This window comes from Rhinolophus hipposideros (genome assembly GCF_964194185.1).
Source record: "Rhinolophus hipposideros genome assembly, chromosome: 19".
In the NCBI taxonomy this organism is placed as follows: Eukaryota; Metazoa; Chordata; class Mammalia; order Chiroptera; family Rhinolophidae; genus Rhinolophus; species Rhinolophus hipposideros.
The window spans coordinates 5,376,596-5,478,628 of record NC_138065.1 but is presented as its reverse complement, the minus strand read 5'-3'; the positions used below and the strand labels follow the sequence as shown (position 1 = coordinate 5,478,628).

General features: G+C 44.1%; 5 protein-coding genes across 19 annotated transcripts; 2 read left to right on the top strand and 3 right to left on the bottom strand.

Moving 5' to 3' along the window:
* Positions 1-1,802: 1,802 nt before the first annotated feature.
* On the bottom strand, positions 1,803-55,188 carry RNF115 (ring finger protein 115). Of its 3 annotated transcripts, none has more exons than XM_081025809.1 (10): positions 54,794-55,188; positions 36,303-36,361; positions 35,258-35,309; positions 32,882-32,939; positions 19,948-20,159; positions 8,378-8,449; positions 7,187-7,259; positions 6,163-6,256; positions 4,145-4,260; positions 1,803-3,459 (listed from the first exon to the last, which is right to left on the bottom strand). In XM_081025809.1, exons 2-10 carry the CDS (start codon positions 36,310-36,312, stop codon positions 3,328-3,330), a joined length of 819 nt encoding a protein of 272 aa, XP_080881935.1. In that variant the 5' UTR covers positions 36,313-36,361; positions 54,794-55,188; the 3' UTR covers positions 1,803-3,327. The 3 variants fall into 3 exon arrangements, with proteins under 3 accessions (XP_080881935.1, XP_080881936.1, XP_080881934.1); XM_081025810.1 differs by lacking the exon at positions 54,794-55,188 and adding an exon at positions 51,599-51,715; XM_081025808.1 differs by lacking the exon at positions 35,258-35,309 and having other exon boundaries at positions 54,794-55,181.
* POLR3C (RNA polymerase III subunit C) lies at positions 54,355-68,711 on the top strand. Of its 2 annotated transcripts, none has more exons than XM_081025793.1 (15): positions 54,355-54,515; positions 56,420-56,586; positions 57,118-57,373; positions 57,483-57,668; positions 58,744-58,832; positions 62,052-62,156; positions 62,288-62,380; positions 63,542-63,622; positions 63,878-63,929; positions 64,282-64,342; positions 64,787-64,937; positions 65,703-65,804; positions 65,922-65,971; positions 66,386-66,535; positions 68,476-68,711. In XM_081025793.1, exons 2-15 carry the CDS (start codon positions 56,440-56,442, stop codon positions 68,552-68,554), a joined length of 1,602 nt encoding a protein of 533 aa, XP_080881919.1. In that variant the 5' UTR covers positions 54,355-54,515; positions 56,420-56,439; the 3' UTR covers positions 68,555-68,711. The 2 variants fall into 2 exon arrangements, with proteins under 2 accessions (XP_080881919.1, XP_080881918.1); XM_081025792.1 differs by lacking the exon at positions 54,355-54,515 and adding an exon at positions 54,902-55,385.
* A 1,590-nt stretch (positions 68,712-70,301) lies between these two features.
* On the top strand, positions 70,302-73,442 carry NUDT17 (nudix hydrolase 17). Of its 7 annotated transcripts, none has more exons than XM_081025804.1 (8): positions 70,302-70,592; positions 70,835-70,979; positions 71,225-71,250; positions 71,378-71,470; positions 71,729-71,827; positions 72,038-72,174; positions 72,567-72,725; positions 72,855-73,442. In XM_081025804.1, the coding sequence occupies exons 1-8, from the start codon at positions 70,401-70,403 to the stop codon at positions 72,967-72,969; spliced, it is 966 nt and encodes a 321-aa protein (XP_080881930.1). In that variant the 5' UTR covers positions 70,302-70,400; the 3' UTR covers positions 72,970-73,442. The 7 variants fall into 7 exon arrangements, with proteins under 7 accessions (XP_080881930.1, XP_080881929.1, XP_080881931.1 ...); XM_081025803.1 differs by having other exon boundaries at positions 70,832-70,979; XM_081025805.1 differs by having other exon boundaries at positions 72,567-72,719; positions 72,855-73,441.
* Positions 73,003-82,218, bottom strand: PIAS3 (protein inhibitor of activated STAT 3). Of its 6 annotated transcripts, none has more exons than XM_081025789.1 (15): positions 82,042-82,178; positions 80,137-80,197; positions 79,025-79,442; positions 78,787-78,871; positions 78,506-78,556; positions 78,163-78,253; positions 77,547-77,681; positions 77,227-77,332; positions 76,600-76,673; positions 76,306-76,466; positions 75,488-75,621; positions 75,238-75,406; positions 74,955-75,088; positions 74,726-74,763; positions 73,003-74,192 (listed from the first exon to the last, which is right to left on the bottom strand). In XM_081025789.1, exons 3-15 carry the CDS (start codon positions 79,437-79,439, stop codon positions 73,926-73,928), a joined length of 1,860 nt encoding a protein of 619 aa, XP_080881915.1. In that variant the 5' UTR covers positions 79,440-79,442; positions 80,137-80,197; positions 82,042-82,178; the 3' UTR covers positions 73,003-73,925. The 6 variants fall into 6 exon arrangements, with proteins under 6 accessions (XP_080881915.1, XP_080881917.1, XP_080881914.1 ...); XM_081025791.1 differs by lacking the exon at positions 80,137-80,197 and having other exon boundaries at positions 79,025-79,103; positions 79,209-79,442; positions 82,042-82,175; XM_081025788.1 differs by lacking the exon at positions 82,042-82,178 and adding an exon at positions 81,310-81,433.
* A 3,355-nt stretch (positions 82,219-85,573) lies between these two features.
* ANKRD35 (ankyrin repeat domain 35) lies at positions 85,574-100,610 on the bottom strand. Its single transcript, XM_081025211.1, has 14 exons — positions 100,457-100,610; positions 95,282-95,412; positions 94,433-94,521; positions 94,005-94,069; positions 93,178-93,235; positions 92,942-93,012; positions 92,557-92,663; positions 91,749-91,933; positions 91,066-91,103; positions 88,903-90,903; positions 87,263-87,352; positions 86,951-87,016; positions 86,311-86,393; positions 85,574-85,785 (listed from the first exon to the last, which is right to left on the bottom strand). Exons 1-13 carry the CDS (start codon positions 100,493-100,495, stop codon positions 86,331-86,333), a joined length of 3,003 nt encoding a protein of 1,000 aa, XP_080881337.1. The 5' UTR covers positions 100,496-100,610; the 3' UTR covers positions 85,574-85,785; positions 86,311-86,330.
* Between the last annotated feature and the right edge of the window lie 1,423 nt (positions 100,611-102,033).

Here is a 102,033-nt window from a genome sequence, read left to right as displayed (position 1 = left end):
CAGAACCAACCCAATGAAGATGAGTTAGACTAACCCGCCGGGAAACTACCTGAGAAGCAAGCAAGGAGTTGCCCTGTACAACCTTTCAACTTTCAAGTCTACCCATTTCTAGAAAGCCTCTCCTATTTATGTGCTAAAGATAGTTTTCTTCCCCCTTATTTCAAATTATAACAGACAAGACAAAGAAGACATTCATGAATAAAAAAATCCGTTTAGCTCTGCATGGGACTCAAAGGGTAGGCCATTTAACACGCGAAGGCCTCAAGACTCTACGGGTCCAAGATCTGAAATTGCAACAGTTGTCTCTTCTCTTCGACAATCAGGGAGAGCTAAATCAACTCTCTTGACTCCTATGAAGGTTCCAGATTTCTGAGTCTGTAAGCCTTCCTGCTATCAAGGAATGAAACACCTGAGAAGTCCGGGTTACGTACCCCTCTGATGCGGGCACTATATCTAAACTATGTTTTGAATAATTTAAGAGCAAGGCATTCCTAAAAATAAACTCTTCACTCCAGCCACGTTCTGGTGTTAGGCCAATGAATCCGCAATGTTTCTTCCGAGAATGGGAGGCATCTCACACTTCCAGGTGAATTTAGGTCGAAGAGGAAAAAAGGCGTGATGCACAAAGCAAACTGGTCCACATCCCATATACATTACTCCCACTGTTTAACCCTAGTACTGACATCTCCCAGCAAACCAGACATTACCATACACACACTGTTCACCTGGCAAAAAAGTGGGAGGAGGAGTATTCTGCTGTGTGCACCATTTCTAGTTTTCTTGTGATGGCTAATTTTGTGTCATCCTGACTCGGCCATGGGATGCCAAGATAGTTGGTCAAACACTATCCCTAGGTGTGTCCATGAGGGTATTTTTTATAAGATTACTATCTAAATCAGTGGACTGAATAAAACACACTGCCTTCCCTAATGTGGGGGGGCCTCATCCAATCAGTTGAAGGCCTGCACAGAATAAAAAGCTGATACTCTGACCCCGGCAAGGAGAATTTCTCCCCCTGACCACATGGATTGGGGATGTCAGTCCTTTAGTGCCTCTGGACTCACACTGAAACATCAGATCCTCTTGGGTTTTGAACTTGCTGGCTTTGGGGGCTGGAGCTTACACCAACTTGCCTATGCTCAGGTCTTTGGAGTCAGGCTGGAACCATCCCACCGACCCCCTCCTGGCTCGCTGGCTGCAGACCTGGGGACTTCTTGGCCTCCATAATCACGTGAACCAACGCCTTATAAGTCTCTGCTGCACTAGAGAGCCCCAACTAACACTCCTTAACCTAAATGAACCTGGAAGTCTGAGGGGCGCCAATTCCAGGAAGAAGCACTACAGCTTCCTTACATGGGAGGGGTCTGAGAAACGGCCAAATGAGCCTCACTGTCCTCTATCAGAGCAAAAAGGGAAGACTGCAGGTAACTGAGATGGATGCTGCTTGCTATTCTGTGTACTGAAAAGGTAAATCCCTACCCAGTACTGTGTTTCATCCTTTAGTGAAGCCACTCCAATCCTTTCTAGGTCTCCATTATGAGCAAAAACACAACTGCCTATCCTGGCACCTGCACAAATTAACAGGCAGGCAAATTTTTCCAGGCTGTCATAATTTTTCTGAGACAGCTGAATAGTGGCCATTAAACAGTCATAATATATATACCTCACCCACCCCACCCACATCTCTTCACCCCCCCCCCCATTCAAAACCAATGTGTATTTTGGGGCTACATTTCAATAGCCTTAGTAAATAGCTCACATTCTCCAAAGAAACAATCTCTACAGAGGTATGACATGAGAGGCATGTGAAAAAACAACTTTTATTCCCCCTGGGCCCAACCTAAACCATATCTTATGGTCACAACTTTTACAGGCAGGCTATTAATTCAGCAAGCCACTCTCCCACTTTCTCTCTTCCCTCCCCCACTCCTGTATCATCTATCAAAGTACAAAGATATCTCTGACCGCCTTCTTTTACCGCCCCCAAATCAGTGTATAATGGGTGATAGTCAACAAAACCTGAAAAAGACTCCTAGCCAAGAGAGACTGACCAAGACGTGGCTTTCCTGTTCTGATCCTTCCTAACTGTAAAGGGCTGATGTGACCATATAAACGGCAATTCCTTGGTCCCCTTTTTGGGTGCACCAACAGTGGTTACGTGTCTCCATCATTTCCTTTTGAGACTTTGAGGTTCCAAGGACATTTCTGATTTTCAAATGCTCCAAAAAGTACATGCATGTACACAGGACACTGTTAGGCTAAAAAAACAAGCCACAGCTCTCATGGGCCAAGCTGTTTTGGGCATGATCGCAATCATCAGTTTGATTCCAAGTATAGCCAGAACCAAGCCAACAGAAAGGTTTCAGAGATGATTAAAGGGCTTAAAAAATTAAAATGAGACAATGTAAAATCTCAATCCCTTAAGACCAATGAATTACTAAAAACAGTGAAATGGCTGTAGAAGAAGCAATAATGAAATAATCCTATCTCTGTGAAGCAAATTATTTTAAGGACAAAAGACAGTAAACAACGAGCTGGGGAGCGTTAAAAAACTTCAGAACCAAGGACTTCAAACATTTGTCTTTCTGTGCCTGTCTGCTGCTCCACTCAGTCCCAAAAGGGTCCAGAATCAGATTCCTACCAACAGAAGACTCCTACGACGTGTCATGGTGGTTTCTGAGGAAACAGCATCTTGTGAAGTAGACAGTAAAAGTTCAAATGAGAAAACCAAAGGGTACAATAATACGCCACTTTCCCCTTCCCACTGTAATTTTTCTTTGATTTGCTCTATGACGGTTTAAGACAAAACAAAAGCATTACTTAGATTCATGAATTAACCTGACCTCAAGTCACAGCTAATGTGGCCAAGAATATATGCTTTTGTACAATTAAAACAGGAGGACTTCACATCAGCAGCACTTTAGGGCTCTAGTTCCACTGTATTTACCGAAAAACACACTAATGGGTGGTAGGTGGAGGTGGGACAGGAGGTGAAAGCATCCATTACAAGGTAACAGGACAGGTAGCAGGACCCTAGCTAGACTTAAGGAACTGACTCTATTCTGGTGGTGGGAAACCCACATAACGAAGTTTCACACTTACAGAATTACCACTCTGAATTCAGGAAGGAGAGGCATTTGGTTGTAGATACAATTCCATCTACAGATGCTAACTTTAAATTCAGAGAAGAAAAACACTCATTGCATGAATATTATGGGTCAGGGTTTCTTATACAATTCCTAAATCCACCTACTATCTTTTTGTTGTGATACAATTTACAGCTGCAGGAAGAACACCACAGCCCTGGCTCAGATGCGGTCTTTAGCTTCAGAAAGTCCATCGATCATGTAGCTGGCTGTCACTGCTAAATCTGTTGCTTGCAGAGGCCTCAGAGCTCTGGGTTTGCCAAGTAGAGTCCTCACCATTTAAGCTCTTCCTACATATAGGACATGTATCATGCTGAAACAGAAAGAAATCGGTCTCCACGTCAACAACCTGACCGGAGAAGCTGAAGGTACTAAACACATCAGAAACCCTGGGAGTCAGAGGACAGAAAAACAAAAAGGGCATGATTCTCACACAGCGCACACTGGGTGGGTTCCAACGTGCAACACCAGGACGCCTCCCAAACAGAACTTGAAGCAGAACTGACAGTTCTAGGCCAACAGCGAAAAAACATCTAACACATACACCAAAGAGAACAGAATCAGTGCCCTGAGATGGCCTAGAGCAGGGGTCAGCAAACTTTTTCTGTAAACAGACAGGTAGTCATATTTTTGGCTCTGTAGGCTCTATCCCACCTGTGTTGCAACTACTCAATTCTGCTGATGTGGCACGAAAGTAGCCATGGACACTTTGTAAACAAATGAGCATAGCTGTGTGCCAATAAAACCTTATTTCCAACAGCAGATGGCAGCCCACAGTGACCCGTGGACTGTGGTTTGCTAACCCCCTTCAGAAGTTCCAAAGAGGCAGTGATCTAAAACAAAATAAGGATGCTATAGGAGTCAGCGAGGGACTAAGATCCGATCTGCACGGCTCTCCATTAACGCTGCCCTTACTCTCAATCACCGCCCCCCACCCCCCGCCGGAAAATGTGCCGGGCACAGATGCCCCATCACAGATGAGCGCTGTCCGTACTCACCAGCTCTAACCAGGGCACAATACAACTGCTGTGAAAGAAGTGGTTGCAGGGTAGCTGCCGGACTTCCTCTTCTGCTGTGTAATCTTCTTTGCACACTGAACACTCTAAACCCATGTCTGTTGGAGGAGGAAATGCCCTTTTGTTACTTCAAGTGGTAGTAGACGGATATGAAAAGGAGGGCTGGTGGATGGGCCTATTCTGATAAGACCTAGATGGGAAGTATGAGGCCTACTTTCCCACATAAAGAGTCGGGAGAAATAAACCGGGGCTTAGATTAGCTGTTCAATGAAACAGGAGCAGCAGCGTCCCAAATGTGTGACAGCCTCCTGGCAGCTGGCACTTAGAGACACACTGGTAATGTTCCCACAGTTGAGGGACTCACTCAGCAAGCCCACGGTTTCCCACACTACCGTCCTTCAGCATGGCTGCCTGAAAGCCCTCGGCACACGGCGGTAATTAAAGGCTGCTCCAGGAGGTGGTGCTCCAGCACTGCAGGGCCCAGAGCAGCACAGGCTCCGAGCCCTCCTTCTCAGAGGAAACGGCTACCAACTCAACTGGGAGCACCCGCAGCCAACTGCAGCCAACTCCGAGTCCCCCAGAGCTGGCTAATAACACCAGCTGTCCCTCTCCCCAGGGGCCGGGGCTGCTGCATGCGCCCCCCCACTCCAGGCATTAGAGGAAGACTACCACTTAAGTGCACTCACTCCTTCCTTTCCCTCCCCACCACCTCTGCCCTCATTCTAGCGTTTCACTTGTTACTTCTTACGCTGAGCCGACTTAACAGGCTCCCAGGTAGTACCCTGACACCAGGCCTTCAACCCAACAAATACACCCTACACTTCGGTACCAGTTCCATAGCAATTCCCAGCTCACCTTCACTGGGCACCTCAAAACTACAAACATCACCTCCTTACCCAAACCAGGGCCTGCTCACTATCCCCTCACTTATGATGGCGGCACCCTCTGTGGTTACAAAGCTGAAAAACCTGAGAATCACCTTTGACCCCCTCCCTTTCTTCATCCCATTATGCAATCAGTGATGAAAGCCCTTCTTCAAAATGATCTTTCCTTTCCGTTAGCACTGCCACCATCACCTGAACCCCACCTGGACGCTGCAGCAGCCCCTTCAATTCCTGTTCCTGCTTTCTCCCCTTTCCAATCTACTTTAGACGCCACCTCTAAACAAATTTGCTCCGAAGGCCACTTAAATTCCCTCATTCCTCCGTTTGGGAACCTACAAAACTTACCTACTACCTAAAATATCCATTCCTAACTACTCTGCCAGTTTCAACATCCTCTAACAAAGCCCCACCCCCCAACCCCCCTTCCTATCCAGTCATACCCGCCATTACTCCCTAAACCAGATTCTATTTCAGGTCTAATGAGGTCACTCTCCTCATACCTGATTCAAACACTATGTCCATGCTGACATTTTTACATCGGTTCACTTTTCCTTAAATAGAATGAACTCTCTAAGATGGCCCATCCTGTTTTTAAAATCTTTTCTACTCTAAACTGGAATGTGTGGGGAAAGAAAACTCCCAATCCAAAAGAATGCCCTTTATCACTGAATTCCTCCAGTGCTTATAAATAAAATATCTACGTCTAATGTACTTAACTGTATCTGGCACAGTAGATGTGAAACAAATTCCCAGGCTCTCATTTTCTCCTCTTCCTCTTTCTCCCAAGTCAGCAACATCTGCTCAACAGTATTTTTTCACTGTTATCTAATCACTGGTGACTCCTGCTTCCCCTAGTAAGTTCTTCAAGAAATCAAGTCTTACGTATTTTTGTACTTTTAAATTTCCTGCATGGCACTTAGAAAAGTGACATAGTAATTGCTCAGGAAATACCTGTCGACCAACCCTACCAAAGAGGGGAGGTACCTTCCATAGCTGGCACCCAGGCAGGAATTTTAGGAGAGCTGTAGCTTCACTTGAAAATCCTTAGCATAGAAAGGTGCTAGAATTTTGAACACAGATCAGAAGATGACAGAATAATTACGAAAATGAACCTACCAACTTGTTCCTGAGTTACTGTCACTGTTGGAAGAGACGTGATCTTTTCCTTGTCAGCTGGGGGAGGCCCTGTGTTTTCCAGTTGTCCTAAAAGCTACAAAAACAGAAAAAGAAATAGTAGACATCTCACTATTCCTGAGGAGTGAGCTGCTCCAGCTGAGAACAAAGAGTGCAGATATTAGAAATGTTTGTTGCTCTTACTTCTGCAAAGCTCTGGGAGGCACAGGTTTCACCTTTCCTGCCGCCAGAACCCTCAGAATTGCTTTATAATTTCAGAGGGACATGAGTGTAACTCTACAGACAGACCCATCATTGCAAGGCACACCTTTGGGCATAAAGCAACTTCAGAAACAGCAAAAGGGTTGTGATGTCATGAATAAAACTACAGCTTAACCAAAAGTGATACTTAACTGGTCCCAAAACTTCATTCTGCTGGAAGGAAGAAAAGGGTGGGAGTATGGAAAATAGCATAAGGTAAGCCAAGAAATAGGTAAATTACTGCCTATAAGACTTGGATACAAACCACATGCTTTCTATTCTCAGCAATCCAAAAGAGAAATGAAAACCAATTAAAATAAAATGAAAACCAATTAAAATAAACATAAACAAGTGGAAGCCATTATACACGTTTGGCAAGGGAATACCTTCTTCTCTGCTTCCTTGCCCTACTTTGCCCCATCTAGCAGAAATCCCTGCTTCAGCACGTGAGACCCTCCTTTTCTGTGAAGTAGTGGTTAAAAGGATCATCATAGGACTGAATGAGAGACCCAAACTACAAAATACTGTTTTGTCTTTTCCTCCTACGGAGGCGAAGCCATCTTCTGGAAAGCCCCTCGGATCTAGAAGCTACATGGATGCCGAGCTAAACCCGTACACCGTTTGTCCCTTTAGTAAAGTGCAAACCCACCAGCTCAAAACATCAGGGAAAGCAGAGTGACTCCCATTTCAGAAAGTAGCAGAAGGAGAGCAGGAAGCCTGTGGCACGAGACCCACTGACAGACACCCTCCGAAGGCAGCTCCTCACCTGGGTTACAATGGCATCGAGCCCTGTCTGACCCCAGGCATAGTCTCCCGGGTTGGAGTGCAGCATTCCGCTCCTGCACATGAGACGAGAGCCAGCATTAGATGGAGTGAGCAGCCCTGCCTCACAGCACAGAAAACCAACTGGCAGAGGGATCCTGTTCTCTCTCAACCCCGGAAAAATCTCTGGTTCTCTCGAAACAAGTGGCAAAGAATTTCTCAGTATTTTCAAGGTCAAACGGATTACCCAGAGGTAGTCCCTCATTCTCTAGGAGTTTTTACTACACTGAATGGAACCTAAAATGTGAAGCTGCCTAAAATACATGACACACGAACAAAAGACTGACTCACTGGTTAGAAAAGTTTGTCTTCTCTGTGCCCACTTACATTGATGGATGGAACTGCTTTTTATGGCGAGTTTTCCCTTTGTGACTGACTGCCCAAATCGAGCAGACTTCCCTCAGGCGAAGAGGCTGACATGAGCCTGGACAAACAGGAGCTTTCAAGTAGAGAAGGAGCCATAGGTCTCTCGGAAGCACAACTTAGAGCAATTACAAGAGACCTGGCAGCACCTCTTTTTGAGCGGCTGGGACGCTGCCCTGGTTGACAGATGTCCAGACTCTTTGGGGGGGAACGTGTAGAGAAACTAGAGGCTGAGAAACAGGGTAACTATGTGGATGAACTGAGGTCCTTCTAAGCAAGAAGCCTTCTGGGGTAAAGTCAGAAGTGGCGAAACAATCATCCAGAGGAAAGGCAATTCCATCTTTAACGCCCACTGTACAGAAGTGTCACTGAATTACATACGCTTTTCTTTCTTCTGACAAACCTTCTCATTTTGAAAAAAAGAAGTCAAGGAATGTTTTCAATTTCAGAAATTCTTAAGGAATAAAATCTTCCCATAGAATGAGGAGAAACCCGTAAATTAGAAAGCAAGCCTGACAGGAATCATCTCATTCCACACCTCAACACAACCCAGAATCAGACACATCCAGTGCCCAGACACCCTGGGCCCTCATGAGCCTGAACAAAAAAATAAGTTCTGATTAAGACTGGGTTCAGCAAACAATGGCTAACAGCCTGCCAATCACATCCAGGTACTCACCTACGCAGCTCTCTCTCACTATAGCACCGATACTATAGTACCTAAAATACTACTACTTCAGCAGAGTAAGACAGAAGGCAAGTAGTTACTTACCAGGAAAAAGGGTGTGGGGACCCAGGAACTGCAGAATTTGCAAAAAATCCTGCAAAGAACTGCTGTATTATTCTGTCGGAGGAGAAAAAAATTAGGTAAGACAACAAACTAATGAAAGTGTAAATATCCACAGCTGACCCATCACCAACTCCTTCCCCAAGCCCCAGTGGCTTTTCACTGACTATTACACAATAAGATAGCACCAGAAATCAGTCTGCTACCTGGTGCAGCGTTACTTTGCTATTAGGGCTATCTTTCTGATCTGTGCTGCCTTATGTATCAACAGATTTTTGTGAATTAGGCTGGAAAGGGATCTGATTGTGCGGTACAGTTTTCAAACTATGTTCTCTGGATCCCTGGCAGCAATATGAGGAGACTGAAAAGGAGGCTAAGTCAGTGGGATTCTGGGCCATCTCCCTGTCACAAGGGTAGTTCCATTTTTATGTTTCACACATTGGGTTTCTCTTTAAGATACTATTTAATGGGCCCTTAAAGAATTTTTTTTTTGAGAATTCCATCTTACAAACACCTATCACACGTATATCAGACGTTTCAGATACTTATAACACAAATACACACTTGAAACTTGTCATTCTGAATGCTGTAAGATGGCACACCTACCCAGTACTTCATCCTAATGAGTTTGTCTTTGTTACTCAGAGATAATGGGGTAATGTCTCAGCAAAAGAAAATCACTGAAGGAAATTTTCCCCTGGGTCTCCTGATTTCTGAATGATATGCACTTCCCCCTACACACACACACACACACACACACACACACACACACACACACACACCTTTACTGAGTTATAACTGACATGATAGGTACTTTTAACCCCCCAGTTCCCACTTTTTAGGCCGATCAAAGTAACAATGGCAATAGTTAATTAGACCCTCCCTATTCCTAAGGCTCACCAATAGCTGACTTCCATCTTGGTTTATTTGTTTGTTTTAAAACATGTCCAAAAATTATTTTACAGTCCTCCCTTAAGTGTAGGCTGGACTTGGTGACTTTTTAATTTATTGAGGCGTAATTGACATACGAGTTTCAGGTATACAACATAATGACTCCATGTTTGTACATTGCAAATAATCACCACAGTAAGACTAGTTACCATTCATCACCAGGTATAGTTACAAAATTTTCTTGTGATGAGAATGTTTAAGATCTACTCTTTCAGCAACTTTCATATGTACGATACAGTATTATTACCTATAATACTATGATTAACTATAATAAACAATAATCTCATTGTGGTTCTGATTTGCACTTCCCTGATGATGGAGTTGCCATGTTGTACGTTACATCCCCATTATTTATTTGATAACTGAAAGTTTATACCTTTTGACCCTCTTCACCCATTTTCCCCACCCGCTCTGGCAAACACTAACCTGTTCTATTAACTTGGTTTTTTGTTTAAGAATCCACATGGAGATCATCTAGTATCTGTCTCTCTGTGTCTTATTTCACTTACCATAATACCCTCAAGTTCAATCCATGTTGTCACAAATGACAAGATTTCATTTTTTATTTTTATGGCTGAATATTCCATTGTGTGTATATACCATTTCCTTTATTCATTCATCCATGGATAAGACACTTGGGTTCTGTCCGTATCTTGGCTACTGTAAATAATGCTGCAATGAACACGGGGCGGGGGGAGGCACGCATTTTTTTGAATCACTGTTTTTGTTTTCTTCAGATAAATACCCAGAGTGGAATTGCTGGATCATATGGTAGTCCTATTTTTAATTTTTAAAAGAACCTGCATACACTTTCCATAGTGGTTGTACCAATTTACAGTTCCACCAACAATGCACGAGGGTTCATTCCCTTTTCTCTACATCCGCGCCAACACTTATTTCCTGTATTTTTCAAAACAGCCATTCTGCCAGGTGTGAGACGGTATCTCCTTGGGGTTTTGATTTGCATTTCCCAGATGATTAGTGATGTGGAGCGTCTTTTCTATGTAACTGTTGGCCAATGCATGTCTTCTTTGGAAACTGTCTATTCAGATCTTTGCTATTGAGTTATACGAGTTCTTTCTATATTTTGGATATTAACCCTTTATCAGATACGACTTGTAAATTATTTTCTCTTCAGTAGGTTGTCTTTTCATTTTGTTGATGGTGTTCTTTGCTGTGCAGGAGCTTTTTAGTTTGATGTAGTCCCACTTGTTAATTTTTGCTTGTATTGCCTTTGCTTTTGGAGTCTAAAAAAATCATCACCGACACCAATGTCAAGGAGCTTACCACCTGTTTTCCACTATGAGCTTTATGGTTTCAGGTCTTATATTCAAGTCCTTAATCCTTGTTGGATGAATTTTTGTGTCTCGTTTAAGATAGGGATCCAGTTTTATTCTTTTGCACAAAGCTGTCCAGTTTTCCAACACCATTTATTGGAGAGACTGTCCTTTTCCCATTGTATATTCTCAGCTTCTTTGGCATAAATCAACTGACCATATATGAGTTTGCTCATTTCTGGGCTGCCTATTCTGTGCCAATGACAAATGTGTCGGTCTGTATGCCAATATCACACTGATTTGATTACATAGCTTTGTAATATCGTTGGAAATCAGGGAGCATGATGCCTCCAGCTTTGTTCTTTCTCAAGATCGCTTTGGCTGTTAGCGGTCTTTTATGTTTCCATAAAAATTTTAGGACTGTTCATTTCTTTGAAAAATGCCACTGAAATTTTGATAGCGACTGCATTGAATTCATCAATAAAAATCACTTATAAGCAGACACGATTGTCTTAGTTTATTTTATTAGGTAAGAATTTAATAAACATTACTTCTATTAGCAGTAACGGTGGAGCTGGAGAGTATTATACCTTCTCCAAGGCGCAGGCCGAGAAACACCGACAGTGTGGTGAGACTTGTGGCCCTTGCCAAGGCCACAGCTCTTGAAGCCTGCAGATGTCAGCCCCGCCATCTCCCTGCGCATGTGGACTGGTCTGGTGATCCACTGAGTGTCAGAACTTCTGAGAGCTCTGTAAAATGGATCCATGAGGGTAACCTCAAAGAATTTTTATGTGAAATCTTCACCAACCCAGTAAGAAATTAGGACTCTTCAGAGCCCGACAGTGGCATCCAGCTCACCCCTCAGCAACAGACTGAAGGCTTCGAGTACTTTCGCTGGCTAACACCACGATGGACAGGTGTGTCACAGGTTGCATCCTTAAGAAACTGGGCATTTGCGGCCACCATGGTGCACACAAATCTGATATATGACATAACCTTGTGTCCCTGTGGAGCGCAGAGCACAGGCAGTACTGCCAGAAGCACACTGAGAAGAAAGCGCATTGCATCGGACTGCTTCTTCCTCCACAGCTCCTGGATGGACTCGGAAGTGCCCATCTTGGCTTACTTGTGGCTGCTGCCGGACGTCACATTCGTAATGATTCTACACACAGAAGCAAGCCTCTGATATTTCATTTTGTCTCCCAAAATAGTCACAGCCACACATGTATAAATTAAAACACCTATTTTCATATATTACTATCTTTTTATTTCTCCTTTATACAAGATATATATATGTATATACATATATATAGTTTTTAAAATGATGTTTTATGGATTATATAATCAATGAATTTCAAATCAGGGTAGTAAGAGAGGGCACTATATTTGTTATAATGGGGAGATATTGGGTCTGATATGGCCAAGAACCATCTGAGTTATAGGAAACAATACATTCTAATTTTTTCAAGTTATATTAAACTGGACTTCTACTGCTTATAACCAAGAGTTCTGTCTAGTACCACCAAAACACACTAGATAAAGAAGTACTAGAGAAAATATAGGAATAAATGTTTAAATCTTGGAATAAAGAGACTTTTTAAACATGGTGTGAAATCTAAAAGATTGAAAGATCTGATATCCTAAAAATTAAAAACATCTATACAAGTTACCAAGGACAAAAGAAAGACTAGAAATTTATATTTACAGTATATACAAAAGATGAAATCTTTACTACAGAGATAACTTCTACAATTGTTTTTAACTCTGTAATAGGAAAACTGGGCAAAAGATATTAGTAACAACTCATAGAAGAACAAATATAAATATCCAATAGTTATATAAAAATAAGCTTAGGTCAAAGGAAAAAAATCAGAGACATTGATTAAGACAAAATATCATGTTTTTGTCTATCAGATTAGAAAAGATAAAGACTGATAACATCTAATTTGATAACGATGTACAGTGCACTTTTAAACACCACAGGTGAGAATAGTTACAGCCTTTCAGAAGGACAATTTGACAATATCAATTTTTAAATGGTAGACCCTTTCACCTAGCACCTTCTCTCTTAGAATTTCATCCTACAAAAACATTTCCACAGATGTTCATCCTCAGGTGAGACAAAGCAGTTGACAGCAGACAACTACTAATACCTAGAACAATTTAGAAAACTCATTTGAAGGCAGAGTAGAGCTGCTAAGGCAATGACAAGTAGAGGGGTTTAGACTCTACAGAGAGGGAATAACCTTGGAAGAAGGAACCAACTTCTGTAACTGCATTTGCTGATGCTGGGCAAGAGCAGAAGGCTGAGAAGCCTGTGCAAAGCTTCAGTGAGGGACACAGCGAATTCACATCTTTTGGCAAAGGCTCAGGAGGCCTCAAGCACAAAGCAATATTCCCTTCAGAATATTTACCAAATCCGAGACAATACAGGGCAGCAAATAAAAAACTTAAGTGGAAACCTTTGAAAACTAGAGCCGAACTTTGCAGCATTCTCATGAGACCAAAATGAGAGTTCAGGACCCACCAGAGGAAGGGTCCTACAGAACACATCGGGCTCTGAACTGAAACCTCCGGAGGCCAGGGATGAGTCCCAGATAGGCCATCCTCCTCAGGGCTGCAACCCAGTCTTGACTTAAAACAGTCCCTCAAAGAACCAAAGTGATCAGCCACCATTCTATATGTGCAGGAAGAAAAGAGCAAACCCTCTCTAGAGAAAAGTAACACTGTCTGGAGTCTCTAGTATTTTCTTATACAGTCTATAGTCAACCAAAAATTACTAGACACACCAGATGACAAGACCAATGACCAAAAACCAAAAAGAAAAGATAGACAACAGAAATAGAATCAGGTGGTCCAGATACTGGTCACAAAAAAAGGGCTTTAGCTATATGTTCACTAAAAATGGAGAATTTCACCCAAGAATCTGAATCCATATGGCAAACAAATTGAAATTTTACAATGAAAAATATTACATCTGAAATAAGGAATTCATTCAATAGGTTTAACAAAAGATAAAAGATTGATTATACTGAAAGTGGGTCAACAGAATATACCCAAACTGAAGTAGTGAGAAAAGAATGGAAAATATGGAAACACACTTTCACAGACATACAAAAATATATAAACAAGAAGGGACTGTCAATTCAGTATGGCTTAACGTATAATGATGAAAAGAAAATATACAAGGTCCCCAATGTCCATCATTGGGGAATTGTCTAAATTAATTATTCTACTATTCATAAAATGGAATTCTAGTTTTATGTTTAAATGTGACAGATCTCGCAGCTCTGTAAGTAATGACATGGAAAGACGGACAAGATACACTGTTACATGAAGAAAATGAGATACTATCCCTATCCTCACAAAACTATGAGAAAAATCGTAAGTACAAACAGGTACATAAACTGGATTTTTTATTTTCCATATAAACATAGCAAAAAAATTTTAATAATTTCTATGCATCTCTAATGGTTGGCTATTTTCTCCCTAAATGTGTACCTAGAATGAAAATGTTAGGGCGATGTTTTTGAAGGCAGCTGTACTACCACGAGGTGATTTTACATAATAGGGACATTTAAAAAACAAATTCAATGGTTATACATTTAATTCAAAAGCTGCCACATTTCTTACGTCAAAATCAGAGACCGAGAACATGGTATCACTGAGGATTTGCAGAGCTGGAGAACCCAAAGAACCTCAAAATCTCCCCACAATATTCAACGGCCTGAAGAAATTAAGAGTAGCTCATCCTCATTCCCCACCCCTCCACTCTTACTTGGGCAATCACTGGAATCCAATTTAATACTACCTGGGGGACAAACTGTAAAATTCAGAGCAGCAAAGGTTACATTCAAGAGAAAACACATAAATTCACTAACATATTATTATATCTTTAAACTGTGGAGAATGTTTTCTTTCTCTCAGTTGGTCAGTAAATGTTTCAGGATGTACTATATGCCAGGTACTATATTAGGCTCTGGAGGAATAATGATCCCTGCCTTCTTGGAACTTATAGTTTAGTGGGGAAGAGGGAGAGACATTAAATAATCACATAAAAAATAAAACTGCTTCTGTGACTAGGGCTAAAAGCAGTACACAGAGTTCTGTGAGGATATACTCAGTCAGGGACCAAGTAGGAGTATCAGGAAAAGCTTCCCAGAGGAAGTAATACCCAAGGAACTGATATCCAAGGGATAGGTCTGAATTAACCTAAGGAACGGGGTTGGGTCAGGTGGGGGGCAGAACATTCCAGCAACCCAGAGAAAACCAAAATGTGCAAAAGCCTGCGGATGAAGGGAACAGAGATTCCATGGGACACTTAAAAGGCCAGTATGGTTAGAATGGAGAGAGCAAGGGGAGAAGAGGTATGGAATAAAGTTGGGAGAAGTAGGCAGGAACCTACTTTAGGAATGAAATGCAGTTTAATCTTAAATTTTCTCAGTTTGTTTTTAAAATTCAGTAATTTTGCTTTCAGTTTAAATGTATTTTTACGGTTACTTTCTACTAATGGCAAATGTTTTTCTGTTCACATAAACTGTGAGAATTAAAAGATGTATTCAGCTGCAAATAACAGTCATCCGACTAAAAATGACTTAAACTGCAAGGACATTTATTTACCTTAATTAACAAATAGTCTGGAGGCAAACAGTCCCAACTTTGGTATAGCAACTCAATGAAAGATGATTCTTTCCATCTTTCCATTCTGCCATCCTCAGCATATCAGCCATGTCTCCCATACATGGTTGCAAAATGGCTGCAGCAGCTCCAAGAATCACATCCTTACACAGGAAGTAAAGAGCTAGGACTGTCCTCAGGAGAAGAAAAGAGAAGAAAATTTTTCTCAGAAGTCCTTCCAGCAGACTCTTTAGGTCCCGTTGGTGAGAAATGGGTTACATGCCTATGGCCTCCCTGTCAGAGCCTTGGAAAGTAATGCTGACATTTTCTGATCCTAAGCAGAAGGTGGTCTCCACTTGGCAAGAAAGATGAGTGAAAAAAACCAGCTAATGAATATATAGTCAATGTTTACAAATAAGCTAAAAAAACAGGTAGGTCTATTTAGAGAAAACAGCAAATAATATTGATAGAGAGGGAGAAATTCATCAAAATAGTACTTAATGTCTAAAACGTGGAGAACACTAATTTAGAGCCAAAATCACTGAGTTACGAACACCCACCCAAAAAAAGGGTGGGTGCCCATGGTTTTATAAGTGATAAGATCAAAATCCTCAGAAAATTGCTAAAACATGGTTTAATGTAAAATAAATGTTAACCCTACGTTACAATTAATCTAAAATAACATGTCACTTATTTTCCCTGTCTTCCTACATGAGGCCTTAAGGCAGGAAGTATGAGGGAAAGACAAAGAGAATCACCGAGATCCAACCCTAACCTAGTTGCGACACTACCTAGAGACTTGTTAAGCGTAAGAAAACCACTCTTGTTGAAGCCACCATTAAATCAGGGTATATGTTATTTGCATGTTACTAAGATAATATAAACACGATTATCTGTAAAGGACATGTGAGAACCGGAAGCTTAATCTTTCTCCCACTCTGTTAGTCAAAGGGACAATGTAGTGATAGAGTAGACCCCAGTTTCCTATGGAATAAAAAGGCAAAGCAACCAAGTAGTACTGACTGATTCAAGCTACTATGTTCACAGTGATATTTTTAGTCTGAAAGGAATTTTTGAGCAGAAGATTTTAAAATTTGACCCCTACTTACTGTAACTGTACCCAGCTCAAGGGCTCTATGAAAAGAGTATATATATATAGCCCAGTGCCTAAAAAACTCTAGGCATTTGATAGATGTTAAAAAGAAAATTACCTTCTCCTCTTAGATTGCAGACAGGATATACGGTAAGCCTGCCCAAGGGCATTCACATTGCATTTTTAAGCATTTGTACAGGAGAAGAAACAAATTAGGGTAATTCTCCCATTTAGCAACTAAAGAAATCTTGACAGGAAACAAGGCTGCAGAGGCTGGGAGGATTCAAAATCATGGAGGGATTTGTCTGTGAAGTCATGGAGCCTGTGACAATGGACTTTATGCAGGAAAGTGAGGGTACAGATTTGGAAAATTAGGTAGACAATCCTGCAAGGGTGATATGGGAGTAAATTTGGAAGAAAAGAGTTTAGTTTCCATCTTGGTGAGTTGGGAGTATCTGTGGAACATCCAGATGGAAATGTCTAACAAGAGGTTATCTATTCAAGCCTTAAATTAGAGGAAAAGGTTAAAATAGAAACTTAGATCTGGGAGTCTTCAGTACACAGGCAATTGTTAGAACTGTGAGAGAACCTGAGAATGGCCAGACCTTACAGAGCAGGGGTTCTCAACCAGGGACAACATGTGCTCCTCAAGGGACATCTGGCAATATCTGGAGACATTTTTGGTTGTCTTACCTTGGCGGGGAGGTCAGTCTGGTGAGGAAGTGGTTACTGCATAGAGCAGATAGAGGGCCAAGGACGCCGCTAAACATCCTACAATGGACAGACAGCCCCAACAACAAAAAAGTACCCCAAATGTCAATAGTCCTCAAGTTAAGAACTCTGTCATAGAGTAAGGGGAAAAGCAAAATGAAGGAAACACCTTGGGAAAACAAATACTTAGGAAGTATCCACAAGAAGGAAAAGTCAGAAGAGGTAAATCAAGAAAATGTTAATGTCACGAAAGTCAGAAGTACAGAATTTCAAGAGGGAACAAAAAGACCAAAAATGTTGAATTCAGTGAACTGGACCCATACAATAAAGATTTCAAAGATCTACTGGGTCACTGTTGATTTAGTGAAAGGAGGGCCAGGAATAATGAGATGAGGGAGTACAGAAAGTAAACGTAGACCCCTCTTAAGAAATTTTATTGAAAAGGGAAGGAAATGGGATTGGGTAATAACTAAAGCAATGATTCTCAACTCTGGCTACAATCAGAATAACCTCAGGGGCTTTTAAAAATTACCAATGCCTAAATCTCACACAGAATAATGAACTCAGAATGGGGCGGGGTAATCAAGATTTTAAAAAACATCCTCAGTGAGACTTATGTACACCAGAATTGATACCCACAGAACTAAAGTGTGGGGGTGGGAGTAAGGGTGGGGTGGGGAGGGGGAGACAAGGCAGGAGACAGTAAAGGGAGAAAAAAAGAACAGGGAGAAGAAAATGGATGAAAAGAAATCCCAGCAGAAATAGGTCAAAGAAATGGGTCAGAAACATGGGCTGATGGAGTTGCTTTAAAAAAAGAAGAAAAAAAAAAGAAAGAAAGAAAGGAAGAAAGGACACCTCATCTGAGGAGACCAGAAGAACACTGATGTAGAGAAGCTGGGCGCAGGGATTTGAGGAGTCCATACCTACGGCCCCAATTTTCATAATGAAGAATAGAAGCCAGCTGCTGAGAATCAGTTACTGGACAGGTAATTTGGAGAGTAAAATACGGTGAAAGTTCAAAATATTTCTGAGGGGAATGCAAATTTAAGAACGAATCAAGGGCCAGCCCGGTGGCTCAGGTGGCTGGGGCACCATGCTCTTAACGCCGGGGTCGCCAGTTCCATTCCCATATGGGCCAATGAGCTACGCCCTCTACAGCTAAGATTGTGAACAACAGCTCTTCCTGGAGCTGGGCTGTGTGAGCAGCTGGAGGTCAGCGTGAGCTGCCACTGCTGCTGTGTGCTGCCAGGAGCGGCCAGTGAGTGGTGAGTGGCCGGCAGCCATCGTGAGAGGGGGGGCAGCCGACCGACAACTGGTGACCGACTGCCTCAGCTGGAGGGGAGCACCAGGCTCATAACAGCAGCATGGACCAGGGAGCTGTGTCCTACACAACTAAACTGAGAAACAACGGCTTGAAACAGAGGGGACGGGAGCAGAAGAAAGAGAGTAAATAAATATGAATCAAAAGCATTAACAGTCTGATGGAGAATAAATGCACTTTACCAATTGCAGGGGCGCCAAAGGGCTCATTTAAATGATTTTCCTCGGGCGGTACTGAGCCATCAACCCCAGGTACAGGAGCAAGGAGAAGCAGACCACAGCACTAATCCAAAACTGGCAGTATTGGGGGTGGGAGGGAAAAAAGTGCACGGGAGGTAATAGTTTAGAAGAACTGTAGCAAACTAAGGTGTTCAACAATGGGAGAAAGGAAAGTAATCTACATGCAATTTAACTGGCACAGGACACAGTGGATTTACCTCTGAGCACCGAAGTTATTGAAACGCTCTAAGATTACATTGGCTTTTGTCCTAGACAATCCCATTCAATTGGATTGCCATATCCTATAATTGTCCGAAGGAATGTCTGAAACTAACTGAAATTCACAAAACGCAAGACAAACTAATGAACAAACAGATGGATAGATATGTGACAAAATAATTAGGGTAAAATATTAATAGTAAAGTCTAGAAGGTGTGTGGGAGGAAGTGTAGGCATTAGAACAAAACGACTCAATAGGACTTTGAGATGAGAGATGAGAGATCTCCCAACAGATGAGAGAACTGTTCTATAACCTAGCTATCTGTGGCTACTGAGCTCTGGAAATGTGGCTAGTGTGAGCAGAACTTTGAGTTTTATTCACTTTATTTTATACTGATATAACTTCAGGTGGCCGGTGGCTGCTCTATCGGATAATGCGGTTCTAGATTCCCATCCCTGGGCTCAAGTCCTGGGTCCCCCACCCATCCGGCTTACTTTAATTCCGAGTTTCAGTTTACTCTTACATAAAATGGCAATAGCAATAGCACCCACTAATTCATACGGATGAAATGAGACAAGCAGATGAAGCCTGCAGCACAGTCCTATGCATAGGGCAAACACTTAGAAAAAATTGTCCACTATCCCTACTAGGTGAGATCAAGGGTCACCAGTGTCTCCCCAGTGTTAGTACAAATGCCCTGGCTTCAAAGACACTCAGTAAACAGGTGCTGCATGAATGTTTTTGCAGCCCCAACACTCTACCGTTATCCCTAACACATTTCATGTTAAGTCCATTGCTCCGATCTACTGGGGTCTTTTTGAATGCTAATGTCACCCCCAAAATTTGACCATTCCTTTTCAGGATCTACTGAATCTTGATAGATAAACAAACATCACCTATATACTAATCGGAGACATTAATTAAAAAACCGGAAGACCTCCATCATTAGTTTTATCATCTTTTAGATCATCATCATTGGTTAACTGGTATTAGTTAAGCACACATTCAATTTAGTTTCATTTTCATTCAGTCTACATATCTCCATCTTGTCCACAAAGTAATAAATATGAGAACTTTATAAAGACTAAATGTTGCCACTGTCCTTCATTGAAATACCTTGAAAGAGACTATAAATCACTGTGCTCACCCTTCGATGGCCGGGGACCTATCGGGACGAGCACTTCCTTGCGATCTGTACCTCCGAGTCATTGGCAGCCTTGGAGGCCGACTTGGTCCCCAGAAGTCACTGTGAGTTTGGTGACCTCTCTCATTGGCTCTATTATCTTGGTCCAGTGGATTGCTACTTAGAAATGGTCTGAAATCTTGTATAATCATCGTGTGGTCCAAATTGCGCCAGAACTAGTAGAAACCAGAAACAAACCACATGTTACATTTTCAAGAACAGGGGAAAGAAGAAATATTGAAAAAGAGGAATACAACTTAACATTTTGAAATTCAACAGCTCTAAAGTATAGGTTTTCCACAATTTTATGGAGAAAAAGAGAAGTCTTTCAAGTGGATGCACAAGGGAAAGAAAACCAAATAGACGGCGACACTTAGTTTCCTTCATATAGAAACAACAGGCCAATGGCTGAACCCCTTCCTTACCACTGAGCTCATATCCACCAGTTTCCCCTTTTAAAATAAAAACAGGAGCCAAAGGTGATCATGGTCTTCTGTCCTAAGCATAATCAATCATTCAGATCAACATTATAACTTTGTGTCTTGTCACAAATGACATCCATTTTCACCACCGTGTTTCCCCGAAAATAAGACCTAGCCGGACCATCAGCTCTAATGCGTCTTTTGGAGTAAAATAAGACCCAGTCTTATACTATATAATTCTCGACCTTATATTGTTGTAAAATAAGTCTGAGTCTTACATTATACTATATAAGACTCGAGCTTATATTGTAGTAAAGTAAAACCAGGTCCTATATTAATTTTTGCTCCAAAAGACACATTAGAGCTGATGGTCCCGGCTAGGTCTTATTTTCGGGGAAAACACGGTATGTAATCATCTAAGATTTAAATAAAATGGATGTATTTATTATACACTTGTAAAAAAGCATCATCACCACAAAGTGCAGATGTCTAGGAAATACTTTTGATCTAGAAGCTTCATCAGAAAAGGGCAGTGTCAAACCAGTACAGGAATGTCTGAGAAGACATTCTGTTGTACTTACTTTTATTTAATCACTAAAAGGGCATTGTTGGCAGTGGGGAGGAGTGGCAGGTGGTGTGTGCTTGTTGGATTTGGCCAAGAAATCACTAAAGAGTGAATGGAAAAAATAGATTTTATTTTGCACACCGGGTATTTCAAGATAGATTTGGATATATCTACTATTGCAAGAGTAGAACACTACTCATTTCACTCCATCCAACCAAGTATATAACCCTGGTCTTCTTGTTTTGTTTTAAAGTTTGAAATGAAACAGAAAGTTATTATGTATATAATAACAGGGACACAAAACAGCTCAGCACATGACCTATGTCTTAAAACACACAGCCCCTCCCCTCCAGACTCCTCCTTTCTTCCAGAGACCCACATTAACAAACAACCTCCTCTAGAAACACTCTGAGAAAGGGTAAGCAGCCCAGCTGCAGGGTAAGCTGAGCTGATTCCAGATCCCAATCTATTCTCAATCTACCATCCAATAACTTGTAAAAACAATTCTCGAAATTCAGGAGTTTGTTTACAGTTGTCAATAATGTTATTTTTTCCCCAGTTTACAATTTGCTTCTTAATTTAAGATGTTTTGTCCCTTTTTAATTAAAAATACACAATAGAATATAAAATATAAAGTGCAATAGTCTCTATTCACTCAGATGTGACCAACCCCACCACTTACTTAATTCCACCCCCCTACTGAGAGGTTAACTTGGTGTGATGCCAGATCTTTAAGTATCTGTGTGTATATACACACACTAGATTTTGTAACACACACACACACGCATACACATACTCTTTCTCATTCATTCAACAAATACTTACTGAGCACATACTATGCTATGTCTCAAGTACTTTCTGGGAACTGCTAGGATACAGCAGTGAACAAAACGTTAGAAAACAAAAAATCCTCTGCCCTAATGGATTTCACCTGCAAGTGGGAAGAGACAGACACGTGCCTCCCTCCAACAAAAGGAAAAGGCAAGTGTGCATGTTAGACAGGGATAAATGCTATGGAGGAAAAAAGGCCTGCATTGACTTGGAACACACATACTCATATCATTCCTAGCACCAGTAGCACAGCATGGGGGTTTTATATTTTATACAGTCATCAACATTTTTATTATAACATGTAGTATTTGATATATTCAAATAACATAATAAATGCGGTATAATGAAACAAATGCCCACGTAACCATCTTAGCTCACATCACCAGAGCCACTGAAACCCTGTGTGTCCCTCCCTCCCCTAACCCTACCCAGGTAACCAGTACCCTCAATTGCTTATCATTCCCTTGCCTTTCTTTACAGTGTTACTACAAATGTATACACCCCTAAATAAAATGTGCCTGATATGTTGTTGAAGTGCCTTATGAGAGCAGTTGCTTTTTGGGCTCCACATGTAGACGCATTTATTTTCGCACACACTTTATGCCACACCTTAAAAAATCTTTTCTCCTTCCAATATACATATGGATTGTTTTTGGTTTTTTTGCTATTACAAACAGCCAGTGTGAACATATGTCTCCCGCTGCAGGCATAGAAGAGTTTCTCTATTACTGGTCTGTACAACCTTAATGTGGTACATGCATCTTCACCTTGCCCAGGTAATGCCAAAACTGTTTTCCACAGCTGTTGTACCAATTTACACATCCATCAAGAGGTGTGTACCAAATCCTGGCAAGCACTCAATAGGATTTTTTGTTTGTTTGTTCGGTTTTTACCAATCTGCTGGATAGAAAATTGTATCTCATTATAAGGTTTGGTTTTGGTTTTGGTGGATAAGAATCCATAGGAGGGTTCGTTTAAAGTGTGTGTATTATTTGGCCCTACTCCAGAAAGTAAATTCAGTACATCTGCAGTGAGCCTAAAAGACTCCCTTCAACATTTCATTTAGGCAGTCTATTTATTAGTAACAAACTCCCTCAGCTCTTGTTTATCTGGGAGTGTTTTAATTTCTCCTTTGTTCTCGAAGGCTACTTTTGCGGACTGAGAATTCTTGGTTGGCAGTTTTTTTCCTTTCAGCACTTGAAATATGTCATCCCACTGCCTTCTATCCTTAGGTATTTACCTAACCTTGAATTCTTAGAACAAATTACAATTTGGCTTATGACACATTGGTGGATTCCATTTCTAGTGTTTTCGATGAAATCCTGCATCTATATTCATGAGAGAATTGGCCTGTAATTCTCTGCACTGTCCTTATCTGGTTTAGGTATCAGGTTATATACTAGCCCCATAAAATTTATCGGGAAGCATTCCTTCTCTTTCATTAGAACACCCTATAGTATAGAAATAGAATTACTGGATACAGCATTTTAAATTTCACTAGACAGTACCAAACTACCCTCCAAAGGGCTATACCAATTTATACTCCTATCAGCGTACAAGAGCTTAAGTCTCCCATACTTTTGACAACACTGTTCATTTTTCTTAAATTCTAATATCCAATCTGAAGAGCAAAAATAATATGCACACTAAAAATAATAAGAATTCTCAAAATACTAATGAGGTAAAGCACTTTTTCATTTTAACTGCCAATTTTTACATATCAGACTCATTTCCCTTTGCTTGCTAGTGACAGCTTCCATTTATTAGAAATTACTTTCTTCTAGCCTGAAAAGTGGTCTACAACAGTTTTTCTTGACCTGAAATTCCAAAGTAAATACAACATTTAAAAATCCAAAGCTATACTTGCCTTCAATGAGTGAGAAAGTGTGAGCAACCCCGTCTATGTTCTCCATCATCTATTTCACTTAGGTTATAAACATAGAAGAAAGACTATTCCCTTATGATGTCAAGTTCCACATTTGCTTTGGGAAAAGAACTCTCAAAGCAATCATTATTTTCATTATGTTAAAACTGAATATTTGAAAATTTTGACTAGAAGAAAAGCCAAGCACCACGCTCATCATATCAATAATCTGTACTGATAACGACATAACTCATTATCACATCTAATGTTAAGTAAAAATTCTGAAGGAACGCAGGCTGACAAGTAGCTTCAACATCAGTATGAGGCATTTTGTTACTTGTTTAAAAACTGCAATTTAGTGCAAATGAGTATTAACAGTTCATGAATTTGTCCCAAAATAACTGCACCCAGACCACAGAACACAGGATAAAAAAACACATTTCAAAAATTTATACCAAATCAACATTCAGGATAAGAATAGCTTCAGGTCATTTGCCTCTGAGCAGACTTAGACAAGCATGAGAGAAAAAAATAGCTCCCACAACAAAACTGGGTATTCAGGACATGACTTACATAAGTACAAACAATTAGAGAACCCTATTAGCAAGTTTTGGTGGAACATTCAAAAGAATCGCAGAGACAGTTTATCTGATAAGTTTTGTCTTGAAGAACTGAAAATGTTACTCTGAATGGAGGAATGAGATTATGCTTCTGAAAATATGTGAGCTAAAATATTTACATATTTCAATATGTAACTTGATGGACAATATCTTCCATACAGCAGAATATGCTATAAGCGGACCATGATCACATCAGCACCTCTTAAAATGTTATGGTTCCGCAAAAAGTTAAAGTTACCATATGACCCAGCAATTCCACTCTTAGTTACACACCCACGAGAACTGAAAACATATGTTCACACAAACATTTGTACACAAATATTCGTACGAGCATTATTCATAACAGCTAAAAAGCGTAAACAACCCACATGTCCATCAACTGATGAGTGGATAAAAATATAGAATAACCATATAATGGAATGTTATGCAGCCCTACAAAAGAATGAAGTAGTGGCATGTGCTACAACATGGATGAACCTTAAAAACATGACAGTAAGTAAAAGAAGTCAGTCACAAAGGTCATGTATTTTAGGATTCCATTTTTATTAAATGTCCTAAACAGGCAAATCCAGAGACAGAAAATAAATAGGGGAAACTGGAAAGGAAAAAAGGAGTCACCAATGGGTACAGGGTTTCTTTCTGGGGTGACGACATCTAGAACTAACAGTGGTGACGCTTGTGCAACTCTGTGAACTAAAACTGCTGACCTGTACCCTTTAAAAGAGCCAATTACATGGTATGTGACTTATGTCTCAAAAAAATATTATGGTCTACAAAGATGAGTCAATTGAGGAATTGCTGAAAACATATCAAGAAACATACCCATCACCTCCCTCATACCCTCTGCCTGCCCTCAAGCAACCCCTGACCTTTCTATGGTTCGCATTTTTTAGAAATTTGTATTTTCTAGAATTTTATGTAAAAGGAATCATATTTGTACTCTGGCTTCTTTCACTCAGCTTAACTGAGATTTATCCATATTTTTACATGTATCAATGGTGTATGCTAAGGAGTATTCCACATACTTTATACTGCTTAATATTCCATAGTACGAATATACCATAATTTGTTTATCATCCACCTATTGATGGACATTTGGGTTGTTTCTAGTTTTGAGCTATTATAAATAAATAACATTTGTGCTATAAACATTTGTACATATATATGCATATGTGTGAATATATGCGTTCTTTTCTCCTGAGTGGAATAGCTGGATCATATGGTAGATGTATTTTTATCTTTTTAAAAAACAGCTGGCCTATTTTCTAAATTGGTTGTACCATTTTTACATTTAATTTCAGTTGCTCCACGGCCTCAGGAACAGTTAGTATGGTCATTCTTTTACATTTCAGTTATTCTAAGAGTTGTGTAGTAGTATTTCATTGAGGTTTTAATTTGCCTTTCCCTAATGACTAATGAAGTTGAGAATTTTTTTGCATGCTTATTTGCCATCTGTCCTATCTTTTTTGAAGTAGATAATTCAAATCTTTTGCCATTTTCTAAAAATGGGTTGTTTTCTTACTCCATGTTAATAGTTCTTTATACAGTCTAGATATAAATCCTGTATCAGATGATTTGAAAAAAATTGTTAGTCTGTGGCTTGTCTTTTCATTCTTACGAAGAGCAGAAGTTTTAATTTTGATGAAGTCCAATTTACCAATTTTTGTTTCTATGCATCCTAATTTGGTGTCGAAGATATCTTTGCATAATCCAGGGTCACAAAGGTTTTCCCCCAATTTTATATAAAGTTCTACATTTAGGTCAATTATCCATCTTGAGTTAATTCCTGTATATAATTTAAAGTACGCATCCAAGCTCATATTTTTGTACTGTGTATATCACCCATTTCCACACCTATTGGCTTAAAACGCTATCCTTTTTTCTCCTATATTGTCTTTGTACTTTTGTCAAAATCAGTTGTCTATAGTGTGTGTGGGATCTTTTTCTAGACTCTCCTCTGTTCTCCTGATCTATCCTGATGGCAATACCAGTTTTCGTTAGTGTAGCTTTATAATAAATGTTGAAATCAGGTAGTATTAGTCCTCTTTTTTCTTTTTCCAAGTTGTTTTAACTATTCTACGTATGAATTTTAGAATCTACTTGTAAATTTCTGCAAAAAACCTGAGTGGGATTTTGACTGAAATTATATTGAATCTATAAATGACATCTTAATAATATTAAGTCTTCTGTTCCACAAGCAGGACATATTTCTCATTTGGGTGATCTTTAATTTCTCTAAGTAATATTTTGTAGTTCTCAAATATCTTTTCTGGAATTTAATTTGTTGCTAATATGTAGAAATACAATTGATTTTTTGTATGTTTTTCTTATATTCTGCAATCTTGCTTATATATTCATTAGTTCTATTAGCTTTTTTATAGACTCCACCGGATTTTCTACATAAAAGATAATGTCAACTGTGAACAGACAGTTTTAGCTCTCCATTTCCAATCTGGGTGCCACTTGTATGTTTGTCTCTATCTTTCTATCTTACCTTGTTACACTGGCTACAACCTCCAGTACAATGTTGAACACAAGTGGTGAGGGAGGACATCTGGTCTTGGTCCTGATCTGAGCTGGAAAAAACTCAGTCTTTCACCATTAATTATGATGTTGTTGGTTTTTATGGGATATTCTTTGTCTGAGTAAGGCAGTTCCCAACTACTTCTAGTTTGCTGGGTTTTCATTTAAAATATTGATGTTAAATTTTGTCAAATACTTTATTTGCATCTATTGAGATGATCATATGGTTTTTATTTTTCATGTTACTATGGTGAATTACACTGGTTGATTTTCAAATGTTGAACTAACATTCCAATGTTGAACTAACCTTGCATTCCTAGAATAAATCCCACTTACGACGTATAACCCATCTTATATATTGTTGAGTTCTTATTAAAATTGTGTTTAGAATTTTCACATCTATGTTTCTGAGGGGATACTGGTCCATAGTTTTCCTTTCTTGTAATATCTGTCAGGTTTTGAGGATCTAAATTACTTTGATTTTTTGGAATTTTATTTTGAAAAGTCTTTGAACAAAATTTCTTTACAACTCCACCAACATAGTTAAACCAATTTTTTGGTCAATAAATAAATTTCTAAAACATTATATAATTTTTATTATTTTTATTGTATCTTTCATACTCTAAGTATCGCATTTTGGAAAATGAATAATATGGCTATTATGTGGTTACCATGGCTGTAGAAACATTATACCTTTAAACTGCCATCAGAGGCAGTTAAATGGCTAGATTAGTTGCTCCAAACACCTTTTTATCTTATTTTGATCTGCATGTGGACATAAGAGGTAAATGGAAGGTTAAATAAAACTATTACAAACCTAAAAGCTAAGAGGACAATTTAAAAGACCTGTACTTTAAAAGGTCTGACTCCAGGAAATAGATTTGTTCAATAAATTAAGGAAAAATTAGAAGTTTTTTTTAAAAGAAGTAATAAGCATTAGAATTAGTGTCCAGAACAGTGGAAAATGAAAGAAAAAGGTGCTCACCCTTAAATCAGTTCAAGGGTACCTGGAATATAAGGCTCAAAAGCAAATGGAAATTAAGAAGTTTATAATATGCTGGTTGGGCAAGAAAGGGCCCTCAAAAGAAAATCTCAAATCTATAGTTACCACCATGGAAAATTCCTGAATTTTACAAAAACATAAAGCATTCAAATGCCATTCACAAAGAGATAATATGATGTGCGTGCGCACCCGCCGCCCCCCCCCCCAACACTGTAAGCGCTATGCCCTGAGCAATCTCTTGAAAGGCACCTCTTCCCAAATGAGTTTAAATTTACAGGTCATGGACTCTGGGCAACTGGCATTCACTGAACAGAAAACTGGCAAAGCTGACTGACCACAAGAATATTTTCCATTTTACCCTTCCTTCTTCCTTCAGTTACCAGTGACTTTACGTTATGGTCTTAGCTTCACAACAGTATTATGGCATGTGAACTTAGTGTGTACTGATTGTGGAAACATAATTATTCTTTGAATTGCTGAAGACTTCAGGAGTTTTATATGACATTTCCAAATTGATTGGATACGAAGCAGGTCCTGTGAAATAAGCTCTTTTAACTCTTCATACTAAAAAGTGAGACACATGAAAGATTTGGTTGAATTAATTCAACCTTTAGATTCAATCCTAGCTCCAACTACTCAAACAATCCAAACTCTACCCGGCCTCTGAGTACAAGCCCTCTGGCTGAGACTGAGAATAGCGAACAGGTAAAGGATGGTTTATACCTAAGGAAGGATAATTTGAAATCTTTCACTTCTTTTTTCTAGGTTGAATCATTTAAAATTGTCACTTTCATGCATCAAAATCAGTAGAATTTTATTTAGTTCAATTTAACTTTATATTGTTCTCGATTATTTCAGAGCTTTCTCCACTGGTCTCAGGAGTACACGCAAAGGAGCATGATTTGATATCGGAGAGGGTCTTCATGAAGGTAGAAGCAAAACTGTCTTCACTGATTACTGATCTCCCCCAACCACCACAGAAACTACTCCCAGGCCCCTGCTAGCTAACTACAGGCTTAAATGACTAAACCCACAGGTGAAGAGGAGGGAAGAATCAGATCTCGCATTTCCACCTCCGACCTCTTCATTGATCCTCATTACTCTTCCGTATCAGAGAAGTGATGTTTCTGATTGGTAAGTGGCAAGAGCCTACCTTCTGCTGAATTCACATTTCTCCAATGGATGGAGTTCACGTATTAGGAAGCCGCACAAATTCAAGAGAAGTGATTCTGAGTCGGAGCGCCGCTCTACAGCCTCTCTCAGGTGTGTCATCCTGTAAAGACTTAGACTATCCATTTGGCCACAGATCAACTGTATTGTCAAATTTGGCCAAATAGAAACTAAACTTTAATTTCTATCTGTCTGGCTTCTATATTTCTCCATATGTTCTAGACTCAGGGGTATTAGGAAGAAGTACAACCAATGGCCAACCAGCACATAAAACCAGACATGTTTAACACAGGACAATAGTTTAATAACTATGTATATAAGTGAGACACATGAAAAGTACAGACATGTACTTGTATAGTACAGACATGAAAGAATTTGAAGTCATAAAATACATAATTGTTGTAAACTATGGAGACGAGAAAGAAGACCTGATATAGTTCTAAGTAAATTTTAAAAACCAGAAATATAATATGGTACACACTATGCTTGCATCTGAAAACAGTTACAAAGCATGCATGTGAGAAATGAAAAGTATTATGCAAAAAATAAAGCTAAAATATGGTAATGAGGATGGGAGATTTTTCATTTAAGAAAAAAAATTTATTTATGTTGTTATATCTTTCAGTATCTACCCTATGCCTCAGGACAAGACCCAAAAGAAAATTTATGGAGAAAGGAAGAATAGTGAGACTCCAGATATTCTTTAATACCATGATAATGCTACGTATGTACCAAAACTAATTTTATTTAAATAAATATCAATCAGACTGTTCAGAGCATCCTGCCCTTTAGTGCATACTGGGAGCTCTATTTCTAGGAAGCCATCTATCTATTTTCTGCTAATCGGAGACAGCAGACACAGCCACTCTTGTACTGAAGTGATCCTTTCGGGTAAGCTGAGACTCTCAGATCAGATGTCTCATTGGCACCACGCCATGGTCAGAAGCTCTCCAGTAATCAATGAAACCCTCAGGTAGCCATGGACTCAATTCCCCAGGTTATCATCAGGGACCTCAGTAGAGCAATGTCTTCTCTCTCCACGAGCTGCTGGCAACATTTTTAGATTCACTCTCCTGTGGCCCTCACACATTAACTGGCAACCGACCTCCTCCCACCCTTCCATTTTCACACTCTTAACTCCAAAAATAAAAATAAAAATCAATACTAATTCTGTTAGGAAATGTTGCTTGGACTAAGACTCTTCTAATATATCTAGTATTTTAAGAATTCAGCTATTACTAAATGCTAATTACAGAAAATAACCTCTTCACTGTACCAGCAGCTCTGGCTGAAGAAAAATTGAGCAAAATTCAGCATAAGCCCTTCACCGAAATTACCAACTAAAAGAAAAATAACTTTGGTTTCTATAGATAATTTTCTTTCTAAGCTTTTTTTCTCTAGGGACAGGAGTATAAAACCTTACAGCTTGTGCGTACAATCTCATTGCTTATCTAAACTCCACCCACTCTTCAAGGCTGTAGTACTTGAAACCTTGTTTTACCTTTTCCACGAAGCTTTACCTTCTCCGTGACGTGTTCCTCACGGCTAAAATGTATTAAGCATTCCTATATGTCAGGCACACTGGCCTTCACACCTGCCATGTATCGACTCACCGAACCCGCACAACAACTCTATGAGGTAGGGATTATTTCCCCCAATTTACAGATGAGGAAATAGAGACACAGAGAAATTCTGAGTCATTTTGTCCAGGTTATATAGCCATTAGGTGGCAGACCCAAGATTTGAACTCAGGCCGTCTGGTTCCAGGTACATTACTCGGTCATCTGATCTCTCCCCTTGAAGACTTTAGTCTTTCCAAAGACTGCAGCCCACCTAATCTAATCTCTCTCTACCGTGGTTGTTACACAGACCCCACACTAAGTTTATTATATTCTCTGTACTCTCTGCTGTTTTCCTATTTGTTTCATATGTGTTTTCACTTGTTCCCTAAATAAATTATAAGTCCCTTGCAGGCAAAGCAACCATGATGTTTGTTTCCTGCCCCTACTTCTAGCAGATGCTGTGTATACTAAAGCACTCAACATAGACTACTTAGCTGATTTTTTTTTTTAAACCCTGGCAACTTCTGTGTTATAAAAACAAGCAATTTTTTTCTACTTTTTAAAATAGAAAGTTTAAAAAAGAAAAAACTGAAATATTCATCATGCATGATGACAAGGAAATTCTATAGAGGGAAAGCTGGGCATTATCATGACCTTGCGACAAACCCTAAAGAACATGAAGTCACAGCTATGACTCAGCAAAATTACCTCAACACCTCAAGTATGATAGCTCATGCCATCAGCGTCAGATTTAGCACTGCTAAAGTTAGGAAACTGACTGAACATGTTTATTTTTCTTCTTAGCGCATCTCCTCCTGGTGAGTCATATCTATAAAACTGACAGACCAATGTATTTCCATTTCCTAAAGGAGAACTAACACTTAAGAAAAATCAGGCGAAGCTGCTTCTGCGTATGCATAATCAGTAAGTGACCATTTGTGTTATCAGGAATAGCACGTACCAGGGGGAAAAAACATACTAAAATCAGAAAGACTTCCAGGCCTGGCAAGCAGAATCAATTTTAAATGTTTTCAATCCATCAAAATGAGGAAATGAAAATGGGAGTTCAAAGACATGATCTGTCTGGAGTCACTTTTATCCACCCATGTACCAAGGTATTAACCCAAAAACTTAATACTGGCTATTAAGTAGGTAAAAGAAAATGCCCTTAATAAAACAGGACTAGTTCCCAAAGATTTCAATTTTCTTGACCATAAATCCAACAACATACAAATCTGAGGGGCTATAGGTCTTAAGATAATTTTCAGAAGATAAAGAAGAGAGGCTTAGGGTGTTAAGGGCTTCTTAATTGAATACCACTTTTCAAATATAATGCTAAAACAGTTTTAATTTACCCACAAATAAATATCAAAATTTTGCTAGCTTAAGGCATTTGAGCTACCTCGGGAAGAGGCTAATGTGATCCTGAAACAAAAAGAAATTAATTATGCGATTTAACTTTTTTCCCCCTTTAGCATCTCTTAGCTTTCTAGAACCAAGTAAGTTCTGTGACAATAGCAGCAAAGCAAACCAGTGTTTTTTGTAGGCTGAGCTGGAAGGCTAGTCTCTAAATGATTAAAATCAAAGAGTACATAATGCCACTAAATTGTACACTTAAAAATGGTCAAAAAAACCCAAAAATTTTAAGTCAATAAAGTGAAAAAAGAAAATTACTCTGAATTTAGTCTAAAATGGTATTCAAAGATGCACACTAATGCCTTATTTTAAAAACACAGTTAAGACACCCCCCACCCCCAAATATAGATGCAGCATTATATAAAGACTGGAAATTAATTATAGGTCCCATCTTGAGATCCGGAAGACAAGTGAATATCTTATCCTTAATCTGGCCCCCTAATCCCAATTATGCTAAATTGCCAAACTCATTAGAGGTGATCTCTAGAAACCAGTACCTCTGGGTAAAGTTGAAGACTGTGCCTTACTGTGACTTCTAGAATAATTTCTCCTGGCCTGTCTTTTCCTTGGCTATCATGCCACTAAAGCAGAATCTGCAACACTGCTATTTAAAAAAACAATACAAGCTTTTTATTTTCATAACATATACACAATAAAGAGTCAGAAAACAGAATTGAAAACACCACTAGGTTTAAAACAGCACAGCCAGAGGCTATTACTCTCTCCTATTCGAGGGTTTCCCAAAAGTGCTATGCCAACGCCCCAGCTACTAAAAATACCAATCTTTCTAAGGGCTACTCTTTCCCACATTTTCCTTATCCCTTCTGTTGTTTTGTTGCACTGGGAAGTGAAAAATATGTCATGATTTTCGCATCCACCCACTCACTAAATAAAGCATCCCTACAGCCAAAGGAAAACTTACCTCTGCAAAATGTGTTGATGTGCTATTGTCCATCCGGCCTCCGCCACCACCTAAAAAACTAAAGAGAAAAAGGAATGAGTAGTGATTCTATTCCCAGGAGCAAGCCTCCTCCCAGAAGCCTAAATATAGAATGGTACAATGAGAACAAAACCCAATAAGGAAAAATAACTCATCCCAACATGACACCTACAAAGGAAATTATGAAGAACTGGCATGTGGATTAATCTACGAAAAATATTGTAACAAACTACAACACAAAGGAAAAATCAAGTGAAATATTGGGAAGAGGGGTCACCCCAGAAGGAAGGACCCACAACCAGCAACACAATTCAAATTTGACTTAGCAAAAGAAGAAAAACAAAACATTTATTCTGAAAGAGGCTAAGTAACAAAACAAGATTCTCCAAATGATGTTTCACTAAAAAAACCATTCAACTACCAGATAAACATATTTAAGACTACAATAGTTACTATTTCTTGGGAATAGTTAAATGCGGTATTGTGAGGGGACTGGTACTATATTTAGCACTTTATAAAAGGGCTCATTGCTTTTTCTTGATAGTTTATCCCATTCTTTGTTCTACATATCCTCCGAGCCCTTCTCAAATGCTACTCCCTCCATAAAGTCTTTGCTGAACTCACCAACCAAACGAGACCCCTCCACACTCTTTGATTCTGAACTTTACCTTGTATTATAAATACCTAGAATTTTTTTCATCCATTTCTACCCCTTTCCCTCCTTTCATAAATATAAATTCAGAGGGTAAAGACTGTATTAATACCACAAATATATGTAGAGTGTTTATTATGTGTCAGACACTATACAGATCACTCATCACTTTTGAAAACCCTGCAACGCCATATTCTATATTGGCACCTTGAAAATAAAAGTTGTTAAATTAATATCACAGGTGTAAACAATAAAATAACTACCTATTCCCAAAGAAATGTTAGATCCCATTGTCTCCATGAAATTTGCAAAGATCTGGGGAATTCTTTGGGGAAAGGGGAATGGAAAGAATCACAAAAACTGCAAAATATCACTACATGTATGTGCACGTTTGTGTGTGACACAAAGTCCACATACTACGACAAACAGCGTTCACTTTCAGAATTACGATCCCAGTCCAGGCACTGTGCTGAGCCTATTAAGGAAACACACTTTGGTTAGTCTAGAACCACAAGTGAAAAAGCAAAGCTAATGCCATTCTCCATGTAATCATTCTCAGGCCTTATTCTGATTAGAAACCATTTAACATCCACATTCTTTTCGGAAGTTAAAAATGCTTTTGTAAAATATACTTCAAATGTAGAACAAGCCCAAAAGTACAATCCATGCCAAATAAATACTTACTAAGCTACCACACACCTTTAAAAAAAATAAAGTTGCGTGTCTGTGTATCCATTTTATTGCTCAAGCCTAGATAGACTCGCAGGGCCATTAACTGCCTTTCCTACATAATTTCAGGGATTCAAATACCTTATAATTAAAGCTATCAACTATCTTTTGGGGTTCTACACCCCATGAAAATCCCTCAGCATTTCCTTTCCTTAAAATTCCTTGGTATCTTATGAGTGATAGGGCTGATCATAGAGAAGAGATAATAAAAGCAACCATATTGTTCTGAGAAATGTTACAAAGCTTAAGAAAAGTTATCAGGTGCCTCTCTGTATGTATGTCTAGTAGCACACAGGGCCCGTTATGAAATATTTACATGCAAGGACTTCCTCTTATTAATTTTTACCATCCACTACTCACCACTGTAATTGTTAAGCATTCAAATCAGCAAACGTTTTTTAACTTAGCAGAAGGAAATACCATGCTACCTCTAAGACATTAAGAAAAAGATTTCTTCAACTATTTGAAATACTAATCTTTCAAAAGACATAATCTTTGCATTTGAGTACTTGCTACTAATAATACCTGCATAGGACAAGCTTTGACCTACAAAGGCATAAATAAGAGAACTATTAATTCAAGTAGAAGCAGGATCCACAGAATTCATAGTTCTCTGCTAGAAAAGACTCATCCTGCAGTTATCCACAATCTCCTTTATAACCACAGTTCATACATAGGCCTAAAGAAACCAGTATTACTATTATACAATTTAGAAGAAAATAAAGTCCATTAATTACCCCCAACAACCAATATGCTCTTTAACACATGCAGAGCCAAATTAGCATGCCATCCACACAAAATTGCTAATTTTGCTATCTTGCTAATCTTACAGGTTTAGAGTTGGTACCGTGTTATTTAAAACCAAGATTATTAGTGCTTATACCAAGCTAGTTCCCATGCCATATGCTGCCTCAGAAGCTGCAACTCATTTATATATAATCACCAATCATTAATAAAGTCAAACTAATAGTACATACTGTAAAATGTGTAGTTTTTCCTGGTTGTGGAAGGGACCTTCAACTCTAAAGTCTGCCAACAGCAACAGTAAAGGAATTATTTACTGCCATTAAACTCCCCCAAATCAAGATTAAAAGAAGTTTCAGATTACAGAGTCTTTTCATCCAGTCAGTACTTCTTCAACTGTCCAACTAATGTATAACCACATAGGCACAAAAGAACAAATGTGCCACTATGTTCAGCCAAAATAAGCCAGCCTATCAATGTGATTCTACTTTTTATTAAATGTTTAATTTTATTCATATTAACCAATAATGTATAATACGGTCACTTTCAGAAGTATTTCCCCTTTTTATAGGTTTTAAGACCAGTGAGAGCCAATTTGAAGCATTACAAACCCAAATATTAATATCACAGTAGCATGGCATATGTTTGACCATGATAACCCTAATAAGAACAAGGACCCAAGACTTCCTCAAAGCAGAATAATTACTCAGTTTCGCCAATTTAAAGCATTACAAACCCAAATATTAATATCACAGTAGCATGGCATTTGTTTGACCATGATAACCCTAATAAGAACAAGGACCCAAGGCTTCCTCAAAGCAGAATAATTACTCAGTTTCCCTGGCTAGAAAACAGCCTGTTTATTGTATCAGATATTTTCGTCTGAAGTGGCTCCCGAACCCACCAAGGAGGTGTAACAGCAGTTTACCTCCAAGCAACAGTGGTCATTAAAAACCAACCAGTAATCTAGAAGAACCAATCCTAAAGTCTCAGAAAACAAATGAACGCTTACCAGACTTACGAATACTCTGATAGGGATATAGAGGTTTCCAAGGAATGTCATACACAATCAAAAACTACATCCCATCATACCCATTTTCACATCACTTGCCAAATTTTCCTGTTTTTCTTCCCCTTCCCTCCGCCACGCCCCACTGCACCAGTCTTTCTCTCAGCAGACAGGATAAGTCATAAAACAAATTCCTTTCTCTTCAGTCAATGCTGAGAGAAAATAATTTTGGTAACAATGCCTGCTTTAACCATGAGCTTGTACAATACCTGGAATCATCTGTCACTTCTTCAATAAAGCCTGATTCACATCTGGGACAAATATATTCCTACAAAAGAAAGAAGAAATAAATAAAAGTCTTTCATTAGAAAGCTGAGTACGTAGTTTCAGAATAACATGCAGTACACAAGCTGATGCTGTGAAATGTTGTACGTGCTTGCTCACTCCTGGAACAGTTTTTTCTTTTATATTCTGGCAAATAAATTCCATAAGATGTTTGCAGAATAAGGTTCCCACTTCTTAAGTGGTACCCACTGAGAGTTGAAAGGGATGTCAAAGATTTCTTTCCCTTTAATTTGGGCTTTTTTTCAAACTGGAAAGAATTCACTAATTTTCTCTTCATATCTAATGAAAAAGCTCCACTAGAGATATCAGAGCAGTAAAATATTATATGATACTGATGGGTACAGAAACTGCTTTTTTTTTTTTTTAACTATGTACATACAGGAGACAAACTGAATCACAGCATAAATCAATTTGGAGACTAGGATTTTACAATGAAGTTTTATTATGTTTCTAATCTATTTTTTGATTACCAATGATTCCAAATAAAGGGAGTATAAGACCCCAATTAGCCAAAGAAATCTTCAAAAAGAACAAAGTAAAGGTATCATGCTCCCTGATATCAAACTATACTACAAAGCTACAATAACCAAAATGGTATGGTATGCCATAAAAGCATGCGCATATATATATATATATATATATATATATATCAATGGAATAGAATAGAGAGCTCAGAAATAAATCCTCACTGATATGGTCAATTAATCTATGACAAACGAGTCAAGGATACATAAAGGGGTAAAGACAGTCTCTTTAATAAGTAGTTTTGACAAAACTATATATACATGCAAAAAAAAAAAAAAGGGAAACTGGATCACTTTCTTAAACCACATAGAAAAATAAACTCAAAATGGATTAGACTTAAATGTTAGACCTGAAACTATAAAACTCCTAGAAGAAAACATAGGCAGGAAACTCTTTGACACTGCCCTAGCAGTAGCTTTTTGAATATATATCTCCTCCAGCAAGGGAAATGAAAAAGGAAATAAAGAAATGGGACTACAAACTAAAAAGGTTTTGCACAGTAAGAAAACCAATAAAACGAAAAGACAACCTACTGAATGGGAGAAGATGCTCAAAAATGATACATCCAATAAGAGGTTAATATCCAAAATATATAAAGAGCTCATACAATTTAACACCAAAAAAAACACACAATTAAAAAAAAAGGCAGAGCATTTCTCCCAAGAGGACATAGAGATGGCCAACAGATATATGACAAGATGCTCAATATCACTAGTCACCAGGGAAATGCAAATTAAAACCACAATGGGATGTCACTTCACACCTGTCAGAGTGGCTATCATAAAAAAAAAAAAATCGACAAATAACAAATGCTGGCAAGGATGCAGAAAAAAGGGAACCCTTGTATAGTTGGCAGGATTGTAAATCAGTGCAGCCACTAATAGAAAACAGCATGGAGATTCCTCAAAAAATTAAATTTTTTGCCATTCAATCCAACCAATTTCATTTCCGGGTATTTATTGGAAGAAAACAAAATAATTTGAAAAAATACACGCACCCCTATGTTCACTGTACTATTACTAGTAATAGCCAAGATATGGAAGCAACCTAGAAGTCCATCAACAGATGAGTGACAAAGTGGTGTGTGTACACACACACAATGGATTATTACTCGGCCATAAAAAAGAAGGAAATCTTACCATTTGCAACAACATGGGTGGACCTGGAGGGTACTATGCTAAGCGAAGTCAAGTCAGGGAAAAACAAATACCATATGATCTTACTTACATGTGGAATCTTAAAAAAAACAAAACAACAAAACAGAAACAGACTCATATAGAGAACAAGCTGATGGTTACCAAAGGGGATGGATGAGGGGATGGGAATAGAAAAATCTGAAAAAATTGTAAATCAAAATTAATTTTAGACTGTAACAAAGAATAAAAAACATCTGAGCCAAAAGGAGCTGCAGCCAGGAAGGCACAGATTCAGGGAGCAACCTAAGTTTCATTCCAAGGAGTTAAAGGGGAGGTGCAAACGGTCCCGCCCAGGATCTCCACTAGGTCCCTCTTATGTAAATGAGGCACCCGAATCAGACAGTTCTGACTGAAGAGAGCAGGTCTCAATCTGTTGGTAGGAAGACAAAGCAGGGTTTCTCCCTGCGGTTGACTCAGACGCCTAAACAAGCAGTCTGAAGTTCTTCCTGGTACAGAGTACGTGAGTAGCCCTGACAGTAAAGTAGCCCTGACAGTAAATGGCCACTGGACTCTTTATTATTTATAAAATTTGGGCCCTCGATTGACCATGGGAGTCCATCTTAGCAGATAAATTCCTTCTCAGGGTTCACGACAAATGAATTTTTCTTAGACAGGGTCCGCAAAATAAATAAAATGTCATATGAAGTATTTTTATACAAAATTATCTTGTTCATTCATCTACTTGCATATCACCTAACTCTCCCCATTAAAAAATAATCTCTGTAAGGAAATAACTTAACATTCACTGTTATTCTATAGAAATATTAATTCAAATAACCAAACAATTCCATTAAATCTGCTTCAGTGCTGTCGGGGAGGAAAAATTATCCTGTACCCTTCAAGGTTCTTCTGGCTGGACAAATAAATGAACACGAGACAGACTAGCAGGAGAGACACAAAGTTGAATCACACGCATACCTCCTGTAAATATGACAGACACCCGGGAACACTGGGTAACTCCCCCAAATGACCGAGGCCAACACCTTCAATACTACCCTCACAGCTAAAGACGGAAGACGGCGTTGGGGGTAGAGTCAGCCAGGGGAAGTTACCGGGAAAAACAGTAAACAAGGGTTAGACTGTTATGCAGATTTAAGTCCAAGCCTTCTCCACAGTGAAGGAAACACCTTTACAAATGGAGATTTCCCTTACAAATGTAAATGTCCTTTTACAAAGCGTACTTCTACTAGGTTTTCAGCTTCTCCCATGTCTGCTATTTCTTACAATTAACCAACCTAAAATAATCAACGTCCCAAAGTGGCATATTTTGAGGTGGCAAAGTCTGCTCCCTTTCAATACCATAAGTCTTTTAAATAAATAACATCAAGCTTTTGGCTGATAAGAATACATTTTAGAAACCTCCTTATCATAGTTTAAAAAAGCGTATTTTAACTATCGATTAAAATAAATCTGGGAAATACATTCTTTTCATTATACTATATTGATTGAAAATAACTATGCTTTTAGAGAAAGGAACAGGAACTATAATTTGCTGTAGACTGAATGAAAAAGTTTATGGCAAGGCCAAATGAGTGGAGGCCTTGGGAAATTCAGCAGCCACTCAGCCCCCTTACAACCGTGGGTCTGAAACCTTTAATCCTACAAGCTCAGAAATCTCATTTAGCAGACCAAGAAAAGACCTGTCTCTTACAGGAAGATTCATAGTCATACAAAAGCAAATTCAGAGGCCATACATATAAAAAGCCCAGAAGGCCAATTTACTTAATTACAATGAAAAAGAGTTACTAAGTGGCCCGTTTACTTTTACTATTCATATTCAGCAGTGTTTCTCAATAAGCTAATCTACCTGAAAACGGAGGAAAGTTTTGGGAACTCTTAGGAATTTACAGACCTAAATTCCAATCTCAGGACTTCACTTATTCGATTTGAAGTCTTGGGAAGAAGTCACATCACTTTTCGAGACTCAATTTCCTCATCTGTAAAATGGAGACACTTGCTTCACTGCAGCATTATAAAGATTAAGATGCTTGTAAAACATCTAACTCAGCGACTGGCACATTACACAGAAGACATTTAATAAAGACGGCTACTATAGTTATTCCAGATGATAATCCCTTGTTAAACAAGCAGAGAATCACAGCAATAAGAGAAGTGGGTATCCGGCTTGTGTCATTACGCTAGGCGAGCTTAATAGATCCTTCCTCAGTATGAGCGCCAACCAGACCTGGGATTCCTCTCCTCCCGAAAAGGCACCAGGAAAAGCACTTTATGTTTGCCTCTGACTTTCTTTTGTATTCTTACACTTCTGACAAACGATTGGCACACCTTCTAACAGACACATTCTTTCTCCCAATAGAATATAATACTATTACTAGGCTGTTTTTTCGTAATTATAATCACAATTGAGTCCTGCCCTACACTGAGATTCCAACCAGATTGGATTTTAAGTGTTTTGGAACTTGGGTCACTTCTTTTTTGCTAAAAAAAAAAAAAAAAAAGAAAAAGAAATAAAAGAGAGAGACTTTATTGAGGTAGTTTTCTTTTTTTTGGGGGGGGGGGTCACTTCTGAAGATGGCTAACTCTGTATTTTCATTTTTCCTAATTTTTTAAACTCCAATTTGGGGGGATGTCCATGAATGAAGAATTTGTAACAGGGTGAAAACAGGAAGCAATCAGCCTCTCTCTGCCTCTACACTCCTCCCACACCCAGGCCGTGGCCTTACTACAATCCTGATACAGAGTTTTGAATTTTAATCATAAGGGGTTTGTGTTGGGGGGAGAGAGAAGGGCAAACAAAGATAATAATGAATTAAACACCCATCGTATGTCTGGCACTACAAAAATCTCTCCTCTGATGAAATATTAATACATCAAGTCTTCATACCACCCCCAAAAAAATATTGCCAATATTTTGTTGCCACAGCAACAAAGTCTTATCAAAAACATTTCATCAAGTCACTTCTAGCGTCCCATGTATAAAAAAGGAGTATAACTAACCTAAGCTACTTATCCAGCCAGAATCAGTTGTTTCCAACAAACTAAGCTGCTTTCCCCCAGGGCCCGGTATAAAGCTACTCCAGCAGGTATACTTGAAAGAACTACTTCAGATGTTCCAGTGCCTGTTTCATCTAAAAATACCCACAAGGAGCAGTAGTTTTCACCATTAATAGTCGGAATCAGGAACAACTCCCTAAGGACAGTTTAGCCCTGCCGCTTACCAACTGAGAACAGCAGCCCAAGAGGACGCAAAGCACTTGGAATACTGGGAAGAACGGAAACGGGTGGTTAAGGGGACTGGAAGATTTGCCTTTTGGGGATATTAAGTGGGTTTTTAAGAAACAAAAGACTGTAATAAAACATTGACACACACACCCCCTTCCCCGCCCAATAGATTCAGACAGAAAAACTCGCTTCAGGAAAGACATATTCACCTCAGCCTAATCTGAATTAAGTAGGTAGAAGGGAAGTTGCCACGCAGAGACCCGTTTACTAGATTACCCCACGTCTCATTGTCTCTGGGTTGCCTAGCAAAAATTTACCTGCCAGGTATATTCAGCTCTTTCTCAATTAGCTGCAAATCACCCATTCTCTCTCTTGAAATCTAAGATCCTGTGCCGTCCTTTTCTCCTTTGTCCAAAATGACACACATACCCAATTTTGCCAGTCTTTGGCATTTTCATGCTTATGTGAATTCGCCATGGATACGTATTACAAATTAGATTCTCTCCTGTTAATCTGTGTTAATCTGATTATTTTCCCCCTAGACGAATTTAGAAGGTGGGAGGAAAACTATTTTTTTTCAGCCCCCACATGGTTTTAATGCCGTCTTCTCTTATACTCCAAGAGATCAATTATCACAAAACGTGAGATTCTGGCAGGACCACGAGCTATAAACCTGGACCTATTTATATTAAGTCCCACTGTGAAATTTATATACCCTTGAACTTTATGCAAAGTTGTACCCAATATTTATTCAGTATATAAAATACAAGAGAAAGACTACTTCCTAATTCCACAGCGTTGTTTTCTACTTGTTCACTATCAGTGTCTTAAGTGATTTTTATGTTATCGAAAACAAGTCTTTTTTCTATGTCTTCTGACAGTCGAAAATCTAAGATCACAATACTGTTAGTCATATTCTCGTACTTGTATTCCCTGTGTATCACATGGCAAAACACTGTTCAGGAACTCTTCGTTAGACGGCTGAAGAACACAAACTGAAGTGCATCACAACTCCTAGGCCACAAGCCGCCACACTCTGAATGTCATGCCAACTCACATCTCTAGGCCAGAGACCCTGCTTTTTTCTAGAGCCTTTCCCCATAAAACTGTGTAATTATCCCTTTTCAAGCCAGGTTACACTTCCTCCTGTTTCAAAAGCATCAAGTGAACCCCAAAACAAAGACAACAGAACTCTGAGTTCTGTTCCCAGTTCCACCATTACTTTCATGATCTTTGGGAAGAATTGTTTCTTCATCAGTAAAACTAGAACACAAACGCTGTCCTTATTTGTTTGTCTCCCCCACTCTCCTTCAGGAAAACAAAATCATCACGCTCATTCACGCGGCCCATCCCCTTAAAAGGAAAAAATTTCCATTTTAAGCATTTTGAATTCGTTCTCTGAACTCAAGAAATCTTACGCAATGAATTGTTCCCCTGCCTATTAATCAGGAATAAAGCCAGTTTACAAATAAAGAAAACATCAGGCCACAGAGACACCTATTACTGTTTGAGGAGCTGTGATTCAGTTCCAGGCCGATAACACTGCCTTGATATTTATGGTCTCCCTCCCTTAGAATAGTAACATTCACAATCTTCATCATTTTGTTCCTTCATTCCAGGCCATGACTGGACATGGACATTCTCAGGGAGTCCAAACAGGAGCATAGAATCAACCAACCTTCTTTAGCTCATTGTGTAGCAAGTCAGAAAATCAGGTCACCGGACAAAGCGTTACTTGATATAAGCTTGATCAGATGGACAGGCAGCCAAATTTTCTAAGAAAAAAAACAGACTAAACTACAAGAATTATCAGAGAAAAAGTTAACCTCACACAACACTACGTAGTCAGGAAAGATTTAGTCACAGTGTTCTTTGCTGCCTCCCACTGAAGGCAGCAAGAAGGGGAACAACCCAGTGACACAGGTTGACACAAAATAGTAAATGAGTCAAAACGTTTGCCATCAGCGCTTGACGTGAAAAAAACTTCTGAGATGTTCTAAATTAAATGACAGAGGCCGGAGAGTGAGAGAGGCAGAAGAGTTAGTCTGTTAACAGCTATGCACCAGCTGACAAAAGACAGCTCACATTCATGTCTGTCGAACTCCAGATTAACTTCCACATGGCTATTTCCACTATTATCCAGAAGACAGAAGAGAACAGGCAGGCGCCACAGGCCCCCAGGGGCCTCCGCTTCGTTTATAGGAATGACCCGCTTGTGGTTTCCACCTAGCCATGCTGCTAGTGGTTTACACTTCGCACCTTAAGACTCGTCTTTTTCAGCTAGCATTTTGGCTCAATAAAACCTTTCTTTAAGAAAAACTTTCAGCCATCCAAAATCTTTAACACTCAGATATACCACCTGAGTTTGAAGGAAAATTTCAGCTTACATTCAGTTTCGGCTGATAGAATCTTCTTACACAAACTGACAACATTCATGTACTCAGCAAATATATTCTAAGCTCTACATTCCAAGCACTGTGTTGATGGGGAAAATAACCTGGGATTAAAAGGCACTGAAATCATGTACAATGTGCATGTTTTAATAAAATCACACTTAGGGAAATAAAGGAGCCTAAAGCAAACCTCTGAATATCCTAATCTTAAGTATTAGCCTCAAAATGAGGACTGAGCAATGCTTCCAAACAGCCTGAGTGGTTAATAGGACTAAACCTGAAGGTAAACAAAACGGGACTGGAAACACTGAGTAACAAACCAGCTGCATGATGTTGGGCAAGTCATTTCATCAATGAAATAGTGCTTGGGAACATAGGAAGTTTTCAACAAATTGTAGATCCTAATAAATTCCTCTGAACAGTTTGAATGTGGAGCATTTCTCAAAACCATGCTCCATAAGGTATTAATCAGTGGTCTGTTAAGAAAGCAAAACAAAATAAATCTGGGAAAGGCTGGATTAAACAATAGTACTGAGCACGTTGCTTTACTGAATGATTTTCAGAACCATTAATATGCTCTTCTGTGTAGGGGAAGTAGAGGGATGGAGGCAGGAAGATTCAGTGTGCAGCATTTTACCAAGATTCTGAACTCCTGGCACACAGTTTGAGAAACACTGATTTAGACTACTGATTTCCAGACTTTTAGTTTCCACAAAGCAGTTTTATTTTAAAATTTAAAAATTAGGAACCCACACAGGACTGTCAACTTCTTTATTTTGACAAGCAAAAACATTCTTTTTTTAATCACCACAGATTATCACTGTCATTTCACGTTAAAAGCATCAGTTTATACCAAAAAGATAGGAATAAAAAACAGACCTTTAGATGGGATTAAATTAAACGACTGATTTTTAAACAAAATAATTTAGTGCTGTCCTCCTTTCTCCCATGGGCCCATGGAGCAATCCCAGAACCTCTGATATGGACCTTTTCATCAAAATACAAATAACACTTGGAATTCTAGTATAGACTTTCTATCAGTGAGATAAGAAAACGTTACAAGTATGATCTCATTTACTTCAGGAACATTCAGGTCAGGAAAGATCTCGTACAAACTGAGCCGATGAAAGTAGCCACTGACCATTACAAAGTAAGAAAAGAATGAGTTAACTGAATAGAACTTTAAGAATAAAAGGAACAAAGAGAGATATTTATAAAATAGTTCTGAAAAGGAAATTATCCCAGGCCAAAGTTCTCTGTCACTGAATCCCAAGTCTTCAAAAAAAAAATGAGATTTGAATTTATTCAATCAACATTACCAGCATTAAGAATGTATTGCTTTGCTTCATTTAATAAAGGAAAATCTTGGTATTGCTTTGCTTTATGATGTGCCCAACCCTAATATTTTCAAAACTGTTCAATTTATAATAAGAGTCTGTACTCATGAAGGAGATTCACTTCAGAAGGAAAATTTAAATCCCAGTAAGGATAATTCAGTGGCTAGCACATGATCTTCTCTGTGAAAAAACTATAGAACAAAATTCTCTTACTCAAAATCCAAAAATACCCCAAAGCTCAAATCACTAAACCATTGATAGTGATAAACATGAATGTTTCATTTTACAGAAAAGGAAAACTAAGGCCCTTGAAAGAGTCAATAATTTGTTGAGATTAAAATAAAACTTTTTTCCCCCACAGTGCTATAGTACCATTTATATATAATTAATAAAATCAATAAAACCACTATAGAAAAGGCTGGTAACAGCTGCAAAATGAGGGCTATTAGATCTACCACTTGCAGCCAGTTTATTCTGAAAGCCCTTTCCTACCATTTTTAAACAGCTCAGACCCAAAATGGGCAAAAAGGCATTCACTTTCATCTTGAGATAGCTACATTATCTTAATGTTTAAACAGAAAGTGAAAAGGAGAAAATATTTAAATCCTAGTTTCACTACTCATTTTATGAATTTCTTCACTTCTTCCTGCACATAGCCAGAGTACTAGAACGGTTCCTGGAAGAGAGTAGGCACCAGCAAAATTATTGAATGAATGCAAATAGACTATTGATATTACTGCGTGATCTAGTGCCTATTACGTTAAGGTTATTATCCAACACAGATTTCCAAGTGCTATACTTCACAGGGTGTATGTGTGTGTCCCCAAAGAAATATCCAGACTCAGACTCGATGACATTCAGGAATAGAAACAGACATCCCCTTTTATAGCACTAGTGTTGGAGGGTGACACAGACCTATGTTACACGGCTAACCTGATTAAACACCTTGGGAATTCTGAATCTCCTCCTCTAACATCAACTGTATGTTACAACAGAACGCTATTGTAACATTAAAACAAATCTCCCTCATTGAAACAGCAAACTACACTTGGCATAGAATAATAAACCAATAATTTTAGTGATGAGTAAAATAAGATTGAAAAATTTAGGGAATTAAACACTTACATGATTCTCACTTATTAATATTACTTTCAACCATTTTTTAATGTAAAACATGCAAATTAAGACTAGCAGTGAAAACTAACTTGCTTAATTTTCCTTTTACATATTATTAAACAAAAAGTAAATGTACCGTATAGTTTTCACACTAGATCAGCAATCAAAATAGTTTTTCAAACCAACAAGCTCAAAGTACAAAATTTCCATTCCTCAACCTAACTTGTCTTTAACTAGGTACATTAATGCCTCTAAACATTCACAGTGATCATATTACAAGATCAGAACTTAATAACTGGCACTATAAATTACAATCAAGGAAACAACAGCTTACTAAATCTGTCTGAGAATAAAGTACTTCAGACGACCACTTAAATTACAAGCAGCAGTTAAATCTCATTCAACAAATTCAGTTACAAATGATGACTAAAATAACTTTGCTTAAAAAGCCAATCAGCTGTTCATCTGGAAGGTAGGTGACTATGGGAAGCTCCTCCATTTATAAGCTGTCAGATAGAGAAACAAAGTCATATTCAAAAGCAAGAGGCTCCAACTCTGCATGCCACTAATGATAAGTGGTCCATCAGACCATTTCTGGGAGCCAACCTTTCTTTTTTATTCGTTAACCTACAGGTCTGTGCTTTGTTTTATGAACATTAGTATGCCCATGATTTTCAACATGTATAAAAGCAGAAAGTGGCAAGAAGAAAAAGCCTACAATTACAATTCCTTCATTCAACAAATACTTACTGAATGTACCTGGCACTGTTCTAAACACTGATTGGAAAAGAAGTAGCAATAATAAGAGTGATGAGGAAATGGGAAATTTGAAGTCATATAAGAACTTTAAAGGAAAAGAAAAGCAAATCTAAAGGACAAAGACTGCATCTCAAAATACGTGAAAAGTACTGCACGGAGTGAATAATAAGCAAGAGAAAAGACGGGTGAATAATAAAACGGGAAAACGTTTTCCTGTCTGACTAGCAGGCATTCTCAATGAGGACAATACAATCATCTAGGGGACATTTTGGCCATCTATTGAAGTGTTTTCATTTTCAGAGTGCAGAAGCCAGGAAAGCACAGGAAACTCCAGCACAAAGAAAGGTTTCTAGTCTCAAACTTCATACGGACAGTTAAGTAGATAAAAAAATCTTTTTAATTGTCAAAGCCTAGGACCTAGCTCCACTCTACATATAAATGCCAAGTCTTTCTGCATAATTTTAATAGGCACTAACTGCCCAGAAAAACAACTACTGAATAAAGTGAGAGAAAACCACTTTATTTGTAATTTTACCAAGAATTGCTCACCATTCTGGTGGTTTGCCTCTCACGGTATTTAAGCTGCAAATACCCTCATGGCAGTCTACTCGGGTAGCTGTTTAATTTTATTCTTGGTGCCAATACCTACTACAATACAAATATCGTTCTGTTACAAACAACTTGAGTACTGACTCTGAAAAAGGCAGAAAAGGGCATGGAATGATGGGAGTTTTTTCTTTCTTTTGAGAATGTGAATTCTAAGCATGGTAAAAGCAACATAATGAAACTTTTACTGGAAGGTGGTTCTCTAGGTTTATTCAGATCTGCACATCAAAGGCAAGGAGATGAAAAATAACCTTGTCTAGGAAGAACTTCCTTGTGACACTTGTTGAAATCATCAAGGAGAGAGATTACCCATCTTAACAAATTTTCAAGGAAAACAAAACATACTGCCTATTTTGGGAAAAAGGGCTGGACAATCTATTTAACAGACTAGAAAAATATGCCCAGTTTAAAGTCACCAGAGCCAACTAACTTCTATTTGATACACACTCATCTGGACACCTCTAAGGAACTTTGAACTGCTAACAAGAGTTTAAAAATCTTTCAGAGTCTAACCTAAACTTCTGCATGTGAAACTATAAGAACTATCTAAAATGTTTCTACTAGGTCCGAAGGCCCTATTATTCTACAAAGATTGCTCATTCCTACACTACATTTCAATCAAAGATGACAGAGCTCCATTTCTCTGAGTGCTCATTCAAGCTTCCAATAAGGGCACCTGAGTGTCATTTTACAGTGAGATATACAAAGGTAAACTGAGAGGGTCAGATGACGTGGCACCAGTCACATGAAGAATTAGTATTAGAACAAAGATTGATAACTTCAATTCACCCTCTCCACCATCAGTTTGAAGAAACTAAGTTTAAGCACAGAATTTCTTGAGCTCATGAAACCGAAGAGCTATAAGAAAAACGCAGAAAGTGAAACTTGATTGATGAGCTATAGAAAAACTACAAGTTAGGCTTGTCTGCTTTTTGTTTTACTTTTAAACTAAAATTTCCAGTTGTCTTAGTAAATTACACACAATGTTTCTACCTAAATTACTTCCCAACTGACAAAAAATTGGGCTACCTTTCTTTTAGAAGTTACCCCACAGTGTGTAACTTGAGAGGAGTGATCCAATTCCCCTGGTCTCAGTAACCACAAAAAGAGAAAGTGACCCCAGCAGTTACTGCTATAATGCAACAGCAGCCACTAACCACTATTCTAAACAATCCTACCCATCAGGGCTTTGGCTAAAATTATATGGTCTCTATTTTACTGAAAACTCTCAGGATCCCCAAATCGGAAATCAAAACTATATCAGAACAAAACCTTAAGCATCCCTGACTTAAGAAGGCAATGCGTGGTGGCCAGATGGCTCAAGCTGGTCAGAATGCAAGCTCTGGTTGCCAGTTCGATTCCCACAAGGGCCAGTGAGCTGTGCCCTCCACAACTAGATTGAGGGACAACGACTTGGAGCTGATGGGCCCTGGAAAAACACACTGTTCCCCAATATTCCCCAATAAAATAAAATTTAAAAAGCAATGACTATGCCTTTATCCTTCTACACCAGGGTTCCTCAAATCTCAGCTCTCTTGATATTTTGGGCCCCATAATTCTTGGTTGGGGGGGGGGGGCGGCGGGGAGGACTGTCCTGCGCATTGTAGCATGTTTAGCAGCATTCCTCCACCCACTAGAGGCCTGAATCAATCCTCCAGCTCCCCCCAGTTGCGACAACCAAAACAGTCTACAGACACTGCCAAATGTCTCCTAGGGAGAAAACTGCCCCTGGTTGAGAACCACTATTCTAAGCTGTCTCCTTTACTGCTCATTGTTATAAGCTGTGGAGAGATCAACAAGAAGTCAGCATCACAAGCTCCTTCTTAGGCCCCTTCTAACGTGACAATAGAGAATAAGAAGCAATCCACACCTTTCCTTTTAATAAAATGGCTGTCTAAAAGACCTTAGCATCCTCTCCCTGAACATAAGTAAAGGTCATAAAAAGCCAACTAAACATAAAGAAACATGAAGTGTTAGCATCCAATCAGTACTTCCCCCCAAAATACAAGGCATTTCACCCGCAGTGAGTTTAAATTTTTATTCTTCCCCATACTGAAAAAGTCCCACAGATTTCCCCAGTATGTACAGGTCTATTTATCAGCAGAATTTCAACACTAGAACTAGGTTTCTACCCATAAGAATACATATTTCTTATTTCTGGCTTCTTGCAGGTAAGCTACTGCTATTGCTATATTACGTTATTATATTAAGTATTGCTCTATTGCTGTATTACATGAGGTAAACTATTGCTATTGCTATTTACTGGCAGTGCATGTTCAAAACTTCATGTGCTAGATAGAACCTGCATTTCGTACCACTAAAGCCTTTTAAAGATCTCACAATACTAAAGCCACTACTTTTTAAATAGAATTATTGGGTATATTCAACTCATCGTATCACTTATTCATTCAAGAAACGTTTAATGAGCAACTGCCATGTAGAATTAGACAGATGCTAGATAACCAAGTAGACTTTTTAAGCTGCTAAGTCACCAACAGCAGAATTTAAGTTAACCTAATAATTAAAACCTCTCAAACCCAGCTCAAATCACTAAATTCCTTCCCCCAGTTCCACAATACTACCAATTTACTCAGACGCAGCTCTGGGATCTAAGAATCATGCAACTTAAAAAGCAAGGCCAGTGAGCTTAGAGTTTTAAGAGTCACAAAGTCTTTAAGAAATCTACTTTTTAGCTACTCTTATCAGAGAGTGGTTAGGAAGTTCTCCTGTATTAGATGCATTACGAGTACCTACGGCACAATGATAATGACTCGTGGAGCACCAGGTCAAAAGCCAAACTAAGTAACATTACTTATTAATAAGAATGACATTTTACTAGATCAAAGAAGGTGATATAATAAAGAGATGGGAGAGGGAGAGAGCCTGCTAATTCCTTCAGGCAGCGCCTCAAAGGTGAGCGATCCTCTGGCAGTCCTCAGACTGGTCTCTTGTCTCGATTTGGATACTCTGATCTCACTAAAACACTTAAGAACCTCATCAATACCAAAAGTAGTTTACTCTGCACATGATTTCTCTCACCTGTTTAATGATGACTACCAGATTCAATCTCATAAGGTAAAATTCCCTGGCCCTGATTTAAAGGGGGGGAGGGGTTAGTACAGGGATTTCCACCTTTACATTCTGTGACACAGCCCTCGTTGCAGCAGTCACTCCATCGCTTTGACTTGCCACTGTCTCTCAATAGGACAGGCAGGTGAGGTGGAAGGTTCTGTTGTTTTGAAAATAATTTTAAGTTACTTAAATATTTCCTCTATCAGCTGACGATCAATACACAACACCATTTTACTCCATATCACATATAAAGCTGAAACCCTGGAGTTTCAGACCATATAACCAAAATCTCTTATTTTAAAATCCAAGTTTAGCACTCACTGAATTTTACTGACATGAATTGATTTCTTACTGTTAATCGTTAGGGTGCTTCCAGTGTATCAGAATTCTAAAGAGAACTAGTTTTCACTGTAAACAGGAAAACACTCTTAGAGAAAGAGATTTCCAAATCAATATTCTAGAACGTAGACTCTTTTGAAGCCTAACAGATAACAGCAGCACCGATCATTTTCATTGTAAAATTCCCTTCATGGTTTCCCGACATTTCCTATCTTCTTTCTAAATGAAACTTCTGTTCTCTTATCTGGGAGGGTCCAAACCAGACACACGAAGCTGAAATGGATAGATTAGGATCAGCAGTAAGGAGTTACTTCACCAAATTCATTCAACCGAATGTGGCTTAACCTGTAGAGCTTTAGGCATATTCCAATTTCTCCCTGAAGTTATAGCCAAAACTATTTCTTCTAATATAGACACTAACATAGAGTAGTAGAACTGACAAGAAAAATGATAAAAACCTAAGGTAGTTTCAGGGCAAACGTGAGGCAAGCTATTGCTATTGCCTACACACACTCCCAAATGTATCAAGAAGAGCTGCATCCTGGAGACTGCATGAGGGAAAAGTACAAGTTGTAAAAACCTCGCAGCCTAGTCCCACTAACACAATTATGACTGTGCTATGCAGTGAATAAAAGGGCAAGATGTGAGATGGCTGTGAAGCAGTCTTTCCCACTGATCGGGAGAAGAAACTTACCTAGGAAGCTACAGCTCATTAAAAGCTGATGTAAAACTCAGTACTCAGCCTCAGGTGTTCAGAGGACAGCACTCATGGGTGATGGTTCCCGTGATCCAACTTGCACAAAAGTACCCCCTTGAAATGCAAAATAAGTCAAGACAAAGAAAAACTTTATTCGTGGTAAGCTGGATCCAGCTCTCTTCAAAAAGACATGCAGATTTCCCAAAACTTTCATCCAGCTGACGAAACAATGCATGCCTAATGTATGCTGAGTCCTTACAGGGAGGGAATCTCAAGTTTATATGAAAAATTATTTTAAAAACCTTTTCAGTGTGTCCTATACATAGGAAAAATCATACTACTAACTTAACAGTGTTTGAGTTAGTGTTTAGATAGTAACAGAGACAGATTCGTACTGAACCAGCCACTTACTGACCTGTCATTCTTCCAACCAACATTTTCCAGATGACAGTCTGGGTTCAGGATATAAAAACGGTCATGAAATAAAATGAAGCTCACTGGCTGATCTACACATCAAAACTCTACCCCTGACATCACTGCACCTTTTCTTCAAAATGCATAACACTGACTTCCTAAATGTTTCTCTCTTCTCCCTCAACTCACTCTTCCTTTCCTACCTCAGTCTACGCTATTCTCCTCAATCTGAATTCTACCTAGCCTGCAGAACTCAATTTAAAACCCATCTCTCACTCTTTCCTTGGCCTGGCCAATGCTATCATACGGTATCTCCCTCCCTGAATTCTAAAGCACTTCTTATCTATCCCCGGTCACCTTCTATTGTTAACTATTCCAGTTTGTCTGGTCTTTTTGAGGTCCCTAAGGGCAGGAAGGACACATAGTCCTAGGAACTGCCTTCAGGACACCCAGCAGAGAACCTAGAACCTTGTGGTATGCAGAAGCAGTCCCGTTAAATTCAACTGTGTTAGGCCTCAATTTACAAACCTGGCATCAGAGATAATAAATCAGACTAAAAAGATCAATAACTTCACCTCTGGGCATCAAACTAAGGTTTAGAAAAACACCTAGCGTCTTTCAAATTACCACTTTTCAAGAGCCCTTTACAGTGCTCTTTACAGAGGCCTTCAGGTGATTTAAAAAATAAAAACAAAAAGTTCTGGAAAATTAGACTGTTTTCTAGCTCTTAAAGGCAAATAAGTAAACAATGATTAAAAAGACCAGAAGAACTAAGGTCACGATGTTGAACAAAGCATCACATTCAACAACATGTCACTGGTCACACACATACTGGACAAATCCCAGGCTCCATCTTTGTTGTCAGCGAGATTTCTGGGGGCTCTGATGTCCACTGGAAAAAAACAAGGCACCTGCTCTCCCCAGCACTGAAACACGGCATAAAGCACAGGTGCATGCACATACAAATCCGCAAGCAAACTAAGTAACAAGTACACTGACAAGAAGAAAAATCTGAGATGTTTTAAATTACAATTACAGAGGCCAGAGTGACAGAACAGTCGGCCTGTTAATAGCTGTGGACCAGCTCTGACAAAAGATTGCTCACATTCCTTCCATTGCCTGAAGGAATTTCGGATTCATTTCCAGGTGGCTATTTCCGCAGATTATTCCAGCCAAGAACCACTGACCTCGGGGAGCCTCCACTTCTTGTTTACACGTGGGCTTTCCGGACTGCTGCCCACAGCCAATCCACAGGAGGGGACACTTCTTCTTGTGGACTCTGAGCCCGTCCCAGAGCTGGCCCCACTTCCCACCCCATGCCTATAGCTAATGGAATGTAAGTTCTTTCAGATACTTTACACCTTTCTTGCCCCTTCCTGCTACCTGATGTATATAAAAAAACAAAAACAAAACACTTGCAAACTCCGAAGGTGATGGACATGTCTTCTTTCCTACCAAGCTGGGGGTTTAGACTTGATGCCCCAAGATGGTCTTTTCCTCTGCCTGGCAATGGCCTAATCAACCCTTTCTGTTACAAAGACTTGAGGCCTAGGCCAACGAAGTTCCAATTTTGCGTTTCACAAGACGAAACTATGAAGTTGGGGCAAATAGAAAGAAAAGAAAATACCACAAAAGCCTTTAAAAAAAAAAAAAGGTACCCCTTTTAGGCGAAAAGGTTATAAAACAACACCCTGGAGGCGCTTGTTCACGGGACTCCATTCGCGTGTCCGAGAAACAAGACACCGACCGACGTGAATTCAGTAGGCTTTCTCGTAGGTGGTGTCCGAGGCACTGCCGAGTCAAGCGCTTACGGAGACTCCCCGTCTTCAGACGGAACCTGGCTACTTCCGAGGGAAAGAACGCGAACGAATTCCAAAGATGGTCGGCCGAAAGGTTGCCCTTCACGCAGGTGCGTCTCCCTGCAACAACCATAACGCAACCCGAACGGCTTCTGGGGGTGGCCAGCCGGCTGCAGGAGCGCTTTCCTCACGCCCTCTCCAGGGCCGGACGCGCCGGCTGGCACCGAGTGGCGAGAGCCGATTCCTGTCGGAGGAGGCGGTCCCCAGCAGTCCGTCCTGGCTCTTTCCATCGAGAGACACGATGGGGCAGGGACACGCGGCTCGGCAGCCCCGCCACCCAAACGACCCCGTGGAAACAACACGTCCTGCCGTCTCCCTAGAGCCGCTTCCTTCGACAGCGAGAGGCAGCGCCGCGTGCGAGCCCCGCGCCCACGGCCGCGTGCACGCCCCCAACAGCTGGAAAGCGCTGCGGAGCAAACTCCCCCTGCGCCCCAGTTCCCTTGCAAGCCTCCTCGGTCCGGGCCGCAGCCCCTAGAGACAACGGGATAGAGGCCATCCTCCTGCCTCGGCTCTGCGGCTTCGTCACGGGTCGGCTGTGGGGGGAGGGTCTGGGGAAAAGTGGAGAAGGAACCGGAGGAAGGGGAGAGGCGGCGGCAGAACGGGTCTCGACAGGGGCGAGGTCACGGAGGGAAGGACACACGGTGAGGGAGAGGGCAGGGAGACTGAGGCGTCAGGGGAGAGGACTTGCTGAGGAGGGCAGGTCAGGAGAGGAGAGCGAGGGAGGGGCAGGCGGCGCGTCCGAGGGGGGACAGCAGCCCGGGCCGGGGCGCCCGGGGTCCGCGCCCGGCGACCAGACACAGCGGGCGGCAGCATCCGGGAGCGCGACGTCCGGGGTGTGAGGGGAGCTCAACACCCGTCCCGGGACTTCGGGGCGAGGCATCCACGCCGATGCCAAACGCAGGGGACCCTGGGCTCTTACCGGTAGTTTGGGGCTGACCTCGCCCTTGCAGAAGTGGCAGAAAAACCGATGCGCGGCGACGGTGGCGCCTGAGCCCGCCCCGGCCGCCGAGGCCTCCGCCATTTTTCTGTGCCGCCGCGGCGGTCCGAGAGGGCAGCCGGGACGCCCCTCGCCAGGCCGCTACCTCCCGGCTGCAGTCGCTGCCGCTGCCGCTGCCGCTGCCGCCGCCGCCGCCTCGGTCGCCGCTTCCTCACTCAGGCCGGCAGCTCCAGAGCCCGGGTCGGTCACGTGAGGCGGCCGGGCGTCGGCGCGGACGGCGACCCCAAGGCCCGCCTCCAGCACTAAGGAGGCGCAGGAAGGAGAGGCCGCCCGCCGGCTCCTCCGGCAGCCTTTCGCCTGTCCTCCAACCTACCAGCGAGAAGAAAGAAAGAGCGTCTCCAGAAACCACTGAGACGCGGGGGTAGAGCGGCCCACGTTTTACCCCTTTCCGGGTCCTCCTCGGTGCCGGGCCTCTGCGAGAAAGGGCCGCGGGCTCCCCCTGCCATCGCGGCAGCAGGAGCCGCACGAAGTCGCCGCGGGGAACTCGGCGGCGTTACGTTGCGTTGACCCAGAGGTTAGTGGAAAAGGCTGCCGGAACGAGGCGGCCGTCTCTCTGGACCGAGGCACCAAGTCCCGATCGGGAACCTGCGTGAGGGGAGTCAAGAGCCAGGAACCGAGCTCCTTGCAAATCCTTTTCGAGGATGGCAAAGGGCGTGGGGATGCTTCCGCAGAGACGTGTGGATGGGGATACTGAGGCCGAGAGGCAAAGACTTGCTTCTGAGGAATTGGGAGAAATAAATGAACACACTAATGTTTGGTAGCACTTGTGATAATAAGAAAGTAATTATATCGTTCAACTACGTCTATTTCTGTATCTACTTTGTCCAGAAGTAGAAATTTCAGAATATGGCCCTGAAGACAACATACCCCATTTCCTATTTGAAACACCGTGTTGCGAAGCTCTCCTTTACCTCTTAATTACTTCTAAGTTGTCATTTCCTTTATAGACTGGGAATGACACTGCCTGTTCACTCCCAATGGGCTGTGAAGTGGCCTTAAGTCTTCCAAACAACGAAGTATGGAATCTAAATAAAGTCTGTGACATTGCAAAACCATCTAACCCTATCTTTAAAGAAAATTAGAATTACACACAATCCCATAAAGATCAATGTGACGTATAGTCTTCCGGTCTTGATATGCATACATGATTTTTTAGTATTGAATATGCCTCTATATTTTGGTTTGTAGTCTGCTGCTTTCACTTAATGAACAATTTTCGACGCTAGTATATATTATTATTATTATTATTTTGCTAGTATATATCATACATCATTTTAAATGTTGAAGTAGTATTCCATTGTGTGGATATACCATAATTTATTGAATTGATTTCTTATTGTTAATCATTAGGTTATTTCCACTATAGCAGTATTCTAAAGAGAACTACAGTGATATCCTTTTATGATTTCCTTAGAGCAGAGTATCCAAAACGAAGTTTTGATTATGTAATGTCAGACTGCCCTCCAGAAAGTCCATGAATTTATACCCAGCAACTCTATTCCCAACATAAAAACTTCCCATCATACAGTCTTTTTTATTTTTTCCTAGCTCCAAGACCCCTCAGTACAATGACTCAGGCAGAAATTAAACTGTGCTCTTTGTTGTTGCAAGAGCATTTTGGAGAGATAGTGGAAAAAATTGGAGTCCACCTAATCAGAACTGGCAGCCAGCCACTAAGAGTAATTGCCCATGACACAGGAACATCCCTGGATCAGGTATGTTTGGATATTAATTTGCTTTCATTAATTTCTGTTACCTACCTTTGAATATTGTTACTCCCTACCTCACAAAATGGAAAGGAGGAATTCCTGCTCTAGGATCAGACCAGTGTTATTTGGGGGAAAAGGATGAGACCTAAGCCCGAAGATTGGTTCTGCTTCTCAGTGTTCCTGGCCCATCGTGGCTCTTAGGCAAATCTCTGCTCTTCCTTTGCCATATCTCATTTACTCACGTTGAACCTATTAATCTCAGTAATACTTTTAAGGAATGAGAATAGTAGAGGGGAAATTAATTGTCCTTTGAACGATACAGATCAGGGGAAGTATGAGCATCATAACAAGGAATCTTCCATTGACATGTGATTTTTCACATTGACATGTGATTTTTATTAGCTATTCCAACGGAGGGAAGAAAGCGCAGAAATTATCTGGTCATTTCCTGATGCTTAGTACACTGTTGAACAAAAATTGCCAGCAATAACGAGCTGTCTCCAGATCTTTTCCCTCTTTCTTTTGGGTCTTATCTAGGTAAAAAAAGCCCTTTGTGTCCTCATCCAACATAACCTGGTGATATATCAAGTGCACAAACGCGGTGTAGTGGAGTATGAAGCCCAGTGCAGCCGGGTGTTGAGAATCCTCAGGTACCCCCGCTATATCTATACTACCAAAACACTGTATAATGACACTGGAGAGCTGATTGTTGAGGAGCTGCTGCTGAATGGCAAAATGACAATGTCAGCTGTCGTGAAGAAAGTGGCAGACCGGCTCACAGAGACTATGGAGGGTTAGTACTGTATCCACAGCTGTTCGCAAAAGCATACATTAGCTGGCTGCAGGAGCAGACCCTCAGCTATCTTCGGCCATCTCACCTGCTTCTTCCTCTTGTTGTACAGACGGCAAGACCATGGACTACGCTGAGGTAGCAAACACATTTGTGCGACTAGCAGACACACATTTTGTACAGCGTTGCCCTTTGGTGCCTGCCACTGAGAATTCAGACCCTGGGCCCCCACCACCTGCCCCCACTCTTGTCATCAATGAAAAGGACATGTACCTGGTTCCTAAACTGAGCTTGATAGGTAAGGAATTTGAACCCCTGGACTTGGGACTTGCCTTAATTGCAGATTCTTTCTCAATGATTGTTAAATGAATGAATGAAGGAATCGAGCAAATACTTTCTTAGTGATTGTTGAATGAGTGAATGACTGAATGAATCGAGCAATTACTCTGTGTCAGATACTTTGGTCTAAAATGATGAAAAACCATTACGATCCCTATTCTTTCGGGTCTTAAGTCTACTATAGGCAACTTACATTAATCAAATAACCATACAGATGTATAACTAACAAACTGTGATAAATACTGTGAAGGAAAAGTATGAGGTGTTATGCAAATATATAACAGGGGACCAGACTTAACTCGGGGCTTGGGGCACATGTTCCTTTGAGAAAGTGGCATTTGAGCTCAGATTTGAAGCAGGAAGTAGAAGCCAACCAGTGAGGTAAGGTATGAAGGAGTACAGAAGATAAACATTTTTGGCAAAAGGAACAGTATACTGAGAAAAGAATAGGGTATTTGAGGAAGCAAAAGCAGGCAAGTTAATTAAAGCATGGTGAACAAAGGAAAGCGAACCATGAGATAAGGTTAGAGATATAGGCAGGGGTTGGACATGCAAGACCTCATAGACTATCTCTTCTTTATCCTAAGAGCAGAGGAAAACCATGAAAGGATTTTAAGCGGGGAAATGACATAATTTAATTTGCATTGTGTGCAGAAAGGATAGGGCTAAGGTAAATCTAGACAAACCAGTGAAAAATTAGATCTAGAAGGGGTGAGGGAGACAGGTATCAAGAATGACGTCTATGTGTCTGACTGGGACATGTGGGAGGATGACGGTGCCATTCACTGTGAAAGGAAACACTGGAGCAGGAACAGTTTGAGGGAGAACAGTATGAATTTCTTTTAGAGCATGTAGAGTTTCAGATGACTTCATCATTTACTTGAATTTCTTTTAGCTACTCCATCGCCTCAGCAACTCTAACCTAGAGCCAGCTACAGATGTCCTCGGGATGGAGAGACACTGGCTCTCATGTTTGGTCATTTCCTGTCCTCCTCGGAGATGTTGCCTAACTGTTCAACTATTTTATTTGGCAGGGAAAGGTAAAAGGAGGAGATCGTCTGAGGATGATGTTACTGGGGAGCCCAAGCTCAAGAGACCAAAACACAGCCCAGATAACAAAGAGGTAATGGGGCTTCTTGATTAGAGTCCTCACCCCAACGCAAACCAGAACGAGTATCGAGATAAGCCCCAGGAGACTTTAAAGGTTCCTGGGCTGAGAAGTAGTAGGATTAAGAATTTCATCAACTATTGCCAGGAATACCCTAACCAACATGAACTCTATTGCTGAATCCCTTCGGAGGCTTAACTTACTTCAATCATTGGACAGACGTAGCAGCTTATGCAAAAAAAAAAAAAAAACAGGTGCGGGGCTAGAAAAAGTTTATAGTATTTGGTATGGCTGGAACATACAGACCCATGAGAGCCAGTGGTGAGAGATGAGTCTAGGAAGATATATATATATAGGCCTGAGCTCTTATATTCAAACACCTTCTCAGCATCTCTATAAAGATGTCCAGTATGCGTCTCAAAATTCATATGGCTAAAACAGAGTAATTGTTTTCCCCCACCCAAATATCTACTCCTTCCTCAGCTGTCCTCATCTTAGTAAAGGACACACCACCTCGGCCAACCACCTACAACACCACCATTTGCTTAGGCCCAAATCCTGGGAACCATCCAATCTCACAGTAAATCCTGTCAGCCCAATTTCCAAAATTACCTACCTCAATTCCAACCATTTCTCACCATTTCCACTGCTATTACCCTCGTCCAAACCACTAGCATCTCTAGTCAAGACTTTGCTAACACTTTCCGAAATGGGCTCTCTACCTGTATTCTTACCCACAGAGGGTGCCAAAAAAAATGTACACACATTTCAAGAAAGGAAAACTGTATTAAAAATGTAATACTCGATACATACTGATAACAAAAGATGAATACAATCACGTTTGACATCTGCAATTACAAGAGGTGCTCAAAGTGGTTACCATCTGCGTCCAGACACTTCTGATGACGGCATACTACTTATTGAACAACGTTGACCAAAGTATCCACTTGTATACATTTTTTTTGCCCCCAGTATTTAAGAGCCAAAATGACTAAGTTTGCTTTTTTTTTTTTTTTTTTAATCCTAATACAGATTCCTTTAGTAGCTTCTCATTGAAAAAATACAAATCTTAACTATGGATAATGAAGCCTTATATGAGCTGGATCTTTGCATGATCTGCTGGGGATAGGCTCTCCAACCTCAGCCATTCCACTCTTCCTCTTGTTGTGTTCCAGCTTCTTTCTTTCCATTCCTCAAACATGTCAAACTCTTTCCAGTCTTTAGGCTTTTGCCCCTAGTATTCCTTCTGCTTCAAATGCTTTTTCCACAGATTTTCATGTAGTTGCCTCTTTTTCATCGTTCAGATCTCCGCTCAAATGCTATTTTCTTAGAGCTCAAACACCACTGCCCACTCTACTCCAGTCACTACCACGTTTTTCCATTTCATCTTCACAGCATTTGTAAATAGGTGAAATTATTTATTACTCCCAGTAGACTATAAACTCCTTAAGGGCAGTATCTTGACCCTGCTGCCTGGAATACTAGTAAGACATCAGTAAATATTTCTTGGTTGACTAACAGAGTTTTGGAAGGCTAAGGGGAGCCATTGATGATTTTAAGCAGCAGAATGAAATGGCTAGATTTGTACTTTAGAAAGATGACTATAGTACAATGGCTCATAACTTGTACGACTCCATGGATGGATTTCAGAGTCCACCTGTATTTGTATATGTGTGCATTTTTCTGTAGAACACTCCATACCTTATTCTTCAAGGGAATTGTGACCCCAAAATGGTAAAAAAAAAAAAAAAAACCTATGAGAAATAGGGAGGACGATGCAAAGGACAAGATTAAAAGCAAAAGACCCAGTTATCCTTTTTATAGCTTCCACTATGTTAAAAAGAAAAATAAAAAAACAGGAAGCTATTGTAGGAATCCAGGTGAGCCACGATTAGAGCCTGAAATAAGGTAATGATAGTCAGGATGAAGATAAATAGACATCTGATAATATAAAGAGCAGATGGAACTTTTTAATTGGATGGTAGATGTGGGAGAGCCAAGGGGTGAGGGATGATACTCAAGTTTCTAGCTCAAGAAATTGGGTTGGTTGTAGTCTAGTTAGCTGAAAACTTTGAAAAAGAACAGTTTTGGGGACCAGGTGCGAGTGTCAAATTGACAGTTGAGTCTAAGCATCTGGAGCTTCATAGAGAGTTCTAGAGCTAAGTAATAGATTTGGAAGTGCATCCATAGTTGAAGCCTTGAGAGCAGATAAAATCACCTCAGTAGAATGTGTAGAGTAAAAAGAAAAGAAGGCTATGGACAGAATCCTGAGGAACACCAGTGTTTATAGGTGGGTTCTGGAAAAGGAGTCTGTGGAGACTAAGGTAGAGTCGCCAAGAAAGAATGGAGCACCAAGAATGGTGTCATAAAATCCAAGGGGTACATAGAGTTAATCTCCCATTTACCTCACAGGAAAAAATGTCTATCTGTGCTGAATGCTTCAGAAAGATCAAATAGGATCAGAAGTGGACAGTATTCTTGGAACTCAGCAGCAGGGAGGTCCGCGGGGACCTGGGCATTTCAGTGAAATAGTGGAAATAGGTTGAGTACATCTGTGGATGGGGATACAGCTGGGATGGCCAACTCTTTGAGAAGCTTGGCTATGACAAAAATGAAAAGGAGGGAAGGCATAGTGTTGAAGAAGAATTCTTTTAGTGTAGAAGAGATTTGGACAAGGTAAAGGCTGATGGGAAGAAGACAGTAAAGAAAGAGGCTGAAGACTTAAAGGAGAGGAGGGAAAACTGATTGAGTTGGGTGCCTGAGAACAGAGCAGGAGGGGAGGTTTAGCATACTAGCATGGGCATTACCCTTAGGTAAAAGAAGGGACAATTTTCCACTGTGATGAAAGTGAGTAAAAATACAAATTAAAAACAAAAAGAAAAATGTGGTGGGAACGTGTGCGCAAAGTTGAATGGCTTCTATTTTCTCTCTAAAATAAGAGACAAGGTCATCTGCCGAGAGTGAGAAGGGTGAGGTAAATGGGAGATTTGCAGATACTGGAGAAGAGTTAAAATATGAAATAGAGAAAGATTGGAGGTGGGCGTAGAGTATCTGTGTGAAGCGGAGATTGTGAATTCGTTGAGGTACTAATCCACATGACTGGATGATTTCTCTGCAGCCAGTTTGTTGCTGCTGTACGGGAAAAGAAATGGTGACCAGTTAAACCCCAGCTCCTCACCAGAAAACTCTTCGCTGCATCTGGATGTTTCTCTCTAATCCTTTTCTCCTCCTTAGCCCATTCCAGATGATGGGATTTACTGGCAGGCCAACCTTGACAGATTCCACCAGCACTTCCGAGACCAAGCCATTGTCAGCGCAGTTGCCAACAGGATGGACCAGGTGATCTCTTAAGTGGGTGGGATGGTGGCCATCAGGGACATTCCCTTATTTGCCAGATGTGGCCACTGGCATTTAGCCAGAGCCAGTGCAGCAGAGAGAATTCTGAATTCCAGTTCACTTTTCAAACCCAGACCAGCAGCGAGATTGTAAGGACCATGCTGCGGGTGAGTGAGGTCACCACCCCCTCGAGCGCCCCCTTCACCCAGCCACTGTCTTCCAACGAGGTGAGTTTCCTGTTCTGGGAGTGCTTTGTGAGTATGATCCATACAGCCTGGGATTAGGTTGAGGTCTGAGCCTCGAAAGAGTCTTTGTTGTTTGAGGCGAGGCGGGGAGTATCTTCAGGTTGACAGGAGCTAAAATATTTGGTCTCTTGGGATCCAGCCTTTAAAAACCTAAACCGTTCTTTTAGTCAAAGTACATCTATTCCTATTCTGAGCATGCACCATTTGGAATCTGAGAGCTTTGGTGCTGAGGACATGATTTGGTCCTTATATTTGGGGTTTCCAATATATTAATTTTGCATATTTTAAATTTGTTTTTAATACAGCTGTTTCTTAAAATAGTAACATTTAATTTATCGAACGTTTATTTATATTCTATTAATTTCATAATTATATTTACCGATATAACATATATTACTATAGTTTTATGTTATTTATTTAGAATTTCAAAATTTTAAATATTTTTTTCTGATGACAAAAGTAATTAATTATATGGCCTATATTCAAACAGCATAGAAATGTATAATTTTTTAAAAATTGTAGTTTCTCAAACTTTCAGGAATGCTGGACATGTTCTATATCTTGTTGTGAGTGGTAGTTACATGGGTACGTACAATTGTCAACATTCATCAAATTGAACCCCTAAGATCTGTGCTTCTTAGCATATGTAACATGCCTCAATTTAAACATATATGTATATGTATAGTTTTGCCTAATCCCAGCCCCAGAGATCCTTGTTAATAATTCGGTGTGTATCTTTATTCAGAACTTTTTTTTAATGTATCATTTCATATATATGTAGGTATATATATATTTTTTTAACCAAAAAAAAAAATGGATTGTACTCTATATACTGTTCTCAACTTGCATCTTTCATATGACGGTATAATGTAAATCTTTTCATGCCAGTATTTATAGATCTATTTTTTTCTGTATAATATCTATATTATAGTCCACTTAATGGCTATATTGTACTTTATTTTAAACAGTTTCTTATTATCAGACATTTGAATTGTTTCTAGATTTTTACTCTTACAAACAATGCTGCTATAATTTTACACATTTTTATACTTGTGATATCTAAAATTAAAATAACTTTGCTGTAGTAATGTCAGCAATTCTAAGATCCCAAACCCATTCTCACTGTCTCTTTTTGCTCCATAGATTGTCAGATCCCTACCTGTTGGCTACAATATCTCTAAGCAAGTTCTTGATCAGTATCTCACCCTTCTGGCAGATGATCCAGTGAGTCTGTTTTTGTTTTTGTGGGTTTGTTTGTTTCTATTTGCTGCTCTTTATGATGTACTTCTGCCCCTGATACCTGGTATCACTCTCCTGTAGTCTCATTCTCTACCTAGTCAACTCTGACAATTTCTCTACCATCATTTGATGGGAGGGTTACCTGCTGCAGACTCTTGGCCAGATTTTACTCCTTTGGAAACAGAATCATGGGACTTTCCATTCAGTTAGCTAACTTGCTCTCTCTCTCTTTTTTAATAGCTAGAGTTTGTTGGAAAGTCTGGCGACAGTGGAGGAGGAATGTATGTCATCAGTATCCTTACTAGTTATTTCCTCACAGTCAGGCAGCTGGACTATGAAACAGAATGGTGACTTAATGAAAGATTTGACATATTTAGCATACTAAATAAGTCAGAAAATTGAACTAATACATTGATGATAAAAGAAGTAAATAGGACTTTTAGTTAACCAAATTTTAGTTAAGGAAAATCCTGACTTAAACACCTTATTTCATTAAGGTTTTGAAATATTTATATACCATAAATGAGACCAATGTGAAAAACAAAATAACATTTAAATTTTAAATTAGAGACTTAGGAACAAAAACTAAGATCACAGTGACCAGGCCAGAACATTACTGAGTGACCTTAACCCTCTACATAAAGACCTCCATAAGGTTCTAGGATCTCTCGCCACAGCCACTCTGGAGTCGGTCGTACAGGAGAGGTAAGGAGGTCACCGTGCCTGGGGATGGGGCAGACACTTCCTCTCCATGCCCCATTTGAATGAGTAATTAATCATTATATAAGCAACCAACATTGGCACACCTTGGCACATCTTGCCCCATTTTCCCCCTGGACTGCTTTGGATCCCATCTATTACTACTCTTCACCCTAAATATCTTGCTTAATTCTCAGTGATATCAGTTAACCAGCTTTCCTAAAGCTTGTACTTACCAACGCAGGAACTGAGGCACTCGTGTGTCAGCAGTTGGTGATGGCTTCATAATTAGCAGTACCATCATAAGTCTGGAGCTGTGAGAGAATTCTCTGGTCGCTGATTCTCTCTGGTTCTGGCTCCACACATGGAAGCAGAGCAGCCACCATCTGTGACTGGGAACGAAAGCTAATTTGTGTCAGCATGCCATTTGCTTTCTTCATTCTTTTCCAGATTTGGGTCTCGCTGTGCCAGAATATTCCGTCTAGTTTTGCAAAAGAAACACCTGGAGCAGAAGCAGGTAGAAGACTTTGCAATGATTCCAGCAAAGGAGGCAAAGGATATGCTTTATAAGATGCTCTCAGAAAATTTCATATCGCTCCAGGTAACCAATAGTATAATAATCACCAAAGAGCAGAGCTAGCATAACATGAGAGAAACTCCTCAGGCAAACATCCTGAACCCCAGGCAAACTCTTTATCCAGCTTTGAGACAGAGAAAAAAAGGTTAACAAAGACATAGCAAGCACTTGAAAGATAATTGTGGTGCTCTAACTAACCTAGTAAAAAAAAGGCACAGCCAAGAAATCACCGCAGAACCACCCTACCCTTTTTCTTTAGCTCCTAGTCCGTTGTTGAGTTGTCCTTTCCTCGAGCCTTAAGTTTATTACAGATTAAATCCATCAACAGCATCTACAAGGAAATAGGTAGAGTGGATTTTGGAGTCAAAAATCACAGCTCTACCTCTTACCCAGTTACACTGAGCAAATTACCCACCGTCATTTTTCCCATCTAAAGTGGTGATGGATGGTGGTGATAAAAATAACCTGTAAAGCAGTGATGGATGGTGGTAATAAAAGTAATCTGGTTTGTTGTAAACATTAAATACAGTCTGCCTGGCAAACTCAGTTGCTCAGTAAATGTTAGTTGCCTTCTCTTTCTTCCCCACTCAAGATGTTGACTGTCAAATGGGAAAAACAGGGCAACCCAACTCGCTGTGTGGCTGATTAGGCCATAAACACAGATGCTGAATGGCTGGGGAAGAGGAAAGTATATGTGAAAGGAGGGCTGAGTAGCTCTAGATGCGACAAGTTTTTACTATACTGAAGAACAGTATAATTTCTCTTATTTTTCTTTCCATGGACCAATAGGAAATTCCCAAAACACCAGACCATGCCCCATCCAGGACCTTCTATTTATATACTGTGAACATCCTGTCAGCTGCCCGAATGCTGCTGCACAGGTGCTACAAGGTAACTCCTGGCCCTTCTCCCCACTCCCTCCACGCAGACAAGTCTCACTTCAGCCATTTTACCTGAGCTACTTAAACAGAACTATGCGCATTTCTTGTCTTTCTTCTCTCCCCTCAGAGCATAGCCAACTTGATAGAAAGGAGGCAATTTGAAACCAAAGAGAACAAGTGAGTAGCATTTTCAGTTGAGTAATTATTTTTCAAGGTCAAAGTCTTGGTGGGAAAATTTCCTCTAGAAATGGAAACCCGTAGAGACAATAACCAGTCTAGTTGCATTGAATGATTTGGTGTAAGTCACGCATTATTCTACACTTTTCTAATATACCCCCATTGAAATAATTCTGTAGATTAAATTGATGAGAAATGGATAAACTGGCACCAAACGTAAGGGGCAAATGAGCGACAGTAAGAGCTTCAGGAGCAAAGTCACATTTCTAACGAAGTTTGTAGAAAACATCCTTGGAGGGTGGCATTATTACTTTGACCAGGAACGTGGTAAAAGGGGAGTTCTGCCCTAGGGCTACAGGGTAAGAGAATCTCCAAGGCTAGGGGCAAAGCCTCAGAGTTGTGTTTGTCTGGCAGGCGTCTACTAGAAAAGTCTCAGAGGGTAGAAGCCATCATTGCATCTATGCAGGCTACAGGGGCGGAGGAGGCACAGCTGCAAGAAATAGAGGAGATGATCACAGCCCCCGAACGGCAGCAGCTAGAAACCCTGAAGCGTAACGTCAACAAGTAAGCATCGCACACTTACACCTGTTTCAAAATACCTCCCAGACAAATCCACCTCAGTATCCTGCAACCCCTCCAACTGAACACGAGCACACCGAAACTCACTCTCTTCTTTTCCAGCTCAGTTAACAGAATGTAATCCACCTATCTGCCTAAGCTAAAAACTCTGAAGACATCCTCCGCTTCTCCCTCACCGCACACCCTATCTTGTCCACCAAGGCTATTGATTGAACTTTAGTGATGTGTCTCAAATCTGGCCTTTCATCTTGGTCCCCATGCAGGCTTTAATCACCTCTGTCATGCAGGGTCTCAGCTCCCGTTCCTCACATAAGAACGCAGGATATGGTGAAGCCAAAAAGGAACACCCACGGAGCCATAGACAGGGGAGTCATACCACTATATTCTCAATGGCGGCTGGTTGAGACACAAAAGCAAACACCCGCCAGTACTCCAACAGAGAGTCTTCCTGCACTCTGGTCTTGCTGGCGGCCGGGCGAGATACAGGAAGTAGGATTTACACGATCCACGCTTGCTAACCCCACTTACTAGCTGCAATTCCCCTTCCACTTCTCTGCCAACCAACCAACCCCCTAACCTACCCACGGCAGTTATATTAGTGGCTAATGGTTAACCGGTAACAGCTGATTGCCACCCAGCCACAGCAGATGGCCATCTCATAACCGAGCCAGCACCCCTCCATGTGAGGCCAAGAGCCTGGACACTGCTCTCTGGGACGCTGTCCCCACCACCTCTTTCCTAGATCTTGACAGTCACATCCCTCTTCCAACTATCTCTTAGAATGCTCTCTAATTTATTATCTTTAAAAGGATTGCTAATATCACTGTCCTACTTTCAATGCTTTGTTAACTCTTGTATTTACAATATAAAGACCAGGCTCCTTGGCATGACACATAGGGCCTTTTACGGTTTCAGAGCAGCCTGTCTCTCCATCTTCAGTTCCTGTTACGCCTCCCCATTCACCTTACGCGGGACTGCTTTGAATCTGTAGATCACTTGGGGCAGTGTTGCCATCCTAATGGTGTTAAATCTTCCAACCCTTGAACATGGGAGGCCTTTCCATTTATTTAGGTCTTCTTTAATGTCTTCAATGTTTTTTCATTTGCAGTATTCAAGTCTTGCACTTCTTTTGATAAATTTATTCCTAAATACTTTATTTTTTTGATGCAATTATAGTATTTTCTTAATTTCATTTTTGAACTGTTCATTGCTGGTCTATAGAAATAGAACTAATTTTTGTTTTGATTTTGTATCCTGCAACTTTCAGAAATTTGTTTATTGGCTCTAGTCGGGCTTTTTTTGCGGATACTTTGAGATTTTTCAATATGTAGGATTAAGTGAATAGAAATAGCTTTGCATCTTCCTTTTTGACCTGGATGCCTTTTATTTCTTTTAAGTACCTAATTGTCCCGGCTAGAACCGCCAGGAAAAGGTTGAATGGAAGTGAAAAGCAGACATCCTTGTCTTGTTCCTGATCTTAGGGAGAAAGTTCTCAGTCTTTCACCATTAAGTATGACATTCGCTGTGGGGTTTTCCTAGATGACGTAAATCATGTTGAAGAAGTTCCCTTCTATTCCTAATCACTACTCACTTTAGCCTCAGCCACTCGCAGCTTCTATTTTAACACACACTAGGTCCTTTTACACCTGTATCCTTACAGGTGCTATTCTCTCTCCTGGTTGCAAGTTAGACTGTACCTTCTCTCAGGACAGAGGCTATATCTTTTGCATCCTCAGAAATTTGCAGTGCCTGGCATATAAGAGATGATAGTAAAAGGGAGAGTGATTTATTGGTTGTCCTGCTTTCTACCCATAACTCTCAGGGGAAGCCAAGCAATGCCCCATGGCCATACCCAGCCCAGCCTCTAATCATAAATATGCTAATGGTGATTCAGTCTGGGCAAATGCTTTCATTTTGTCTCTCAGGTTGGATGCCAGTGAGATCCAGGTGGATGAAACCATCTTCCTGCTGGAGTCATACATCGAGAGCACCGTGAAGAGATAGTGTCCCAGAAGAAGAGTCTTCCTCAAAAGATCTGGGAGGACAGGAAGGAAAAATAAAGGAGGTGCCTGGATGCATTCTTTGCAATGGGATGTTAGATTCTTGTACTGAGACCCTCTATCCCTACCACCTAGAATACACCAGAAAGAGTTTGGCCTTTTTCTTTCAAGTTTCTAATCCTGTCTTCAACCCATCACTATACTCGTATTCTCCCTTCCTCAAATATTGGCAGGAGAAAGAAACTTAAAAATCAACTAGATTAACCGTCTATCAGATACATCAATTCCCACCAAGAAGTCAGCCCAGCCTGTGTTTGAACTTCCCTAGCAGGAAAGTTCTTCTAAGCAGGTTATTCCATTTTCAAAAGATTACACTTATTTGGCTGTGCTATAATCTTAAACACACATAACGCTATGTAGGGAACGTGAAAGACTACCACCAAGAACCGGTGAAAAACTACTTTCAGGACTCAGATGGATTGGCTCAAGCAGTCACCCAGGAATCTGGACGGAAGCCACATTTGCCAGCTCCATGCTTCTAGCACATCTGAAATTGTGTGTGTAAAACAGCACAATGCCCGGCATCTGCTAAGTACTCCGTTAAACCATTGCCTCCTTCTTCTCCATGGTCCCTTAAAAGCGGTAATTCTAAATTTTCTCTCAGTACCGTGATTAATATGGTTGATGTAATGTGTCCCAGCCCCTTCAGTTCATTTAAAGCAGTTAAGCGTTGCTTTATAATCTCTTCAGTTTCTTCTTACCAATGTTAATTCTAATTCATTCAACATTTGAGTGCCAATTAATTGCTAGCAACTATGCTAGATATAATACACAAAGATCGTAAGATAACCGTCTCTGCCTTCAAGCCACTCAGCATCATTTACTGAGCACCTATTATGTGGCCAGTTCTGGGCCAGGCCTCAGGGATCCAAAGATGACTAAGCCTTGAGCATACAGGCTAGTAAGGTGAGACAAATGAGGACAAGGAAGTATTGGGGGCTATAGTGGAAAGTATGTACAGAAGCCACAGGGACAAGGGGCAGGCAGGCAGGGAGTAGAGAAAGTGACCATCTGTAGTTTGACAAATGAGGATTTGCCAGATGGAAGGGGGAAAGGATCCCAGTGGGAAGCAGAGCCTGGTTCTTGTGGGAACTGCAAACAGGATATGACTAGAAAATCGGGCATGAGTCCTGCCAGAATTGAGGCTGGAAGGCAGGTAGAGTCAAGGACTGGTGAGTCCTTCCTACACTGCTAAGTAGCTTACATCCTGAAAGCGATGGGAAACAAAATGGAAAGACGGGTGTTTTAGAAAAATCCCTGACAGCACTGCAGAGAACCAATTGGTGGGGGCCAGGGCTGTTTGGAGACTTGCAATAATACCTCCGGCAGAATATGAGGAAGGCTTCAAGTAGGGCAGTGGAGGCTGGAGGGAGACCTGGCCTTGAGAAAGTTGAAGGAGGCAGAATCTGCTGCACTTGCATTTGGTTCAGAAGGGGAGATGTCAACATGTTCTCTGGGTGTCTGGTTAGGAGACAATGTAATTAATTCGAGGCGATACCTGCAGTAACGTGTGCTGTGGAGGGGTGCTCAGAGTTAGCCCATGGCTGGCGGGAGGTGACATGTGAGTCCAGAAGTCTTTCAGTCTGGGGTCATTGTCCTAAACAAAGAAGGCGGTTAGAAAAGGGACCTGAGGATTTGGAGGTGGTCTCCTCTGTCGCGCATTAACGTTACACCCAGGGATCATCCCCAAGGGTCACGCCCCTGGCTTCCTTTCACCCCGCGGACCCAGGGGCGGCGCGGCTGGGCCAGCAGAGGGCGCCGAGCGGGCCGCCGCGACCCTGAGCCACGTAATGGCCGCGGCGCGGGTGCTGCTGCTCCTGTCCGGGCGCCCGGAGTCGGTGAGCTTCGCACAGAGTGTGTGTGGCCTCCTGGGCGCCGGGCCCGAGCGCGGGCCGTGGCCCACGCACTGCGGCCTGCAGCGAGGGCAGCTCCTCCTGTCGGCCAGGCCGTTCCCAGGCGCCTCGGCCAGGCTCCCGCTGCAGGTCAGGAGGAGGGCCGCCGCGGGGCGGGCGAGGGGCCGCAGGTGGGGGCTGGCGGCGACTCCTTCCCGGTCACGGGGGGCTCCCGATTTTGAAAGCCCCGCCCTCCCTCTGAAGCCCCTCCTTCCCGTCGCGCTGTGTCCCCCCGTTTTTCAAAGCCCCGCCCCACCTCTGAAGCTTTAACCCACGGGGCTCCTTCCCGCCAGCGACCCCCTTTCTGCCCTTTTGCGGCCCTGAACCAGCAGCCCAGCCCACCGGGGACTGAGCTGCCCACGAATCGAGGCGTGGATCTGGGTGTGGCCATCATTCTGCAGTCCAGCGACCGGACTGTCTTGTTGACCCGAAGGACACGCACCCTCAGAGTTTCCCCCAACCTCTGGGTACCCCCAGGTGAGCGTCCTGAAGACAAAGCCCCAAGTCCAGGGAAGAAACTTGACCTTCACCCAGCAATGCTATTCCTTGTCTCAGGAGACCGGCATTATATTGAGAAGTAGGCCCAGAAATGTGGTCTGTGCCATAAGCACAAGAGGCTGCAAGTGCATCTGTGCCCACTGGAGGGGGGCAGTGTCAACAGTGATTGCGGGCCCCTGGCCAGGAACACCGCCATTCACCTATTGGGCCCACTGTTGTTGCAGGTGGGCACGTGGAACTTGATGAAGAGGTAACCAATCAGCTGACCCCACCTGAACCGGAAGACCTGTCTGGGACCACCTTGGGTGCGGGCGGAGGAGGGGCAAAGGCCTTGGAGGTCAGGCACTGGTCTCTGACCTGCCCTCTCTCACTGCCAGCTGTTGGATGGAGGGCTTCGAGAGCTTTGGGAGGAGAGTGGACTACAGCTACCCCAGGGCCAGTTCTCTTGGGTCCCTCTGGGGTTATGGGAGGTAAGACAGGGACCTGAGAGAAGTCTCTCCTTATCTAATAAAGTACCTCAGCAACTTCTAAGCCACCAAAACCCACAGAACAGCCCTACCTGCCTTGGCCGCAGGGTTAGCGATGGAATGGGTGGTCTAGAGTTCCTGAACCCACAATCCTCACCTGTGTCCCTCCTGTACCATCTCTACCCTCCACTTCCTCAGCTATATTTACAAAGTCTCAAAAAGAGCCAGGAAGTTCACACTTGCACTGTTTTCTTCTCGTAGTCTGCCTACCCTCCTAGGCTGAGCTGGGGTCTCCCCAGGTACCATCACATCGTTCTCTACCTACTTGTGGTCTCACTGGAGTCACAGCAGCAGCTGCAGGTAAGGCTGGCAGCGAAGGAAGGAAATGGGGGGCCCGGCACACTGGTTCTGACTATTCCTAAGGTGGGGAAGGGGGAAAGTCAGCGATACCCAAGAAATCCATTAGCCTCTGCCCCAAGTTTCTCCCCACTCCACCTGTGGGCAGGCTGTGATCACAACAGGCCTCCCAAGAGAGGCCGTGATAAAGGGAATCAACGTGTCTGGCCCCAGGCCCGGATCCAACCAAACCCCAGTGAGGTGAGCGCCTTTATGTGGCTGGGACCAGAAGTGGCAGCTGCAGTAGCTGCCACAGAGGATGGGACAGAGACACCCAGACATCTCTCCCAGGGCCTACCACCCTCTGTACTGTAAGTAAGAGCTTATCCCTGACCCCCCAACACACACCACATTGAGAAGTTAAGCTTCTAGCTCCTCCTTGGCGGGGGGGGGGGGGAGGTGAATTCTGTGCAGTAGGAGGCAGTTAGGGGGTGAGTTGGTCAACTGATAAATGAAGAGAGCACATGAGACCAAAGACACTGCCCATCGAACTCCAAGGGTTCCTGCTCCGACTAGCTTGCGCTAAAGACCTAGGTTTGTGCCCCTCTCCCACAAGGGCCAATCATTTAACCCTCCTTGAATGTTTCCTTTCTGTAAAACGTTAACACGCACCCACCCCCTCCTGCCGTGGCTGGAGCATGACTTGATGGACAGGGCAGTGCGCTAAGCCACAGGCACAGGCAGACGGGCTGTCATTATGCAGTGCAGTGGAACTAGAGCACGATGGAGGAGCTCGACCTCTGTCCTTGCCCATGTCCACACTGCTCCGGACGACCCCAACCACCACAGAAGGCGAAGAGAGGGTCAGCACTGGAACCAAGTTTGCCCTCAGGCTCTGGCTGCAACATCTGAGCAGGCGAGCGTGAGGAAGGGCGGGTGAGAGTGAGGAAGGGCTGGACGGCTCCATGGCATTGGGCTGAATGCGCTGGTGTTTTTGTGGGCATGGGGGAGAAGAAGAAGAAAAAAACAAACTGCTCTTGGAAATCCTCAGTGTGGCACCCCGACCGTGTGCAAGTGGAGCTCACGTGGACCCAGGGCCCACAAAGGAAGAAGAGAACGTGGACTCCCTCCCCCCAAACCAGGGATCCGGAAAACCAAGTGCATAATCCCCTCCCCAGCCCACCTCCGTGACACTCACAGAACATTCACAACCTTTATTATGGGTAAGAACTTTGCTACACCTTTGGGAATCAAAAGTAAAATTACAACAGAGGTCCCAGGCCCTGGGGGAGCCGAAAAAGGAGATTGGGGAGAGCACAAGTGTCCTCCTACCTCCCAGGAAAGGTGCAGAATGAGCCAGACCTACCCACAGGGCCATGGGCCTTTAGAAGCTCAGGCCCTGGGCTGGTCGGCCTAAGAGACATCATGAACTTAAATACATAAATAGAGAGAGCCTCAGGCAACAGGCCAGGCCCTGCTCCCAAACCCCTGGGGACCAGGGCTAAGGCCTTATCTCCTCCTCAGTCATACTGGGAAGTAGGAGGCAGGGGAAGTCATCTTTGGATGTATTTTGGTTTTTCTTCTGTATGTACAAAAAATCTGCAACCCAAAATAGAGTTCTCTGTCCATGTGTCTGCCTATCTGTTTCTCCACCGTTCTGTTTGGCCAAAGAAAATGGAATGGACACGAAGAAACAATAGCTGTGGGGAAGGAACCGAGCCGTGCGTTGGGGGAATGGGAAGAGAGAGCATCTGGAGGATAAGGGAGGGGCCCCTTCCCCACGAGGTTCTAGACAGTCAAAGCTGAGGATTCAGCCCTTCCCCCAACTCACATCCCATCCCATCTGCTTCTCGCTGCCTGGGTTAACATCCCCAAAAGAATGTGCCAGCCATCTAAAGACCATTTCCAAAAATAGACCCCAAATGTCCTTAAAAAGAGGTTAAATATTATTCCTTTGGGTGCTGGCCTCGTCAGGCAGAGATGAAGCCAAAAACAAGTGTCCATGAAGGTCTTTCTGGCGTTGGCCAAAGCCCCCCCAGAAGACAGAGTGGCCAGGGGTCCGGATGCCGCGGCATTCTTGCTCAGCACTGGGAAACAGCGAAGGTTCCACAATCCAGGGGACTCAGTCCAGGGAAATGATGTCTGACCGGCAGCCAGTCAGAGAGGGACCTGAGGGCAGGGGTCCTCCGTGCCCCTCCCTTAAGGCCCCCCCAGGAGCCACAATACTACTGACCCGGCCAGGAGGGGGTGCTGGAGTGGTGCTGCGGTGCGAGCTCCCCAGCGTGGGGGCCAGTGGGCCCAGGAAGTGGGAAGGGGTCCCTCGGTACTGGAAGAAATGGCCAAGGGCATCCTGTTCATCTAGCGAGGTGATGACGGAGGGACCATAGTGCTGGGAGGAATCAAGGGCACAGGTTAGGATTGTATCCTGACCACCCACCTCCCCATCACTCACCTCAGGAATAGCACCTGGGGTAAACAAGCCTTCTGGGTGTTCTCTGAGAAGCAGGACAGCCTCTCTCTGACCCTTTCCCTACTCCCCTACACCGCACCCCAATTCCCTGCCTGGAGACAGCCCCTCCACCCTGCTAGGTTCTTGGCCTCGTGGGCGTCTGAAATGTGAGGAATGTCCGCTGGGGCAGGCCTGGTACTCAAGTGCGCATGGCGTGGGGGTGAGCAGGCAGCGGCAGGACTAGACCAAAATCCCTACACAGAACGGTAACCGGGGACCCAGAAAGGCGTGAGAAGCTGAGGAAGTACCAGTGGGGCCTCGAAAGGAAATAAACGGCCTGCACCCTCCCCCTTCCCTCACAGAGCAGCAGGTTTAGGACTCCAGGGAAAAGGAGAGAGGGAGGGTGCCCATCAGGGCCCAGAAAGGAAGCCTCAGAGATCTGACATCTCCATGGGAGGATCGGGGCCACTTACCTGACTCTCAGTCTGAAGGAAAGAAAATAAATCTAAACCTGGTAGGGAAAAAAAAAATGAAAATCAACCTCCTGTCTGACCCCTTCACCGCCAAAGAAACACCAAAGAAGTTCATGGATTGTGGCCCTTTGCAAAGACAGCCAGAAGGCTTAAAGAGGAGCAGGGGTTCCGATCTGGTTCCGGGGAGGATGTGGCAGTGTGGGGCCCCGCCCTGTGATCAGTGTCCTACCTTGGATATCGGCCCCCAATGGGAAGGCAGGTGGGTACTCGTGCAGGGGCAGACTGGACAGGAAATCCCCGCCCAGTGCGCCCATAGCAGGGCTCCGTAGCACCGAAGATGGCTGGTGACCAGATGTCAGTACTCTGAGGAGAGAGGAGGAGCTGGGGTAGCCAGTGACCCACAGATGCCCTGACCCAGCTCAGCCTCCCACATGGCCTCTCCGCCCCAGGGTTGGCCCAGTGGACTTCTTCCTTGGCCCCTTCTGCTATAGACTCAGCCTGTTTCCTCATACCCTTTGCTTCCAGGTAGGGCCGGGATGGCAGCTGAAGTGACAGGGCAGTGCTTCTTGGTCGGGGGCAGGTCCTCCTCGTCTGATGAGCTTTCTATTGTCAAGTCGATAACTTCAACCTTCTTCTTATTCTCTGACGGATTGCCCTCTTGGACTGGGCTGTACTGGAGGCCTGTGGGTGGTTAAGAAGACTGTGTCTCAGAGAAGAGGCCACCCCAGACTTAGCTGTGCTGGGGGACAGGGGGTCACTCACCATCCAGCCCATACCCTGGCGGGGGGCAAACCTCAGATGCCTCCTTCTTGGGTTTCATTGGGCACCAGGAGCCATCTTCCATGAACTGGATCTCATCACAATCCGAACAGGAATTAAGAATCTCCATGAATAAACTGGGGGTTGGTGGGGAGAAAAGGGAATTCATGGGCTGGGAGATGGCTGGGACAGTCCCCAGGGAATTCTGGGGCTCCCTTTCCTGAACCTCAGCTTCCTCATCTATAAAACATGGGTATTACCTACCCTACTGACCTATCTGAGTTGTTATTCGAACCAAACAAAGTATGTAAAAGAGCTTTGCAAACTTTAAATGCTAAGCTTTAAAATAAACACATTTTCAGCACCTATTTTGTGTAGTACTAGGGACAAGACGAAGGGAACAAGGATGCAGAACTCCATAAACCATCTTAAAAAGGGCACTGGGCCACGAACTGTAGTGTGGGCTCGGGAAGGGGGTCAGAACTAGCTAGATCAGCACACGCCTCAGAAGCACTTGACTGCTATGCTCAGGGAGAGCTCAGGCCGGCGAACACTGTAACAGTTCGGTCCACTGGCTCTGCCACTTAACAATAGAGCTGAGCAAAAGACTCAGTCTCGCTAGGGCTGTTTCTTCACCTGTCACGACAGTTCCTGTCATGGAGTTATTAGGATTCAAGGAGAGAAGGCATGCAAAGTGCTCAGCACCACGTTTAGCGTACAGTAAGTCCTCACTGCTGGAAATACCCAGTAATAAGCATAGATATGGGGGAGGGGCCCATGGCCGTCCTCGGTGAGAACGTGGAATGCAGAATGGCCCCTACCCATCAATGATAAGAGATTCATAAGGAGCCTTCTTGTCGCACACAGGACATGTCCACGTTGGCTTCTTCTCATTCATCTGTAGATAAAGGGCAGCATCGAAGCTCTGCAGGTGGGCACAGGTGAGGGCACGACAAGGGACCGTCAGGCGCATCTTCCCCAGCTGAGGAGAAAAAGTTCTCTGGTCAGCGTCTCCACACCTCCTCGAGGAGCCCAGGAACCCTCCTCACAGAGGAGGGTTAAGTCCGGAGGCTTAAACCAACCCTCCTCACGCTTCTCTTCTCTCTTGTACCCACCGGACACATGAGTGACACCCGGAGACTTGTAGTGGCCACCTCACTGTCTGGGTCAGCGGTCAGTTTCTCCTTGACTGAAACAAGAGTGAGACCAGAGCCATGGGGTCAGCAAGGCTAGAGAGGGAGCCAAGAAGGAGGCAAGGCCAGAAACAGATGGCTCTGGCTGACAGCTGGGTAGAGGCTTTGGGGGCCAGTAGGATGTCACATGGGCTTATAAAGGCTGGGTGGGGACAGATTTCCTCATCCCTGCAGATGCTTAAATACAGCTGGGTGACACTTTGGCAGACATGACCTAGGGGGAACTGAAGCACCACAAGACAGTTAGATTAGACGATCCTTAAGATTCTTTCCAGCCTGGAGAAGCCATATTCCAGGGGGGCCAGAGTTAGGGTGTGGGAGGTGCAAAGCAGATGGATAATTGGGAATACAAGGGTGTCACTCAGCACATGGGAGTAGTCTGACTTCACAACCATGAAAATTGGTAAGGGAGATAAGGGGAGGCCTGGGCTTAAGGTGAGAGGTGAGATAAATTGTCCTAAGAGGGGTATGGGTTTGATTGTCAAGGATGGAGGGCCAGGAAGGACTGGATCCAGATGAGAGAGGGGAAAGGGGCAGGACGCTACTCACTCAGTGCCCGGGAGTGGTCTGGGTTCCGGATGCCCTTTGCCCTGAGTTTTTGTAGAAGGGTCCCTGCAGTCAACTGCCTCACCAGGTACACAGACAAGGAGTAATTCTACTTGGAGGTAGGGGAGAGAATTAGCTTCTGCTCTGTGGGGGAAACAATTAGCTTCTACCACCCCCCTACCCTTTGTCCCATGAGGACCAGAGACAGCGGGTTAAGGCAAAGAGACCCATAAAGAGGAAGATACTTCCCGAACCCGGGACACAGGGTGATTTCCCGTCACTCCCTGCAGGCTTCTCAGCCTCTCTGCCTCAGCCATGCTCACCCGTCCAAACTCTGATGACCAGTTGACCACGATGGTGTTGGGAACAGTGGCGGAGAGTCGAGCCAGGGGTGTGATGTTGATGGGGCGGCTGGGCCTCTTGGGCTCCGCCCCATTCTTGGTAGGGGGAAGGTAACCCTGGGGAAGGGAGGGACAGGTCAAGACATCTTGTCTCGGGTTCCTCACCTCCCAGAGGGAAGACTAGCTCAGTCAATTTTGTGACACAAAAGTGGGACACTATCAAAGGGTGGTGTGTGGGCTTCATTCCTGGGGGAAAAGGAGAGTTTATTCATTGACCAAGGAAACAGGAACCCACTCACTGAGTTCCGGAGGAGGAAAAATAGGGCTGCCCCATTTCGTCCAACTCTCAGCTCTGGGTGTCATCGCTTCTGAAGAACCTTTGGGATGAACTAACATCCCTCCTCTGGGTTCTGACAAAAACCCTTGTTCAGCGCTGTCTTAGTACTTTCTAGATCGTAGTGATTCAGTCAGTAAACTGAGAACCTCCTATGTGCCAGGCACTGTATTAGGCATGTCTCTTTCATACCAAGTTTGTAGTTAATATTTAGGAACTGAAACAGGGAAGGGGTTACTGCCAGAAGAAGGAAAGAGCATTTACCGGCAGGGGGCACAGTTTCCCATTGACCTTGACAAAGAGGTTGGGGGGAAAATAATCCTCCTGGGGACAGCTGGTCTCACAGAGACAGAACCTGGGAAGAGATGAGAGAAGATGAAAGGGCAAGAAGGCAGTTTCTTGAGTAGAATCTGGCAGAGAGGAAGGGAACCTCAGAAAATCAGTGGTGGGTATCCATAGGCCTCAGCACCCAAAAGAGACCCAGGGCCAGTGGACACGGCAGGGTGGGGACATCTCCTACGAGTACCTGTCAGACCTTTGTTTCATTCCCACCCCCAACGGGAGGCTGGCAGGGAGGGAGGGAATGAGGGAGGGAGAGCCCACTCACCTGAGCTGCACCTGGATGGTATAATCGCATTTGGCTCCTGGCAGAACCTCTCTGTAATAGAGAGGGAGAGGTGTCAGTACGCGGCCCTTGGAGGGCAGAGGTGAACAGAGACACAGAACTTAGATATGCAGACGATAGTGAAGAGATGAGACATACGAGAGAACGAGAGGCAAAGCGGGTGCAGAAGGACGGCCAGGGAGGAGAGCGGGGCAGAGAGGAGAGAGAGCGAGGCCAGGGGTAACCGCCCTAGGATGAGGCACAAGGACTGAAGGGAGATGCACCTGGATGTGAGAATCTGCTGCACTTGCTGGGGTGTGAGGGCAAAGGTAAAGTGCGCTTCCTCAAACCGCTGGCTAGAGTTGGATGCTGAGGACACAAAGGGCAGTTACTCCCCAGACGGTGCACAGGCAGCCGCAGAAGTTGCCCCCATCCCAGGCTGCTGATCCCACAAGAATAAAGCCCACGAGAGGCTTGGAGACATGGAGTCCGGGAAGACTGAGGGACCACAAAGAGCCATACCGAGGGTGGTGGGCCGGATGAGCTCCCCATAGACTTCATAGAAGGGCAATGGCTTCATGGTGACATCAGGGTGCACAGGCTGGGGCAGAGGGGGGTGCATGTCCACTTCACGCTTGGGGCCCAGCAGCGTGCCAGGGGCCAAGAGGGCTGGGGGGATGGGAGCTAGAGGACCAGGGGAGCCTACAGGAGGGGTGCCAGGGGGCAGAGAGAGCAGGGAGAGATCTGAGGGCCCCAGGGTCTTCCGGGGGAAGCGGCGGCGGTAAAGCTCTTTGATCTTCATTTGGACGCTGGGGGCGCAGCTAGACTTGAGGAGGTGTAGGGCCTTAGCCAGGAGCTCGTGCTTCCGTCCACTCTTGTTCCGGCCAGCAAAGCCGAGGAGCACCTGGAGCTCAGACACCCGGAAACTCATCACCATGTGCTGTAGGCAACAGAGAAGCTTGAGAATCCTACCTTCCACGGCCTGTCCTGCCAAGGAGCCTGGGGCGGAGCTACCAGGGAGGTCAATGCCTCTTTCCCTCCAGCACTGATCATAAAGATGCTTTGCAGCCAGTGAATTACTGTCAGACAACCAACCTGGCCAAAGGGACAGCTCAGTCCCATTGTAGCAACCCTCAGTCAACCTCCCCACCTCTCCCAACCCCCAGCCCCGGAGCTTGAGCAACCCTATCTCCCTGTGCCTGGAAGCTGACCTGGTGGGGGCAGGGGAGACAGCAAGCCACCCTCAGGCACACCTGAGTCCACTACAGGCTCCTAACCTCCATCCCTGCCTCAAACCTGGACGCTCCTTTAAGCTGCTTATCTCCTCTCCTGCTCTTTCTCAGACCTTCAGACCCACCCCAGCCTCTTGGGAAGAGGGTAGGACACGGGGAGAAGGAGGGGGAGAAGAGGTTTCAGGCCAGATGCCCCACAGAGAAGAAGGGGGCCAGGTGGCTGGAGGACTGTGTCCCCCGCCCATCTCTCCAGACACTTCAGTCCACCTCAGCTATATTCCCCAAGCCAGGGTTTTCAGATCAGGGTTCAATGCTCACAACTTCCCCAAATCTTTTCTCAGTATATTTACTTAACCACCCCTCCCTCAGTCCTATTTTTCTGGGAGGGAAACAAGACCAAACCTTGGGGCGACGTGGCTAACGGTGAATCACTGAGTCCAGGTATCCTGCCTGTTTACTCCATCTGTCAGGAGCAAATATCCTGCTTGTCTCCTTCTTAGAGAAAGATGAGTGATTCCCCCCACCTCCGCGCCTCCACAGACGAAGAGGAAAGGGCAGAACTCTAAATAGAGGCCCTGGGAGAATGAGGAGAAGGCAGGTGGCCCCGGTGAGGAATCACAAGCTCTCCCAAAGGCAGCTGGGCCCAGTGACTAGACCTCAGGCCTGCCCTGGGCTATGGCTCCATTTCAAAGGGCAGAACAAAGCCCGGAGGCCAGGGGATGAACTCAAAGGTTTTTTTAAGGTTCTGTGAGATGGCCTCGGACATGGTTACTCTCAAGACTGTATGGGAGTGGGAGAACACAAGAAGCTCTCTCCTTAAAGGACTCCCTTCTGTGAATCTCGAGGAGTGTGATGAAAAACACTTGCTCCTATACCTTTCTGCCCACCCTTATTTCCTCTGTCCTGTGTTATTTTCCCATTAGCTTTGACAAGAACTCCCCCCTTTCTATCCCATAGTTTCAGCCTCCTGTCTCTGCCCAAAGACACCACTCAGTGGGGCAGGACCTGCGTCTCGGGCTCCGGGATGCTCTGCCCCACCCCTCCATCCAGCGCCTGCACAGCCCCGCCCCCTAGACCAGCCGCCCACTGGTCCTTCCCAAGGCTGGGATCCCAAAAGCAGCCCCAAAGCCTCCACCTCTCAGCGGCATTTCCCAGAGGAGCCTCGAGCACGCGTGACCCCCAGTCCCACCCCTCCATCTGCCCCTACTGTCGCATCTCCTGGCCTTGATCAGCTCGCGCCCTGAGCCTCTACAGCAGCGTGTCCCCCGGACCCTACCCCTCCATCTGCCCCGACCGCCAAATCCGACTCCTACCCCGCGTCCCCGCCCCCTGCGCACCGGCCCCCAACAGCTGCAATTCCCCTCGGCCCCACCCCTCCATCTGCCCCTCGGCCCCGCCCCCGAGCCCCGCCGCAGCCCCTGCCTCGCCACAGCCGCTTCTCTCCCGTGCCCAGCAGCCAGTTCCCGCCACGTCTCCAGCCTCCCCCCGAGCCGTCAGCACCCAGTCTCGGTCGCTCCCCTGACTCGGCGGACCGCCGGGCTCAGTCCAGATGGGGATGGGGGAGGGGGCCGGTACCTTTAATTCGCCCAGCTCCGCCATCTTGAGACATCGCAGGCGCCCGAGCCCGAGCCCGAGCTCAGGCCCAGGGACCGGCGCACAACTCTCCACCCCGGCGCCGGCCGCAAATGCCGCCTGCTCCGCCCCGTCCGGCCCCTACACCTCCCCTTCCCGGCCCCGCCCGCCTGGCTCCGGACAAGCCCCAGCCTCAGCCCCTCCCACCACTCCGGACCCAGCCCCGGCACGTCTTTGGCCGGGATGCGAAACGGGTGGACACCGAGGGAGTGTACAGCCCGAGAGATCGCGGGGTTCCGGGGGGTAAAGGAGAGGAGGCGGGACGGAGGTGCCTGGGGGAGGAGGTTTTGCCACGCCGGAGTTAGGAGGGAACGAGCTTTTGGGAAACCAGAGTCTTGAAATACCGAGGGAAACTATCGAGAACTGCTAAAACTTACAGAAATGGGGGATGGGGGAGCGAAGTTCCAAAAGGCCCTCCTCTCCCTCTTTACAAGTTTAAGCAGCTCAAATCAAGAGTTCTGCCAACTCGGGAAATGGGTGAGATCCGACCCATTTTAGGGAAGCAATGGAGTCGTGAATAGCTCATTTCACGACGGCTATTCTCAATCCTTCAAACCTCCCCCCCCACACACACACCGCCCGCCAACCACCACCACCAACGACAATGTAGCTGGTGGTCCGGCCGCAGGACTCAGACTTGGCAGCAGAAAAGTTTGGTGCGAGAGCGTCACTTACCAGCTCGGTAGCGGGGAGCGGGGAGGGCGCTCAGAGGGTGGGCTGGGGAGGTGGGGGAGGGGGCCCGGCGCGGCTCCCGCTGGCTGCACGGCTGGAGGTCGGTCAGGCAGCTGGACGCTGCAGCCGCAGCTCCGCCCGAGCGGGAGCTCCGCCCGGCCCAGCGCTCCGGCTGGGGCCGCCCCCTCCCGGGTAAGCCGGCCTGGACTGCCGGCGAGAGGGGAGGGGGCGGAGTCTGAGGCGGGAGAGGGAGGGACTCGGAGTCAAGCTCTGGAGACGTTAACTCCTCGAGTCAGCGGGTCGGGAGAGTGGACGTTCTCGGAGCTCAGCGTTCTCACCACCGCTCTGACCCCTTGCTCTGGTGTACGGGCTTGAGGTGGAGGCATGCTGGAAATGAGACAGCCTGGACCAGGGATCGGACCGCATAAAGAGGTTCTGGGCTGCTAGAATCCAAAGTGGACCTAAACCCTAACTCTACCTGTGGTCTCCCACCCCCTACCGCAAATACACGGGCAGACACCAGAGACCCCACACCTTTAGTGAAGCTGAAGGTGAGCAGAGGGGAGGTTTTCTTGCCCAAATATGGCATTTTTCTGCCCCTTTCTCAACTAACTACTTCCCCTCTTCCAAAGCTTTGGACCTTCCAGAAGCCCCATCCTCAGCCAAGCTAATCACTCAAACATGCAGGTCTCCTGAAAGCACCAACTTCCGGGCAGTTTACCCAAACGAGTTACCCACAACAAACAGCATTTTATAGTTAGTTGGCTGGGACCTAAATGGTAATGTGTTTGTTCAATAAATATTTGAATGCTGTTCAGACATTGTTAGATGCTTGGGATATAAAAGCCTTGCAGGAGTTCTCAGTGTAGCAGCAGTGACAAGACTCTTAAACCTATCATCAGCATACAAAAAGAGTGCTTGAGTAAATAATAATAATTCTCTCATCTAGTTTAAACCTTCAGTGTAATCCTCCCCCATGAGACCCCACCCAAGCCTTAGGCCTGAAGGTGCCAGCCTACCAATATCCCATGTACCTTCTAAACTGCACTATGCCCAACTACTTAGTGGATTTTGTCCTTAGAGAAGATGTCCACTTTCACCTGACACTCGGGTTCTTTCCTTGCTGCTTTGCTGCGAGCAATGGTGGGACCTCAAGCTAAACTGAAGCTCAAGTATTTGGTCCCTAAGCCCAACCATCGTCTCCAACACTTGAGTCTTCATCAGACCCTGAGCTCATTGTTTTTCCTGTTCATTCCTCCATATCAAAAGTTATTAGGAGCAGTTGTCTGCTCTATCTAGACTCTGCCCCTGGTGGCTTCTCTGTCAGCGCTTTTCTTCTTGAACGAACTTTCTAACTTCAAAAAAAAAATAAAAGTGACTATGGACTATTTTGTATCTTCTAGAATTTTCAGTGATTTCGAGGGAAGGAGGATAGAGAGGATTTTAAAAAAGAAAGAGACGACGGAACTCTTTGGGAGTGATGGACGTTCATAATCTTGATGGTGAGATGGTTTCATGGGTATATACACATGTCAGAACTTAAACTGTACACTGTAAGTTCACAGTTTATTGTATGTCAATTATACCTCATTAAAGCTGTAAAAATATAAAAGAAAGTCAACCTCAGCTTAGTTCCTAGTGATTTCATAAAGGAGGCATTTCCTTTAATAGTTCATTTGAGTTCTAAGTTCGGCATCCCTACAAGATGCTAGAAAACTAGGAACCCTGCAGGGCACCTGAATCTGATCCTGCCTGCAAGCAAGCTCCATGAGGTCAAGAACCTTCTCGGTACTGTTCACTCTCTATCCCCAGTGCTTGGCACGTAGTAGACTCTTTAAATATCAGTGTAATAAATTAATGTTGCCAGACAAAGGAGAGAATCTGCAAATAGGACCAAGTTCCAGATTGAGGACATTCAAAGACAGAATCTGAACCTCATCATGGCCCACCAAGCTTTACCCATAAACCCCTACATCCGAAGGCTGGGGAGCGACGGGAAAGTGAAACAGGACTAGTAAACCGCTACCAATGAAACGGTAGTGGCTGTCCCATGAAACAGACAGCCCAGGAGAAATGGGGGAACATTAGGATTACGGTTACTTTGGGAGAGACTTATTTATGAAGTCAAGGAGAATTTCAGGGCTTGGGTTGTTGGGTCACAGTTTATGGGGTTGTATAGATGGAGATTGGGAAGACCAAAGGCTGGGGAAGGTTCTACTCCTGCGTTAATCTTAACATCACTGACCATTTCCACAGCTCAGCCATCCTGGGATCAGCTTCCAGGAGTCCGGAGGGAGCCTGAGGCCTGGCTGCCATTACCGAAGCTATTTCCTGACTCATACTTGAACTTAGCCAAATGATCTCCCCCTCTCTGGACCCTTCTCTTGGCAGTTTCTGCATTCTTCCCACCCTATACCCCATGTAATAAGGAATGTAACAGTCAGGCCTTTTATATTTTCTGGTAACTCTAAGAGCAGGAAAGAAAAGAAAGGTTCATTCCTCTTAATAGAAATGACTAGGATCTTTTTGAGGCTCTTCTTCTAGCAGTTGTACCCCTTCTCCCTTTCTCCATCAATCCCTCTGTCTCTATTCTCCCTGCCTTAAAGCAGTCCTGTACCCATCCACACACATCCCAAAGCTGACTCTCATCTTCTCCTAGGATCTCATTCATACAACTGCTCTTTTCTGGCCAAACCCTGGAGCCAAACTCTGCAGCCCTTGCGTGGCCCCGTCTTCCACGACAGCCCCTCCCCACTCTTCTCTCAACCCAGTTCAGTCTCTGTACTGCCAAACCACGGCTGGCTGACCCAGCATAACCCAGCAGGGGGCGGGCTAAGAGAAGAAATGGGGTGGGATCAAAGTGTGGGCCACCAAACCAAAACTCCAGATGTTGGAGGACTTCACTGCCTCTTTCTCACCTAACGGTCTAGCTGTTGGACACACAGAAAGGGGAGGAGACCCATGGGAAGCGACCAAGGAGATACATTTTTTCAGTCTGAGAACAGAACTGGAGGGAAGAAGCCACCTCTGAATATCCCTTCATCCCCTTCCAGACTAGAACACTGAGCACATGAGACCATGTGCTTCAAAACACACTGTTTAATACATGATAGAATCTTTTAGATTGTACACCTCAAAATCCAGGTCTCTCAATCTCTCCTCCTTAAGAACAACAGTGGACTCGGGAATCCCAAGGTAGAAAAAAAAAATGTGTAGAAATGTGTCAGTCGGTAAGAGACAGATTTGAGAAAGAGAAAGGAAGTGTCAATACCCATTTTCACAGAGGACTGTTTTTCAAAGTCTCGACCCATTCATTAGTGGATGTGTTTTGACCAATATTTTTCAGTGGAACATCGTAGCAGAGAATAGACTAGAATAGAAATAGTAACGGTACATACTATTTCAACTATGTACACACAGGACATACAATGTACTTTGGATCATAATCAAAGGTTGAAAGCTGCTGATTTATGGGGCCATTTATGATTCTTTCCCCCCCTCCCCTTTAAACAGAAAAAAATGAAGACAACCCAGTACCACACTGCCTCCTATTTTATTTTCCATAGAGCTGGCTTCCACCCATACCTCTTCTGGTCAGATCCATGCTGATTCCAGATCCCAGAGCTCAGGTTCTCAGGTCTGGGGTCCGTGATGTCAGGTGAAGCCCCACCCACATCCTTCCTAGTGATCAACCCCTCACCCACTACAGCCTTATGGAGCCTCTGGCAACCAGGATGTTCTTCCTCCCTGAAAGAAGAAATTCAAGGATGAAATGCACACACTTCCATAGCCTCAGTCTTCTCCCACTCATGCCAAGATGCTAAAGAGGACCTCATCTATCTGGCCTGGAAAAGACGGCCACCAGCATACGGGTGGGGAGGAAAATGGGGAATGACTACTGTTTGAATAAATGGTGGGGGAGTGAAGGAGATTCTGGAATTTGTAGCGCTCCACCCCAGGAAACGGCACTGTACCCCTATCACACCCCTGTCACACCATGGTTCACGGGTATCTCTCTACCCCAGACTTTAGAAGAGTCACTCAGCTCCTCTTTTCAGTCTCCATCCCATGTCAGCCCCTACCCTCTACCTGCTCACCAATTCCTGACTCCACCCAGTGATTCCCCATCTGTGGCTTCTCAATAACATCACTTCAAATGCTCTATGCTGCACAGGGGTCCCCCAAAGGAGACTCCAATTCTCATCCTTATGCCTCCTTTCCCAAGTCCTTTCTCCAAGCTGCTTCTTTCATCACTCTCAACCCACGACTCACCCCTGAGGGCCCAGGCTGCCTCACTCCTTCTGCTTGCTGAGAATTCGTAGTAGGATGTTGTATACGTCTTGTTCCATGTAGCCCTGTAGGCGGCAGAAAAGAAAGAAAAGGAGATGAACAGAAAATGGGCAGAGATACGGTGGAATGCTGTTTGTTAAGTATGAGCCCTCACTGTACTTAACTTCTCCATGACTGTTCCCTAATCTTTTCAAGGAAGATACTGATATCTACTCTCCAGGATTGCTGAGAGGGTTACAACTACGGATGTGAACAGAGCACCTGAGGTACCATAAGTCTTCAGTTCTTTGTACTGTTCCTAATAAAGAGGCAAGCCACCCACCTCTTCTCCCTTGGTGAGGGATAAGCTGGCTTAGGAGGGAACTGAGAAAGGGCGTAAGAGACAAGAAAACGCCTTATAGTAGATCGGAGAGTTGAAAGGGATGGGCAAATACCTCCTCCCCTGACATTCAACACACAACTCTTGTTGATCTACCTCATAAGATCCAGAGACCCGGCACTAGATCATCTAAATTCCAGCTTTCCAAGAAATGGCAAGTATGTGCAGGTAAGACAAGGGACCCCGAGGGTGAATGCCACAGCCCCTGCCCAGCTCTCTGTCTCTCCCTCCCCCCATGCTCACCTGAGCAGCATTCAGTAGATGGTTCCTATAGGTGGAGATGATCTCCTCGTGGTTCTTCTGGGAATCCTAGCAGTGAGCATCAGTGGGGGTCATGTGCCTACCCTCCCACATTCACCCTGATCCCCCAAGTATGAGGCACAATAAAATGAAATGGTCAGCTGGGCCAGTAGGCTCCCCCAGCTGTCACTGGCCCAGCCTGGACCACTGCCCGGCCAGACCTCTGCAATTCCCAGAATCTCTCCCACATACACATCACTTCCACTGTCCACCCTCTTCTCCAGCAGTGTCCATTTCCCTGAGGGCCAAACATACCTTTAGCTGCAGGGCAAGGTGAGCATTTTCTCCCCGAACTGCTAGGACTTCCTCTGAAAGGTGCTCCAGCTTCTTCAACAATTCCTTGATCTGAGTCCAAAAGGAAAGAAAGGGAACCAGTGAGACCCAAGTCATTTCCTACCCCACCAGCACCTAGGGTCAAGGTCAACCTCCTTTTATTGGGTACTTAACATGTGCCAGATACTTTTACACAGCTCTGTCTCATTTAATCCTCAAAACAGCTCTACTTCTGTTCGGAGAACAATGCTTCTCTGAGAGAAGTATTATTATTCACATTTTGTAGATAAGGAACCTGAGCTAAGCACTTTGTGAAAAATCATATGGCTAGTAAGTGAGGAAATCATGATTTGGACCAAGATCTCAGAATTCATGATCTATGCTCTCAATTCTGTACAGGATCCTGACATACTTCTGACTATTGACCCCTGAGAGAAATAGAGATGAATTTGTGTGGTTTGTGAGGTTGGGGCACAAATGTGGTTAATGATAACCAGCAATGTTAGGGATGGTGGTAACTTAGAAGAAGAAAAATAGCTAACTTTGATTGAGTACTTACCGTTTTTGAAACATTATTCTGAGTATTTGAAAGACAATATCTTATTTACTTTAATCCTCATGACATAGATGAAATTATCCTCATTTTATAGATGAAAAAACTGAGGCTTAGCGACTCAGGGCCTTTAATAACTCACCCAAGAGCAATCAGTAGGTTTTGAAATTGAAATTCAAACCCAGACAAACTCAGTCCAGAGTCTATTTTCTTTTGCTCATTTGTCCTCTTTCATTTTCTCCTTCAACCCCAACACAGAATCCCTCCTTTAATTAGCCCCAGCCCCCACTGATTCGCATGCCGTATAATATTCCTTCTATTTTCAGGCACTCCATAGTATGTAAAACATATACTCCCTATATTTTTGAATCATTCTAAATTTGATCGTGTACTCAAATATTAATAAGAAGCCTGAATTCATTCATTTCACAGGTAGTTCTAGAATTATTCAATTCATTTATAAATTGATTTCTTTTAGAATTCATAAAACATGTCGGCGAGAAACACGTAGACTGACACTCACTTTTGGAGCAGTCAGCAGGAAACTCAGGTACCTAACACCGTGGTTTTCAAACCTTTTTTCTTTGCATTGGTGCCCCCTTTGTCATTGGAAACCTTTTGTAGAACCTCCTCGGATTGAAGGGAGGGGAGAAGAGGGGCTATAGCCCAGTCTACTTTTCTTCATCCATCAGCCCTTGAGTCACCCCCTCAGAACCTTAGCAAAACCACAGCAACCCACCATGTTATCAGACCTCTTCTCAGGCTAATAATACACGATTTAAGTCAAAATGCTAATAAACCATATACTCCACCAATGGTAGCCCTGACCACACTGCTTCTGAAGCCAGAGTCCCAAAGTTTAATACCTAAGTCCCCTTCTCTCTTCTATTTATACCTCACCTCTAATCTCAACCCCAAATCCCCTCAGAGCCAGAGAACACAGTATGGTCCTTGCAAATGATTGTTTGGGAGTATTACTCTGACGCACCAAAGGTAGATACAGGTTAGCAAACCCCTAAACACAGAGAAACCTTCCCCGCTGCTCCCCACCACTGCCTGGCCTGTTCACCTTGGCCTCCTTGCCCCGGCAAGCTTCCAGAAGATGCTCCATCTTCTCTTTCATCAGCTCCACGGTTTTCTCAAACTGCTCGGAGCGCCCACGCATCTCGCAGGCCTGCCGCTCTTGCTCCGCGGCCCTGGCGGCCAGATCCCGGTTCCTGCGATGCTCGTCGGCCACAGCCTCCCGCAGCCGGCCCATTTCCCTGCAGGCGGTGTTATACTTTTCCAGCAGAGCCTTTAGCTCCTGGCCCCAGGCCTGGGCCTGGGCCACCAGCGAGCCCCGGGTTTTCTCGTGCTGCCGCAGGCTGGCCACCTCGCGGGCCCTCAGCTCCGCCACTTGCTCGGTGGCCTGGTAGAGCAGCTGCTTTAGCTTGCCGATCTCCAGGCTCTTCCCGCTCATCGTGGCCTGAACGGCCCGCAGTTCTTCTTCCAGCTTCCCCAGGTCTTGCTCCAGAGCGGCCACTTCGGAGGATGCTGGGACCTTTGAGGAGGCGCCTGGCTCCCCGCGTAGGGCGGGGGACCCCCGCAGCCGCTGGTTTTCCTCCTCCAGCCGCGCGCGCACCTGTTGGGCCTCGCGGTGCCTGGCCACCAGGGTGCTGATGCAGGCCTGCAGCTCCTCCAGGGGCTCGGCCGCCTTGCCCGGGGCACCCCCCTTGCCCACCAGGTCTGCGGGCAGGCAGTCCCACAGCCCTCGGAGGCCACTGCTCTGGGAGGCCAGGCGCCTTCGCAACTTCTCCGTGGCCTCCTTCTCCACCGCCAGTTCTTCTGTCAGCAGCCCCACGCTCCGTCGCAACTGCTGGAGCTGGACCTGCGCCTCTGGCTTGGGCACGAACTCCCGCTGCAGCCGCTGGCTCAGGGTTTGCAGCTCCCCCTGCAACCGCTGCCGCTCGCGCCCCAGCTCCCCCAGCTCGTCCAGCAAATTACTGTTGCTCCGTCTCAGTGCAGACACCTCCTTCTCCAGCGGTCCCTTTGCTAGGCCTCCTCCTGGCATCTGTTCCCCACCAGGGGCCCCTAGAGGCTCCCCGCGAGCCCCAGGAGCCCCTTTCTCCCTCACTTCCTCCTCTTTGCTGATGGTTTCTGGGCCTGCCTTCGGGGCTCCCTCTCTGGCTGCCTGGGCAGGAGCCTCAGGTTTTCCCTGTAAACCTGCCTTTGCCCGATCCAGCCTCACCAGCACCCGCTCCAACCTGGCCTCCATCTTCTCCCAGGCAGCTGCTGCAGCCTCAGCCCGGGGCGTCCCCAGAGTGCCCTCTAGGACCAGACTGGACAAAGCTCCCCGGGCAGCATCCTTTTCTCGCCACACCGCAGCCAGTTCCTCCCTCAGTTGTAGCAGGAGCTGGTTGGTGCCTGTTATGCCCACTGGCTCAGCCACTGCGCCTGTTGGTTCAGCCCCTGCGGTCTGGGGCCTTTCCTGGCCAGCAAGCAACTGGTCAGTATGATCAGGGCCAAGGGCCTGTCCACTGTTGGGGGTCAGTTGCTGGCCTGTGACTTTCCCTATGGTCTCAGACCTTGGCCTCTGGGGTGGCCCCTGTTCTTCTGCTTGGGACCTTCCATGGGCTTCATAATGGATCTCGCCCGGGGCTGAATCTTCAGCCTCCTTGGGAGCTTCTGGGTTTGCTGTGGCTGTGGCTGCTGCCTGCTGCTGCTTCTTTAGCTCTTGTATGCGCTCAGCCAGCAGATCCAGGGGACAACCCTGCTCCATGCCATCTCCTCCAGGACGGAGACCTCCTGGAGTGCTGGGCTCTTGGGATAGCAGGAGCCCCAGCTCCTGGACCTGCTCCCAAATCTGGTTCTCCAGGCCCACGTAGGCTGCAGCTTGAGCCTTACACTCTTGTGTCTTTCGCGCCAACTCCTGCTCCAACTGAGCAACTTTCCTCTGCTCCTTTTCATACTTCCTCCTCCACTCCTCTGAGCATGGGTCTTCATCCTCCTCTTCCTCCTCCTGCTCCTCCTCGGGCTCTGCTTTCCATGAGCTCTTAGGCGGAGAGCCCACCTGAGGCTCAGGTGGAGAGGCCTAGGTAGAAAATAGAACAGTGAAGTAAAGCCAGGCAGTGCTCCTCACCCCAGGAGGGGCTTTCTTCTCTTAGACTGTCTCGACACCCCATGGATCTGTCTGGGAGAGACCCCAGTGGGATGGCCTGGGGTGCATCAGAAGGGGTGGCACTTAGGGTCTTACCTTAGACGCAGCATCTGGGTGTTGCACTAGCCTGTGACCTATACAAAAAGACATGGGGAAAATGAGGGTGGAAACAGGTCCCACATGCTTCTGGCCCACACTATGTCTTCAGATTCTCTGAGAGGAGTGGCCCCGCAGTGTCATAACCCTTACCACACATGTCTTCCAGGTGCCAGGAGCCACCCCTGTTCAGTGGGTCCCTAACTGTCCTACCACCTTGGTTCCCTATCCCAGAGATGGGCCATCCCATTCGTTTTGTTCACTCACCTATTGGACACTATGCCAGGCACTGTTATGGCACCAGGACAACAATGGTGAGCAAAACAAAAATGGCCTGTCCCCTGAGGGGTTTACAGTCCACTAGGGGAGAGAGAGGTTGAGCAGCAAGTCACACAAAGAGATGTACAATTACAACTCAGAAACGCCAGCCAGAGTACTAGCCAGAGTTATCTTCTGTGACAGACACGGCTTCATTAGGAACTCGGCGACCATACTTTTGGGAATTTGGGGTCATCTCATAGTAGCAGCAATAAATAAGTAAATGCTCCGCCAAAGTGATAATTATTTGTCAAATGATCATAATTTAGATCATTTCCATGGGACCAAATGGGATTCGGAGAAGCATCTTGGATTCTAAGACTATCAAGGAGAGTCTTGAAGTTCCAAGAGAGAACTAGCTTTACCTCGCCGCTGCCTGCGGTTCATGGCCTGCTGCAGCAGCGCCCAGAGGGCCTTGTCTTGGGTACGCAGACCGTAGTACAGCGCGTCATGCCCCATGCTGTCCACCGCCCCCGCATCGGCTCCATGGCTCAGGAGCAGTTCAGCCACCTCGGCACTGCCTTTCTCACAGGCCAGGATCAGAGCCGATCTGTGGGTTGGGACAAATCTGAGCATAGGCTTTCCCGGTGGAATCCAGGAGTCCTGGTTGCAGAAATTCCACTCACAAGGTCAGCTGTCACTCAGTGTGGGCAGGAGAACCATAGACCAACACGAGCCAATGACAAAGCATTAGGTGAGACCAGAACTTTTCAAATGTCATTACTTGGAGCTGCAGCATAGAAAGCAAGGGGCCAATAGAAAGGGCTCCGTTTTCCTCTGCTGTGTGTATTAAGGTGCTGCATAAATTCTTTATTGGAAAAAAAGGATTCCACTGCTTAGAAGACGGTAGTTTGAAAACCAGTGAATTAAACTAATGTGTCCAGAGACATTGATTCTACTTCCGGCGTCACTTATGCTAGGAAGACGGTGGTGGCAGCAGCTGAATAAAAAAGTATAAGGAAAACTTTCTCAGCTCCCCAAGAGGGAAAGAAACAGCAAAGCAGCAGGCAGAGATCTTCTGAGTCACTGCTCAAACGAAGGAGACCCAGAACACAGAGACCAAGCTGCCTTCACACACACACACACACACACACACACACACACACACACACACACTTTGCCCTGTGGCTCCTTCCTACATTGGTCGGGGTCTGGATTTGGGGGAATTCTCACTTGTCATGCTTGTCTGTGACATTAACTCGGGCGCCTCTCTGCAGAAGCTGTGAGCAGATAGCTGCGTGACCACCCAGCGAGGCAATCATCAGGGGTGTACGTCCATCCTGCACAGATTGTGGGAAGGGGTTGCGTGAGAAGCCAGGGGGAGCCAGGGCTTTGACACAATCCTACCAACTTTCCTCTCCCCGCACCTCGCCAGGAAACAAAGCCCAGATCCTGAGGCTAAATACTCCTTTTCAAAGGGTTAGAAGCAATCCAGAAGATGCCTCTTGCGGAGGAGCAGGGGGAGGAGGTAGAGGAACCCTGGCCACAGACCTCGGCTGACCACGCTCAGAGCGAGCAGGCACCTCCCTGTGGAGGGCACTGCCCAGCTGACACTCACGTTATCCAGGACGTCTAGGAAGGCCTCATGGTCACACAACAGGAGCACACTTGAGGCACAGCCAGAGGAAGCTGGGAGGGTTGAGGGATGATGAGGTTAACGGGAAGAGAAGGACACCTAGTCAGACCCTGACCACTGCACCCTCCGACCCTGTCAGCGCTCAGCCCGGGCCTGCCCTTCCCTTTCCACCCTATGCTCCCTGCATCTGTGTTTCTCACCGGGCCCCCGGCACACACCTGCCCAGTGCAACGGACTCCGATTTTCCGCATCCACAGCGTCTTCATTGGCTCCATGCTGCCAAAAGCCACAAAGGGAAGCAGCAGGGCGCATACTGTTAACACCTTCATCCCATTCCCACTGCTGGGTCACCAGCTCTCTCATTACCATGGGGAGGGGTGTGAGGACCATGGCTTTGGCCAATGACTAGGCACACCCAATCCATTCCATGCCAATGACAGGCATTGAATTTCAGCCCTGGTTCTTAAACTTAGGGCCTAAAGAAAATCGGGTTATAGAGAAATACACATGCGTGGGAAAACACCTGAGTCCACGACTGGGACTTTAGGATCCGAATTGGGAAACTTGGAAAGGGCTGGGAAGAACCAAAGCAGAACAGCCATTTGCCCAGTGGCCTGTTGCACTGTGTCTTTTGTACTTTTGGAGACTGACGTATAAATTGTCCACATGTCATTTCACATGTGTATTTTATTTCGTGCTCCTAGACTACCAATTCCTCAAAAACAGTAGGATTTTGGTTTAATTTGAAAACCTCCGCCTTCAGCAGTTAGTCTTTGCAGAGCTCAGTATATACGTAGTGATTGACAGCCAGGCCGACCCCGGATATTCTGCCTGATGACCCGCCCCCAAGGACGGCATGAAGCACAGTGCCTACACACAGTAGCTGTTAAATACATGTTCATGAATTAATGAGGAAAGGATTACCAGCTCTGTCACTGGGGATGAGACGGGAATATTTGACCAAATATTGCTTGTGACCAAGACACAGGAGACTCTGGGTCCACTTTTTCCCTTCACAGGAGTAGTATCGAGGGGTTGCTCTTACCTGGAGCAGGACCTTGACACATTGTGGCTGGCAAGAGATGGTGGCCAAGTGCAAGGCGGTGCTTCCTGGAAAGAGAAAGAGGGGGAGAGGGAGATGGGTGGCCCCACACATGCCGATGACTCACTGGGAGGGAAGCGAGAGACGCACAGATAATCAGAGGGAGATTAGAGAGAGAAGCTCTCAGCCACATGGGGCCAGAAATTCCTGTTCCCCAAGTGCGTGGTACCTGGTGGAGGTGGGAGTGGGTAAGGTATACCTGGCCCTTCAGGGATCAGAACCCCTGGAAGAATGCTGACCAGAACTTATGAGGAGAGAAGCGGGGTGGTGGGGGGCTGCAGTTGGAACCCCCAGCATGGCCCAGCGGCAGCGCCCACTGCTGCTGTAGAGGGAAAAGCAAGCGGCGTGGCTCAAGGCTCAGTCTAACTCACCATCCTCATTCCTGCTGTTGATGTCGGCACCATTCGCAAGCAGTATGGTCAGGCATTCTGTCAGGCCTTTGGAGGCGGCCAGATGAAACCTGCCAGAACCAAGGCCGAGAGGCAGAAGGATGAAGCGACCAGGAGAGGAGGAATGGGAGAATCTTAATAAGTACTGCCTGCTCTGCTCCCTCATCCCAAAGCCAATCCCAGAAGCAGACAGTGAAGCACCCCCGGCCTGACTTTCTGAGAAAGAGAAGGCTATCTGGCTGACTGTCATCAAATAAGAGGAAGCTGGAAGCAAAGACAGAAATAAGAGCTACAGATCTTAAGCCACCTCAGACTATTACAGGGGTGTCCAGGGAACCTGTCGTTCTGAGCACAGCACTCTTAGCAGTGTCACAGAAGTGTCACTGGAAGTGTCACAGAAGGAGCCACCAGAGCAGAGGGCCGGACATTTGAAAGCTGACTTGGGCACAAAGGCTACTATCTCCTTATGCTAATCACTCCTTCTTAGCCATGTGATTCCCCTGGCCACCACTTCATTCTGAATTTCCCAAGCACACACACCCTCCTTGTGCAACGAAGAAATACTCTATTTAGTGTATGTATCAGTTTTCTGTTGGTTTCGTGGGCTTTCGGTCCTTTTTTGGGCAGCTTTGTACGTCTGGGTTGTGAGGTGGGTGAAGCGGAGGGACAATACCTTCTTTCCTCACTTGTGCGGCACTTGATACGTAGCAAAATACGTATTAACACAAAAAGGGCGCTGAGGTTGTAGGCATTGTGTGGTCCTACACCATAGTGGGGTTGGGGGTTTCCAAAGGGAACCCCATACCAAGGGGCAGGTGGGGACTTACTTACGGGGACTGGCCGTTGGAGTTGAGCTTGGTGGGTCGGGCAGACTTCCTGGAGGCCAGGGCAGCCACGCGTCCCACGTCCCCCCGCTGCACTGCTTCCAGCAGCTTCTGATCACGGCGGTTCCATTTCTCCACCTGGTCCAGAGCCACAAATTGTATGAATATCGGGGGTGGGGATAGAGTGGAGAAAGAAAAGAAGAAGGGGTGGTTAGGAAGATGCCAAGCAAGGGGAAAGGAACATCCCTGAGGTCCTTTCAATGTCCCACAAGTTCCTGAGCCTCGATCTTTTAGTCTTTTTTAGGTGGGCCAGTTAAAGAGTCACCAACTCATGTGCCACTGAGGACTGGTATCCAGGACTGGCAGCTCTGGACCAAAAGGTGCTGGGACTACTGAATTAGAAGTCATTTGTGAGTGCTGAATGCGGAGTATTTCAAAGGTCTTTTTAACCATCATTATGTTTATTGTTGTTAGGTGCACAACCTCAGAGCAGTCCCTGCCATGACTCCTTTCCCTTTTGCCTTCCAGGTCTTGCTGGAACAAATTCAACCAAACTGACCACTCCCCCCAGGGCTTACATTGCCTCTCACCCTCCGACGCTGCTCTGCTTTTTTCCCCAGCTATGTGAGGAATCAAGGCACCTAGCTTCAGGTCCCAACAAGGAGTCCAAATACCTAGTCATACCATCACTACCTATTGGCTTTGGGCCCCAAAACTGGGAGGAGAAGCATAGAGTTTCTGTTTTCCCATCTCATATCTATGCCCTTTACCTAGTTACTCTTCCCCTCCCATGGCAATAACAGCCAATAGGCAAAGGTAGGTCTCTAGCGAGGCCTGAGGAGACAGCAAGAGGCGGCTCCCCTTCTTCTCCCTCACCTCCCTTCTCTTTTCCTGGCAGGGAGCAGCTGTCCCAGACAACAGCCACACCTGGGCATGCATTGTTCTGTCATTCCAGCTTGACTTTTGCAGGAGGTGGGGCAATTGCAATAATTAGAAGTATCACGGGGTGTGAAAGAGAGAGCTGTGTAAAAACACTCAGAGCTGAAAGCACAGAAAAGCCTGGTTTGATCCAGAGAGGGGAAAGAAAAGGAAAAAGGGATGCAAAAATTTGTGGTAGGGTAAAAAGAGCCCTAGATGAATAGTTTGTCAGCAGGCCTGAGTTCAGGGTCTGGTTCAGCTACTTTCTCAGCTGTGTGACCTAGAGTAAACCATTAAACGCCTCTAACCCGGTTCCTCATCCATAAAATGTGGGAAATAATAACTACCTCATCGTGTTGTGTATTAAATGAACTAAAGTATATAAAATCTCTTCGTAAACTGTGACGAGCCATACAAGTATATGGCATCCTTATGACAAAACAGGGAGTGGTGGGGGATTGGTGGCTCATTGCATTTTATGAGGTATCATCTGGACAAGGAAGAGGCCGTGGGAGGAGGTGGGGAAAAATAGGGTCTATGGAAGCCAAATAACTCATTTCCAAATACTGTTTATATAGCCAGGACAAATTACTCAGCAAAAACAAGGAAGATTTTAAGCGCCCCAACCATAAAATTATCTAGGGTAGATGGATTCTGAGGTTACTCTGGCACAGCACTGTAATCCCTTCTAGACCTTTCAAGTGCCTTTGCAGTTAGCCTCTCAATATCCCTAGAAAGTAGTTAGGGCTGATATTATTTTATGTACTTGACAGAAGAAGTAACGAAGCACACTGAGGTTAGATAACTGTCCAGAGTCATACCACAACATGGTGGGAAAATTGAGATTAGAACCCAGGCCACTTGATACCCCATCTTGGTTCTCAGTGCCAGATCATACTACTACAGAGCGATGGAAGACAGTTTACTTATTTCCAACCAGTCTAAGACTGCCTCCCGGGCAAAGCCGCCCACTCTCAGACGCTACTTTCTGCACAAGAGTCTCCAAACAGGTTAATTCTCAAAAGACAAAATAAGCAAAATGACTGCTCCACATACCAACAGACTGAGATGTAAGAATACATTATCCCATGTCCCTTGGGGGCCAGGTCACCCTGAGAAAAAGCAGAGAGCTAGAACGATGCCTCCGGCATAGGACACTGCCATCAGCTGACCTCAGGGTGAAGTCCTCTGTTTAAAAATCCTGAATCTAACACTGTCTATCCTTGTGAATTTCAGCATGTAACAACTTCTCTGAACCTGTTTCCTAATGACATAACATCATATAAAGTACCTAGTACTGTGTCTGTCATATAGTAGGTGCACAATAAATGTTAGTTCCAATCTCCATCCTTCCTAGCCTTGCTGGGCACATTTTGGATGTTCCTGGGCTCAGGATTCTCCATCGGGAGAGTGGGAGGAAGGGCTCATTGGCTCACATCAGCCAATGCTTTACAGTCAGGCTTATGTATAGATGGTACAGGGGCTTCTTAGCAATATTGATACTTTTCTTTCCAGCTAGGTAGTTCTACATCTACCCGATTTACTTCTTATAATCTGTTATACTAAGAAGAATTTACAAGAGGTGGTAAGTCTTCATGACCAAACTTCTGCAGAACTAGGGGGAAGAAGGACAGAGAGATGCTTCTAAATTCCAAGATCCGGTCCATTGCTCACTCAGCACCTCAGAAAAGGGGCACTGGATTATCATCATAGCCTCAAGGGAGCGATCACCAAGTTAATCAGCAGACTCCAACACAAGAATAAGCTTTGTATGTCTGTAGTCAAGATTAGGGGGCCTTTGTAGAAGTAATTGCAGCCTCTCTTTATCTCTGGCTGTGTGCCTGCAAACTTCCTATCAAGATGGAACACACCAACAATAGAGAAAGAGTGGCTACCGCTGCAGGACAGGTGAATTGAAATGGAAAGGCTGCCCTGGAGGAACCAGGAGCTGACTCTCAAAATGTAACTGACATTCCTCTAAGCTGATCCAGGTCCAACTGTTTAAAGCTATTTTCTGGTTTATTTCCTACACAGGCAGAATAAGCTAATATGTAAGATACCCTCAAAGGCATCCTCTACTTGACTAAAACAAAATGAGATTATAAGAGCTGGGGTTTTGTTTGTTTGTTGAATTGCCTATATGATGGATAACTTAGATTAATTTTTAAATGATCACTGATCCTTCAGTCCTTATCTCAATTTGAGAGCGCAGGGCTCTGGCCCTGGACACAGGGGTGGGAGTGGGGATGCGCTGGGGCAAACTTCCGTCTGACTGGGAAGCCAGGCTTTGGGCGTGGCCAGGAAGGTTGTCACACTATTTCTCTGATGAACGGGTCCGGAGTGGTTAGCTACTCAGGGAGTGGAGAAATTTTTCATAAGAAGTATGGGGAAGTTTCATGAGGAAATAATTTGCAGCTGTAACTGGCCTATTTTCAAGCTTTTGGCAATCCCATCCTATCTTTCCAGCTGGATAGTTCTAAACCCACCCAATTTATTTCTTATAATCTTGTACTAAAAAGAGCTGGAAATGGCTGGAAATTCTTCATGGCCAAAACTTTGTAAAGCTGGGGTAAAGAACAGAGGAAAACTTTCCAATTCCAACATTCAGGCCATTGCTCACCCTAGCATCTTGGAAAGGAGGCACTGACCAAGGATTGGAGAATCAGGAAGAATGAAATAGTTTCTCCATTCCTAAGGAGCAGGCAGACTCCACAAACCTGAAAGGGAAGGGCAATGTGGAGGACTTTCAGTAACAAGAAGAGTCCACGCAAATGAGAAAGTATTTATGAATTAAGACAGAGCCTGGGTAGCTTCTGTTTCTGGTACCTATGGTAGTCATTCAGTGAATGCCTTTTGATTGGTTGATCAACATGTGGAAACTAAGTGGAGAAGCAAATGTAAGTGGGACAAGAACAGGCCTCAACAGAGTTCCTACTCTTGCCCCATAGCTCGCTTTCAGGCTTCTGTGGCCTGCCCATGCAGAGGACGCTAAGCATTCTCATGTTTGCTTATGAATGACATCACTAAGTCAGGTTAGGCTAAGCAGTATTGCTCTAGGTAGTTGGCAATTTCACTTCTAGATGAGCCATAATTCCAATTTCCACAGAAAAATGTCATCTCCAAATTGGGGGGGGGGGTCTCTCTATAAGAGATCTTCAGAGAAGAAGTTATACCCTCCCCTGAGCCACCACCTTCTGGAATCTTCTTCCTTATGCTTTGTTCTGGGAGAATATGGGGAGTAGAGGGACTTCTACTGGGAACTTTCAGAGCATATCCACTCTTCTCCTCTCCTCTCACATCACTTTTCCCCAACTCAGTGAAAGGAAGCAGAGTATGAGCCCTAAACAATGGGGTGAGGGTTTAGAATGAAGAAAGATTCTGGGGAGAAGCAGGCAGAAGGCCTTGACTGGCCCAAGAACCAGTCTGATGAGCAGACACTGCAGTGAACTGGCCAGGGTGGATTCTGCAGGCAACTTACCTATTTCCTTGGGGAGCAGCTAGGCAATTTTGCCTCCACCAGCAGTGCCTGTCAAGCTGACCAGATTGCAAGATTAACCCACAGAGGGCAGGCAGAAGGAGGTCCGGGCAAAAGAGGGAAAAGTGGGACTGAAAACCATTCGCCAGAGAGGGGCAGAGGTGGAAGGGGAGAACAGGAGAAGGCAGTTGCTGTGGGAGCACGGTTAGAAAGGTTTGGAGTGATGTCTGAGAGCCAGCGGTAATGATGAGGGAATGGGAGTGGAAGTGCCATGGGGTGAGATGGGGTCGGGGATAGAGAAAACTATGAAGAAGGGCTAGGGGAAGGCACAGGGCTGGGAGTATTTGTTAGGCTGCGAGGAAACAGCAAAGATAGGGAGGGCATATGGGAGGGCAGGGCTGTCAGGACAAAGCAGGGCTGGAAAATGGGACCATGAGACAGAATGGAATTTGGGGCTGAGCAGGGACTGGGGACAGGGCAGGTGCCTGAGGGTGGCTCAGTACTGGGATGCAGAGCAAAAGTAGAGGACGGAGCCTTCAGGAGGGGGCAGGGGCTGCAGGAAACATCATAAGTTGGGAATAAGAACAAGCCAAGGGAAAGGACCTCGGAGAAACCAGAGGTTAGTCTTGAGGAAGGCAGTACTGGCGAGCTGCATTGCGGGAGAGGAAGAGCTGGAAAACCACTAAAGAGAAAAGGCAATGGTGCATAGAGATGGGATTCTTGACTTCTGCCACCACAGGGCTTGGAACCCAGCCCCATGCCCATCTCCCCAGACATTTTGGTACCTACCGCCACCTGTGAGCTGGAGCAGGAGAAGATGCGCTTCATGGCCGGTGCCAGGGCCAGGGCCACGGGGGGACGGGGACGCGCGGAGAGCGGGGCCAAAAGTTCCCAAACCCACTGAACTCGGTTGCGGCTGTGCAAGAGAGAGCTGTCAAAAGCAGAGCTGGACCCGCCCCAGGACCCGTCCCGCTCAATCAGACACCAGAACCTAAGGACTGGGCTGAAAACTCCGCCCCTGGCCCTGCCCTTCTCCGCCGTTGCACAAGCAAAAAGCCTGCGGTGTCCGGCTGCGACCGGGGGCTCGGTCTCAAACCCCGCCCTCCACAACCGAAGCCGCCAGGAGCTCCCACCTGCTCCATCCCAGTCGGAAGCCGGGGGTCTCCAGCTGAAACTCCGCCCCCACCCCCCCCCCCGCAGCTCCAGGCTGTAGCTCCGCCCCCAACCCCGCCTCAGCCCCGCCCCTCCGTGCCGCAGCAGCCGGAGGAGAGCAGGTCCCGGCTTCTCCGCTGGCGCTGGGCACTCTTGACAACTGTCGCGTTTAACCACTGGTGAGGACGCTTTCGTTATATGCAGAGACCTTTGGCCTACTTCGTTACCAATACTTCCTCCCTCCCCCCACCCCATTCCCTGCCCCCAAAGCCAAGCACAAAAGAGGATTTGAAGCGCACAGTTTGGAAACGAGAGGAGATTGCCGCGAGCACCCACGATGCACGACCCGTCGCAACCTGGGGAACAAAACCTGAGGGAAAGTGGAACAACAGGCTTAATCTCCTAACACACCTGTAAATTAGAAAATGACAGGGGGGGAGGAGAGAATTTTTATTTTAAGCACCCTCTCTTTTTAAAAAAAAAAAATCCACAAAACTGTGATTACTATTTCCACTGCCCTTTCAGTTCAGACTCTCAGCGTCCATCGCAACTGGTCTCCTGGTTTCTCCCTCCTCTCGGTAGCCAGAGCAAGCCCCTCAAACGCATAAGAAAGCCTCCTGGATAAAGCTCCAAGTACCTGCCCCGCACCCTGCCTTCTCCAGTCTCCTGTCTCACTGCTTTCACAGCCGGGTGCTCAGGCTATTCTACCTCCTCCAGCTGCCTTCCCATGATTGATGCTCCCTGGAATGCCTCCTCACACTTGGCGGCCTCTCAAGCCAAATGTTTTTTTTTCTGAAAAGTTTTCCCTCAAGACCCTGCCACCCCTGCCCAAAAAAGTGTGCCTCTTGTGTGTGACACACTTCTTTCTAACACTGCTGTGTTGTATAGCAACCACTTCTCTGTATTTGCCAGTATTTGTTTACATGTCTGTTTCCTCTACTAGACTAGGCTCTTTGATGGCAGGAGGTGTATTTTATTCTCCTTGCCTGGCACACATATTAGGTACTTGATGTCTGATGAGTGAATGAAAGGAAGGAAGGAAGGAAGGAAGGAAGGAAGGAAGGAAGGAAGGAAGGAAGGAAGGAAAGAAGGAAGGAAGGAAGGAGCAACAATGAGAAGAAAGGAACACTCATGAGTCTGGGGACAGCCTGTGGTTTCTACAGTTACTTCTCAAACTGGCCCTATTCCAAAGGAAGAGGTAACAGGCTTATAGA

Coding starts and splice junctions, on each gene's coding strand:
- ANKRD35 (XM_081025211.1), bottom strand. CDS start 100,495: ATGAAGCGCATCTTCTCCTGCTCCAGCTCACAGGTGGCG. Junction 94,070..94,432: donor CAACAGCAGGAATGAGGATG/GTGAGTTAGACT, acceptor TTCTCTTTCCAG/GAAGCACCGCCTTGCACTTG. Junction 93,013..93,177: donor GAGTCCGTTGCACTGGGCAG/GTGTGTGCCGGG, acceptor CAACCCTCCCAG/CTTCCTCTGGCTGTGCCTCA.
- RNF115 (XM_081025808.1), bottom strand. CDS start 54,895: ATGGCGGAGGCCTCGGCGGCCGGGGCGGGCTCAGGCGCCACCGTCGCC. Junction 36,362..54,793: donor AGGTCAGCCCCAAACTACCG/GTAAGAGCCCAG, acceptor TTTCTTTTGTAG/GAATATATTTGTCCCAGATG. Junction 6,257..7,186: donor TCGATGCCATTGTAACCCAG/GTGAGGAGCTGC, acceptor CTGTTTTTGTAG/CTTTTAGGACAACTGGAAAA.
- POLR3C (XM_081025793.1), top strand. CDS start 56,440: ATGACTCAGGCAGAAATTAAACTGTGCTCTTTGTTGTTGCAAGAGCAT. Junction 57,374..57,482: donor GCTCACAGAGACTATGGAGG/GTTAGTACTGTA, acceptor CTTGTTGTACAG/ACGGCAAGACCATGGACTAC. Junction 57,669..58,743: donor TCCTAAACTGAGCTTGATAG/GTAAGGAATTTG, acceptor TTTATTTGGCAG/GGAAAGGTAAAAGGAGGAGA.
- PIAS3 (XM_081025786.1), bottom strand. CDS start 81,333: ATGGCGGAGCTGGGCGAATTAAAG. Junction 77,333..77,546: donor GGTCATCAGAGTTTGGACGG/GTGAGCATGGCT, acceptor ACCTCCAAGTAG/AATTACTCCTTGTCTGTGTA. Junction 74,764..74,954: donor ATTGGGGGCCGATATCCAAG/GTAGGACACTGA, acceptor TTTCCCTACCAG/GTTTAGATTTATTTTCTTTC.
- NUDT17 (XM_081025801.1), top strand. CDS start 70,401: ATGGCCGCGGCGCGGGTGCTGCTGCTCCTGTCCGGGCGCCCGGAGTCG. Junction 70,980..71,224: donor CAACCTCTGGGTACCCCCAG/GTGAGCGTCCTG, acceptor CTGTTGTTGCAG/GTGGGCACGTGGAACTTGAT. Junction 72,726..72,854: donor CAACATCTGAGCAGGCGAGC/GTGAGGAAGGGC, acceptor GGAAATCCTCAG/TGTGGCACCCCGACCGTGTG.